Below are 144179 nucleotides of genomic sequence, written 5' to 3' on the forward strand. Positions count from 1 at the left end.
ATTTTTAAATCTCTCTTTGTCCTAGTTTTGTCTTTTTTCTGCTGTAAATAGGAATAAGAAGACCTAACTTAAAAAAAAAAAGAAAAGAAGACCTAACTTGCCAAGTTGTCCAGATTAGAAATAATGTGAAATGTCAATTACACTGCCTTCTGTATAGTGGGCTGTTATAAGTGGAAGCTGTTATTAGTTATATAATAAGACCTGGGAAAAAATGATTTTATTTTGTATTCATTTGCCAAACAGATGAGTTTTGAGATTACTCTCATCAAAGGAAAATAAAAATTATTTGGCAATATTATTTGAACTCTTGATTAGAGAAGTGTGGAGGGAAAATGGGAAAGATTTTGGGCTGTGTGAATGTTTTTTTTACTTACTTACTTACTTACAACATCAGGCTCAGAACTGGGGTTTTCTGCATTGAACATACCAGCAGTCACATCTTCAGAATGAAAGGTTTTAAAGCATGTTCCTCTGCAAATCATTTCACTCTGCTCTCAGGATTTGTCAGGCTTCTCTGCTACTCTTGCCTAATGTCAAATTAAGAAGATAAACAATTTTCAAACATACCAAGGGAATATTTTAAAGGAATTTTGTATATAATGATTTCTCTTTAGCCAAATGAATAGTTTTAATTATTTAAAATATGTGCATAGATCACCATGTGAGAATGTTCTTGATCCATAATCTCCTGTCTTTTCCTCAGTGGAACAGATGCCAAAATCTTTGCATTGACTGTAAAGCAAACAAAGTTGCTACTTAATTAGCTGTAGTGACCTGGTAGCCTGAACACAAATGGTCCTTTTATTTTCAGCCACTCCAGTGATTTCCAGCAGATGAAGAGCCTGAAACATTCTGGCTGCCTGGAGAACCTATAACTGAAAGTCAGGTGAGTACCCTCTAAAAGAAGAGAGTCCTCTTCAAGAGAGCCTTATAACCTGATGAGCAATTTATAAAACACTGAAGAGGAGGCCCACAAGCCTCAAAGACAGAAATCTATGAAGAACTGACTTGATGCCTATTCTTGGGTGAGTCATATGCCCTTGTCCCCTTTTGGCTCCTCCATTTGTAAAAATGAGGGTGATGTTTTTATGAGATATTATCATGAGGTCTATTTAGATGTGTGGCATAGTGACTGAGGACACTGGCTTGGAGTTGGAAAGACCTGAACTTAAATCCATGGTTTATTACTTATCAATGGTCCCTTTGAGCAGAAAACCTCTTTTTATCTTATTTTGTTGTTTGTAAAATTGGGGTAGTTATTGTTCCTATATAATGGGGTCATTATGAAGATTAAATAAGGTGTCTGGAATATCACAATAACTCAATAATTATTAGCTATTATTTATAGAGTACCCTAAGCTTCTTATAGAAAAAAGCCCGTATAATTCAAAATCCAAAGTATTCTATTGGCAGATAGGTTTGGGAACTCATTTTCAGTTTTAAGTAGATTTAAATAGGCTTCCACTTTCAATGAGCACTATATGCCAAATTACCTCAATTTTCTGTGTGAAATTCACACATTTTCCGGTTATTTTTTATATGCTTGTAGAATTACAACCATCAGGATTATGTGATTATGTGTCACATTCATCTGCGTAACATTGCTCCCTCTCTCGTGATAATTTCCCTGTGAAATACTAGGACTAGATGAAGTAAAGGGGGGAATTATTAAATTATCAAGCCCTGAGCTAGTCAAACTTGACTGTTCTTTGAGATTCTCACCCACATTCATTTTCAATAATGTAATTTCAAATTAATGATCTTAGCTTCTTAGGTATATGTTTGTGAATGAGACCTAGAAGGAAACTTTATAAGTAACTGAAAAGTGATGATTGAAAGATACAGTTTTCCTTGGTTTGAACTGTTACCTACAGGGGTTAAGACACTTCAGAAAGTCTAGGCAGATAGGACATGCTGGTGCACAGATGACTGAGAGACAAATAGATGGCAAAGCATAGCCCAGAGGAAGTTGGAAATGAGAAAAGGCAGGATTGGGAGAGGGTGGCTCAAAGAGAGACTGCTGGCCAAGACGGGAAGTGGCTGGATGGGCATGTTGGTTTGAAAAAGATCAGTCTATGCAGATGTGTGCTGCCACCTCTGTTGATGATGTCAATGAGCAGAAGTCGCTCTAGTCTGCTCCTCCTCCCTCTGTGGCCTCTCTACTGTGGCTGACATCACCCAATCCTGCTTCCTTCCTCCCCTCATAGCTCCATGCCTTACCCAGCTGGAAAGTTGGAGCATTGGAGTTGTTTACCATTAGATTCAGAGCATAATGAATATTTGAGCTGAAAGACAGATGCATGCCTATTCCAGGAATACATCCTGATTATCATATTCTCCACAACCACTGAATGCTACTTTTGATAAGGTGATCACCTCATGAATTGCATATAACAATAAGCTGCTTATTTTTAAACAGCTTTATTGAAGTATAATTGATATATCATAAAATCTATTTTAAATGTACAATTTAATGACTTTTTAAAATAAAGTCATACGGTTGTGTAATCATTACCATAATCCAGTTTGAGAACATTTCCAACTCTCCAAAAGATCTCTTATGCTTGTTTTCAGTTATTCCTCATTCCTACCCCTAACAACAGGTGGTCACCAATATGCCTTCTGTCTTTATAGATTTGCCTTTTCTAGACATATACATGAAGTCATCCAATATGTCTTTTATATCTTTCATTTAACATGATGCCTTTGAGTTTCATCCTTGTTTTTATCATGCATCAGTAGTAGTAGTTTTTTTTTTTTTTATTGCTAAAGAGTATTCCATTGTCCAAGCACACCTGATAGACATTTGAATTGTTTCCAGTCTTTTGCTACTACAAATAATGCTGCTGTGGACATTTACATATATGTCTTTGTGTAAATATATGTTTTCATTTCTCTTGGGTAGATTCCTAACAGCAAGATTGCCAATGGAGATGATAGGTTTAACTTCTTAAGAAACTGCCAAATGATTTTTCAAAGCAAAAAATAAATTTTGCATTTCCACTAGCAATGAAAGAGGGTTCCAGTTTCTCCACATTCTTGGTAACACTTACTATTGTCTGTCTTTTAAGTTATACCCATTCAGTAGGATCGTAAGCATCCTAAAATGACCAGAAGTCACTTATCAACTTGAAACAGGCCCTTTGGTGCCCATTTAAGAAGAAATGGAATGCTTATTTGATATTTCTTGTTTTGATCAAACAATTAGAATAAGAGTGTGTGTGTGTGTGTGTGTGTGCGCGCACGTGCACACACACACACACCCCTAGCCCTTGATATGAGCAAAGGTAGAGGCTCGGCACTAATTGTCTTCTCCACCCGGCAAAGAGGCCAGCTTCTTCTCCTATACAGCTCCTCCTCTGCTCCAGAAAATTGAAACAGATCCCTTTAGGCTGAGCCTCTCATACCCCATGGTATTATTTCAAAGAAAACAATAAAAAAAATTCAGGGAAGTCATTTATTGATTTTCTTCCCATAATGATGGAATTAAGTGATAAATAATGCAAGCAGAAGCAAAGAGAAGAAAGTAGAGAACCCAACATTTGTCAATTGCCCATGTACTGAATATGAGATAAGCCTTTTCATATTTTTTATATAATCTTTGATATATCTTTTAAATCTTTGATATAATTTTATAAATCACCATTTCATGGTCAAGAAGTGAAAGCGCAGAGGTTAGGTCAATTGCATAAGGTTGCACAGTGAGTGAAGTTAGGTTTTAAGCCCAGGTCATTAGTTCTGAGCTGATTTTATTTCACTATACCAACTGACAAGAAATAAATAGGAAAGGAAAATTTTAAGGAACAGGGAGCAAAAAGTTCATGTAAATGTTAACTACTGAGAGAATGTAACAAGATTTATAATGGTCTAAATTATACAACCAACAATTGGTTTGTGGTGCGGGGGTTCTGTTATTTCTCATGCTTTGATGCCTATGACATATAGAATCCAAACCCTGGGGACTAGGAATCAAACTCAAAGCTTCAGGAAGGATGGGGAGGAATGGTATTCCTGCTTACTGATTTTCTCCCAGCTAAGAAAAGATTGTTCATTCTGAGCACTTGCCCAGATAGTGCAGAGAAAATCCACAGAGACATTTTTACCACCCAGGGTGAGAAACTGAAAGGTTCCAGAATTAAACTAGTACATTTTTTTGAGTAACAGTTCTGCTTCCCTTGGATAAGCAGAATCTTTGCTGATGTCATCACCACCCACCACCACCTGGCATCCCTGCATGGTGGTGGTCCGAGCACTGGAGAAATGGGTGGAGCATTTAGAAGAGATTACTTGGAGGAGCTGTCTCAAAGAATCACATTTACAGATTCTACAGAGAGGCCTCCTTAATCTCTGTCTTTAGGAATAGTTGATGTATGTGTCTCTTACTCCATCTTTTTCCATAACGTTTATATGGTCATCATGAAAGGAAAAGTGGTTACTCATCTTTAGGATGCCTAGTTTCAAGGGAAATGGCACTGCCTCCTTTAGTCCTGTTCCTTAGAGCGTCAGGTTAGGGGTTGATCATGCTTAGGTTGGGGATATGTAAAGGGGACAAGGAATGAGCGATGAGAATATGAACAACATTCTGTGAAATTACCTTTTCTCTAACAGCCAATAAAGCTCTAGTATTTGGGGATTATTTAGATTTTTGCCAGTTAAAGTCTTCAAATTTTAGGGCTTTAAATTAAATCCTGACTGACAGCAATTTGTTACTCAGCTCATATTATCGATATGTACTTAATAGCTCTTATCTTTGAATGGTAATAAAAATACCAGTGTATGCCACAGGATCTCAGAGTGAGAAGAAAAACCAGCAAAAGAGGTTACAAGGTGCTTTGCCAGAACAAATGTTTATTGATGTACCCAATAAAAACACTAATAATAGTAGCACAGATCAATGCTACTTCCCAAACTAGATTCCAAAACATGTTAATAGGTGATCTGGGGTGGTGGGAAACTCCATGATCAAAGATATTTGGGAAACACTGAGTGGAATTTGTGCAACACTAAAAAGACTTTAATGTATTAAATGTGCACTCTCAGCCTTCAAAAGGGGGAGAGCATATGGGGATTTTCTGAGCTGCTTGAAAAGACAAACATTTAATCACAGGAACATGTTGTAAAACATTTGGGGGTAAAGATGACATGGAAAATTTGCTATTGCTTCAAGGATATATTTCCTTGTTTTATCCAAAGTTCACATATCCAGACCACTCTTCGTTTCACCTACCTTCTGCCTAATATCTCCAGGAAGGACTCAGATTGGTAAACATATAGAGAATAGGAAGACACTGAAAGAGGAATGGTATCTATGATCCTTTCTAAATCTGAATTATCTTCTGAAAGCCGAGAGCCAGCCTGATTGAGGCACTGGTTAATGGTGGTTTCATGTAAAAAGGAAATTCTTCATTAAAAAACAAAACTAAAAAGCAAACAAACAAAAACCAATTTATATAATAACTACATGCAGTGCATGGGACTTGTTTGGATCTGGATTCTAACAAACCAAGTATAAGAAAATATTTGGGGGATGAGTGGAAAGTTTGAAGTTTGAGGAATTATAATTATCGTGTTAAGCATGATAATGGTATCTGGTTCTCTAAGGACATATTCTTAGTAGTTTAGTGTGGAATATCATGATGTTTAGGATTTACTTTAAAATAACCCAGGGAATTCCCTGGAAGTCCAGTGGTTAAGACTCCTTGGTTTCACTGCCAAGGGTGCAATTTCAATCTCTAGTCCTGCAAGATCCTGCAAGTCATAAGGCATGGCCAAAAAATAAAAATAAAAAAAAATAGAGGAACAAATATGGCAAAATATTAATAACTATTCAGTCTAAGTAATGGAATATAGAGAGTTCTTATATTTTTTGTTAGTTTGAATATTTTTTATGATAAATAGTTTTTTTTTTTCCTTCTTAATGCAGATTTGTCAGTCCAGATCTACTAAAATCAAACTCTCTAGAGATTGGACCTAAAAGTCTGCTATTATTTCCCTCCTCCTCTCTCTTACCCTCTTTTTAAAAAATCATGTGTAGTATCAGCTAGCTGAGATGCTATCTTCCTCTGGACTGTGATAACCTTTGCACATTGCCCCGTACTTCACAGCCCAGTACTTGGCAGCCAGGTTGGTGTGGGAGGTGATTTTAACACAGGAGAAAGCCTATTGCAGTGCTCCTGAGCAGTGCTTGGTATGAAGCTTCAGGTCTTTTCAGTATTGAGTAGGCAAAGTCTGTCATGGTCCAGTGTGTGGACCCAGAGCCATTTCGAATTACATGAGCCCAGGTACTGGCAAACAAAATCATTAGCATATAACAAAGGCTTTTGGTTTTTCAATTTTACAAGAAGTATATTTAGAAAGCAATTTAAAATGCTCTCATTTCTTTTAAAATTTTAAGTAAGTTTTTTCACAAGTCTGTACATTTAGCTGTTAAGAACTATTCTCTGTAATACACAGTTGCACATCTTTGAATTAAGAATAAAAAAGTGAATAATTGCTTGTCATAATTAGAAGGAAACTATAAAATTATACTAAAAAGTAATATTATATTGTGCAAGTACAACATTTTAAAGCAAATAATATAATAACTCTAATCAATTTCTAACATGGGTACCTAAAAATTAGTTCTTTAAAAAGAATGGCCACTCTGAGTGATTAGCATAATTAAGTTATATATTATACTCCACATACTAAATGACTGTCAACCTTCAGAGTTGACGTTTTGATATATCTTTTAAAAGAACACAGTGAAGAACACAGAAATTCATAACCTGCAGAATCCATGCTATTAACCCATACCATCTATACTCTCAAAAACCCATGTCGTCATAACTTTCTAAATATTCTGACAGAAGGCTTACAGAACATGCCTGAGTATCATGCTGTGGTACATATGGTCTACAGAAAGTGGATCACCAACATAATTAGCCATGTTTTAAGACATCACATCCATTAAATATAGGTTTGTGAGCTGTTTTCATTTTTCTAAAATACACTGAGATGGCCTCATAGCTGCCTTTTTAAATGCTTGTCTGTTACCATCTAAAATCATGTAGCATACCAGAAGTGGTACCTTTAATACACCTTGGGAAGCATCAATCTAATTTAAGTGCAGCAAAATTATATCAGATCCTTTGTTAATAGGAAAGAAATGGGGAAAATGATTCCTAAAGGGGAAGAAGTATGTCACATGTATTATATTTGTTTGACCTGTATCTAGAACAGTGCCTAAAACAAATAGGCATGCAGTACAAGTCTGTTTGAGTAAATGAATGAATGCTCATCATGTCTCCAAATTATCTCTAGCCCCTATTCTCAAAACCAATTATTTGTCAAGATAAAGGCTTTAATCAGAGCTCTTAGCCCATGAAAATTAAATGCTGAGCCTGGCCCCTTTGTATGAAATGTAAAACTCATGAAATTCAAGTACTCTTGGGAAATCCAAACACATTTTCATTTACCAGTGTATATAATTGAGGCAAAAATAAATTTAGATAAATTTATATAAATACATGGATATTAGATTTTGATATTTTCTAAAACACTGGAAAAGGAAATAGAAAGTTCTCTCTCATGAGGATTTGGAGGCTACTTATTGTAACTGAAAGAATGCAGACAGAAATCCTGGGCTCGAATCCTGACTCTGTTACTGGTTAGCAGTGTATAACCTGGTAAAGTCACGTAATCTCTCCGAGCTTCAGTACTCTCACTTTATACAGTGAGAAGGTGAGATTAAACTGTCTATAAGTTTCCTTCCAGCTCTAAAATTCTGTTTTCCAATTCTTCTCCCAGAGACTCCTGAGCAGTGCTTGGTATGAAGCTTCAGGTCTTTTCTAGTACTGAGTAGGCAGAGTCTGGCTTGGCCCAGTGTGTGGACCCAGAGCCATTCTGAATTACATGAGCCTGGGTATTGGCAAACAAAATCATTGGCATATATGTAAAGGCTCTTGGTTTTTCAATATTGAAGCAAGTATATTTAGAAAACACTTTAAAATGCTCTCATTTCCTTTAATATTTAAGTAAAATTTATCACAAGTCAATACATTCAGTTGTTAAGAAATATTTTCTATAATCAGACTGTTTGGGACTGAATTGTAGCTTTAGAAGTTGGACACAGATAGATGTGCTAACTAGTCTTATTGTGGTAGTCATTTCACAATATATATGTCTACCAAATCATCACCCTCCACAATGTTATATGTCAATCACATCTCAAACCTGGGGAGAAGAGATCTTAGCACAAGGGACTTCTCCATGACTCAATTACCTCATCCTTTTAAAGTGATTCCAAAAAGAAAAAAAAAAAGCTACCTCCTTAAGGGTTTGTGGGAGGCATTAGAGTTAAACGAAAAATGAAACTTGCAAAGCACTTCGGAGAGCACCTGACCTAGTAATCATTCAGTAAAGCAGCTACAACTAGTCTTTTCCAAACATCCTTCATCTAGGAAACAACTTTTTTATTTTAAAGAACACACTAAACGTGTTCATTTGCTATGTACCTACCCCTTCATTTTGGAGAAGGAAATGGCAACCCACTCCTGTATTCTTCATGGTTCATGGGGACGCAGAGAGTCAGATACAACTGAAGCGACTAAGCACGTACCCGTTCACTCTGACCTATTTTTGTCACATCTGCAGAATAGTGAGGAAGGCAGGCAAGGATCATCACCTGACTGCTCCTGGTCTCTCTGACTCTAGACTTCTGTTCCTCTCTACAACTAAATAAATCGCTTTAGTCATCAAATTTACCTAAAGTTGACTGTCTGGTTGCATGCTATTGACCCATTCTGAGCAACTCTACAGAAGTGGCCATGTGAAACGCCAATTTGGGTTGAAAACGATGGTTCAGGAAGCCGGTGTCCTGTTTTTGTGAGGCCCATAAGATAATACCTGTGGTTTAAATGCTGCAAAATGCTTTTCAAATGCCACTTACTATACATAAGGTCCAATTTGAAGATAAAATCTAAAGGGAGAAGGCCAGATGTGAAATGTGACCTCTGGAAGATCTCTCATTATTATAAGGCACAGTGCTCATGTCCCATGGATCCCGGAGTGGTTGTCTCTCTGTACTGATTTGGCATAATGAGAGGGATGACCTGCGGGGGAAGAGCAGAGACCCCATTCCCAAGAGCGCTGGGAACAAAAAGAGGAGGCAACCATAGTGAAGAAATGGCCAGGTTCATTTTGAACTATTACCTCACATTCATAAACATTTTAAGTAAACAGTAATTGTATTTTACATTTAAAAATAAATGTTTTTCTTTAAAATAACTGACAGGAAATTCTTATGAATATGTCTCCTATTAAAGGGAACAAATAAACATTTGAATTAATAGCCATTAAATAAAAATCCTTTAAAAACTGGTTTTACTCTATAACTGATGTTTTAGAGTAAATGTAGATGAATGATGTTAAATATATGTGTCATTCCTTTATTTTAGAAACACATTTTTGCCATTTTTTTTTTTTCTTTTTTAGAAGCAATACATAAGAGTGATACCACTGGCTGGAAATAGTTGCTGGGGGAAAACTCTGACATCAAGCAAAAGGCATGTAATCAGCCAGAACAGTACAATTAGCAGCAGTATTGTGCCCAACCACACAAACTTGCAGTGCCCTGTACCTAAAAACAAGTTTTGAGGGAATGCAGAACAAGGAAAACGTGTTTGTTTCTTTGTTTTTTTCCCTGTTAATTAGCATAAGTCACAAAGCTAAAAGGATTTTAGTTTGAAATAGGAATTACAGATAATGGGAAAATCTCAAAAACTGAGGATAAAGATTAAATTCACAAGATGAGTTGATATCTTTATATCTTCATGAAGGTAATCCATAAATCCATCTAAAACCATTTTTAAAAAATCATTCCAATTTAACTTCTCTCTCCCCAAATCTCTTAAAAAAAGTTTTAATGCCTGGCTTTTCCTGAAACTCAAGGATTTTTAGTTCTCCAAGTTGCCAAGAATAACAGAGAAATCTTTGATTTGAGAAATGGAACGTTTGCCAAATTCTTTCCATGGGTTTGGAGTGAGATAGGATAGCATGGTGCCTTATCCTCATCTTCAACATCAGTGGGAACAGTAATTCAGTCCCTACCACCCCATTCAGATGGGGAGCCTCCAGCTGTGGGTGGTTCTGCATTTTTCGCATTCCTCCTAGAGGGCTGACAGTCAGTCACTCTGCTAGCCACAGTTGACAGTCGACTCCTGTCGCATGCTACGTTTTACTGCTCAGCTCTAGCAATGATAAACAAAACCAGAGGGACTAAAGGCAAAGGTGATTCCAGGACAGCCATCAGTTCCCCACAGGGACCCTGAACTGTCCAGCTCTCTCCTTTATGCTGTGTTTATGGCTCAGATGAAGTAACTGGAAACTTGAAGAGGAAAAGTTAAGCTGCCAATAGAATGCAGAGTAAGTAGCAGCTTACCTGAGAGCTTTGTCATTCTTTGTTCACTTTATTAACTTAAAACCCAGGCAGACTTATGCTGTTAGGGTGGAAGGGGTGCTATTAAGCACTGCCCTATTGACACCTTCTTGTTAAATGACATATAATTCTTTATAAGTTCATATAATTCTTTATAATTATTTAAAAACAGATCTATCCATTGAAAACAGGACTGTGAATTTTGTCTCCAGCCTTTCTTCTCTCAAATCTGGGTTTCCATCTGTTTGAGTGGACACATATCTTGGGTACTTCTACCTTGCTCTTTGAAAATTAAATACTTTACTAAAAAAGTGGACACTGCAGTGTCAGGTTTTTAAATTTTTCTTAAATGTAGGTGTTTCCAGTATTTTCATGTCACTTTTTCCATTTTGCTTTAAAACATTATTTAGAAACTCTAGTACTAAGGGTCTATTTAAATTGGGGTATGTTATCTGTACCCCGGTTTCCTTATTTATAAAAAAGGAATTATGATGTTACCTATCTCATAGGGTAACTGTTATGATTAAATAGGATGATAAACATAAGACCTGACACAGTACCTACAACACAGTAAGTAATCAATAAACAATCAACTGTCATTACTATTTTAAATGCATTCCATTACCAGAAACCACTCTTTTGAAGTCACTTGTCATTCATAGACAAAATAGTATCTATCCATGCAACCTTATCTATGAGGTATCACCTTCCAAATCCCTGAGTGGGTCAGTTCAGTGGGGATGAAATTTATAGATATTTATTAGGCAGCATTAACAGAACAAAGGTATGAAATGGGAAGAAGTAAAAATTGGGATGCTTATATATTCTATTCAATCTATATTCTGTTTCTCAGAGTTGCCCTGCAACATACTTATGGAAATGTTAAGTAAGACTGTGATTCATTTATACACTATTAGATTCACATGGAAGTTTCTGGGGATTCAATATTATTGTGATGTTTCTGGGGATGCATTACTCACTTTATTCAATAAGACTAGTGGGCTCCATTGCTTTATCTTTAGTGGAATGACTTTGTAAAAATTAATAAACAGAAACCTCAATTAAAATAGAGTTGGGCTACAATGTGCTACAAGGAAAACAGCCCAAAAGGAAGAAGAAAGACTTCCTCTTCTTGCTTGAGGAGAGCTCAGCCAATGAGAGACTCAGTCAATCAAAAGCCACTATACTTTGAATTCTCAATTCTTCCAATGGACTCCATTTACGATAATCCTCCCAACTTCCTTTTACCCTTTATAAAAGAGATATCTTCTTCCAGCTGTGTGGGACTTTCAAGTGCTTGCCATGGTTGCAGAGCCCAGATTGCAATTCTTTGCTAGTCCTGAGTAAACCCATTTTTGTTGGAGAAATAGCTGGCAGTCTGTCTGTTTAAGGTCAACAGTTTCTTATTGACCAAATTAACTATCACACTTTTAGTTACTCCATTCACATCACAAAAAATTAAAAATAGGCAACCCTTCCTGAATTTGAATTGGATGCACTGACATCAATGTCCTTATTGTGAAAAAAAATTACTAACACATCAACACGCTACCTCCCCTTTGTAATACACATTTTATTCATTGGAATAAGATGGTGAAGTAACAGTACCTAAAGTATTTGGGGGCTTTAAAATGAAACATTTCAAAAGTATCTTTAATCTGGCCTCTCCATTTAAATCTTACTTTAGCATCAGTTTTAATAGAACACCTACCCAAGTGGTCACAAATGGGTGTCAGAATAATTTGGTGAGTTTGCTGCTTTTTTTTTTTTTTGAGATTCCCAACTTTTTCACTAGTTCTTAAATGTTTCTGATCCATTTATAGCTTTGGAAACCATTATCTAAAAGAAATCAGCTAATAAGTCTTAGTGGAAATCAGGCAATATTTGTGAAAGGTGCTTAATTATGTCTTTTTACAGCTATTCTTCTTGGGTTTTGCTTTCATGAGAATTTGAATATATTAGAATTCATACATATATTCTTTATTATAAATGCTAGTGATAGTGATATAAAGAATAATGGAAGGAAGTAGAGAGATAAGGAAGTGGTTATGCAAATAATACCTTATAGCCCTAATAATCCTTTCAAAGTTTATTTCTGTATAGTATTTGGCAGTAGTTATTTGTTCAAAACATACATTTCCAGTGTTTAAGCTATTAAATACGTTTCTACCACACTACTTTAAAATAAAACTTAGCACATTATTGAATATTTGCTATTGAATATATTGAACATATTGAAATATATTGAATATTGAATAATTACAATTATTACATATTGTATGAGCTAATAACTAGTCAGGTCTGGTTAGATTATAAAATTATACTTTATTAATGTAATTTTTTCTTAGACTAATTTTAAGTTGATTCTTCACTGAAGTGGAAAGTTTTAGTATTTCCAACTTTTAAAAATGTTTGTTTATTCATTTGTTTATTCATTTTTGGCTGTGCCAGGCCTTCATTGCTGCATGAGGGCTTTCTTCAATTGCTTCAAGGAGGGGCCACTCTCTAGTTGCAATGCGTGGGCTTCTCATTACAGTGACTTCTCTTGTTGTAGACCACGGACTCTGGGGCATGCAGGCTTCAGTAGTTGCAGTGAGTAGGCTCAACAGTTAAAGTTCCCAGGTTCTAGAGCACATGGACTTTGTTGCTCTGTGGCATGTGAGATCTTCTTGGACCAATGATTGAACCTGTGTCTCCTGCATTGGCAAGCAGATTCTTTACCACTGAGCCACCCTGGAAGCCCCTCCAACTTTTTTCATTTCTGACATCACTGTCATTTAATATGAATTAAAATAAATCTTGCCATACCTCTGCTGACAAAGAGGATGTGTTCTACCACCTTAGAAATGTTATTGCCAGAGATAGAAATTATGCTAATACAAACAATGCTTTCAACAGATAAAAGCTTATCCTATTTTCTTTTCCTCTTCAAAGTCACTGTATACTTAAATAAGTGATACAGGACAACATAAAATGTGTATCAAGGCTTGGGGCTGAGAAAGAGATCCAGGTAACATTAGAAGAGTAAATGGAGAAACTGAGCCCAAATACCTCTCTCAGTTCAGTTCAGTCGTTCAGTCGTGTCCGACTCTTTGCAACCCCATTCTCTCTGTAGGTCCCAAATGATCCCTCATCTCTAATGGTTCTTTTCAACAGAGCTTCAGCAGGATCAGCTAGCGTCCTTGGATGGTAGCCTCCCCTCAACCCAACTCACGGAGCACCTAACTGTTCCAGTCAAGGTCACCCTTTAGATCGGCAATTCTCAACTAGGGGCAATAATTCTTTTTCTGAGGTGCCCTGCACTGTAGAATGTTTAGCAGCATTTCTAGCCTCTATCCACTAGATACCAGTAGCATTATCCAACTCACTCACTACCACCACATTATGACAACTAAACATATCTCCGGACACTGCCAAATATGCTTTTAGGGGCAAAATCACCTTCTGGTTGAGAAGTGGCAAAATAGGGGTTTGAAAATTGCATGATCTCACAAATGTGTGTGCATGCTAAGTCGCTTCAGTCATGTCTGAGTCTTTGCAACCCTGTGGACTGTAGTCTACCTGGTTCCTCTGTCCATGGTATTCTCCAGGCAAGAATACTGGAGTGGGTTGCCATGCCCTCCTGGATCTTAAAAATACCTCTCCCTCTAATAATGCTGAAATTCCTGTAATAAGGACTGTGTCTTTCCTTCCACAGTCACAGAATACAAAGCGTATACTTGTACCTTTTCTTATAGAGGTACCAGTGTGAGGTAACTCAGTGGGAATGCATTTATTTCACTGAAGTGCAACTAGTCCGTCAATAATGAAAAAGGTTGGTTTTCAGAATCTTCCCAGTTCTGCTCAGACAGAAAGGTAGTAAGAGCTAGAGGCTCATCTCAAATGAACCACTTTTCAGAAAGAAGACTAAGAACGAACTTCCAAACCTTGATGATCTTACCTGGAATTGTTCATTCACCTATCCAACACATACCTGCTGCTTTGTAAAGGGTGGTGCTGAATGTAGTATGAAATAAACAGTAACTTCAGCATTCTGTAAGTGGAAAGAAGGGTCTAGGAGAGGATCAGATTTTGGTTATTTAATAGGGAGAATGGATAATTAAAATTTAACTCCAAGGTGGGAGATTAGGTCTCGTTTACCTCTGTGTCCCCAACACCTAGCCCAGAATAGGTACTTAATAATAATTTGCTAAATGAATAAACAAATGCATGATAGATAAGGCCCTCAAGCAGTGGGGGGACTTGGGATACAGTTTTGGTAGGAGGAGATTGAGAAGAGTCAGGAACAAATGGCCCAAGAGGAAGATCCATGGAAGCTGGAAGGTAGAAGGGACTAAACCCCAAGTGAGAAAATGCCTGATCAACTCTGCACCAGCAGCAAGACAGTTTAGAGAGAAACCGTGAACTTGAATTCAGATTTCTTGAGTTCAGATCCAGACATAACCACTTGTGTCCTTTGAGATCTTGGGCATCATAAACCAGGGATAATGACAGTATCTCCATCGACGGGCTGTCATGAGGATTCAATGAGGTAGTAATTATAAACCCTTTAGACTGGTGACCAGCCAAGAGTCAGTCTAGATTGACTGTTGGGAGTGGCAGTGTTTCAGAGTGGGATGAGGGTCTTGAGAACCATAAAAATCTAAAAGGTTATCATGGTGAAAGGAAAAGGGAGCGACCCAGGAGTGAGTAAAAAGCTGACCAAGCATCTGTGAGTGCTCCAGTGATGCAACTGTTGTCCCGGTGATGTGACTAATAGACTCATTTATTTGATTTTCTTTAATCTTCCTCAGTGACTTTAAAGCAAAATGGATGATTAAGTTGACCTGAATTTGGGGATTGTTAAGACCGCGTTAAAAGATCAAGGAGATATGGGACAATGAAACTAGAGGGAAGATATAGTCAAAATTGTGAGCCCAGGTATTAAGCTCAAAGGGAAAGAAGGGAAGCCAAAAACAGCTAACAAACTGAAAGAACTGGGGGCAGGGGGTGGTGGTGACTGAAAGTCTCATGGTTAAACAACAGCTCTGGTGGAAGAGGTGGAAGGTAGGACGTGGTAGACAGCAGTTTCCAGTATTTAGAGATGGAGCAGATGGCACAAGGGCCAGTGAAACATCACATGGAGTTGAGGGGACTGAGCAAACAGCAGCAAGGCCACTTAGGTTCCCCTTGCTTAACTCAAACCACTCTGTCCTAAGGATATCTCATCAGAACGTTTTTGCTAGCAAGGAATTCAATAACTGATCAACCGCTCTAGCAAAATCTTTCTAACATTCTTCTTAGTATCTCAAAAGGCTGTAGGGTGAGTATTTAAAGGCAGGGGGAAGGCTCACACAGAAATACAATATACATTAAGGAATATCAGTAGAGATAAAATATTGATAATTATATGTATATTTTTACCTTAAACATAAACATTAGGTGAACTGGCTGATGTATGAAGCTTCATTCAAATCAACCAAAAATCTTCTTAAGGGATTGATCTTTTCTCATCATTATCTGGGATATCTCAAAAAATGTTAATCCTCTCCCATTCTCATCTCAGTGCCTACTCTCTTCTCTACCCTGCTCTAAGGCAGCTGTGTACACACACACACACACACCCTTCTTACACATCGTTTATGGGATTCATTCATTCAACAAATATGTACCAGACACTGTCCTAGATGCTGGGGCCATGACAGTCAGAGAGATTAGATCTGTGCTCACATGAAGCTTACATTCTAAACAGAGAGACAGGTGATGAACAAGTGAACATATTTATAAATAATTTCAGATAGTGAAAATGCTACCAAAAAAAGTGATGATAATAAAATATTTTATATTAATTTGTATATTGTCTGTATGTCTATGAAATTATGATGTAGTGGGTATATATCTCCATTATCCTTTAAGAAATTGGAGTTAAAGTGGCAAAAATATTATTCAATATAGAACTACTGGCAGAAGAGAAAGTCATTAATTTGCTGATTCTGATTTTCTGCTCAAGAAATCATATAGAATATTTGGCTTAATGAAAAGTGAATCACAAATACTTTATTGAAAGTTTTTAACAGAAAGCAAGTTTAAGAAAGCCTATTCTCCCCCAACCCCAAAGGGTCTTACCTTCAAAGCTAGATCTAGTTAAGAGTGCTACCAACTAGCACTTTATTCTCCTGGCCTGTCAGAACTGAACTTCGGAGTCTGAGGTCCTTTGGGAAGAATCTAAAATCTGTGATTTCTAACAGTCTAACTACCAGTGTTCCTTCTTCAAAGAACTCGAGCCTAAGAATTCTGTTTAGGCTAATAAAATGATACATTAAGCCACCCTTGAAAAAGAAAAATGGAACCACTGCTTTGCCTCTAGAACTTCTTAAGATTTTTTTGGCATTGAAGTTCCACAGCCAAGCCAAACAGGAGTGAATGTAGGTTTTGTTTCTAAACTAGGATCAGGTGAAAGGGAAACAGGACTCTAATGTGGGTGTTCACAAATACTTTTTCCTTTTTATCATACCAGTTAATGCAACCTTGTGTTAGCTGGAGCCCATTGTACAGAGTGAAGTAAGCCAGAAAGATAAAGAACATTACAGCATACTAACACATATATATGGAATTTAGAAAGGTGATAACGATAACCCTATATGCAAAACAGAAAAAGAGACACAGAAATACAGAACAGACTTTTGAACTTTGTGGGAGAATGTGAGGGTGGGATATTTCAAAAGAACAGCATGTATACTATCTATGGTGAAACAGATCACCAGCCCAGGTGGGATGCATGAGACAAGTGCTTGGGCCTGGTGCACTGGGAAGACCCAGAGGAATCAGGTGGAGAGGGAGGTGGGAGGGGGGATCGGGATTGGGAATACATGTAAATCCATGGCTGATTCATATCAATGTATGACAAAACCCACTGGAAAAAAAAAAAAAAAAATCCTAGCCACTGCAGATGGGTAGGGTGTCTCTTGGAAACCTGCAACAAAGTTCTTTCAGTTCAGTTCAGTTCAGTCGCTCAGCCGTGTCCGACTCTTTGCGACCCCATGAATCACAGCACACCAGGCCTCCCTGTCCATCACCAACTCCCAGAGTCTACTCAAACTCACACCCATCAAGTCGGTGATGCCATCCAGCCATCTCATCCTCTGTCATCCCCTTCTCCTCCTGCCCCTAATCCCTCCCAGCATCAGGGTCTTTTCCAATGAGTCAACTCTTCGCATGAGGTGGCCAAAGTACTGGAGTTTCAGCTTCAGCATCAGTCCTTCCAATGAACACCCAGGACTGATCTCCTTTAGGATGGACTGGTTGGATCTCCTTGCAGTCCAAGGGACTCTCAAGGGTCTCCTCCAACACCACAGTTCAAAAGCATCAATTTTTCAGCGCTCAGCTTTCTTCACCGCCCAACTCTCACATCCATACATGACCACTGGAAAAACCACAGCCTTGACCAGAGAGACCTTTGTTGGTAAATTAATGTCTCTGTGTTTTAATATACTATCTAGGTTTGTCATAACTTTCCTTCCAAGGAGTAAGCATTTTTTAATTTCATGGCTGCAATCACCATCTGTGGTGATTTTGGAGCCCCCAAAAATAAAGTCTGACATTGTTTCCACTGTGTCCCCATCTATTTCCCACAAGGTTATGGGACCAGATGCCATCATCTTAGTTTTCTGAATGTTATGCTTTAAGCCAACTTTTTCACTCTCCTCTTTCACTTTCATCAAGAAGCTTTTTAGTTCCTCTTCCCTTTCTGCCATAAGGGTGGTGTCATCTGCATATCTGAGGTTATTGTTATTTCTCCCGGCAATCTTTATTCCAGCTTGTGCTTCTTACAGCCCAGCGTTTCTCATGATGTACTCTGCATATAAGTTAAATAAGCAGGGTGACAATATACAGCCTTGACATACTCCTTTTCCTATTTGGAACCAGTCTGTTGTTCCATGTCCAGTTCTAACTGTTGCTTCCTGACCTGCATACAGGTTTCTCAAGAGGCAGGTCAGGTGGTCTGGTATTCCCATCTCTTGAAGAATTTTCCACAGTTTATTGTGATCCACACAGGCGAAGGCTTTGGCGTAGTCAATAAAGCAGATATAGATGTTTTTCTGGAACTCTCTTGCTTTTTTGATGATTCAGCGGATATTGGCAACTTGATCTCTGGTTCCTCTGCCTTTTCTAAAACCAGCATGAACATCTGGAAGTTCACGGTTCATGTATTGCTGAAGCCTGGCTTGGAGAATTTTGAGCATTACTTTACTAGCGTGTGAGATGAGTGCAATTGTGCGGTAGTTTGAGCATTCTTTGGGATTGCCTTTCTTAGGGATTGGAATGAAAAATGGACCTTTTCCAGTCCAGTGGCCACTGCTGAGTTTTCCAAATTTGCTGGCATATTGAGTGCAGCACTTTCACAGCATCATCTTTCAGGATTTGAAATAGCTCAACTGGAATTCCATCACATCCACTAGCTTTGTTCGTAGTGATGCTTTCTAAGGCCCACTTGACTTCACATTCCAGGATGTCTGGTTCTAGGTGAGTGATCGCACTGTTGTGATTATCTGGATCGTGAAGATCTTTTTTGTACAGTTCTTCTGTGTATTCTTGCCACTTCTTCTTAATATCTTCTGCTTCTGTTAGGTCCATACCATTTCTGTCCTTTATTGAACCCATCTTTGCCTGAAATGTTCCCTTGGTATCTCTAATTTTCTTGAAGTGATCTCTAGTCTATCCCATTCTGTTCTTTAGCCTCAGTGAATTTCCTGTGAAATTCCAGAACAACTACATCTTATTTGAACCTTTGTCCATCATTACTTTTTAAGCAACTAAAATCAAGCTTAAGAGCATGTTTGTTATGCCTATAATCTACTCAAGGTAATCAAATTAAAACAGACCAGACAGATTTCATAAATCTCCCTCATAAATGGAATTTCCATCAAGAAGATTAGCACTGACCAGGCTGTAAGTCTGTATTTGTTTCCCCATTCTAGTTCAGTATGTTTCATGTGTCTCAGGCACAAATCAGTAAGATGACATTACATACAGAAGAGAAGTTCAGTGACATCTGTACTGTTATCATTTCTGTTTGAAAGTGATGCCACCTAGGATGCCACCCAAGATAAAAATCATCAGAGTGTGCCTGAGGCATAACTCAGAGTAACCAGTCTGTTGCCAGAGTCCTACTTCCTTTCCTTTCTCATCTGTCTCCCCCAGTAGGGAGTGGAGAGTGTTGCCTCGCATCTCTAAGGGTTAGGAATATTTTCTTTTAGCTTTTTGTAGAGTAATCAAGGAATCTGGGCTGAAAAACTGCTCTAGGACCTTAAAAGCCCATTGTATAAACATAAGAGTGACATACATCAGGTTTTATACTGTAGGGAGTCTCCCTTATCTTCATTCTGCTAGACATTTTTTTACTCAAGGGCCCTTCTGCCTGTCCTCAATCTCCTCTAGAATGTGAAGCCCATACATAAGGCAGCAGTGCTCTTTTCACACTTAATTCCTCACCCTGTTTTAGTGGGCAGCAATATCCCTCAAGCCAGCACTGTCTTTGTCACTGTGCCTTTCAACTAGAAAACCTCAGGGCAGTTCTCCATGCTGGGCTGGCTGTCCTACCTCGCGTAGCTCATGTCTCCCCTGCACCCCTTAGAACAGCCTCTCCTGAAGAGTGAATGGCCTGGCCTGTGAGCCCCGGCACTGCCCCCCAGCCCTAGTCTTATGGAAACTTTTGTCTGGAGTATTCAAGTATTTGAGCCCTCAAGGAACCAGAATGTGGTGTTTGTGGTGAAACTAAAACCATACTGGAATAGAAAGAAAGTAACTCTTCAAATATGTCTCCTGTAAAGTTTTATATACTGTATTAAAAGCAAACTTTGTCCCAGGATAATCAAGTTCAACTATTTTAAAGTAGTGTCTCAAAACTTGATGGCCAAGAGAACAGAATTTAATGACTTTAAAAATTTTTCAATTTTGTATCTGTAAATTGGGTAAAGGTAAATCTTCCTGAGTTAGATCAGTACATAATATTAATTCCAGTGCTGTGGAGCCTCTACAAAATACAGCTGACCCTTGATCAACAAGGGGTGGGGTAGGGTGTAGGGGAACTCATCCTCCATGCATGTAAAGGACTCCACGCAGTCCTTCCATGTAAAACTTATAGTTGGCCCTCCAAATATATACATATACCCTCAGTTCTCCATATTTGTGGTTTCTCTGTATCTGCAGTTCCATGTCTGCCTGTGGATCCTGTTGTTCAGTCATTCAGTTGTGTCCAACTCTTTGTGACCCCACGGACTGCAGACACCAGGCTTCCCTGTTCTTTACCATCTCCCGGAGCTTGCTCAAACTCATGTTCATTGAGTTGATGATGTCATCCAACCATCTTGTCCTCTGTTGTCCCCTTCTCCTCCTGCCTTCAATCTTTCCCAGCATCAAGGTCTTTTCTAAAGAGTTGGTTCATCGCATCAGGTGGTCAAAGTATTGGAGCTTCAGCATCAGTCCTTCCAATGAATATTCAAGATTGATTTCCTTTAGGATTGACTGGTTAGATCTCTTTGCAGTCCAAGGGACTCTCAAGAGTCTTCTCCAACACCACAGTTCAAAAGAATCAATTCTTTGGCAGTCAGCTTTCCTTATGGTCCATCTCTCATATCCATATATGACTACTGGAAAATCCTGTAGTACTGTAGTATTAACTAGTGGGGAAAAAATTCACATATAAGTAGACCTATGCAGTTCAAACTTGTGTTGTTCAGAGGTGAGCTATAATTCTTTCTATTCCTGGTTAGGGACTCCTAGTACATAATAATGAGACAGCTGGATTAAATGACTGTTAATCAAGTCTCCTGACTTCCCTTGAGAATTAAAATCTCTTTTGGTGTTTTATCTTACAGAACATAAGTTATACACTAGCTGAGAATAATAAGTGCACTTTGAGTTTTTGTCAGTGAAAACCTGTACTGTTTGTTTCCATGTGTGATTCTTTTTTCTTTCAAAGTAATATATGTTAGCGAAAGGGACATTTGGGCTTCCCTGCTGGCTCAGTGGTAAGGAATCCACCTGCAATGGACGGATTACAGGAGACTCGGGTTTGATCCCTGTGTTGGGAAGATCCCCTGGAGAAGGGAATGGCAGCCCACTCCAATATTCTTGCCTGGAGAATCCCATGGAGAGAGAAGCCTGGTGGGCTACAGTCAGTAGGGTCGAAAAGAGTTGGAAAAGTGACTTAGCATGCATGCAAAGGGACATTTAAGACCTTCGAGTAGGACTTAAATTTATTTGCTTTAAAATGAATAGTTTTGCTTTTTCAATGAACTTTAGTAATTACCAAAGAGAAAAAGGAGCCTAATTTCTTTATTATGACCTTCAGTCAGAATGATGAACAGAATTTAATTTGGAGAAAGTATTCTTTAAAAGCTAATATGTCAATTTACTGGCTTCTCCCTTTGACTAGAATTTATATTTCAGCATTAAAACATATGGTAAGTTCCAAATTCTCTTGAATTATGTGTAAAAGATGAAAAAGAACTAGATTATTTTCTTCTAACATACTGAACTGAACTTAATTCTTAAGGTACTCTTCTGGTGTTTGGAAAATACTTTGTATAGGGATGTAAATTATAGCAGTTCACATCTCTTCATTTTCTATGTAACTGTGTTTCTTACCTAAAAATGTGTAACTATCACCCACCAAAGCTTAAGCATGTTCAATTACAAAATGAGGCTACAGTCATTATCCTTTAAAACTATGCCTCCATGCACCTGCTCATTCTGTGCTCTTTTCCTGAGATACTGTAACCCATAGTTCCCACATGTGTCTCCATATAGAATAATATGGGCATCTTGAAAACATCCCCAAGTCCAGGTCACATCCTAGGCTAATTAAATCATATTCCTGGAACACAGGCATCAGGAGTTTTTAAAATCCCTAGGTGGTTGCAATGTGCTACCAAGTTTGAGAAACACCACCTCAACCAACTTGTTCTCAAACTTGCATTCATCCTTCCCATCTCGGTTGATAGGATATATCTGAAGCCCTCTCTTGGCCGTCCCATTATCCCTCCTGCATACCTCTACTATACCAAGCATAAAGTTCATCTGTTCCCTCAAACTATAATAAGATGCTATTTTTAGGTTTAAATCCCAGAGTGTAACTCTGTGCTTGTGTAAGGGAGTACTCAATAAATAAATTTATGGGACAAATAACCTCTTCCTAATAAAACTAAAGCAAAAACATACAATATTTATATTGCTATGGAGAAAGTTTAAGATGTGTTTTAGGATAATATTTCACTTGATGGTCAACATCTCATATTTAGGAAAACATGTCATCATACCAATGAAAATAAATCCATATCTAAACATCAAAGAGAATCATAAAATATACTTTAATTACCTACAAAACTGCATTATTTATTACAATAAGCACAGAAAAACATTTCCTGTGGTAAGAAACATCTAAAACAACTCATCCTTTCTCAGTTCCAGTTCCATCTTGAGTGGACTGTGTTGTTTTCCAAAGCAATCCTTCCTGAATTTTATGTTGTTTCAGGGGTTTATAAAACTGATTTTTAAGAATTTTAAAGTACTTAGTTTACAAAGTGTAAGATGTGAAGAGTCTATGTTTATCATGGTATTCATACTAATAACATGATTATGATTTTAAAAATTCATATAGTAAATTTTGCTATAATAAAATCCTAGACAATAAACTCAATCTTGAACACATGTTTTTTAAAAGTGGTTTAAAATATTTTACTCCCTGGGTTACCTAATTTCTTCAAATTGCAGCAATGCTTCACAATCCAACGTTATTCTTTATCTGCTAGATTTTTATGCATGAAGCCTGAAAAAAATAATCAGATTTAGGAACTGTTTTCCATGATAGTGTTATATTTCTCACTTGTCTCATTTATCTTCACATATGAAAACTTGGGTTATCTCATTAGATATCAAATTAAGACCTTGTCAACTATTGTTTAATATGTACTGATTCTGAATGCACATTAAAGTCAAAAATGAGAGGAAAAATATAAACCTCCATTTTTAAATGTCAACGTTGCAATCAACTACTAAACAAAATTTTTAATTTAGTCTATTAATTAAACACAACTAATTCAAACGGCAGTCCTTGGAACATAGTTCTTGTCCTCCTTCCCACAAAGGAGTCATGACTTTAAATCATGAGTGCAATAGCCTTAGAAACTGTTTTGCTTTATCCGAAATAAGCTCCGAATGGATTATACATTGCGGAAAGATAAAAAAAGATCACCATCCCCAATATTCAGTTCTAATGTCATTGTTCTCAAAATGTAAAAGCTGTGAATGAAACAACTATTTCTAGTAAGCTTCGGCTGTGAACACAAAACGGAATTTCTTCTGCCATGTAAACAAGGCACAGAGGCATACCTTCAACAGGTAACTTTTTTTGGATCAAACTATATGTTTAGATAAAAAGAGCAGGGTAATTTTAAAGCTGGCTTCTGTTAGCATAAATCTGATTTGGAGTAGTGTCCTTTCTCAGGCCCTCGGTTTCCTTGTCTCCTTGTCACTTCCAGAGGCACCTCATCACTCCCTTAGTGAGGGGCCCCGTGGGCGTTACTGCCGCCCCTGGCGAGGGCTCACCGGATTAGCAGGCAACAGAAGACCTAGGAGGGTAGAAGCCCCGGCGCGGGGAGCGGGTAGTTTTGTGAGTTGCGGGCCTGGAGGCCAGGTGGAGGCTGGTTCCTCTCTCGTCTCCAGTCCCCAGAAGCTGGTCCAAGTGGCGCAGCCTGGCTGGAAAGGAGTAACCTACTCCTTCCCTAGACCCAACAATTAAAAGGTGGCCCCCCAAAATCTCCATCTCCTATCTTGAGTCTTAGTGCCCTAAAAATACCTTCCATTGGCCTTTTGCATCACTCCCTCGGCTACCCTCGGCTACCATCGAGAGCAGAGGGGTAAAAATAATGTCCGAGAGGTCACTGGCGCTAAAACCACAGCGGACAGAGGCTGTGTCTACCTGAAGACCTGGAGAGGCAGTTAGCGGGGAAGGCTTGCCTTCCTCGGCGGGGCCTCCTCCATTGAGCATAAAACCGGCGAAAGACCGGCGTCCTGAGGGGTGGATGGGCAGGTGGGTGCGGGACGGGAGGACTGGAGGAAGTAATCGCTAAGCCGCCTCCGCTGGGACCGCCTCCTCGCCCAGTGGCCTCCCCTCCGTCGTTCCGAATTGCTAAAACGAAGCTCAGGCCAAACTGCCGCCCCCAGCCAGCCGGACTGAGCTCGGGAGGCAGAGATACCCGGGAGCGAAGGCCGGTGTCAGAGGGGGCCATTAGGCGAGAACTGGGGGGAGCTGACAGTGTCCCCTCGCGCCTCCGTCTCCGTTTTGCTGGGGAGAGCCTAGATGGCTGCGGTCCTAACATAGCATCCATCTGCGGCTCGCCTCCCTCCCCAGGACCCCGGAGGCGTGGCGAGCTCGGCTTTCTCCCGCCTCTGACTCGCGGCACCCCTCCGCGGGACGCTTGGTTGGGCCCGGGGCGGGGCCTGCAGGCGCTCCACGTGCGGTTGCGAGCTCCACGCTCTGCTGCTGCGGCTTTGCCACTGCCCCCGCCACCTCGGGGCGGGCTGGAGGCGGAGCCTCAGGGGGCGGGGCGGGAGGCGTGGGCGGGGCGGACGTGGAGCGCTCGTCTGGCTGCCCGGGGCAAGGGGCTGAGACAGTGGGGCAGGCGCGGCGCCGACAGGAAGGCAAGGAGAGCTGGGAGTAGTCTGACGCCCGGTGCTGCGGACCTTCTCCGAGGTAAGAGCAGGAGCCGGGTACCCGGGAACTCCCCTGGCCGACCTCCAAGACGGCCACCGCGCCCCGGCCGCTCATTCTGCCCCCTGCCGGCCGGGCGGCGGCGGAGGCTGGACGGGACCTCGGGAGGGCTTCTGGAAGTCGCGAGCCCCAGCCCAGGAGGTGTCCCCTTCTCCGCGTCTTTCTTCTCCTTCTCCTCCCTCTCTCAGCTCTGGGCGTCGGGCACTGGACTGGAAGGAAGGTCGCTTCTCGGCGAGTCGGAGCTCGCCCACGCCGGGAAGGGAGGACGGGGCCCCGGGGCAGCCGAACCGGGCAGCGAAGAAGGCGCAGAGCCTCGGGCAGCCTCTGCGGCGAGGCGGGAGGCCGATCGGGACTGCGGGCTGCGACCACGGGATCGGTGCTCGCGCTCGGCTCCCGGGTGGTCGGGCTGGGGACGCCTGCCCGTCACGCCCCGTTGCTGTGTCCGGGCTGCTGGGCCAGCTCTTGAGTCCCGAATTCCTGGGTGCCGCCTGTTGTGCGCGCGCCGGCCCGGGCAGCCCGGCTGCGTGAGGGGATCTGAGCGCGGCGTCTGTCCCACCGTCCCCGTAAGTCCCTGGTCTGGGGAGCCGGAGACTGAGCTCGCGCTCGGCGACGCCGGAAGGGGGCCTCGGTGGGATGAGAGTGGGGGGCGCGGCCTGCAGTATTTGGGTTCCTGGAGGAGCTAGCGACGCGCAGGCCCGACTCCGGGCCGAGGAGACCCCCAGCTTGTGCCCGAGGAGAGCCAGGAGCTGTCAGGGATGGACAGCTGGGGGCCACCCGAGTGAGGTCCACGGGAATTACAGCAACCCTCTAGTCCCGGGACAGCATAATCTAATGGTGAGGGCGTTTTCTTGAAGGCAGGAAGAAATGGAAAGCTGTCAAAATAAGCACATTTTAAAGTTGAGGTGAAAGTTGGCGAATTTTCAGGCCGTGCAGTTGTTTAGTTAGTGTCCAAAGAAATATTAGCTCCTTGACATCCTTTTCGTTTGGAATTCTAGCAAAAATCTGTTTTGCCAGTATTTCCCTCAGGAGTTGTGCATTGCCCACAGCAGGGAAGAAAAACTTAAGCAAGCGTTCTCAGGTTGCTTCTAACTTCAAGTTTGTGCGCTCTAACCTTTTTGAGTGTTCAGAAAAAGTATCTCTTGCTGGATTTCTCATGTAGATTCCGCCTCTTTTTCTCTGGGACCTGGCAATGTTTGTTTATTGGTTTTTGTAAGCATCTATATAAATTTAGTCCTTGCACGAAATACTCCCCCGTTGCCACAGGGTGTAGTTTAGGGATTAGAGAATTCTATTGGAGAAAGCTGCTAGTGGCTTCATTTTCCAAGAATGTAAGTCATTTCCTTTCTGTGATTTCAGGGAGTTGATATTTCACAGCATCAAAACTTTGTGGGGAAAATTTTCCGTAATACATCTGTCATTAAAAAGGCTTTTGACTTTTGGATTTCTCTTCTTAGAACAGAGCATAAGTTTAGGCTCAGCACTGTTAGAGGATCAGAAGTTTTTCAGAATCTACAGCATTATGAAACTATTGTAGAAAGTAATTTTAACAGGCACCAAAACCTACAGACCGCCTGCCGGGTAGAAGGTGGGGGAGGGGAGAAGAACAGAAGAGAGAGGCAGGAAAACAGATGCTTGTGCTGTTGTCCTTTGTAGTAAAAAAAAAAAAAAAAACTTCTAGCACTTAATCATTTTTCCTTGGGTGTGGTTTTGAGAAATAGAAGTATTATGTTAAAAATGAAAATACTCCACAATATGAGACAGCTGACATTTGAATGCTCTTTCAGTATGTTTGTAAATATATTGGATTTATATTTCATATTAAAATGGACTTCTGGGATTATTAGATGAGAAGGGTCCCCCAGGGAATATCTGCTATCCAGTTACCTGCGGGATATCTTTTCCAGAAAGCAGACTGTCTGTAATATGAACTAATTCTCCCCACCCCACCAAGCCCCCCCCTTGAATTGCTTGTAAGAGTGCCTGAGATCTGACACTGATGGACCACAGTAATCAGCAGTTCTTGCAGGGCCCCAAACACTCTAAGGGACAGGAAATCTTTCTCTGCTTCTACCCCCCTCCTTTTTGGGGGGCAACGGGGGTGGGTAAGCTACTAGCCTCAAATACATAATTTGAACTTGAGAATTAAGATGCTCCTGGCTCTACCGGAAAACCTAATGGGCCAGGATAAAAACTGTTGCTTCTGAAAGGGAAATGTCCATGTGCTAGGTACTAAGTTTTAGCTACAAGTTCTTTAAAAACTCATTCAAATGGACTAGCTAAATTGGAAGGGGAGGTGGGGAAGTGTAGAGCTTTTTGAGATTCTGAACTTTGTTTCCACTTTTAACTACACTTATAAAGTTTTTGGCTTTCAAAACTTATGACATAATAGACTCTGTAGCCTTTTGTGGCAGATGCTTGAAATGAAAGTTTCAAACAAAATTGTTTTTGACTAGGCTATCAAGTTCAGAGTTTAGTGTAAATCCTGTCTCACAACTAACTTTTTTGATAAAGGAATTCTTTGTAGTTTTCAAGTTGGATGTTGCACATTTTGATTTCTGAGGCTGTGGGTTAAAAAAAAGAAAAAGCTAAAACCTGCAAACAATTATTTTAATACATGAAAGCCTGTACCAAGGAAAGATTCAGTCCAGATGTAAAAATGTATGTGAATTTTAGATTTGTATGATCTCAACCAGTTTCCCCTTTTGTTGATGAGGCTGCCTGGATCCCAGATGGCATTTGCAAATTATCCCTTAGGTGGTTTTCAGAGTTCAGAACTAAATTTCACCAGCCTTCTCTAGTCATTTTAATATTGTCTCAAGTCTTCTAAAGGATAGAAAGTTTTCTGCACTTATGGAAAGATGAATTTTTCCTACTACTCATTAATACCAACCCCATAAATGCCCTGGTTTGGTAGATGAAGACTGTGGGGAAACTGGAGGTGTTAATTATTATTTTAAAATAATATATTAAAAATATATTATTAAGAGGTACAAACCTCCAGTTTAAGTATTATGTATCCTTTGGGCAGAGTATAGAAGCTTTGGGTTTTGTTTACGCAGTTACAACTTCTTTTAAGGAAAAAAAAAAGTTTTAAGTGTGTTTATAATCTTCAATAGAATCTTGTTGTAACACAGTTTGTGGTTTCTGATACAGCAATTTGTATGACATACCTCTACCCTTCTTTCTCAACAAGAAACAAGAAACACAACTTACAGGAAAACTCCAGTGTTTTTTTATCTTGTACTCCCAATAACAGAGTTATAAAGGGTGTGTGTCATACATTAGCAGTGATATATTTTTAGGAAGTCTTTGTATAATTATAGAATTATACATTTTGAGTTGTTTGATTACATTGTATTTGTGTGTGAAACAATCTAGTGTAGGAGGAGGAAAAGGAAAGATTTAGTGAAGGAATTTATGAGTGATAAAATTTTAGTTAAAATGTATCTTTCCTAAAACCCAAATAGGAAAAAATGGTATTGTTGGCCTCTGTAGTTAAACTTTGGTATAGGGAGTAGTTGAGAGGGCCTGTTGAATTGCACATTATGCTGAGGAAGAGGCTTTGGGGGCCTATAAAAATAAGTAGAAACAAGTTAAAGGGATAATTTGAGAGGAAGGAAGAAGTAGAAAACTGGACATTGAATTGCAAGGAAAATCTAAACTTAGAAGGATGAGTATTGAGGTAAAGACTGAAGTGGGGAAAGCTTTATATTTAAAAGTGGAAATTAAAGAATAAGGTCTTCTCAGCTGAGAGAAAAAGAATTAGAACTAAGGTGCACTGTAAGGTCTATATACAACATGAAATAGTGCTTCTGTCCTGGAAACCTTGCCTGAGTTTGTGTTGAATCACTAGTTTGGTGTTATAAATATTGCATTCAGAGATTGGATGCTTATCACTGTCCTTTCTTCCCCTACACCCCTCTCCCACCACTTCACATTTCAAAGGCTGGAAGCATTTTTCATCTAAACTCTGATGATTTGAGAAATATTTAATTAGTTCTCTAGCATTTGAGAGATCTGCTAATGCCCACCCCCTACGCTCTGGGTCCAGAGGACTCTCCAGCTGTAAGGGCTGAATTTATCATTAAGTTTTGAGTGAAAACAAGCAATCTGTGGTTCCAATTATCTTGTATGATTTAGTGGTGTAATTTCTTCTGCTGGAACTTTGTGTCCTATCACTTTTCATATGTATCAGATGGACCAGTCATGCAGTATACAGTACTGATCAAAGAGGGATCACAGAACACTGGGGAAGGGAAAGAAATCAGTAATCTGACAGCTGGTTGTATCACGTAAGGAGGAAAATGTTGTGCCAAAACATTCACAGAGGTGCGAAACACTGCGCAAAGGAGATGGCATTGTTTTCCAGAGCGTCCTTGGTGTTGTCTGTATCACAGCATTTTCTGGAATGCCTTTCCCCACCTATGTGGCCTTACCCAGCAGAGTTTATCTATACAGCAAGAATCTAGGTAGAGATGTAGTCATTAACCAGGTCATTTCATTAATGTGATAATGATAAGTCTTGACCAAAAGTATCTACTTCGAGCCTCAGTATTCCAATTAGATTATCTTTTGATGTTTTCAGATGTTTTCTACTAACATTGCCTTTGTTCACAGATGTTATAGAAGTTTGAGCAGTCATGTTTTACTGGCATATGAAGATATATGGAAAAGCAACATTTTATACTCCCTTACAGCTGCAGTTTCATGTGAGGGAGGAAATCATTATTAAAATCAAGCAAATTCTGCATGAAGATTTTAGAAAAATTAATGAAGCTTCTCATTTAACTTCTCAGGTAGTTCTTTGTCTGATTCACATTAGATGAAATGTAATTAACTTTCTCCCCCTCTGTTAGCAGCACTTATGCTGCCCAGTTTTAGTCCATGGTTTTTGTTTGAAGAGAGTGGGTGTCCCTGTGGCTTTATTTCTTTGAACTTGTTACTCAGTAATTACATACAGCCAGAAAAATGCACAGATCAGAAGTATACAGCACAAACTGATCATGTTTAGGCAACCAGCATCCAAGTCAAGAAACAGAACTTTTCCAGGTGCCCTTCGCCTGCCCCCGTGCTTCTCCATGCAGTCTTAAACCTTGCCCCAAGGATGACCACTCTTCTGACTTTTATTGTCATGTTGTCATTCAGTTGCTATGTCCGACTCTTTGTGACCCCGCGACTGCAGCATGCCAGGCTTCCCTGTCCTCCACTATCTCCTGGTGTTTGCTTAAACTCATGTCCTTTGAGTTGGTGATGCTATTTTAACCTGTTCTTGGGCTGCATTTAAATGCAATCAAATGTAAGTTCTTTTTCGTGTCTTCTTTAACTCAACATAGTGTCATGTCCAAATTGATTTAGGCAGCAGTACTTCTTTTTTCTTTTATTTCTGTGAATAAATATACTGAGTTTATTTATCCATTCTGTTGGTAGACATTGGGTGGTCTGGGGCTGATCTGTGGGGCATGACCTTTTGATGGCTCAAGAAAGAGCACTTTGGAATTGAAAGAATAACCTTAAAAATTAAAAAAAGGAGGGGGGAGAAGAGTAAGAAAAAAATGCTCCAGAAACATGAGAGAAAAAAATACAATATCCCAGAAACACTAAAGGCTCAAGTCTCTAGATTCTGTCTAGGCCCATGGAACCCTAGTGTTTCGGGGACACATTTTGGAATATACAACTGGTTGTTGCATTTCACTTGAGAGTTGGCAAGAAGGAAGGGACCTTAGGTGACAGCTAGCCCCTTCATGTTTCAGAGGTGAGGGGAACTAAAGATCCCGAAGACTGAGTGACTCAGAGTCTCACGGCTCATGATAGCGCCAAGAGTAGAAGCTGCTTCTGACTTACAGTTTCATTTAGACTACTGCCATCTGAAGGCTGGAACTCAGCCCCTGACTCTGTGGTCCAAGCAGTGAGTCCACTGGCCTGGAGGCTGGGGTGCCCTTTCCTGAGCCACACAAAGGTATCCTATGGCTCTGTTCGGATAGAGGCAGACCTCCCCAGAGGAAAGGGGGCTGTGGCCAGTGAAGCAGAATTGCACTTCCTCAAGCCTGCTGTGTCTCTGCCCCTACACACAACCCTTGGAATTTTTCTTTAATCCCCTTTTCCTTCTGCCCTCTCTATCAGGGCTCTCCAGTGAGACTTTGGGTTGTAAGTGCCAAGTAGGTGATATCTTGAGATCCTCTACCTGGCTCATTTTATTCATCCATGAATAGTCTAGCGTGCATGCTAAGTCACTTCAGTCATGTCTGACTCTGTTCAACCCCATGGACTGTAGCCTGCCAGGCTCCTCTCTGTCCATGGGATTCTCCAGGCAGGAATACTGGAGTGGGTTACCGTGCCCTCCTGCAGCAGATCTTCCCGACCCAGAGATCAAACCCACGTCTCTTATGTCCAACTTGCGTTGACAGGCAGGTCCCTCACCGCTAGCGCCACCTGGGAAGCCCAAATGGTCTAGGATGGACCCTAATTTCAAAGGACTGCTTTCTAAATATTTTCAGAAGTTTATTCTTAAGAATAAGAGTATATGTAGCTTTTTTCGAGGGCGGCGACTGAGTCTGTGGAGCCACCCCAAGAGCTGGAGCTGCCATATCCCCTCTTCCACTTCCCGCTGCAAACAATAAAAGGTCATTCGTACGGTAAAAAAAAAAAAAAAGAATAAGAGTATATGTAAATACACATACATTTTTGCTTCTTCCTGCCATTATGCCCCCTCTTCTATACACTTTTCTCCTCTATCCCCCCTAATCCCATCAAGTTATCATTTCTTAAATATCCTTGGAAATAGCCAGTTTCTGATTTCTGTCTACTGAAAACAACAGTGAATTTCTGATGCTGAAGTCTATGGCTGTCCCCAGGAAGCACTTATTGTAAAACATAGAGTTATGAGAAATCTAATAGATAAAGTGCTTATGAAGGAAGACTTTTTTTTCCTTGTGTCCCTCAAAATAAAAAAGACATTTTCATGTTTTAAGAAAAGACTCAGAATTTCAACTTAGACTCATTAGCAAGATGGGGGAAAGGTTAAAAAAAAAAAAAAAAACCTGAAGTTTTATAAATGGGAGTAAATAATATAGCCTGCTCAGATCAGATATTGCTCATAAAAGCAAAAACTTAGCATATATGATTTTAGAAAATAAAAGATACCTGGGAAAAGAATGTTCAACATAGGGCCTGACAAGCTACTCACTGAAATTGCTACAGAAAAGTGTAATAAGTTCTGAAGACAAAATGGAAAAGAGGCAATAAAATATAAACGTTGAGAACAAGATTTTTGAGATTAGTTCCCTGGGGTCCAAATCTAGGCTTCACTGTTCTCCAGTGTGTAATCCTTAGGGAAGTTGTTTAACTCTCTGAACCTCTTTTTCCTCATCTATGAAATGAAGATAATAGTAGCAGCTATCTCATAGGCTTGTTTTGATTAAGTGAAATAACAGATGTAAAGCAAGTGGCAGTGTATGACATATAGTAAACAAAGTTAGCACTTATTTAAGACAAAAAGAAATGATGTATAGGAAGATTTCTAGTTCTTGCAAGTCCCTAAGTTTCTGTTTACAAGCAATTGTTCACAGATTTTGTATTTTGATCACATTAAATAGGCAACAAATCGTAGTATTTCTCAGTCACAGATGTTGGGCAATCTATACTGTTGCACTAAGAGCAGCTGGCATGTCCCACTGATCTCTAATTGATCAAGTTATTTTTCCTAACTCCTATCCAGCAGTCTCATTCCCCCAACTTCTGCCTGCTTGCTAATGATTTCTTTCCAGCTGCCAAAAAGTAAATTCAGAGTTTAAAAATTCTCTTTGTAACGAATAATGTTATACAAAGTACTTTTAGACTTAAAGTACCAGTGGTCCATGTCTTTTTATCTTGTACCCTGTAGATTTCATGTGAGTCCTTTTTAAGAAAGCCACTATTACTGGGATGAGGCAATTATTATTCCTCCAGCCCCAACCCCTACCATTATCACAGTTTATATAATGTTAGACCATGTTACGATTTTTTGTTAGGCCCAAAGCTTAAGATTTTTAAACCATTCATTCAAAAAAAAATGAATAGTCTGAAAGTTTCAAAGAGATATTTAAGCAAAACACATTTAAGCACATTAGAAAGACATTTACATCTAACTAGGTTAGTTACAAACCCAGTCAAAATAGGCACAGGGTGCTCCAGAATAATCATGGAGTATCGTTCATTAAAAGGGGAGCATATACCTCAGATAACCCTGTGCCCTGTTACATGTTGTATAATATCTTAAACTTAATAAACCTAGTACTTTAAAAATGTTCGCCAAGTCCATCAAAAAACAACTTCTGTGTGAAGTACTGAGTACTGTGCTGACTACTTAGTGCAAATCCTGCAGAATTGTTTCTTATCTAGGTGAGAGAGCGAAATATATGTGTTTGGAGATGTATTAGATGTTTCCCAGTAAGGACTAAGTGGACTCCTGGAGGAGAACTAATGTTGGCCAAAGATAGGATGGCTCTGGCTTCCCTGGGGCTGCTGCATTTGTTTTGGGTCAGGAGGTCAAGCTGGGATCTTTGTAGTCTTCAAATACAAAGGAATTTTTTTAGCAGCAACAAAAATGTTCAGGATTTGGTGAAAGTCTCAAATTTTAGAAGAAAATAATGAAATTGAAATTATTAAATGTTTAATTAGATTCATTCATTCATTCAACATAATGCATGCCTTCTGTGTGCCTGGCATTGTTCTAGACCCCAGAGCTACAGACAGTGAACAAAATAAAGAAAAAAAGTCTGGCCTTTGTAGAGCTTGTATCCTATTAGGAGATAAATGCTGAACAAACAAAGCTATATAGTACTTTAGAGAGTAGCAAGTGTGTTTGGAGAAAGATTAAGTAGAGTGAGGTAAGTAAGGAACATTAGGCTTGCTGAAGAAGGAAAGCAGGGCCTTTGGTGATTTCAAATAGTGTGGTCATGGTAGGGCTCACTGAGAAGGTGATTTGAGGGCAGAAGTTGGCCATGGGGGATACCTGGGGGAAGAGTGTTGCAGCAGAGGGACCAGGGAAGGCCTTGGGCAGAAGTGTGCTTGGTCTGTTCCAGGACCAGTGAGAAGGCCACAGAGTAGTAGCAGATCAAATTATGGATGTTTGGGGGGCTCATCATGTAGGCCTGCCTGGTGGACCATTATAAGAACGTCAACTTTTACTCTGAGTGAAATGAGAAGTCACTAGAGAGTTTGAAGCAGAGGAGCAACGTGCCTTGACTTGGATTTTAATAGAATCACCAACCACTGTGTTGAGATAGAAATATAGAGTGGGGTGATTAAGGCTGGAAGCAGAGACAAGTTAGCAGCTATTCACAATAATCCAGTTGAGAGACACCACTACCAGTAGAGGAGCTAGTGAGAATTGACTAAGATTTATTTTACAGGTAGAACCAATAAGATTTCCTGGCCAACTCTTTGAGGAATATCAAAGAGAGATCAGAGGAAGGATAACACCAAAGCTTTTTGCATAGTTGTGGAGTTGTCATGAACTGAGATGGGACTCTGATGGAGGAACTGGTTTGGGAAAGATAACCAAGAGCCATTTTGAACATGTTATGTTCAGCTTCCAAGCAGAGAAGTTGAGCAGCTTGTTGGATTCAGAGATCTGGAGTTTAAGGAAGAGGTCCAAGCTAGAGATAGAAATTTGGAAGTCACCAGCGGACTTTGGATGAAATCATATAGGGAGTGTACGTAGACAGGGAAAACAGTCCATGAACCAAAGCTTAGGTCATATCAGTATTTATAGTTTGTGGAAAAGAAGAAATTTCATAAAATTTATCTTAAGCCAAAGGAAATATGCACATATTTCTGACATAGTGGACCTAATTGTTTCCATTCTCTAAGTAATAGTGTTAATATTAGTAGATATTAATTCTATTGATCCATACTATGGGAGGAAGAAACTATGAGTTACTTTTTCTGTGATGAAGGACTTGGGCTGAGCCTGAGGCACTTCAGGCTTTAGAGGGTGAGTTGATAAGCTGCTAAGTTGCTTCAGTCATGCCTGACTCTTGGCGACCCCATGAACTGCAGCCTGCTAGGCTCCCCTGTCCATAGGATGCACCAGGCAAGAATACTGGAGTGGGTTACCATGCTCTGCTCCAGGAGATCTTCCCAGCTTAGGGATCGAACCTGCCTCTCTTACATCTCCTGCATTGGCAGGTGGGTTCTTTACCAATAGTGCCACCTGGGAAAGAACAAGTAAAGATTACTGAGAAGGAGCAGTCAGAGGGACAAAAGGGAAATTAAAAGAATATGCCTAAAGTCAATAAAGAAGGAATCTCAGGGAGGAGAGAGTGAATCAGTGATATCATGTCAAGTAGCTTGAAGACTGAGAGTTGCTTGTTGGATTTAGCAACCTCAGGGTCACTGGTGAACTTGACAAGAGTTATGGTAGTGGAGGAATAGGGACAAAAACCTGATTGGAGTGGGCTCAAGAATGAAAAGCCAAGCCTCAGAATGGGAGAAAATAATAGCAAATGAAACAAAGGATTAATTTCCAAAATATACAAGCAGCTCTTACAACTCAATACCAGAAAAACAAACAGCCCAATCAAAAAGTGGGAAAAAGACCTAAACAGACATTTCTCCATAGAAGACACACAGATGGCTAACAAGCACATGAAAAGATACTCAGCATCACTCATTATTATAGAAATGCAAGTCAAAACTACAATGAGATACCACTCACACCAGTCAGAATGGCCATCATCAGAAAGTCTGCAAACAATAAATGCTGGAAAGGGTGTGGGAAAAAGGGAACACTCTTTCTCTGTTGGTGGGAATGTAAATTGATACAGTCGCTGTGGAGGATGGTATGGAGATTCCTTAAAAAACTAAGACTAAAACCACCATATGACCCAGCAATCCTACTCCTAAGCATATACCCTGAGGAAACCAAAATTGAAAAACACACAAGTATCCCATTGTTCATTGCAGCACTATTTACAATAGCTAGAACATGGAAGCAACCTGGATGTTCATCCACATATGAATGGATAAGGAAGGTGTTATAGTATGTATACACCATGGAATATTACTTAGCCATGAAAAGGAACACATTTGAGTCAGTTCTAATGAGGTGGATGAACCCAGAGCCTATTATACAGGGTGAAGTGAGTCAGAAAGAGAGAGAGAAATATCGTATTCTAACACATATATACAGAATCTAGAAAAATGGTACTGAAGAATTTATCTACAGGGCAGCAATAGACAAACAGACAGAGAATAGACTTATGGACATGGGGAGAAGGGAGGAGAGGGCGAGATGTATAAAGAGAGTAACATGGAAACTTACATTATTATATGTAAAACAGATAACCAACGGGAATTTGCTGTATGGCTCAGGAAAGTCAAACGGGTGCTCTGTATCAACCTAGAGGGGTGGGATGGGGAGGAAGATGGGATAGAGGTTCAAAAAGGAGGGGATATATGTATACCTATGGCTGATTCATGTTAAGGTTTGACAGAAAACAACAAAAGTCTGTAAAACAAGTATCCTTCAATTAAAAAATAAATTTTAAAAAATCAGGAAGAAGTAAAATTTAAAAAAAGAATGAAAAGCTTATTAAGGTAATTCTTATTTTCAGTTCAGTTTCTTATACTATAGATATTCAGTATTGTAAGTGAATATATTTTAATATGTCTGATAAAATGTGGGTAGGGACTTCAGAATGCTGAAGGCTATGAGGGTCTTCAACAGGTTCTTCTGACAGAAATGGGGAGCCTCTGAGTTTCCCACTAATAGAGTTATGGTAGAATCATTTTGTTTCTAGTGACATGTTTTTTAATTCAACCCATGATCATTTCTTATTCAAAGGATACAGCAGAGCCAAGGTGACACATGTGCTTTAGCTTTTTTTCAGTAATGATGATAGATTTGAGTTGACCAGTCTACACATCATGGTACCCTACAGGCCTGAAAACTTTCATTCATGGAGTGGATGACTCAGGTTAGGGGTTCTCAGGGACCAGAGCAAATTGAGTAGTAGAAACATTGCTTGTTTAATGTTTCTTTTATACTTTGATGACTTTCATTGTGAATATTATTTCAAGGCATGTGATTAAGCAATTTTCATAGTTCTGTATTTTATATCATAATTATGCACTAAGAATTTTCTCACTTGGGAATTACCTTTGAATTATAATTCTAACTTTCTGTAATACTGTCATCAAAACGAATCAACAGGTCTCTGATACTAATTATCTTTTCTTTCTCTAAGCTTATTGAAATGCTAAAGCATAGGCCTTTAATGCTTAAGTATTGTTTTTGGATAGTTAAAAGCTTATAGTGATTGGTAGAATTAAAACATTGTTACATTTATTTGAGTGCTGCTTGGTAATGAAAGTATACTGCATAATAAGTCTTTAGAAAGTTGCTAATTATGGGAAAATGCTGGAAAGGGTATGAACTTTTCCTTTGTAGCAGATTATGGCACATGTCTTTTGAGAAGTGGAGCTCCAGTGATTATATGTGTGTTTCTAGTGGGTTGTGGTATACACATATAATGTCAGCATTCTCTTAGGTCCTGCTCCATCAACACTGTTTTTTCACTGTCATTTTGAATGTTATTTCAGCTGAAGCTTATAAGTCACTCTTCAGTTAGTTAAATGAAAGAAATTGGCCTGTAACAGAGAAATACTTACACAAGACCAATGTGAAATAATTTGGCAGTGCTGAGTGTATTACATGATAAATACTGGAGTATGCAGAGGTATAAACCTAAGCAAATTATGAAATAAATGTGAAATCTCTTAAGTCAGTGACTGCAGGATGAAGTCCAGATCTCTCATCGTGGAATTCTACATGGCAAAGCGGTGTGGTAAGCCTGTGGTGCACCAGCAGGATTGGCTGCAAACATGTTTTGGTTTTAACAGGGTGTTGAAAACATTTATTTTTTAGCATTTAAAAACTGAGAAATTTTAAATTAAAAAAAAATTGAATTTTACACCTTTTGTTAAAAAATTGGGAGGGGTGTCAGCGATCTGTTGGAGCAACATAACAGCTTCCCTTTTTATACTGGTGTGTGCTCCACAGTCCCCACTGTCCCCAGCAGAGATCCTCTTGCCTCAACATTGAGGCCAAATGGCTGTTGGTGTTTTTCACCCTGCAGGCTTCACTCCTTTGTTAACTGCCCCTGTTAGTGAGTGAGTTTGCTGTCTTTCTGTTGTAGATACTTGTTTTCTAGTGTCATCGCAAAGCTCCGTAAGTCTCTCCAGATTGTTCTCCTCTTTGCCCCGTCCAGCACATACACACTTAGTCTGGGTCCTGCTTCCTCCTCTCCTTCCGCTGAGCTGTTTGTTGCCTGTTTCACTTCGTGGGAACCTAGCATGTGCTGTTGTGTACAATCACGTATACAACCTTTCATATGTATATACTGACTTCTCAACTGTGTTAGAAGTCTCTTGAAGGCAGCGACTGTATCTTTCGATTTACTAGTGCCTATCAAATTTTTAGATTTAATAGGTTAACTATTGTTCAGATCTAGCTTCCAGTATACGGTCATGTATAATTATGATGCTGTAAAACAATGAGAAAATATAAAAATCTTGTATAAAATCTACTTCTTCAGATGGGCCTTTCTTAATTTACTGTGTCCATTCCTCTGTAGCTTTGTAATCACATTTATGTATTCTAATTGAGTATTAATTCACTAAACACCTCATTTATTGCCAATTCTCTGATTCAGTGACATAGATGGATGAAGTTTCCAAGTATATAGGTCATTATACATACCATTTTATTTATTTTAGACATGCCGCTGAAGGCTATTATTGTTTTACACATCTTATTTTCCATTCATTTGGCAAATAGTGTGTCCAGTATACGGAAAGCCTTGGGGATGTGTGAACCTGACAAACATGATGGTACTGGCTCTTCAGAAGCTTTTACCTTTTAGCTGGAAAGGCGGGTTTAAATAATGGAGTATATAACTGTTCAATTTTGATAAGTATTACTAAGAAGTAGGGCATTCTCTGAGATCTTATAACAGAGCACTGTGATCTGGAGGCCAGGGCTATAGTACAGAGTATGACTCAACTGAATTCTAACCTCTTTTATTTTTCGTAATTCCATAGCAATTTGTAAAATATTCTGAAGGTAAAAACTTAACCTTAAAAATAAATTAATTAAAGGGTAATTTCTTTAACAAAATAAGAACTTTAAAAAAAAAAACTTTTCTAAAGGATATACCATTGGCTATAGATCTTTCATTACTAATAAGAAATTATAATTTAAAGCACTGTGGTCTTTGTTTGATACCTGAGTTGAACTCTGAATATGTAAGCAAAAAGAAGTGTGTTGGAAATTTCAGAAATAGCTAACTTGCAAAACAATTTTTGTTTTATGAAACTATTTCAAAAGTGTAGTAAGAACTTTTCTCATGGTTTTCAAAAATAATGTATAAAAGACTAAATTGATTTATTCCTTTGAGACTAGTTAGTGGATAGTACTTTTATACTTCCAAGCCCATGACTGAGAAATACGAATGGGTTTATCTGTCTGATCTTGGAGTGCGGTAACGTGGTGTTGTGAAAAACCTTAGTACTATAGTCAGTGACAAATGCGAGCCAAAAATGAGTGGAATTTTGTGTGGTTGCATATATTTTATTACAACAGACATGCTTTAAGCATTTTATTCTAAAGAAAATAGAATTTTATGCTTAACCTATCAAATATAGTGGTAAAATTAATTGTTTGCATGGTTTATTGTCACACTAAAACAAAGGTCAGCTGCACTGGTGCCGTTTCTGAAGTCTTTGTTAAGAAACTCATGTTACTTGTAATTATAGAAGACAATTCAGAAAAATCAACATGATTAAGGAAGTTTTAGTTCAAATAAACCCAAGATTTTTAAATGTGCTCTTAAATGCAAGGAAATCAGATCAGGGAGACGTTTTTAGGAAATGTCAAATGTCCTGTGGAATTTAAAATAAATTCCAAATAAGTCTGTTTAAAATAAAATCTTTTTATCTTCAGATATTGATTAACTGAGCCCACAATCACTTTCAAATCAGTGGAAAGGCTGTTGAACTGATGATTTGTAATTTACTAAATTATTTGCTTTTACTGATGCCGTGAAAGTGAAAGTCGCTCAGTCGTGTCCAACTCTTTGGGGCCCTGTATAGTCCATGGAATTCTCCAGGCCAGAGTATTGGAGTGGGTAGCCTTTCCCTTCTCCAGGGGATATTCCCAACCCAGGGATTGAACCAAATTGTGGGTGGATTCCTTACCAGCTGAGCCACAAGGGAAGTCCAGGAATACTGGGTAACCTATCGCTTCTCCAACGGATCTTCCCGATCCAGGAATTGAACCGGGGTCTCCTGTATTGCAGGTGGATTCTTTACCAACTGAGCTATCAGGGAAGCCCAGATAAATAAATAAAAGGAAGGTAAGCATTTCTTTCCTTCAGCTAGATTTTCTAGCATCATAGTAACGTGTATCTGTAGCACATTTTGTATTTTAAGTGGAACTTTTGCTCGTTTACTTTCTTTGATCCTCAAAGTACTAGTCTCCATGTTATAGATAAGGAGGTTGAATGACTTGTATGACTTGATGCCTTTACCTGATTCAGCTCATGACAAAACCAGGTCTTCTGTCTCTTGAGACCTGAGCTTTTTTTTGCCACCTCAGTCATAGCCACTCTGTTGGTAAAACATTTCTGGAGTGTTTGCAACATATGATACAACATTTTGATTTGTTGTTGTTTTTTTAGCTGCCTTATGTAAGTTTAGTTTCTGCCAGATACGAAATCAATTTGTGGTCCTGAATTAGCTTACAGTAATTATACCATAGCGAATTTTTGGGTCACTCTGAGCTAGGCAGGAAAATCTTTTCAAACATATTCTATTTCCCGTGATAATGCATTAAACCTGGCACAAAATTGCAGATCGTCAGATTTTGTCTTAATAAAACAAGTATGCATGAAATTTCACACTATCAATCCTTTGTTCAGAACAGCTATTATCTTGAAAAGACTCTATGAAGTTGTAGGATTGGTTAATAAAAGGGAAATTAGAGATTTTTTTAAATGATTGCTCATTATGTATTTAAAGGTGAGACATTAAATACAGTTGCCTGATTTCTCTTTAGAACTTTATAACCTTTAAATTGAAATAAAGAAGGCTCTGAAGCTTGAATGAATAGTGGTAATGTTTCAAGGAAGCATATCTACTATACGCACATCTGTAGGGAGTTTTACGTACATGTGGACTCCAGAAGAAACATAATTTAGCATAAGAACCTCTGCAATTCATCTTTTATTCAACAGTCATTTATGTGCCAAGCAGTTTGCTGAAATTCGATGATGAACAGTGCAGGGACCTGTCCTCTATATAGCGGTCCCCAACCTTTTTGGCACCAGGGGCCGGTTTCGTGGAAGACAGTTTTTCCCCAGACCTCGGGAAGGTGGTTTGGGGATAACTCAAGTGCATTACATTTTTTGTGCACTTTGTTTCCATTGTTATTACATAAGCTCCACCTCAGATCACCAGGCATTAGATTCCAGAGACTGGGGACCCCTGCTTGTAGAAGTTAGAGCCTGAATGATGAGAGGAGAAAGACAAACAAATGAACAATTGTACCATGTGACAAGTGAAATAATACCTATTAAAAATTTGGCTATTGCAATTTTTGTTTACCAAGAAATTTTCTTTTGCCTTTCCAGAATTCTTACTGGATGATAAACTTTGTAAACATAAAAGACCAACATTTATTTTTACTTAGTAAATATTCTTTAAAATTATAGATCTCTTTTCAAATCACTGTGACTTCCTACATTTTAATTCTAAGGCCTAATTCTAATTAGAATTCAAAAGTGAATTCTAATTCACTTTTGTTTATACCCTGCATCATGCAGCAAAGGGTTTGAGATGATGTATTATTTACCCCTGAAGGCACTTTAGTGAACGTGTAGATTCATTAAAATTTTTTAAATCAACTTTATTTATTATTTAAATGATATACAATAAAGTCCACAAATTTTAAATAGAAAATTTTGTGACTTTTGACAAATGTATATAATCAGTGTCACAATCAAGATAAAGATAATTTTTGTCATACCAAAAAAGTTTTTTTACAGCTCCCTTTTAACTTCTCCCCCGACCACCACTTCCTCTCTGCCCTTTCCCCTTACCTCTCCATCCCTGGCAACTTCTCATCTTTAGTTTTGCCTTTTATATAATTTTATATAAATAGAATCATATGGCATGTAGTTTTCTGTGCCTTGCTTTTATATCTGACTTCTTTCACTTAGCAAAATATTTTTCAGATTCATCAGTTTTGTTGCATATGTCAGTAGTTCCTTTTTATTTTTGGATAGTTTTCAGTTGCTACAATATGTTTATTCATTCATCTGTTATTAATAGATATTTGGATTGTTTCCAATGTGGAACTATTATGAATGAAGTTACTATGAAGATTCATGTGTAAGTCTTTGATGGAATATCTTTTCATTTCTTAGGGCAAATACCTAAGAATGAGATATCTGAGTTACATGGTAAATGAATTTAGTTTTATGAAAATTGTCAAATTGTGTTCCAAGGTATCTATACCATTTAACATTCCCACCAGTGGTGTCTAAGAGTTCTAGTTGCTCTAAATTCTCAACAAGACCTGTTTCCAGTATTAGGGGAAAACCATTCAGTCTTTCACTGTTAAGTATAATATTAGCTGTAGGTTTTTCATGAACTGTCATGACTTCTTACACTCTTAGAGCAAATAATTTCCAAATTATAGGCGGATTAATTCCTAACCCTAACTGGAAGATATTTCTGAAAGAATCTTAACAGAATCTCAGGATTTTATCTCCTGAATTTCCTGAGACTTTTACTGAAGTTGCAAGGCCAGTAGATAACTTACAAGTTTCTAAATCTTGTGTTAGAAAAGGAATTCTCCTCCAGCCTTCCCTAGAAAGCCCGTGTCTAGGACCAATACCATATTTTCTTAATTCACTCTTCCAAGTAAGAGTCATGAAGCAAAAGAGACATCTCTCTTCTAATGAGTGCTTTTTGAACACTTGAATAGTTTTGCCTCTGGACCTAAGATGAGATGATTCCACGGCAATTATTGGCAAAATATAGCCTTTTGTGGGGGTAATGCAGTGATGTACTATTGGTCTTATTCAGTTGTCCTGCTAGAAGTGATGGAGTGTGACCTTGGAATAAACTGCTCATCTGGTTTCTCTAGGATAAAAGTGTGTAGGTCAGTATCAGGACTAGTTGCCTTTTCAGCATGGTCAGAGCTGTATAGAAAAGCAGTCCTGAGCAGAGGCAGGGTGGTTTCTGTTTTTTTTTTTTTCGCTTGTTTGATTGGTTTGCTTGTTTGTTTTTAACATCAACCTTCAAGACTGTGCTGTAGTTCCATTTTTCATAGAAGATTAACCTTGTTAGTGTAGGGTAAGGTGTAATTTTGATTTCCTTCCTCCACACCCTTTAAAAATCAATCTTTAAGTCTTTCTCACAGCTTTAGAGGATGATTACTATAAGAAGGAGTGCTCTCTTTTGGCAACAGGCAAGGGGGGTACATGGCACAGACCAGAAAATCCAATGAATAGGCAGGTCAAATGGGTTATTTAGTGACTCACTGCTGGGTTTTGTTGACTTCACACACCAGGAAACCTAGAGGTTCAGTGTTAAGTGGCTTTTATTTCTATTCCCTTTGGAATATGTGGGTAATAATTTCATTGACCTTGGTTCTTACTTTATTTCAAAGTCCTAGTTGAGAAGAGTTCCAGAAATAAGGCCTGTGGATTGGTATATGGGAAATAGAATGTTAGTATATAGGTAAGCACCACTGGAAAATGAGATTGCACACTAGATGAAACTGACAAATTCATGGTAGCTGTCTTCCAGAAGCTACGGGAATTAAACACTGGATGGCAGGTAGAGGAGAGCCAGCTTCTCATTGAAGATTCCCTTGGGAAAGACCTAAGGCTGCAGCCCTGACTCCCAGTGAAGTTCCCCATAGCAGTCTTAACAGTCTTGGATTCATGTTCCTCCAGAATAATACTGGCCACTTTCATCTCCTTAAAGTAGGTTGGCTAATGATCTGTTGATGTATCAGGGGAGTGGGGGGTGGGGTGTATGTGGGTTACTGTTGTTCAATCTCTAAGTCCCACTCTTCGCGACCCCATGGACTGCAGCATGCAGGATTCCCTGTCCTTCACTGTCTCCTAGAGTTTGCTTAGACTCATGTCCATTGAGTCGATGATGTCATCCAACCATGTCATCTTCAGTCACCCCCTGCCCTTAGTCTTTCCCAGCATCAGGGTCTTTTCCAGTGAGTCAGCTCCTCGCATCAGGTGGCCAAAGTATTGGACCTTCAGCTTTAGCATCAGTCCTTCCAATGAATATTCAGGGTTGCTTTCCTTTAGAATTGAATTCCCTAGAGTCTTCTTCCTAGAGTCCAAGGAATTCCCAAGAGTCTTCTCTAGCACCACAATTTAAAAGCATCAATTTTTCGGTTCTCAGCCTTCTTTATGGTCCAGTTCTTGCATCTGTACATGACTACTGGAAAAACCATAGCTTTGAGGTGAGCAAAGTGATGTCTCTGCTTTTTAACATGCTGTCTAGGTTTGTCATAGCTTTCCTCCCAAGGAGCATGCATCTTAATTTCATGGCCCAGTCAACCTAAAGGTAGTTTTGGAGCCCAAGAAAATAAAATCTGCCACTGTTCATACTTTTTCCCCATCCATTTGCCATGAAGTGATGGACTGGATGCCATGATCTTAGTTTTTTGAATGTTGAGTTTTAAGCCAACTTTTTTCATTCTCCTCTTTCAGGCTCTTTAGTTCCTCTTCACTTTCTGCCATTAGGGTGGTATCATATGCATATCTGAGGTTATTGATATTTCTCCTGGCAATCTTGATTTCAGCTTTTGATTCATCCAGCCCGGCATTTCACATGATGTACTCTGCATATAAATTAAATAAGCAGGATGACAATATACATCCTTGAAGTACTCTTTTCCCAGTTTTGAACCAGTCCATGTCTAGTTCTAAGTTGTTTCTTGACCTGCATACAGGTCTCTCAGGAGGTAGATAACGTGGTCTGGTATTCCCATCTCTTGAAGAATTTTCCAGTTTGTTGTGGTCCACACAGTCTCTTGGACTGCAAGAAGATCCAACCAGTCCATCCTAAAGGAGATCAGTCCTGGGTGTTCATTGGAAGGACTGATGTTGAAGCTGAAACTCCAATACTTTGGCCACCTCGTGCGAAGAGTTGACTCATTGGAAAAGACCCTAATGCTGGGAAGGATTGGGGGCAGGAGGAGAAGGGGATGACAGGATGAGATGACCGGGTGGCATCACCGACTCGATGGACATGGCTTTGGGTATACTCCAGGAGTTGGTGATGGACAGGGAGGCCTGGCGTGCTGCGATTCATGGGGTCGCAAAGAGTCGGACACGACTGAGCGACTGAACGACTGAACTGAACTGAACTGACACAGTCAGAGGCTTTAGTATAGTCAGTGTGATGTTTTTCTGGAATCCCCTTGCTTTTTCTGTGATCCAGCGGATGTTGGCAATTTGATCTCTGGTTGCTCTGTGCATGTATGTGCTCAGTCACATCCTACTCTTTGAAACCTCATGGACTGTAACTCACCAAACTCCTTTTTCCATGGGCTTTCCTAGGAAAGAATACTGGAGTGGGTTGCCATTTCCTCCACTAGGGGATCATCCCAACCCAGGGATCAGACTTGGTCTCTTGCCTTGGCAGGCAGATTCATTACCACTGTGCCCCTTGGGAAGCCCTTTGTTAAGTTCAGCTTGTACATCTGGAAGTTCTTGGTTTACATACTGTTGAAGCCTGGTTTGAGCATTTTCTTGCTGGCATGTGAAAATGAGAGGAATTAAATGGTCGTTTGAACATTGTTTGGCATTGCCCTTCTTTGAAATTGGAATAAAAACTCACCTTTTTAGTCCTGTGGCCATTGCTGGAGGTGGGTGGGACATGTTTTTAAAGTTTAGATTGTTGGTCTCTGGTAACCGAAATGGTACTGAAGTCTTTGTTAGAAATGATGTGTTTTAGTGTATCAGAGATAAATCCCTATATGACAATAGCAATGGTAAATATTTTATAAAATGATAATAAATCTAGAAAAGACATATATATATATTGCATATATATATATATCTGCATATATCTAGAAAAGACAAAAACTAGTTTAAAAAGATGCATGCACCCAAGTGTTCATAGCAGCACTATTTACAATAGCCAAGACATGGAAGCAACCTGAGTGTCTGTCGAATGGACGTGTCCAGTTAATGGATAAAGAAGATGTGGTGTGTACACACACAGAGACAGACACATATATAGAACGGAATGTTAGTAAACCATGCACAGAATGAAATAATGCCTTTTCTAACACCATGGATGGACCTGGAGATTACTGTACTAAGTGAAGTCAGTCAGGCAGAGAAAGATAAACATTATATGCTCTTATATGTGGAATCTAAAAATTAATATGGATGAACTTATTTACAAAGCAGAAATGAATTCACTGACATAGAAAACAAAGCCATGATTACCAAAGGAAAAGGGGAGGGTAAATTAAGAGTTTGGGATTAACAGATACACACTCTGTATATAAAATAGACAAATGACTATATAGCAATGAGAACTATATTCAATATCTTACAATAACCTATAATAGAAAAGAACGTGAAAAATAATATATGTTTATGTTTAAATATATATTTAAATATATATGTATAAATAACTGAATTACTTTGCTCTACACCTACAGCTATTACAGTTTGGTAAATTAGCTATACTTGAGTCTAAAAAAGGAAGCCATGTGTAAAACAAACATTTATCATTTCTCATAAGAGTCTTTGAAACTGTAAATCAGAGTTCTAAGAACGGTTTTTTTAATGATTAAAATAATCATTGTTTTTCTTTGAATTTTTAAACTGATATTTTCAGGTGTCTTTATGTATTTGTGTGACAGTTTCTTTCTAACTTACATAGTTACAGCAAAACCCCCAAAGGAATGTTAAATTAAGACTTTTGTAGCACTATAAAGCCTCATTAGAATGTCCAGAGGAATCTTTTACTTTGAAGTCTATAGACTGTGCTTTTGATCTTTTACTGTAGAGGGTGCCTGGCCCTGTGAGTCTCACGTCACACCATTCTGCACATTTGACACATGCATAGTACGTGTGCGAGTGTGAGGGTGTGTCCAGGTAATGCTGCTCATTTGGGTGTGCCCCGAAATAATTTTGGCCCATAATTTATATGTACAAGTGTAAAATTGGATTCTTAGCATTTCAAAGTCTTTTGCTGGCTTTGTAAAATTTTTTTTTTGACATATAAAATTCTAGAGCTAGGAGGATGAAAGGCAGGTTTTGCTAGCATTTGGATATGTTGACTTTAGTGAATCATTTTAGCATGTTTCTTAACTTTTTACTCAAATGTATAAAATATGAGCTCTCTGAAAAGAGACTAGTTTAAATTGTTTCTTCCCCATGAGAGTTTTTGCTAGAACTTAGAGGAGAAATTCTGGAAGGAAAAGCATACCAGTTGCCTAAACCTTCCTGGTGTCATCTTGGCCCAGTCATTCTCTTGAAGTGTCAGTTTCTTAACCTATAAAATTAAGGAGTTGGACTAGGCATCTTTAAGACCTGATTCATTGGTAAGATTTTCATTTGATTGCACTTTATTGCATTACTTTTTCGTTTAGTAGCAGAAGCCCAGGCACAATCCTCTGCTGACGTAAAAACACACAGCGTGAGAGTTGTGGGTTTTTCAGTTTAAGTTTTATTCTCGCTGAGAACTGTATAGCCCAGGAAATAGCCATTCAGTAGCTCTGAGTAAACGGTTCTGAAGAGGCAGGAGAGGAGCCAGTATATATGAATTTGGGGGCTAGGAAATACAGATAGTCAAGCATACATCTTGGTAAAACATTACTACTAATCACAAAGAACAGATATCACAAGTTAATGATTCTAGTGCGTTTCTGAGAAGATACAAGAATCTGGGGTCATTGAAATTCTTCCCGAGATATGCATAGAGTTTGTTTATCTAAAACACAGAATGCCTCCTGTTTTTTCATCCTAAATTCCTTTCAGGATGCATTGTTGGTTGGTGACTACCTGAGTTCTGACTTAACTCTTGTATAACTTGTTGTTACATATTTTTTTAAAGTTTAATCAGTAGTATGTGGCTATTCACAGCATTTTAACATCAGTACCTCTGATTTATTTAACTTTGCTAAATTATGAAAGCTACATAGTAGAGTGTTTATAAGGTCTCTGTGCATTTTAAGCAGTAATAGTTATCAAAGAACACCATTGTATTTACTTCTAAGCTTAAGAAAAAGACTTTCTGTAGCACCTTTGCAGTCCCTGCCCGTTTCTGAAGACATTCCCTACCCCAGCCTCTTACATCCCTCAGGACCACTATTGCAATTTTAAAGTTAATTGTTCCTTTGCCTTTCTTTATAGTCTTACCACACAAACACACACACACATATTCCTAAATGAATCATTGGTTGTCTGTTTTTGAACCTTCTCTTCATAGAAAAGTATCATAGCATATATGGTCTTTTGCAAGTTGGCTTTTTTTGTTCAACACTGTTTTGGGGATTCATACTTGCTAATGTATAGCTGTAGTTCATTGTTTGCTCTGAATTGTTTTGTGTTACTGTACTTCTTATTTTCCTATTCTGACAATGGACTTTTACATTTCCAGTTTGTATGTTTATTTCATTCCTGTTATTAAGAACCATTTCATGACATGTAAAATCATTTTGCAGTGTTATAAGAAAGCTAGCAACTTCCCAAACACTTAATTCATTCTTTAAACATCTCAACCAGATAATGAGAATTTCACAGCAAAATTATTATCTAGAAAACTGCAGTTCCTGTGTCAGAGGGAATTGAGTGCAAGTCCCATGAATGAAGGAATCAAAGATTTCATTGTGGAAATTAGAAGCAGATGCTTCTAAGTTGGGGGATTTTCCCTGAGAACAGCGCTTTTTGTTGGCTGTGTCATGCTAAAAATTCATCTTGGTTGAAAGGAATTTTTGCGCCTGGTTGCTAAACCTGATACGACTTTTGAATACAGATGACTAAGAAAAAATAAAGTTTATGTGGTTTGAAAGTCATGAATTTTCACCGTTGCGTCTTTTCTTCTTGTTGGTTGCTTATCTAGCATCTCCCCTCATCTCCCAACTTCCCAAAGGTACCCATGTTTTTGTTTTGAGGTCCACACACTTCAGGGGAAGTTGCTCCCACCTCTGGCTCTGGAGGTGGGCCTTGGGAGGCCTCAGCTAATCTGTGGAGTCCATGTCCCTCTGTCCAGTGATAGAGAGCTTGTAACCCAAGACATCCAGTCAGACTGAGTATCAGTACTCTTGTTTGCCTCTGCATTCTGATTGATTAAGCTACTCTGAGAGATGCCAGCCTTAAAGTGGAGTTATTCCAGGGTACCAAGAAGAATCTAGGCCCTGGATGACATATCAAGCTACCATATCAAACCACCCACAAGCTTACCCATCCTACTTCTAAGCTTTAAGTTACTTTAGTTTTTATAAATTCCCCTTATGTCATTTAACTAGTTTAATTATCAGTAATTAACTCTCATATAGGGCCTGCCATATGCCTTATAGCATCCAGTAGATACAGTTATTATTTCTATTCTACAGATATGGAAGCTGAGATGTAGAGAGCTGAAGAGACTAGTCTAAGATCATACAGCTAATAAATAGTCCAGCCCAGGCAGTGTGGCTCCAGAGTCCGGGTTCAATTTAGGTATCTTGGATACTTGGAACTTAGTACATCCCAACCGGTGTATCTTTATATATGTTTGCTTTCACACGAGTTGGCTTACCCTGATACACATAGAGACTTTCCCCAAAACTACTTTGTTGACAGTACTGACATTATGTTTGTCCACTAAATTTAAAGACAAGAAAAAAAAGGTGCCCCCTTTCACCTGTAATTAACATAGAGAAAATATTCAAGAAGCTGTAACCAGTACTGACACCCTTTGCTGGGTTGGGTTCTTCTTAAAGAACCTAATTTTAATCTTAATTGCTAGGGAATTCATTAACATTTTTGGTGAATTTCTAAATAATTTATTCAACACACCTTAGTAGTAGTAATAGTTGCTCAATCGTGTCTGACTCTTTGCAGCCCCAGGGACTATAACCCACCAGGCTCCTCTGTCCATGGGATTCTCCAGGCAAGAATACTAGAGTGGGTTGCCATTCCCTTCTCCAGGGGATCTTCCTGACCCAGGGATCAAACTTGAGTCTCCTGCATTGCAGGCAGATTCTTTACTGTCTGAGCTACCAGGGAAGGGCACCTTTCTTGGGTACTTATTACAGACCCAGGACTACTGTAGGCATTAGAAACATAGAGATGCTAGCAGATTCTCCCAGTACCCTTTGGGGAGACAGACTCGCCAGCAAGTACAAAGGTGATTAGGAATGCAGGAGAAACACTCCTCAGCTGCCTGCTGTTATGGAGACATGCTTCGCAGACCCATCTCTTGAATTTTCCAGGGAGAACGAAAACGCTTTGCTTTTGTTCTTTTGGAGGTGGGTGAAATAATAGGCAAGGAAACACCGTGGTCAAAAGCATGTAAGTAAGAGAGCAAGACTTGCTCAGGGAACCATAAGGAAAAGAATTTTGACAGTGTAAAACTTGAGCGGTCACACTGGGGAAGAGGAGGACCTGATGATGGAAGGTAGCTGAGCCTCAGAGTTCAGATGGTGTCCTGTGGAGTTGCTGTAGTGCTGAAGTGTGTGAGCTGGGTGTGATATGCAAGTACAGTTTAATGAGGCTCACTCTGGCAGCTTTGCGGGGGTGATAGATTTAAAGAATGAGACAAGACATTTGGAAGTCTAGATGAGAACACAGTGAGGAGGTATGAGAGGGGAGGTAACACGACTACAATGAGACTAGACAGGAGGAGGTTTTTTTTTCTTACTAAGTTTATATTTTAAATGTATATATAATGACTAAATCTCTCCCAGTGTTTCAGCCATTGAAGATTACTTGTTATCCTTCCTCTCTCCCACCTTCCTGGGTTTTAGGTTTGGAAAAACTGTCTATCAAAATAAATTTCAGTTATTTGTTTTCTTTCTTTTTTTTTTTTAATCTGGCAGGTAAAACTAATTGTTCTGTCAAAATAAGCACTTAAAATGATATTAGGTTGATGCAAAAGTAATTGTGGTTTTGCAATGTTGAACTTTGCTGTATGATATTGGAATAGATTCTTAAATACATGTGGTTATGTTATACATCATTTGAATGCACATTTCTTGCTTTATGTTTTTTTTTTGCTAATGACTTATTACTTGCTATTTGTATTCTATTAGACTGTATAAATGATGTTAGACAAAAAACAAATTCGAGCAGTTTTTTTATTCAGCTTCAAACTGGGTTGTAAAGCAGCAGAGACAACTCGCAACATCAACAACACATTTGGCCCAGGAACTGCTAACGAATGTACAGTGCAGTGGTGGTGGTTCAAGAAGTTTTGCAAGGGAGAGGAGAGCCTTGAAGATGACGAGCACAATGGCCAGCCATTGGAAAGTAACAACCAGCTGAGAGCCATCATTGAAGCTGATCCTCTTACAGCTACATGAGAAGTTGCCAAAGGATTATCCTACAGTCATCCGGCATTTGAAGCAAATTGAAAAGATGAAAAAGCTCAATAAGTAATGCCTCGTGACCTAACCAAAAAAAAAAAAGTCATTTTGGAGTGTCGTCTCTTATTCTATGAAACAACAAACTGTTTCTTGATTAAATTGTGATGTGCAATGAAAAGTGGATTTTATATGACAACTGGCAACCACCAGCTCAGTGGTTAGGCCGAGTAGAAGCTCCAAAGTACTTCCCAAAGCCAAACTGGCACCCCAAAACGGTCATGGTCACTGTTTGGTAGTCTGCTGCCAGTCTGATCCACTACAGCTTTCTAAATCCCGGTGAAACTATCACATCTGAGAAACATGCTCAGCAAATTGATGTGATGCACCAAAAACTGCAACACCTGCAGCCGGCATTGGTCAACAAAAAGGAACCGATTCTTCTGCATGACAATGCTGAACCACACTTCACATAACCAACACTTCAAAAGTTGAACGAGTTGGGCTGCAAAGTTTTGCCTCATCTGCCACATTCACCTGACCTCTCGCCAACTAATGCCACTTCTTCAAGCATCTCGACAACTTTTTGCAGGGAAAACGCTTCCATAACCAGCAGGAGGCAGAAAATGCTTTCCGAGAGTTCATTGGATCCTGAAGTATGGATTTTTATGCTTCAGGAATAAACAAACCTATTTCTCCTTGGCAAAAAAATGTGTTGTTTGTAATGGTTCCTATTTTGATTAATAAAGATGTGTTTGAGCCTAGTTATAATGACTTAAAATTCCTTGTTTGAAACCACAATTACTTTTGTACCAACCTAATAATAAAGTTACTTAAGTGAATGATCTTTTAATTTCCCTTGAGATATCACCATGGGTACATATGCCAATTTTATTAGACTTTTAAAAATATTTGCAAGAACTCTAGAGATCTGCATTACTTCTTTTATGAACTCCAGAGGGAAACCATTGTAATTATTGATTAAAAGAATTATAACTGTTCTGTTTAGGGAGAGTATACCAGAATGGTGCTTTGCAGAAATATGTTTTTAATCTCACGTGTTTTTAAAAACATCAGCTGTTACCATTGTCCTTTGCTTTGCCTCTGTAATTGAGTGGATAAAATGAGTATGGTCATAGCAAAAAATAATGCCAAAGAAGGAGAAATTCAAAAGCCTAGGGTTCTGAATACTGCAGAGTGCAAAACCATTGCCAGAGGTAGAGCACAACTTTAAAAAAAAAACGACCCACTGTGTGATGTTCCCATGACTCAGAAGCGCCTCAGGGTACTGAAGAAAGTGTCTTATGATGAGTGTTCCATGACCTGATTTCATCCATCAGGCCTTGCAGGGAGCCCAGGCTTGTCTCCTACCTCCCCTCCCCACCCAGGGTCTTAACTGTGTTGTTCTCCACCCTTAATTCTTTCTTGTCTCCACTGCATGCAAATCATTTCCCCTCCCTCCATGACATTGTCCTGAACCCTGCACTTCCCTCAGTTCTCAGGCTTTTCTCAAATCCCACAATCTTTATTTTACTGCTGAGTTTAGCATTTAACTTAAAATACAATTATATTTCTCTCTATTGTTTCTACTCTCTTAATTTCAACACTTCAAAGAGCCTATAAAGTCTCTGAAGGCCAGATTTTAGAAATGGTGTGAGGACAAAAAGTTGTAAACTTTAATGAAGTACTTTGGACTCAAATCCAGTTAGATTATGATTGTTCGTTGACTGACTGCTTGTGATACTTGTCTTTTTTTTCTCCCCCCACTACCCCCACCTCTTGGATTTAGAGACTGTTTTTTTTTTTAAGTTCTTTATTCCTGAAAGTTCTGTTCTATAAACAGAACTATGTATGTAGTGAAACAGGGTAATTTTCGGCTATAATTGGTATTTGTGATTTGAGGGGATTGTGCTCAGTAAATGCAGTTTTTATTATTGGTAATACTTTAGATATACCATAATTTACTAATCCATTGTTGTTGTTAGACTATTTAGATTTTTTTTTCCAGTTTTTACTCTGATAGATAATGGTTCCCTGAGTGCTTTTGATCAAGTGTGGTGCTTTGGTTCAATTATTTCCTTCTTATACATTTTTCAAATTGGCTTACTGGATCACAGGATATGAACATTTTTATGCTTCTTACTACAAACTCATGCTGGTTGCAGTAATTTACAATGCTAACTGCAGCTTATGAGTACATGAGTTTACTTATTTTTTTCCTTATTGCAATCCAAGGCTTCTTTGCCTGTCTTTCCTATATTCTCCCTTTTCTATAGCCAAAGACGAGCCATATAATTTTATTCAGTAAAGTATGATAAGTGGTACTTGGCACCAATTCACATCTACTTCAATTGGAAGGTTCTTTTCCATTCCCAGCCCCAAGATACAGCAAATCTCATTGGTTAAATGCAAAAATGAAATTATCTATTAGCTACTAATAGGAGAGAAATACTGTTTTTTTGTAGAACTCAAGATATGATTAATGACAGAGTAGATAATGACCAACACACATTACCAAAAAGTAATTCTTCCACTTGTTTTCCATAATAGGAAATCAGGAATGTTACCTAGTAGTAAATGAGTAACCCAATTAATAATGTCCACAACAGTTCCATTTCAGAAGTGAGAAAAATTGACACAAGGAAGTAAAGAGTCTTGCCCAGGGGCAGTGGCAGGTGTCAGGGCTGGCATCCAAATTGGAGCAGGCAGGCTCCATGGTCCAAGCTTAAGCAGCACATTATATTGCTTCTTTCCTAACCTAAACTTTCTATTGATTCAATAAATATTTTCAAGTATAGTTATTGCTTGTATTATACATACATATTTACATACACATGCTATTTATGTAAAAATAATGTGGTTTCCCAGGTGGCTCAGTGGTAAAGAATCAGCCTGCCAAGCAGGAGAAACAAAAGATGTGGGTTTGATTCTGGGTCGGGAAGATCCCCTGGAGAAGGAAATGGCAACCCACTCCAGTATTCTTGCCTGGGAAAGTCCCATGGACAGAGGAGCCTGGCAGGCTACAGTTCATGGGGTCACAAAAAGTTGAATACAACTTAGTGACTAAACAAGAAATATGTATACTTACATATTTAAAATAGATACACACATATGTTTACATATTTTCACACTTTACATACAATAACTGTATTACAGTAACTGCATTTCATACACAGCTGCTTATATAGTGTGTGGTTCTTGTTGTTCAGTCTCGTAAGTCATGTCCTACTCTTTGCAACCCCATGGACTGCAGCATGCCAGGCTTCCCTGTCCTTCACCATCTCCCAGAGATTGCTCAAACTCAAGTCCATTGATTTGATGATGCCATCCAACCAGCTTGTCCTCTGTTATCCCCTTCTCCTCCTGTCTTCAATCTTTCCCAGCATTAGGGTCTTTTCCAGTGAGTCAGTTCTTTGCATCAGGTGGCCAAAGTTTTGGACCTTCAGCTTCAACATTAGTCCTTCCAATGAATATTAAGGGTTGATTTCCTTTAGTATTGACTGGTTGGATTTCCTTGCAGTCCAAAGGACTCTCAAGAGTCTCCAACACCACAAAAGCATCAGTTCTTTACGGCGCTCAGCTTTCTTTATGGTCCAACTCTCACATCCATACATGACTGCTGGAAAAATCATAGCTTTGACTAGATGGACCTTTGTTGGCAAAGTAATGTCTCTACTTTTTAATATGCTGTCTAGGCTGATCACAGCTTTTCTTCCAAGGAGCAAATGTCTTTTAATTTCATGGCTGCAGTCACCAACTGCAGGGGCAAAATCACTGCAGTGATTTTGGAGCCCAAGAAAATAAAGTCTGTCCCTGTTTCCATTTTTTCCCCATCTGTTTCCCATGAAGTGATGGGACCAGATGCCATGATCTCATTTTTTTTAATGTTGACTTTTAAGCCAGCTTTTTCACTGCCCTCTTTCACTTTCATCAAGAGGTCCTTTAAAAACACATAGTGGTCTTTAATAAGAGAGGAATAATCACCCACAAATTAGTATTCAAGATGAGATATTCTTTTGTTACTGAAAATTATTATTATGAATTAATTGTTCTGTATACTTGGTTTGCTTTAAATGAATGTGTGCATTATATATATGTTACCTGGTAATAGTGGAAGTCTGCTTACATGGAAGTCTACTTACATGAGAAGTTTGGCAATACACTGCATTAAAACTTGAAGTTTCAAGAAGGCTAAATTTCAAAACTGTTCTGAAGCTAGTGGCCTTGAACATTTTCAAGTGGTTGAAAAATTAACCAGGTTTCTAAGTTTGAAACTAAGTTGCTGGCGTTTAGTTGGAAAATGTATGTTTGGTAGGAGTTTGCTTCCCTGGTGGCTCAACTGGTAAAGAATTTGCCTGCAATGCAGGAGACCTTGGTTTGATCCCTGGGTTGGGAAGATCCCCTGAAGTAGGGAATAGCAGCCCACTCCAGTATTCTTGCCTAGAAAATCCCATGGACAGAGGCACCTGGTGGGCTACAGTCCATGGGGTCACAAAAGAGTCAGACACGACTAACACTTTTCTTTCACTGCTTAAAAAATTAACTAGATGGTAAGAACAGCCTGCTGTGACTCTATAGGGAAACTTGTTCTCAATGATTGGTTCCCAGCAATGGGTGATTTTGCCCCCAAGTTGATATTTGGCAATGTCCAGTGATATTTTGGGTTGTCACTGCTGGGAGTTGAGGGGGATTCTCTCTGCATCTAGTGGGCAGAGACCAGAGATGAACATCGAACATCCTGCAGTGCATGGGACAGCCCCTCACTACATAGAGTGTTTGGCCCCATAATGTCAATAGTGCCAAGGTTAAGAACCCCTGCTGTGTAATCTTCCTTGTCCAAGGACATGTGTGTAGTAAACCAGTCAAGCCACTTTTAATTAGTATATACTTATGTACCTGCCATTGGAAATTAAACACATAGACACACACACACTCACTCTCACAGACTAGGGACCCTGCTCTAAGAAGATCTGAATAGAGGAACTAGACCAAATAATAATAATAATAACAATTACAAGCTACTGAGTTATCCATGAGGCAGAACCTTGAGCATGAGCTAGTCACAGGGCCAGCTCAGCTTCAAGAGAAGAGGGAAATAGATCCTACCTCCTCTTCATGGGAAGCATGGCAAAGAGTTGTCGGTTTTCTTTAATGTACCATGAGTACTTAACATCAGCATTTGACTCAGTGGTTGAGAATCCACCTGCTGATACAGGAGATGCAGGTTTGATCCCTGAGTAAGAAAGATCCCCTGAAGAAGGAAATGGCAACCCACTCCAGTATTCTTGCCTGGGAAATCCCATGGACAGAGGAGCCTGTAGGGCTGTAGTCCATGGGGCGCAAAAGAGTCAAACATGACTTAGCCACCAAACGCGACAAGTATGTAGTCAATGTTAGCTATAGTTTTTACTGTTATGTTACCTTTTCTGAAGCATCAGTGAGCCTTGGCACTTATTTTCCCCTCTATTTGGAAAAAATTTCCCTGGGTTGGATGAGGGGAAGAGGGGAGAGAGGGAAGGAACGAAGGAAGGAAAGAAGAAAGGAAATAAATTACATCGCTCTCTTAATTCTTATATCTGCTCAAATATCAGAAATGCTTCCTCTGAGTACCCTGTATGAAATAGCATCCACATGACCACACCACAGTCTCTTCATCAGCTCTCTCACCTACTCTGAATTTATTTTTCTTCACAGTACATGTCACCATCTATGTTATATATCGTCTGTCTCCATCAGAGTTGAGTATTTGTTTTATTCATTGCTGTGTGTTCAGCACTTACAACAACACCTGGGACATAGTACCTGTATATGCTGAATGAATGAATGAATGAACAGCAACAAAGCCATTTTGATACCACTTTAGGAAAACATTGAGTAAAAGACTATGTACTTTTTATTCCAAAGTGATGTTAGCCACAGTATTCATGCACCTAGTGCTGTCATCTGTTACGTCTTCCTGGAAGTGTCCATCAGAGTCTGTGTGCTCATGGGAAGGAGGGACACAATATCATTATCCTAAGCATCCTGGCCCTGTTATAGCCCTAACTTGATGGTGAATTCGTGGGAGTAGGGGGCACATCTTCCGTTGCTTTTGTGTTCTGCTTTATGCCAAGTAAATACTACAATGCTGTGTATATAATTTGAGTTTCATGAATATGTAGTGATTAAATTAAAAGACAGGGTTGTCTGCCACCCAGCTTTCCAAGATACTATTTGCCTTATTTTTTTTAAGTAATAAAGATACCTTATTGACTGTTGAAATATGCCTACTAACCATGCTGATGTTATAGTAATTTTCTTATCAAATTACCACCTAACTTTTTTTAGGGTGACAGTCTCAGAATTAAGGATCTTCCTTTGACTCCATTCAAAGTGAGGCTATACCTGTTGTATGAGGAGGAAATTTCTGGTGACCTAGAGTTTTTTAAATAAACTTTTAACTTTAGAATGCTTTTAGATATACAGGACAGTGCATTTTAGATATACTGGACAGTGTTCTTCTGTACCCATGGTACCCACTTTCCCTGTTGTTAACCTCTGGTAAGAGTAGGAGATCTTCATCACAACTGACAGACCAACTGATACATTATATTGAAGTAAAGTCCATACTTTTATTCCATGGTGACACAGTTTTAAAGGCTATATCCAGTAGTTTTTAAAAACTGAAAATCAGCATTGAATGTCCATACCACATGTGAGCTTCCTGATTCTTAAAAGAAATGAAGTAACTTTATAATTAATGGGCTTATCTGGAAGTAAGGAACTTAAAATAATGTGGGTTTAAAGTTTGAGTAGGGAAATTAACAAGTAATTTGAAACTTGGGTATTCATAAAGATGTCAGGAGAAATATTAACAACCTCAGATAGGCAGATGACACCACTCTAATGGCAGAAAGTGAAAAGAAACTAAAGAGCCTCTTGATAAGGGTGAAAGAGGAGAGTGAAAAAGCTGGCTTAAAACTCAACATTCATAAAACAAAGATCATGGCATCCAGTCCCATCACTTCATGGCAAATAGAAGGGGAAAAAGTAGACACAGTGACAAATTTTCTTTTCTTGGGTTCCAAAATTACTGTGGACAGTGATTATGCAATGAAATTAGAAGACACTTGCTTCTTGGAAAGAAAGCTGTGACAAATGTAAATAGAGTATTAAAAAGCAAAGACATCACTTTGCTAACAAAGGTCTGTATAGTCAAAGCTATTGTCTTTCCAAAAGTCATGTATGGGTGTGAGAGTTGGACCATAGAAAAGACTGAGCACCGAAGAATTGATGCTTTCGAATTGTAGTGCTGGAGAGGACTCTTGAGAGGCCTTTGGACTGCAGGGAGATCAAATCAGTCAATCCTAAAGGAAATCAACCCTAAATATTCATTGGAAGTACTGATGCTAAAGCTGAAGCTCCAACAGTTTGGCCACCTGATGTGAAGAGCCAACTCATTGGAAAAGACCCTGATGCTGGGAAAGATCGAAGGCAAAATGAGAAAAGGGTGGCAGAAGATGAGATGGTTAGATAGCATCACTGACTTAACAGACATGAACTTGAGCAAACTCCTGGAGATAGTAGAGGACGTGGAGGCCTGGTGTTCTGCAGTCCATGGGGTCACAGAGTCAGACATGACTTAGCGACTGAACAACAACAAAGATGGCAGGATGGGGTTTGATTACCGTATTAGCTGTTCTTTTGTTGTTTGGGAAATATGGTATTATAACATGGTTTACTCTTCACAGATAATCTATCCTTAGATTATTGAACACAAGATTATTGAACTGCCCTGGAGTAGGAAATGTGCCCTCTTGGGACTGCTTTGGGACTTAGGATACAGAATAAGTAGCCAGTGGCTCAGAGGCTAAATTCTATGGTTAAAATTGGTGTAAATTTAGTCTTAAGTCTTTCCCCTAGGACTCTCTAACTTTAAATTTTATACTGAAGCATGTTAGAGATATGGGGATTTTGCTATTTCAGTGGAACCTTTTAATCAACTTTAATGCAGGCTTGGGTAAAGTAAATCTTAATACTGTCTCTCTTTCAGGGCTTTACTAGTTTGCTATCCTCAAAGCATAAAAGCAGCAATGAACTGCTTCTTTACTCTGCTTTTATTAATTTTCTTTATAATCCTCTTCTAGTCCTTTTTTATACTGTACTATTGAACCATAAGCAAGCTAGTAAATAAAAATTGTACCCATGGAGTTTTTAAATTGTTTTAATGAAGCTCTGGAAGCATCCCCTTTCAGAAGATATTTTTTCCTAGTTTGTTTTTTAAATTCTAGAAAGTAGGTCAGTAGAAATAAACCCCCTTTAATTGGTTTAATTAGAAATGGAAAATTATATGAGTAGCTCAATTTGAAGTGTAGATTTAAATAATTTTACTGGGATTAATATCACTTAATGGTTTGAATTTTAAGTTGCATTTAATCATAGCTTGAAAAGATTTTAATATCAGAAAAAGTGAAAGTGAAAGTCACTCAGTCATGTCCGACTCTTTGTGACTGTATAGTCCATGGAATTCTCCAGGCCAGAATACTGGAGTGGGTAGCCTTTCCCTTCTCCAGGGGATCTTCCCAACCCAGGGATTGAACCTTGGTCTCCCACCTTGCAGGCAGCTTCTTTACCAGCTGAGCTACAAGAGAAAGCCAAGAATACTGGAGTGGGTAACCTATCCCTTCTCCAGTGGATTTTCCCAACCCAGAAATGGAACCGGGATCTCCTGCATTGCAGGTGGATTCTTTACCAACTGAGCTATCAGGGAAGCTTCTATTAAATATCTCATATTTTATATCAGAGAGGAGGCCTAAGTGTTGGAATATATCTATGCATAGGGAAAAAAGTTTGCCATGAAATATTTTATTTGACTATGAAATTATTTAGAACTGTATTTCTCAGATAGTATGCCTGAGAATATCATTCTCAGCTCAGTCGTGTCCAACTCTTCGCAACCCCATGGACTGCAGCATGCCAGGCTTCCCTGTCCATCACCAACTCCTGGAGCTTACTCAAACTCATGTGCATCAAGTCAGTGATGCCATCCAACCATCTTGTCCTCTGTCATCCCCTTCCTTCCTGCCTTCAGTGTTTCCCAGCATCAGGGTCTTTTCCAATGAGTCAGTTCTTCACATCAGGTGGCCAAAGTACTGGAGTTTCAGCTTCAGCATCAGTTCTTCCAATGAATATTTAGGACTGATTTCCTTTAGGATTGACTGGTTTGATCTCCTTGCAGTCCAAGGGACTCTCAAGAATCTTCTCCTACCACAGTTCAAAAGCATCAATTCTTCAGCGCTCAACTTTCTTTATAATCCAACTCTCACATCCATACATGACCACTGGAAAAACCATAGCTTTGACTAGATGGACCTTTGTTGACAAAGTAATGTCTCTGCTTTTTAGCATGCCATCTAGGTTGGCCATAACTTTTCTTCCAAGGAGCAAGCATCTTTTAATTTCATGGCTGCAGTCACCGTCCGCAGTGATTTTGGAGTCCAAAAAGAATTAAAGTCTCTCACTGTTTCCATTGTTTCCCCATCTATTTGTCATGAAGTGATGGGAGCAGATGCCAGGGTCTTAGTTTTCTGAATGTTAATTTTAAGCCAACTTTTTCACACTCCTCTTTCACTTTCATCAAGAGGCTCTTTAGTTCTTCTTCACTTTCTGCCATAAGGGTGGTGTCATCTGCATAGCTGAGGTTATTGATACTTCTCCCAGCAGTCTTGATTCCAGCTTGTGCTTCATCCAGTCCAACATTTCTCATGATGTACTCGGCATATAATTTAAATAAGCAGGGTGACAATATACAGCCTTGACATACTCCTTTCCCAATTTGGAACCAGTTCGTTCTTCCATGTCCAGTTCTAACTGTTGCTTCTTGACCTGCATACAGATTTCTCAGGATTCAGGTAAGGTGGCCTCGTATTCCCATCTCTTGAAGAATTTTCCACAGTTTGTTATGATCCACACAGTCAAAGGCTTTAGCTTAGTCAGTGAAGCAGAAGTAGATGTTTTCTGGAATTTCCTTGCTTTTTCTGTGATCCAGCAAATGTTGGCAATTTGATCGCTGGTTCCTCTGCCTTTTGTAAATCCAACTTGAATATCTGGAAATTCACAGTTCACATACTGTTGAAACCTGGCTTGGAGAATTTTGAGCATTACTTTGGTAGTGTGTGAGATGAGTGCAATTGTGTGGTAATTTGAACATTCTTTGCCCTTGCCCTTCTTTGGGATTGGAATGAAAACTGACCTTTTCCAGTCCTATGGCCGCTGCTGAGTTTTCTAAATTTGCTGGCATATTGAGTGCAGGACTTTCATGCATCATTTTTTAAGATTGAAATAGCTCAGCTGGAATTCCATCACCTCCACTAGCCTTGTTTGTAGTAATGCCTCCTAAGGCCCACTTGAGTTCACACTCCAGGATGCCTGGCTCTAGTGAATGACCACACCATCATAGTTATCTGGGTCATTTATACCTTTTTTGTATAGTTCTTCTGTATATTTTTGTCACCTCTTAATATTTTCCGCTTCTGTTAGGTCCATAATGTTTTTGTCCTTTGTTGTGCCCATCTTTGCATGAAATGTTCCCTTGGTATCTCTAATTTTCTTGAAGAGATCTCTAGTCTTTCCCATTCTATTATTTTCCTCTGTTTCTTGGCATGGTTCACTTATGTTCCTCTTTGCTTTGGAATTGTTTAAAGTGTGCATTCTACAGCTGAATGGTTGGATTTGAAGTGCAGTTAGTTTGTGTTCATAGAAGACATAGGCCAACCATTCTAGCCATCCCATACTGGAAATAACTGTAGCACTTTCCTCTGGTGACCCTGTAGGGTGATGTACTGGCTACAGCCTAATGTGAAACAATTGCCATTATGCTTTAAGTAATGTAGAATACTCCTACGGGGCTTTTGGTCTCCTTCCTAAGGAAATACTGTACATGTTTTTACTTAGCTTTGAGTAACTCCCTGGTGGATGGTATTTTATTTATACTTTAAAAAGAAATACTAGTTTACATTTACTTATGGTGCCATCTAAGAGTATATTCTCTCCTGTCTTCCTGCTGATAACAGATGTACATTGCACCTTAAACAAATAAGCCAAGATTCTGCCTCATTTATGCTTTGATTTATATATGCAGTGATAATAGCTCTTCTATTAAAACTATATGGTTATGCTTTCTGCTAGATAAAACTAATCCATATCCCTGGAAATCCCTACATATTCTACAAATGTAGCTGTAAAGGAACAATATAAGTGATTACTACTGGTTTGACAGGCAAGTTGTCCTAACATACCTCAGTTGAATAGTGTTGTATTAGGAATAATATATGAAACACTAGACACATTCATTAAAAGTAGAAAATATCCACCAGTGTTTTAAAATTATTCTTAAAGTCTTGCCAATGCAGTGAGACATGAGACAGAAATAAAAAGTATGGTTATTGAAAATTGGTGGTAAAGTCTTTATAACTTGAAAGCAAAATTGTTTACGCTGAATATCTGAGAGAATTTAAAAAGTAAAATTACATGGTTTAATAAACCGGTTAGATATGAGAAGTATCCAAAATCCGCCATATAAAATAAATACAAATATTTATTATATACAATCATGTTACCTCTGTGTGTTAACTGGTTGGTGAAATAACAGAAAAATAAAGTTTGCATTGCCAGGTTAGAGAATGAGAAGAGAGGGCAGCATTGTAGAAACTCAGGGAGAAAAAGGTTGTAAGGAGGACTTAACAGCCTCAGTAAGTGTTGTACATACTGAGGTCAATCAAAGTGAATGCTATGGTTTCTCCTCATGGTCTTGAGATCACTGGCTTCCTGTGGTAAAGTCATGCTGGTTAGAAGAAGGAAATGGAAGCCAGACCACAGTGGTTGAAGAAGGAATATAATGTAAGATCCAAGACATTTGTTTGAGTTTGATTGTAATGGAAGAAAAACAGGAGAGGGATTGAGAATTGTGTTGTTATTGCTGCTTTGTCATTTTGTTCGTTTATTCCAGGACCCTTCCATATGAGACTAGAAACTTCTCAAAGGCAGGCTCTGCTTTTGAAAGCCCTGCAGTACACAGTATCACCTTGAATGTAGAGGCACTCATTGGCTTTATGTTAAATTCATGACTGTGAATGTAAGTTTTCAAATACTTGGTAGTGGGCAAAGTACAGCGTACACGCCCGTGCGTTCTCAGTGATTAGGCGAGGCGGGCCTCACTGTGAGACGTGCTGTGCCCTGTCCTCCTGCGGCTCCTCTCCCCATCTGTCTATTCACCAGTCTTGCCATCTTCATTCACAACCTCCTTCCTTTTGGGCTTTCTTTTTTTTTACAGCTATGAAACCCACGTAGTCGAATATCACGATGCTTCTCCTGTAGGGAGTGTGATGAGGAGCAGAGTTTGGCTTTGGAGTGCTCGGAACCAGAAAAATTGCCGAGGACTCGGAGCCCAGCCCTGACCACTAGAGAGCCCACAACACAATGAACAAATTGAACTTCCATAACAACAGAGTCATGCAAGACCGCCGGAGTGTGTGTATTTTCCTTCCTAATGATGAATCTCTGAACATCATCATAAATGTGAGTAGATCCTACTTTAGAAATGTTTAAATGATGATGTTCCCACCAGTGACCACATTCAAATTATGACTTGGCTAATGATGAGATCCTCACAGAATGAGACCATTAATAATGCTGGAGAATTGGGGTATTAAGGCTGTCTACACAGGTATAAATTTGAATGATAGCTTAAGTTCAGCTGTCTTTAGCATTCTCTTGTCTGGTAAAATTAGAGAATATCTGTTACTATATTATATATAGAAAAATAAACACTTTGCTTTTTAAAAGTCTTTCATTGAAATAGTTTTATGGATATCTGAGTTTGCTTTTTAAATACTTTTGAGTTGTCACCTACACACATGAAATGGTAATACATAATTGCTAACTTTTTAACATGCATCTTGATCATTGTTTTGATAGTAGGCTGTAGCCTAAGTCTAGCCAGTTTCAAGAATAGGCTGTGTATTTGCTCACTAAACTTGCTTATGGTTCGTGAGCTGGAGTTAACTCTTAGTTAACCTGGACATTGAGGAATATAATACTTTTTCTTTTTTGTTTTTACTTTTAAAGTTGAGTTATAATTTACTTACAGCAAAGTATAGGAATATTAAATGTGCAGCTCTGACTTTTTCCCAGTGTATACATCCAAGTAACCATCATTCAGCTTGAGATATAGTAGATTTCTAGTGCCCCAGAAAGATCTTTTGTGATCCCTCGTAATCAATAATCTCTACCAAAAGATAGTATCTATTTCCACTTCTATCACAATAGGGTAATTTTCTTATTCCTGAATTTCATGCAGCAAAAATATGTGGTGTGCTCACTTTAATATGTGCCTGTATTTTATATACTCAATATTTGGCCTGTGAAAGTTATCCATGCTATTGCATGTGACAGTAATTCTTTTTTTCATTATTATATTTCATTGTCTGAGTATGCCTAATTTCTTCTCCAGCTTTATTGATGGGTATTAGGTTATTTTAAGTTTCGGAGGTATTACAAGTAAAACAGTTATGAACATTTTATGTATATACATATATGTATATGGGCTTCCCAGGTGGCTCAGTGGTAAAAGAATCAGCCTGCCAGTACAGGAGACATAGGAGACATGGGTTCAACCCCTGGGTCAGGAAGAAACCCTGGAGGAGGAAATGGCAATCCACTCCAGTATTCTTGCCTGGGAAATCCCATAGACGGGGGAGCCTCGCGGGCTACTGTCCATGGAGTTGTAGAAGAGTTGAACATGACTTAGCGACTGAGCATACACACGTGTATATACATGTCTGGGCTTATACCTGCAAGTGGATTGTGAATCATGATGTATGCATGTGTTGAGCTTTGGTAGAGACTGCTGCACAGTTTTATGTGATCACAGTCATGCCTAGCATTTGTCAACCCCTCCCTATTGTTAACTTTCATGTTCTTTCTTTGTATTCTGTTGGAATTAAGGAAAAGATTTCCTTAGTTCATGCCTTGAATTAGTTCTTCTTGCTACTGTATTTTTAACCCAATTGCCATATAAAAAGAATATTTCTAAATGTTATACTGAAGCTATATGACATTTAAATAGCTCCATTAAAAATTTAAAGGAAAAGATTCTGCTTATCATAATTATTTTGGTTTCATTCTGTCAGTCACCACAGTTTCTTGATTTACTAATGTAGCCTTGTTTTTGCCTAAAGGAATTGTCTGAGTATCAAACCTGCCTATTGAGTGAATTTTATCAGTCTCTTAGGCAGAATTTCTATTGATTTAGTTCTTTTATACTCAGATTACCCAAAGCTGTTTTGGATGTGAAGTGATAAAACTGTTATTATTCCAGCATTTGGTTTTTAAAACCTAGTTAAAATTGGCAACATTATCTCTCTTTTTCAGTATGGGCACTGTCAGAATATATTAAAATATAATTTACATGTATACATGAATATGCTGTTTGTGTTCTATTTTAACAGTTATATAGAGAAGGTATCAACTAAAATTTTAAAATATACATAAACATATAGTATAAGCACTTAAGAAACTTCTCTCAGTTCCATTTCTGCCTTTTCACCTGGCCGAATATGTATAAATGTGTTCCTATGTCTGTACACACATACAGTATATGGAACAAAACATTACTGACCTCAGGTAAGTTAGAAGGAAGACTAATCTTATTTCATGAGGAATACTAGGAGCTGGCTATAATTTTCTAAGAAATTAATTTATACTGAAATCTCAGTTGAAGAAGATAGTTACAGAGAATAGACTGACAGGCAATCCATTTGTTCCTATAGATCAGTGATTTTACAACTTGATGTCTAAAAAATTACCTGGAGAGCTTGATAAATACTCAAACTATTGAACTTCACTCCTTGGAGGTGCTGATGTAATAAGTCTAGGGTGGGACACAGGGACTACTTCACATCTGCAACCTTGGGCAAATTAGTTCTTTGCTTTGGTTTCCTCTTCTATAAAGTGAAAATAATCTGCTCTCCTCACAGGGACATTGTGAGGCTATAAAGACATAACATGTATACATGCTTACTGCTGTGTCTGGCCTCAGTGAGTGAGCACTTAATGGAGTAGCACTTGTTTTCCTTTCTTTGAGCTGTATGCTCACTCTATTAATGAAACTCAACTTCTGAACACCATGTAGACCTGTTCTTATTCCAGGGTCCGTGGACAGCCCTGCCGTGTCCAGACTCCTCATTAGCAAGCAAGCTGCTGGACCAAAGGAGGGAGGAGGAGGAACTGGGTTAAGTAGCTTGGGGTCCCCTCACTGCTACAAAGCCAACTCAGGGCTGCCAGAGGCCTGTCATTTTCTACCAAGTGTCATTTTTGTCTTCAGAAAACAGCAGTGATGTTTGTAGAGTTGTGGTAGAACAAATTAACTGCAACAAAAACTATTTCATTAATGGTCTCCTTTTTAAAAATCATTTCTAAACACTTTTTAAACAAAGAAAATTTATTCCCTGAGAAGTATAATGGATAGAATATTGCCTTTCTGCATAGGATAAATGTAGTTTTGATCATTTTTAATTTTCCATGAATTAAACAAACAGGAATTGTTCTAAATAATTTTAATCATCAGATAAATATTAAATATGGAAACTTGGAAATTTTTGGAAATAAAATTATGTTAATGTAGGAGTCACAAAATTTTTAAGTGATATAAATTGTGGCTAAGAGATAATATCTCTTCACTGAGACAAGAGTGAACAATTCTTTTTCTGTAGCATATTTTAGACATTCTTGTTCAACAGGCCATTGACATTGAGAATTAGATGCTGTTTTTATTAAAAAGTTCCATACAAAGTATATTTTTAGATAATGCTTTCGTTCTTATCCCTAATGACTCATATTCTATGGCACCTTTTAAAGTTCCTATTGCTCCTGAAGATTAAAGAACTTGAAAAATTTCGGTCAGCTAAAATGTAGCCTTCAAGACTCATAATATACAAATGTAAAAAACTCAAAATTGTTTTCACAGTAGGTTAGACTTCAGAGCCACAGCCTTACTTACTTGCAGTTTTTAAACAAGAACATTGTATTTCCTTGATAATTGTTAGCCAAGGACTTCCCTGGTGGCTGAGACAGTAAAGCGTCTGTCTACAATGAGGGAGACAGATCCTTGATTTAAAACTAGTGGAACAATAATAATTATATAGGAGGTATGGAAGAAATGCACAGATTATTTGAACAACAGTTATACAAAGGTACAACATAGTTTATTTTGTATACAGCGTGTGATTTGGAATTTTTCTTTTAACTTCTTAATCATATTTTATCCAAAGTACTTTGTATATGACATTTTAAAATACAGTCAAGGCTAAAGATTAAAGTCCTAAACTTCTTTAAGTCTCAAATTTGTAGTATATAGTTCAGTTTTATTTAACCTTAAATACTTTTCCCATAATTATATCATTTTCTTTATTTAAGCTTATTTATAAAGTGTTGTTTCAGTAATACAGAACTCAAATCCAAAGTCTTTTTAGTGAATGAAGGTGACACTGATTTCTTTTTGGCAAATGTATCCCCTCAGTACAATCAATTTGTATTGATAAAAATTCTTGAGTGGCACAGTATTAAATGATCTGCACAGTGGGCCAGAGTACTGTAGTTTGTAGTCATGGACCAGAAGGAAGGTGAGGAACCCACAGGAGATCAGATCCTTGGCTTTCATTCATCAGACATTTACTAAATGCCTGCTGTATATTCTGAGTATAAAATAAGACACTGTCCCAGCTCCATGGAATTCCTGTTACTTCTAAACAGCTGAAGTGGTGCTATTTGGCCTTACATAAATACTTTTTGCACTTTCTAGTGGATAAGGTGCTTCAGATTGCATATGTTCTCAGTCCCTCAGTGGGTCTGACTCTGCAGTCCTATGGACTGCAGCCCACCAGGCTGTTCTGCCCATGGGATTACCCTGGCAGGAACACTGGAGTGGGTTGCCATGCCCTCCCCCAGGGGATCTTCCCAACCCAGGGATCGAACCTGCGTCTCCTGCTTTGCAGGAGGTTTCTTTATTGCTGAGCCAATGTGTATTCACTATTCACATTAATAGTGAATGTGGAAAAGAGCCATAAACCTATCTTTCTTACCCCAGTTGACATTGTCACCATTCTGAATTGTTTGACCTTCAATTATTAAGAGATCTCAACATGTTTTATTTTCTGAATCTAAGTTATATATTAAAGTGTGATAAAGAGTCATTAATTCAAAGTTAACTAATTTAGGATTTATAATCATTAAAACTGTAACTGGCATGGTTATTGAAGAAAGAAGTTGCAAGTTACTAGTACAAATATGAGGGGAAATGCCACACATAATATATGTAGCTAGAATGAACTGTCATGTTGCACATATTTTAATAATATTTACATACAAAAATATTATAATACACAAATGAGCAAAGTTCTGAGTTACTCTCTCTGATAATACTAACCACATGACTTTAGGCTCTCTGGGTTTTCTTTTATATGTCTATCAAATGAAGAAATTAACTTATATGGTCTCTTAATGTCAATCCCAACGCCGATAAGCTTTAGTGGTTCTGAGTTCAACAAGGCAGACTCATTAGAATTATGTGTCCCCCAAAATACTTCATTCACTATTTGAAAAGTCAATAAAACTGTGTCTTTTAAAGACTGTTTTATCTTTCAGCATGTGACTTTTCAGAATAACTTGACCTTAACTCCATGTTCCAAATTAACATGATTTTATTATTATACTAGGACTCAGAAAAGAACCTGGTTTAGTACTTAAAAGATGTCAATGAAAGTGATTGATTAAAGTAAATAAAAGCTAGGTATTCACTCATTGTGTGGTATATGAGCATTTTGTTTAAACCACTATGATGAAAACTTTCCTTGTAAAAATACTTGCCAAATCAATAATTTTGATAATTAATTATTTTGATCATTTGATTAGATTATTTTGGTTTCCTTCTGAAATACACATTTATCGTGCACCGTGGCTATAGAGTACATCTTGTCCATGTGTCCTAAGATTTGTGAGTCTCGTGCAAGATTGCACTGGCACTTTATTACCATGTTGTAGAAATTTGTATTGTGATCATCATTACTGAAACAGCTGTAACTTAAAGTGATTTCCATAAACCAACTGTTGTTTTGCTAGTGTCAGCTTGTCCCTTTGGCGTATATTTAGGATGCATTAACATTGCCTGATTGTGGCTCACTGTTTGGACTTGGCTGAATTATTAAGTTGTGTTTGTTTTATTTTTGTCTTTTTTTCCCATAGGTCAAAATTCTGTGTCACCAGTTACTGGTCCAGGTGTGTGACCTACTCAGGCTAAAGGACTGTCACCTCTTTGGACTCAGTGTTATACAAAGTAAGTCTCAGTCTCGTCTCTGATGGAGTTAGCCAACTGTCCCTGAGAAAATGGCATTTTATAGCTGTAACCTAATTGAGCATATTGTTGTGTAATTGTGATTGTCAAAGTACTTGTAATCATGGCTTTTAACCTAGTATTCATATATTAAACTCAACTGTTGTGTATTTCCTCTATGATTTATAATTTTAGGTCTTGAATTTATTATGGTTTAAACTCAAAAACTGGTTCCTCTTTACGAGTCTAGATTTTATGCATTTGCTCTTTTATGTTTTAATGAACCCAACTTGATTTTTGTTTCTTTGCACTATAGGAAATTACCTTGGTTATTTTTGTAATTTAATTTTTTTGGTAATTTTTGACATTAAAAGACATGTATGTAAAGTAATTAGCCTCCAACTAATAAAAATAAATGGAAAAAATAATGTAGACATAATAAACCTGACTCTTCTCTATTCCAGTTCTCTTACTGTTGAAGATAATAGTATAACAAAGTGATCTATTAATTTACTCTTATTTTCTTTTTTCCTTCCTTTATCCCTTCTCTTTTTTTCCAGTCAAAACATATAACTTGGAGATATGGGATCGGTTTCTTCTGTATACTTTACATGGAGAAGATTTTCAAGTAAAGGACTCCATATAAGCTTTCTCTGCCAGTGACACCTTAGTTAGAGTTAAGTTCCCAGAGTTTAAGTGTAGCCATTCCTTAAAACTTTTTTCTTTCAAATCATACTTTAAAATTTCTCTAATTTAGTCTTCTAGATGCCAAAAAACCTTTCAGATCTTTGCTCAGTTTTTCAAGGAAACCTTTTTTGTGACATGTAGCTGTATTTTGTATTTGGATATGAATTATTTTCTACTACTGAAATTGGTTTCAATTTAAAGGTTTATGATATCTTGAGAATCTGGTTAGTACCATAAAATGCTCAGATCTCCCAAATTGGAAAGTGTATCATGATGAACTGATCAATAAGTTTAGCTCCAAAATGTGAGCTGTTTTCTTTTATCTAAAAAGACAACTCTAAGAGGCCGGAGACTGTGGAGCAGGGAATACATCAAGAAGAAAGGAACCAACCACTTGCTCTTCGGTTTCTTCCTGTGATAGTGGAGGCAGCAAAAACACAAATGCTCAGCTCCATCTTCATATTGGTATACACCTCAGTCATTCTTTCACAGAAGAGCCTGGGGGAAATAAGATGCCCTACAGAGTTAATTCTTCTTCTTTTTTTTTTTTATTTATTAGTTGGAGGCTAATTACTTCACAACATTTCAGTGGGTTTTGTCATACATTGATATGAATCAGCCATAGATTTACACGTATTCCCCATCCCAATCCCCCCTCCCACCTCCCTCTCCACCCGATTCCTCTGGGTCTTCCCAGTGCACCAGGCCCAAGCACTTGTCTCATGCATCCCACCTGGGCTGGTGATCTGTTTCACCATAGATAATATACATGCTGTTCTTTTGAAATATCCCACCCTCACCTTCTCCCACAGAGTTCAAAAGTCTGTTCTGTATTTCTGTGTCTCTTTTTCTGTTTTGCATATAGGGTTATCGTTACCATCTTTCTAAATTCCATATATATGTGTTAGTATGCTGTAATGTTCTTTATCTTTCTGGCTTACTTCACTCTGTATAATGGGCTCCAGTTGCATCCATCTCATTAGAACTGATTCAAATGAATTCTTTTTAACGGCTGAGTAATATTCCATGGTGTATATGTACCACAGCTTCCTTATCCATTCATCTGCTGATGGGCATCTAGGTTGCTTCCATGTCCTGGCTATTATAAACAGTGCTTCGATGAACATTGGGGTGCACGTGTCTCTTTCAGATCTGGTTTCCTCAGTGTGTATGCCCAGAAGTGGGATTGCTGGGTCATATTTCCCAGTTTTTTTCCAGTTTTTTAAGAAATCTCCACACTGTTTTCCATAGTGGCTGTACTAGTGCAAACTAATTCTTCTTACTTCAGCTACAGACAGACTGTTGATCTTTGCTGTTCAGCAAGTCAGTCTCATAAAATCAGTTTCCTTGGTTTTCAAAATAAGAGTTTTTGAGATGTATTTTTTAGAAGAGAGATTGCAGGATGGTGCAAGAACTTTGGAACAGGCATCAGATGACCTGGTTCTGATTCAGGTTCTACCACTAGCTAGCTATGTGGCTTTAGACATGTCCCTTGCCTTCTCTCCATTACAGTTTTCTCTCATGTCAAATGGAAATCACTGCTTCACCTGCTCTGCAGGATTGATGTGTGCTTGAGAAAGTATACAGCTCTGGTCAAACTGCTGGATGGTAAAAACACAGTGGTAGTTTAAAAAACTATGTATGTGCCATTATGGCGAGCAATCTCAGTTCTATTCATTATGTTGCTTCTTCAGACAGGAACGCAAGCCAAAAACAAATCAGTTTCAACAGGAAGGTTGTCTGATCTTGTCCATTTCATGTTTAATTGGTAACATAGTAGAAATGGGAGATGGTTTTAGTTCATGTGATAAATGGATTTTAGTAGCATCTTCTTATCTCTCAGACTTCTTCTTTACCCCTTTCATCCACACTGGTTGACTTATTATGACATTCATTGACAAAGGGTGGCTTTACCCTTCCTATTCTAGTCAAACGTTTGACTTGTTCTGTCAAACTGCAGTATTCAGTCATGAGTGATAGTGTGGGCATGTGTTATCATTGGAGTGTCAGAGAGACACACTTTTCTTCCACAACGAGTACATTTTTATGCAAGACTTTCCATGAGCATGGCCCCAAGGTGATGGTTAGAGAAAAAGGAAGGAGTTTAAAAAAAAAAAAAAAAGTTGAAAACTTTGTACAAGATAGGAATATTTTTCATAAGAGTCCATTTGGGAAATATGAAAAAATTTGCACTTTTTACTAGCTAGTTTTTACATGTTTAGATCATTTTTACATGGGTTACTTAGCAGTCTTATTTTCTGCTCATCTTAAGAACATCATTAATATTTTGAAGAAATATTTTGGCATCCATTCTTGTTTTGCATAAGATTATTTTCTTCTTCCCACAAGATCAACCCCAAAAGCAGTGCAAGTAATGCTTTATCGTTTCGTCATTCTGTGTTTTATGTGGATAACACAGAGAAGGAATAGTATTAGAGACGTCTCTTCACAAAACACATGGGTCAAGCTCCTCACTTGGAAACAAATCATTTATCGTCAGGTTTTTTTTAGTTTCTTACATAGCAATTAAGATGCTGTTTCTGACCTTTTTTATTACTTTGCACTTATGAGATGAATCCTCTGTGAACCAAACAAAAGCATGTTTTTCTAAGACTGAGTAACACCCACAGTGTTGGAAGTTAAACTATAAGTTATAATGACTGTGGAAACTAAGTAAAAGCAAGAATAGGAATCTAACATTTCCTCTAAATGTTAACATTTTCAATGATACGTGTTCTTTATTGCAAAAGCAAAATAATAATGTCATTAATAGCTATCCCATAGAACCTTATATATCTTTTTATGTTTTGAGTTTTCTTGGTGATATGTGTGTTCAGAGTACATTCAGAAAGCTTGAGGCTTTTTTTGAAAAACCCATTTCTTTGTATCTTCTTTTCTTTTAAAAAAAAATCTATCCTTTATCATCTGGTCTCCTTTTTTTTTTAATGTGCAGATAATGAACACGTATATATGGAGTTGTCACAAAAGCTTTATAAGTATTGTCCAAAAGAATGGAAGAAAGAAGCCAGCAAGGTACGACAATACGAAGTCACTTGGGTGAGATTACATTTATCAGCAAAATTATTTTGATTTTAAAAAAGGTTTATTTTAGCTGTTATACATTAGGAAAACATCTTAACACTTTATATAGTAAAGATTTGGACAGGGATATGAATTATAAGTTCTAAAATATCACATTAGTGAAGGATTAATAGCTTATAGCATGTAGCAAAAGATTTTGAACATCTGCTAAAATAATATTGGACAATAACTTTTCCATAACCTTGGGATATTGTTTTGAAATGAAAATCATGGGAAAAGTATTTGTTCCTCTTCTTTGGCCACATTAGTCGTCAAAACTGACTGTCTAGAAATTATTAGTCATTTTAAAATCTGCTTTTACTATCTTTACATTGATATTTTATTACTTTATTGAACCCGTGCCTTGCATTTGCATAGGAGAACATTCACTGGGAATTTACCTAGTGTTCTCAAGATCACCCTCACAAAACAGTAATAATCCCCAGTGTGTAATCCTTGATCCTCCAATTTGTATTTAAGAATTCTTGGAATAAACTGAAGGCTACTTCAAAGCCAACTACAAAGTAAGGAACATGAATGTCTAAATAAACAAACAGTGTGTTAGAATTTGGTATGTGGAATGTCAGAGGAACAGGAGAACATTGTAATGAGGAGCAAATGGTCACCACAGGGGACAGAGCTGGGAGAGGAGCTGGATCTCAGCTAGAACTTTCCACTGGCATTTATTTTTATCTTCCCTTATGTTGCCACTGGCATTACAGTGAATGAGAATCAGATAGTGATGATGCTTTATAACTTCCTATTTCTGCATGGACAACTGCATATCTACTGGAAGCCCCTACTCATTTGAAGTAGATCAAACCTTTCAATGTTTAAAAAGTGTCTTGAAAATGATATTTGTTGTTTTTGAAACCCACTTTTGAAGTAACTAAAGACAGCCTGATTTTTACGTGTGTCTTTATTTAGGGAATTGATCAGTTTGGACCTCCTATGATCATCCACTTCCGTGTGCAGTATTATGTGGAAAATGGTCGATTGATCAGGTATGAGGACAAGGAGAAATCCCAAACCTTTCCTTTTCCACAGTACTCATCTTCTAATGTGTCAAATAAAGTACTTGTGTTTATTGTTTGTCTCCACCTGCTAGAAGATAAAAGAGCAGGGAGATTTTCTTTTTTAATTAATTTACGTGGCTGCGCAGGGTCTTAGTTGCAGCACCAAGCTCTGAGTTTCAGCTTGTGAGATCTTAGTTCCCTGACTAGGGATCAAACCTGGACCCCCTGCATTGGGAGTACAGAGTCTTAACCACTGGACCATCAGGGAAGTCCCAAGAACAGGGGTTTAAAAAAAAAAACAAAAACTTTTGCGCACACATGTATCTTCAGTCCCTAAAACAGAGGTAACAGTAGACACTCAATACATACTTGTTGAATGAACCAGTGGTAATGTTAGACTATCAGTGAAATTGTTAACAGTATCACCAGCTCACATTTTCTCTACTCCACATTTTCCGTAACAGATCAGTCACTGAAAAGGTACTTCCTTTAAGGAAGAACTAGCACTTTTGTGAAAAGAGGAGAGATTGTTTAATGCATTATATTCTTTTCTGGTGGTGGGGTGAGAAAAGGGACAGCAGCAAGAACTCTGTCCTATGAAAATGCATGGGTGTTTATATCGCCTGGTTTTCTTTTCACCTTTGGGGTCTTGCTTCTGTGCTTGGCAGTATCTTTAAAGCTAAGATTACACCCAATGTAGCTATCCTGTGAGAATCTTAGATGCAGTTTGGCAAGGGCAGGTAACTGATTCCTTTTCTGGAGGTGGGTGCCTGAATACTACTCTGCACATGATACAGACCCAGAAGTCACCAGTTCAGAAGCTCAGATTAACATTTGTATAGGAGGATTCAGGCTGGAAGACTTTCAGAGGTGATTTTGTCACCTGGTAGAAATTACTAGAAATGTGAACTCTGTGTTTCAGTTACTTATTTTTCAATTTTGAGAAACCCCATGTTAAAGGGACAATGATACATTTAACTAATGAGTTGTATCTGAGATTTGCTCTTAATATTTATATTATTGCCACAAGCAAATTAAAAAGTAAAAAATATGAGCCCATATAGGATGTTTTTAAAGGCAGAGAAACCTTTTTAGCTATTCTCAGTTTGTATAAAATCTTTACTCAGTGTACATAATTGGAATGGAATGTGCTGGAAAGAAGAAAAGTATAGTATTGAGCCACTAATTAGCCCCCTGGGACTAATGAATGTTTCATTAACCCCTATACTTCTGCCCTTTTCTCCAGTGATGAGCTAGTCCAAATGCTGTGTACTCAGCATTATACAAAGAAGTGCTCTGAAAAGTACTCTGTCCCAAGGGGAAAAGATTACATAAATGCTTTATTTTTAAATTCTTCATTCTTAAACATGATCTTGGTTAAAATAAACCCATATGTTTTTATTATCATCAACTAATGAGCTATGAATCTCAGGTAAACATTCAACCTAAAATAATAGGGAGGCAAATACTCATTAAATACATAACACAAACACACACATTTTTTTTTCCCTTGCCTTTTTACTTTGATCACAGAGGCGTCCTGTTTGCCTGTGACATTTTTTGGAGCTTGACTGTGTTTTTACCCAGTCAGCACTCCTTAGTGTATTTAATGGGAACTATATTTCTGACCTCAACAGATTGTAATGAGTGCACTATTTCCGTTTGTGAGGACTACATGATTTTGTGGCATGTACATATAAAAGCACACCCATAAAGTAACATCTGCTTAATTTTCTTTTTTTAAGGATTTTAAGAGAGTTTTCAGTTCATTCATTTTTAGAGGGAAAAAAACTATAGTCAAGCAAATTTTTTCTAGTAGAGAATATAGAGATTTTTTTTTAAGGGCCTAATGTATTTGTAATTTGCTCAGATGAAAAACAAAACAAAAAAGGATGCATGACATTAAAACCAGGATTGTCCCCAGATTTGTCCTTATTTATGTTGTGTGTGCAGCATCATGGTAGCAAAGTTATTTTAATGCAGACAACGAATGCCTAGGCTTCTCTTCTAATATGTGTTCAATGTAGTATTTATTTACCACATTGGAGTGGGATGATTCAGATCTTTTTTCCATCTTCTGAATGAATCGAATGCCTAGGCCTCAGGAAGTGTTGCTTTTGCAGTCTGGGTAGTCTGACTTGGGGTCCTGTCTCCCTGAGACCTGAGTAAGCAGCCATTAGGCAGCAATCAGGTGTTGCTGATTGTGGGGGAGGAGGAGGGAGCAGAACAGAAGAGCTCCTGTCCTCAGATGAACAGCAGGATTTGGGCTCTGTTTACATGCATTTAGATTGTTGCATCAAAATGTGAGTTCTGCTTTCTTTTGTTTTCCTAGTGACAGAGCAGCAAGATACTATTATTACTGGCACCTGAGAAAACAAGTTCTCCATTCGCAGTGTGTGCTCCGAGAGGAGGCCTACTTCCTGCTGGCAGCCTTTGCACTGCAGGCTGATCTTGGGAACTTCAAAAGGAATAAGCACTATGGAAAATACTTTGAGCCTGAGGCTTACTTCCCATCTTGGGTAGGCACTGTTTTCAGATCTAAAGCGTTTTCTCTAGCACATTTCTAGTTCATTGTTCTAGTTCGATAGAGACATGTCAACCCCTAAAATGTCTACCCTCTATGCTAGACACATTGTGAGGCAGAATGGCAATGACAGAGAGACCAGGAGCGACCAGAAATAGTCAAGCTACTCATGCAGCTTCAAGAACTGGAAAGCCAAGTGTTTGATGGCCCACACACCCTCCATGACACCCGGGCACACATTTCACACTTGAGAGCGTGGCACACACAGTCTCTCCACAGACTCGACCTGTACCTAGAATGAGGAAGAGGATGGCTGTCCATCCTAAAGATGCTGGAACTGGGAATTTGTCAGCCTTCTTTTGAGATTTACTCAGCCTTGGCTTTCTCATTTACTCTTAATTCGAGCAGCATTTTTCCCTCTCAGAAAGAGAAAAACACTCTTCTTTAAAAAGTGACATCATTCACAACTTTTCCTGTGCTGAGAAAACAAATATAAGTGAACACTTGTGCTGACCACCATCTCCTTCACTATCAAAAGAGGAGCCACCCCCTTCCTCCAGCAAGAAAATGTAGGTTATTTGAGCACTGACTATCTCAGCCTTCCTTCCTACACCATACTCTGCTGACTTCACTTCCTGTTCTTCCTCCAGGTCTCTGCTGAGGCATCTCTCTCTTCTATATCTTCAGCCTCTACCTGAACTGACTCCTCTTAAGTTAGAGCATACTTTGGTTCACACCTCCCTGTCTTCAGGGGAGGAAGGAGGGAGGGAAAGAAGAGCTACCCATTTCTCCTTCCCTTCTCAGTAAAGCTTCTTGAAAAAGTGATGTAAATTTGATGTTTTAGCGTCTTTACTTTGACGTGTACTCCTCAACCTACATCTATCTGCCTTCTTCCCTCACCAGCCCCTCCACTCATGGTGTTGTCCTTAAGGCCACCAGTGACCTTTAAGTTGCCAAATCCAGTGGACACTTTTCATGTCTTTTCCTGGGTTTCACTGCTGTGATTGACACTTAGTCACTCCTATCCCAGGAGATCGCCTCCAAATTGATGCTTTTTACAACCACTTATGTGCTGGCACCTCCCGAATCTGTTTCCCTCCCTTATGTCTGTAAGACAGATGTTTACCCATAGGCACCTCAAACTCACAGTGCCCCAGATCAAATTCATCTGCTTCCCACCTCAGTTCTGTGTGTTCCCACCTCTGTGTTCTTAAGCTCAGCCAGTGGCCCTGGTCACCTAGAAACTTAAGAGTCATTCAGGCTCTTCCTTAACACTCTTCTTTTACCTTGCCCCATCCAGTCATGAGAACATCCTCTAATATAAACCCTTGATTCCCCATCACCCAGCTTAGGAAATAAAATTCTCTTGTATTTTTATTGCTGTTAACTTCCTAAACATTACTGCATCCCCGCCCCAACCCAGGTCATGATTCCTCCCGCTTCCCAGGTGCCAGCTCTCGTCAGCACTCACCAGTGGACACTTGTTCCTGCTCTAGGCTTTACTGCACACCTTGCAGAGAAGTCGATTTTGCTTCTGATTTAAACCTTCACCTGCAGAGTGAAGGCCTGACTACCGAACATGACCTAGGAGCTTCCCAGCTCATGGTCCCTGCCAGATTTCGCACCTTCCTCTCTGGTTGTCCTGCACCTCCTGTGTTGTGCTCTGGCAACACCCAGCATTACTGTGTCTCCACACCTCCTATAGTTTCACCTTTCAGCCTACAGCTTCTTTAGCTGGTGAGGCACCCTCCCTATTTTACCTGGCTACTCCTGCTCATCGGCCCAGGTGTGTTCTCTGGACAGACTGTCTAGGTGCCCAGGGCCCTTCCTCTGGGCTCAATAAGACCCTGAACAAAAGTATTTTATTTTCGAATGTTCTGCTTATCTCTTGCACCCAGTAATCTGAGTGTTTCTTAAGATATCCTAAAGAACAGTTGTAAACTTAACCTTTTCTGTTTCTTCAGCATTTCACATCATGGTGCTCAAGACAAGCTTTTGTTCATGGGCTGTCTGTGCTTCAGTTGAAGAAAAACCACAGAGGGTGTCAAACTATTACATAGCAGTGCCTGTGGGACCAAAAGTAGCCTGTATTTCCATTCTCTCGTTATCATCAGGTTCTCATGGACTCTTGGTCTTTAAAGCAGAGCTTCCCGATTAATGTGCCATGGCACCCAGGGTACTGAGAGACCAGCTTCCTTGACCCTTGTGATCACCAGAACCACCTATTATATATACTTCACTGCCCTTTCAAGTACTATTTTCTAGGGGTTCTTTGACCTGAAAAAGGTTGATAAGTGCTCATTTAAATGATCTCCCATGTAAAAGGAATCTAGAAGGAAAAAATCTATAATGAGTTATCAGCAAAACTTGATTATTGGCCAGTAATTCATCATGTTTAATTCTCCTTAAAATATTCATAGGAAGAAAAAATGACAATAACAATAAAAACTGATAAAACTAAAAATTCTCTAATTTTTAAATTCTGATCGTTTTGAGCACTAAAAATGCTTTTTGTTCACTTTGCATACTTCTTTCCATCTTTTATAGTCTTCATGAAGTCAGCTAAGACTTTTAACTTGTCAACACCTTTTATTTGAGCCTGTAGCTATTGGACACTATATATTTTTTAAATCTGAAAGCTTAGACTGCTGTCTGATGAAAACTGAAGTCGCAGTAAATTGTAATGAATATTTGAGTGAAATTGTTTTCTCCTAAGCATTTGAGTAGAGTGTTTATATCAGCCTCTTATGCAGAAACCAGAAACGTTTCTAAGAATTCCTTGCAGTCCTCTGCCTTCTTTGGATTAACATTGAGAGCCTCCCACTCTGTGGCTGTAATTTTAGAAGAGTTAAGTAGGATCCAGAACCTGAAGATGTGCTAACAGTAGCTGTATTTCATGGTACCAATAATTCTGCAAGTGTAAACAATGATGTGGACAAAATTGTGCAAGTTTGCATGGTTTTTCTTTGTTAGTGATTTTAAAGCCAAGAGAACATATTTTTCCCATTTCTTGTGATTTTTCTTCCTAGATATGAAGTACTACAGCTAAACTGACTCTGTACCTTCTAGTATTAGTTTGTTCAGCCTAGTAACATCACAGATGGTCAAAAAGAGAATCAGCGTGAGAATTTCCCAGTGGAAATCAGCCAGTTTCAATGGCCTATTTTCAGTTCTCGGCCTTTCATCATTTGCGGGGTGAGGGTCGTGTTATACTTGAATCCTTCCAACAAATGTTGCATTGCGCTCCCGTTGTATCCCAACAGGTTGTTTCCAAGAGAGGGAAGGACTACATCCTGAAGCACATTCCAAACATGCACAAAGATCAGTTTGCACTCACAGCTTCTGAGGCTCATCTTAAATATATCAAAGAGGCTGTCCGACTGGATGACGTCGCTGTTCACTACTACAGATTGTATAAGGTACAAAACTGCAGTAAGTCTGCAGCTGTATCTTCTTGATCAGGAGAAGTTTTTTTTAAAGTTTTGGTCGTTTTTAAAAGAGTTTTTATTTGAACTACTGTTTGTCATCATAAGTCAGTCTTGGAGTCAGTGATGTTTTTCTTCGGGCCTGGGAGCAGGAATGAGTCTTTTTCATGGTTCTGATATTGAGATGACAAGTGGCTGTAAATTGTGCTTTTGGCTTTTCAGTGATTATGAAATAGTTATTTTTCTCCTTCCCAAATCTGCATTTCTGCCTTGGGGAGTAACATTTGCTATTTCTTTGATCAATAATTATTTAATAAGTGAAGCCACACCTGCATTGTATCCATTAGTAATAAGAGCACCACCACAGCAGCTAATGTTTATTGAGTTTTGTATTTATGGGAATACTTCATATCTATCCTTTTTAAAAAAATACTCATAACTCTATAAGATAGGACTGTAATCTTCATTTTACAAACAGGAATATATACCAAGGATCACAAAACTAGTAAAAGACAGGAGTCAACCCATGTCTGCTTACAAGAACCTTTGTGCCTGAATCACTGACTTTCTTGCTTCTCTCACTTTGAAGTTTGTTCCTTCTTTTGTCCTGTGTCCTTGTGTTCTGTGTTCTTGTGTCTCTGGCCTCATTTTTCCATTCTGAGCCAGAGGTCACACATCCAATTAATAACTGGGGCGGGCCTTGCAGGGAATCACTGGCAAAACTATTCACCACATTCTGTCTTCTCTCCCTCTCCGCCACTGCACTCCTCTCCCTATTCCACAAGTATCACTTCCATGGTAAGAACCCTTCAATTCCCACCTGAGTATTCAAAGGCATATTTATTCTCCAACCAAATAGGATGAGGTGGTTCAGAGTGTGGTCTGTTGTATCCAGCTTGCTGGGATTAAATCCCAGCTTCAGCCATTACTGTGTAACCTTAGGCATGTTACTGTGCTTTGGTTTCCCCATAGATAAATGGAGATGGTAACAAACCCAATAAATTATGAGGTTTATTAAAGACTAAAGGAATTAGTGGGTGAAAAGTGCTTAAAACAGTGCCCAGCACTCGTTAAGTATGATGTTAAATGTGTTTCTGTTACCATTATCTTTGTTATAATTAGGTTTGCTATCTCTGCTATACCCGTGTGGTAAGATAAGCATAATTAGGCCATTAGAGACTGGACCATAAATTGGACATATTGCTGGGTAATTTTCCTGGCTGGTTCAAAAAACTTAAAAAGAGAGCAAAGGATGTTATTTTTTCCCCTTTCATGCCCAAGAGATGCTTTGTTAATGCCCTGTCATCTTTGAAAGGCAAAGACTTCCAAAGATCTCTTCAGTTAAATTCCTAAAAGACGGAGTTCTTGCTTTTCTTTTAAGAGAGTTCATTGTGACACCTCAACTTATAACAGAAAGTGAAAATTAATGACATTTTGACAATGAGTTTATATTTTAAAATGTATTAGAAGTATGAATGATACATTGGAGAGAGTATGGCTTTAGAATCAGATCATCAGTTAGAAACTCTCCACCAGCACTCACTCTTGCTGGGATCCTGGGGGACTGTCACTGCAGTCCTGGGCATCTGTTCAGTGGGAATGATCCTATACATGTCACAGGCCAGGAAGGATTCAACAAGATGATGAATCTGAAATGGCCAGATGGCGTGCCTGACACATTAGTAAGTGCTCAGTAAATATTGGTTGCTTTCTATTTGCTAGGGAAGCTCTGGTATTTTAAAGAATCATATTAAGAATTGTTTAGTAGATAAAGTAGATATCTCTGATTTATCTTTTATGTAAAATTTAATTTTTCAATTTGCTCAAAGTGTGCTACGTTTACATGGCATAAAAATCACGCTAGCCTCCTTAAAACAAGATAATGCTAATGAACTGATTGAGGTGGAGAAATAGATAATTTTTTCCTTATGGAGAGAATTTTCATTCTTTAAAGAAATTAAGTGACTGCCATTAAAAGTGCTTCATTTAAGACCTGCTTATAAAATGGAGACAGGAGACAGGAAATTTAAAACAACAACAACAACAAACCTCTGTACCTCTTGCCCAGTGATACATACCTCATACACATACAACCAGCATTTTTATGAACACAGTCTTATTTCTGAAAGCAATCAGAACAGCCTTTAAAGGGATATTGGCCTAAATACATAGTGATGAATTGGTTTCTCCTGTTAAACCTATACTGTATGTGCCTTTCTTGATGTAAAGGATATTAGTGCGGGAGAAAAACAGCCCCAGTAGTAAATATAGGCTCTATCTTCTCTTTACTATGCCAGCTGAGGATACATTTTCTAAAAATACTTCTTTCCATGATTATGCAAAAACTGGCACTGAACATAATAAAGAGGTGTACATACTCATTTATTTTTTTTATTGAGAAATCTCATACTGAAAATACTTTAGTAACTTAGCAATTTTATTTTCTATTTTGAACTTTACATCTTACAGCCACTTGTTACAGATGAGTGCTTAAAAGATGTGGCTAAGTACAGTATTTTTCCCTTATATTTGTTGTGGTATATATATATATATATTTCAGTTTATAGTTTAGCTGGTTGACTGTATATCATATTGGTAGGTGATAATTGAACTTCTTAAAAATAAGTGCTTTTTCCAAACTAACATAATGTAAAGCTTTATAGCTCTCAACTATCTTCATGAGAGAACATTAACTATACAGTTCAGTTCAGTTTAGTTGCTCAGTCGTGTCCAACTCTGCGACCCCATGGACTGCAACACTCCAGGCTTCCCTGTCCATCACTAACTCCTGGAGCTTACTCAAACTCATATCCATCAAGCCAGTGATGCCATCCAACCATCTCATCCTCTGTCGTCCCCTTCTCCTCCTGCCTTCAATCTTTCCCAGCATTAGAGTCTTTTCCAGTGAGTCAGTTCTTTGCATCAGGTGGCCAAAGTATTGGAGTTTCAGCTTCAGCATCAGTCCTTCCAATGAATATTCAGGACTGATTTCCTTTAGGATGGACTGGTTGGATCTCCTTGCAGTCCAAGGGACTGTCAAGAGTCTTCTCCAACACCACAGTTCTAAAGCATCAATTCTTCGGTACTCAGCTTTCTTTATAGTCCAACTCTCACATCCATACATGACTACTGGAAAAACCATAGCTTTGACTAGATGGACCTTTGTTGGCAAAGTAATGTCTCTGCTTTTTTGTATGCTGTCTAAGTAGGGAAGCCCATTAACTATTCAGGCTTGCCTCTAACTTTTGTTTCAGAGTTGGGAGATTTAACCAGTTTTAAATACACAAAATCTACTGCACCTCAGAATATAACTATGACATTATATTCAAGATTCTAACATCTGAGAAAAGACGTTAGATAGAAGGTTAAAAGGAGCTTCTCAGGCAGTGCTAGTGGTAAAGAACCCACCTGCCAATGCAGGAGATGTAAGAGACACTGGTTGGATCCCTGGGTAGGGAAAATCGCCTGGAAAAGAGCATGGCAACCCACTATGGTGTTCTTGCCTGGAGAATCCCAGGCTACAGCCCATAGCGTCACAAAGAGTCAGATACTACTGAAATGACTTAGCGTAGCATAAAAGGTTTAAAAAAAAAAAATTGATGTAAAAGCAGCAAATAGTCTTACCAGAGTTCTCAGTAACACACGAATTTAGAATATTGTCAGATATGAAAGCGTTTGTTATATAATAAAAACATTAAAACTCTGAAATCTCAAAGATTTAAAAAGTAGAAAATACCATTATCGATTTAATATGTACCCATGATTTTCTTGTATCTTAGAGGAAAAAGGGATGCAGAAAGGCAAAGCTATTTTAAGTAAAAAGCTTTCTAATTCTGAAATGTATCTTTCATTCTTTGGTGCTGAATTGTTTCTTACAGAAGAAAGATATACTTTTTTACATAATTTTATTCCTACAGGATAAAAGGGAAATTGAAGCTTCTCTGACCCTTGGATTGACCATGCGGGGAATACAGATTTTTCAGGTTAGTTAATGGGGAATAGGTGTCAAATGGTGTCCACTGTGTCTTGACTCTTGACAGTGTGCCTGCCTGGTCCTGTGCTGTGCTCACTGGTTCTATTTCCAGCCATTGATTGGTTACTACTGCTTATTTGTCCAGCACACATGTGGATAATGTGAGATAGACAAAGTGAAACAGTCTGATCCTTGACATCAGTAAGTCCTCTAGAACAGAAAACAACAAACCAAAGATGGACCCACATTTATCACTCATAGATCATTAATATCCAGACATTTTTCTTTGTGTGTCATTAATTTTTAGCATTCTTTTTTTATCATCTGGTGCATCTGTAACTATGGAAAGAAAAATGACTTTGTGATAAAGTATCTGACCCAGACGTTTTAATTTCCGTTACAATTTTCCGATAAAACTCATCTGTTGAGTAAGTAGTTCCTGTCATCATTCTGCAGGTGGGATGGTGTTATCATCCCGCCATCAACAGGGGAAAGAGGAGGTTAGTGAGACCTGGGAGAACATAAGGATGCCTTATCTTTGGTATAGGCAAAATATCCAGTTATGAAAGTCTGAGTGCCTTAGAGATGGGCCAGAAGGGAGAAGATTACCTTGAAAGGCAACGTAGTCACTGAGGAACCCAAAGTGGCAGAATTGTATCATTTCTCTTTTAATTACTGTCTGCATGTCTCTAAAGAGAGTTGGGGACCTCTTTCAGATTTTAATTACTGTATTTTAGTTTTCTGGGAAAGAAGTTAGAGCTATTTTAGAGTATCTGTCAGTTTCCTCGGTAACTCTATGTGCATAACTTATACGAGTTATAAGTAACTCATCATTCTTTCTACAGAATTTAGATGAAGAGAAACAATTACTTTATGATTTCCCTTGGACCAATGTTGGAAAGTTGGTGTTTGTGGTAAGTTTAAAATAACTGACTAAAATACTCATCTGTTTGTTTTTGTGGACTTTCGTTTTTTAAACAAAATATTGTTTCAGGCACAAAACTTGATGTTTTCTCAGAATTGAAGATGAAAATAGTTAGCTTTCTTAGATTCTTACGAATATGCTGTAATTATAATCCTTGCCACTTTTCAGTAGTGAACCTAAAATCACAGAGTCTTACAGCAAAAGAAATCACCAATTTAATTTGTGTGTCTGGTCCCCACCACTCTACCCTAGTTGCAGAAAAAATGTGATGGGAAAAGTTCAAGATAAATTCATTAAACAATTATTTTCAATATGTACAGCAGAGGGATTAGAAAACAGAAAGCTGTAATCAGAGGGTAAATTATTCTTAGCTTGGGGGTTGGCCCATTCTTTTGGAAGTTAACTTCTCTTGAATAGAGAATAAAGAATGATATAAAAAGATGTTTCTATTAATATCTGTCTGTTGAAAATCATCATTATAAGGAAAGGGCTACAACTTTTAACAGGAAAAGTACTTTTGTTTTTAGATTATTGAGAACAATACACTTTCTTTTGTCAGAGCAAATTCTTGTTTTTTCCCAGTTGTTTCACTCTTTTGCCAGCTGTATCCATTTTGGGGGAAAGTTCAAAGAATTACAGTTAATTATATGTCTTTCTAGTGGTCATTAAAATTCATAACTTCCCTTTGTTCCTAAATTACTGGAAGAAATATACAAAGAGAGGAGGAAGATAAGGATTAAGACACATGCTTCTTTCCAGCAGGAAGATGGCCTATATAAATAAAGAACTCTATTGCCAAATCGCATTTGAGCACTGATCCCACACTGCCCTGTGAGTTAAAAGACCTGTTTCTGACTTTAATTCCTTGGGCACAGTTCAATCTGATTTCACTTTACTCATACCTTAAATGGAGCCTGCCTCCTCCTCACTGGCTCTTTCTCTTTCAAGCTTTTTGTGAAAGGAGTGGAGCTATTTGTAAATAAGAACATTATTAACCCACTTTCCCCCTGCATGTCTCCAATTAAGTAGTAATAAAATACATTTATAGAAATTGAATTTTTAAGGGTCCTGCACCAAGTGGTTCCTGAATCTAGTTGTGCATCACCTTCATGTGAGGAGCTTGTTTAGACTTCTGGGCCTCACCCTAGAGATTTTTGATTCAGCAGGTCTGGGGCAGAGACTAGGGATCTGTTTTGGCAAACTTCCCAGATGATTCTTCTTGCAGCCAGCCCAGCCCTGCCTAGTTGTATGACTCTGGGCATGTCACTTAACATTTCTGTGACTTGGTTTCTTCCTTACAAAATGGGGATAATGGACCACCCCCTTGGGCTTCCGTCGTGGCTTAGATGGTAAAGAATCTGCCCACAGTGCAGGAGACCTGGATGCTATCCCTGGGTCAGGAAGATCCCCTGGAGAAGGGAATGACTACCCACTTCACTATTCTTGTCTGGAGAATTCCATGGACAGAGGAGCCTGGTGGGCTACAGTCAGTAGGGCTGCAAAGAGATGGACATGACTGAGTGACGAACACTTTCACTGGCCGTAGACTTGTGAGGACTGAGTAGGTTAATACATGTTTAGTGCTCGTGAAGTGTAAGTTATAAGCATTCTGTCATAGTGTTGAGATCCAGTGGTGGTTCCTTTTAAAATGGAAAGTCAAGAGGTAAGAAATTCCATCCATGTCTGAATTGCTTTGTGCTGACTCTCAATGTGTAGTTAGAATACACGTCCCTCTTTGCTTTACCTGTCGTCTCCAGCTGAGAATCACTGTGTCTGGAAGACTCCTTTCTTTAGTCCTGCTATCCTATTCATTATCAAAAAAGTTAAAGGAATTCATAATATTCTGTAACTGGAAAGAACTTTGCCACACCCTCTCCCTCAGCTTAGAACTTCAGGTTAATGTTCCCAAACCTGGTGAATGAGATTCCTCCACTGACAGGGAGATACTTACGCACCACTTGCATATCTTATTTCTCCTTCCTGTCTCATCCCTCCAACTGTCCATCTGGCTTCCAACTCCCTCTTTTATCTGACTAAAGAGTTTTTCATTTTTTATAACCCCCAAATAGGTATCTTGTATTGTTTATTATAGTAACTCCTTGTTTATTTCCACCCCATAATTTATCATAAGCTGTAGTTATTTTATGTGTTTATTTACCATCTCTCCCACCAGAATGTAGCAACAGGAGGGTAGGGACTTGGTCATATGCACTGCTGTTTTCTCAGGAACTAGAAAAGTGTTTGACACCTTGTAAGCGTTCAACAAATATTTGAATGCATTACTCTTCTAGAGCTTGTGGTCTTGTTTACTGAGTTAGGGTGTTGGGATTACATTTGAGAATGCTTTCATGATGGGCCCTTCTCTTCTCCGTTACGTAAATAGCCTGGCCAGCCAGAGAAACCACAGATGGAACCAGAAGACCTTGGCTTGGCACTTCCCTGAATTTTTGGTAATCCTCTATCCTGTGACGTTTTTGAAAGGGAAGACAGTAATATACTCCTCAGGGAACTTTGGATGGAGCTTTAAGCATCTATTTCTGAGTCTGTAGTTTTCCTTACTTACCAGGAAAGAAAGTGGACCTTGACACATCAGAGACTTGTCCTCCCGACTTGTTCTTTCCCTCCACAGGGTAAGAAGTTTGAGATTCTCCCAGATGGCTTGCCTTCAGCCAGGAAGCTCATCTACTACACAGGGTGCCCCATGCGCTCCAGACATCTTCTGCAGCTCCTGAGCAACAGCCATCGCCTCTACATGAACCTGCAGCCCGTTCTGCGCCACATCCGGAAGCTGGAGGAAAACGAAGGTATCACAAGATCTTGGGCGGGAAGCAGGTGGTACTTTCGCCACCCATGGCCTCTTACTCTATAGCTGCTAAGAACTGGGGCTTTAGTCTCCTGAAGAGTGGGACCTGGGGACCCCCAGCCTCTCCAGGTTCCCAGCAGCATTGCCTTTTCCATCTCAGCAGTCCTGGAAGGCCCACCCACAGCCTGATCAGCATATCTGAGATTATCCCTGCTATTTAACTGTCCTAGCTAACAGTCTCTTTAAAGTTTCCCTGCACTCAACTTGAAAGTCCGGAAAGCCACTGCGTGGAAGCACAGGCTAAGGTTTATCTGCTTACCAGCCTTTATCTGCATCTCAGAGCCTTGTTTATACACTGGTCCACCTAGGGGCTGTTATCTACAGGCTCTCTGAAATCCCTTCCAGTGTGATTATTCCTTATGTTAGAGCGGCAGTAAAGGTGGGCCACAGGGTATCTCCAGCCTCTTGTTGACAACTGGGAAGCCCTTGTCTGGCTCAGCAAGACCAACAAAGACCAACAACAGAGAGAAAAGTTTACAGTTGAGGATCTTGTCAGCCTGTCCTGTCGGGGAGCGGGGGCGGTTTGCTGAGATGCAGAATAGAGCAGTGCATTTGGGGCTTCAGAGTTCTGAGCCATGAGAAGGGCGGGTCTGGTGAGGAGAGGAGGACAGGGTGGAGGCTTCTAGCAGCAGACTTCAACTTCACAGTGTTAGCCTGGTGGTCAGCGCTTTCTCCCCTGTGGTCACACGGTACAGCAACTCCAGTTTCACACCCAAAAATGCTACTTGGCATATTTGGTCTTTCAATGTCTTCAATTTTTTTTGCAAACTCATGTTATAGTAATTGTTGGTAATTTGATTGGATTGGATTTGAGGTATTTGCATGAAGTAGGATTCAGATTCATATTAACTTAGGTCCATGTCAGAAGCACATTTTGACTTCTCAGACCTCACTTTTCCTATAGAAACAAAACAAGTAGCTGTCCTCTCTTAACAAACAAAAATCCTTATAGAGGTTTAAACACAACCTGATGGATGTTTCTCAAAAGCTGCCTCTCAATTTAAATGAGGCCCAGTTTGGAGATGCCATTGTAATTTAAGTAGCAATTAGAACATGAATCATTTTCCACTGTCTGCCACCAAACTGCATTTGTCTTTGGAGAGAGTTAGTCTCACTGTCTCGTATATTGGCTTCCCCTGCTGCCAGACTGCCAGTTCTTCCCCATGATGACTCATCAGTATAACAAATGCATGTATCTGTCTGACGCTGACATGAAGATTAGGAATTTAAATGGGCAGAAGCACCAGGAAAGCTTGTGGGAATAGGTGACTTAGGTGCAGAGCCCATCATTTGCCAAGTTGACTTCACTCCTGAATGGCCAGCTCGCAACTTTGGGAAATTCATTTATTCCAGCAGCTCTCTGCCCACAACATTTTAGTAAATTCTTGTTCAGGTGACTGTAATGTGAGCCCCTTGGACCCTGAAAGAATTAATAAACCTCCCCTATAGGTTCTAAAGAAAAATTACAAAGAATGTTGAGTTCTTAAGAGGGGAGGGCTTTGTCTGTTATCAAGTGTAGTACCAAGTGCATGTGAGGGCTTATGTGAATGGGGCAGTGAGAATGACAATGATGCAGATTGGATCTTTGATGTGGGTATGTATAGATACATTTTGCAGATATGGCTTTTTTTTTTTCTTCCACATCTTTACTTTCTTCTGCTTAGAAATCCCTCCAGATCTGAAGAAAACCTGAAACTAAGTTCCTTTGGATTAACTTTGGCCTGAATTCAGTTATTTCACCCACACTTAAGGACTGCAACATTTTAAACAAACAAACAAAAAAAGCTATTAACATTAGCCAAAATCACAGCATGAAAAGAATCTTTATTTTTCTTAATTAGATTTCATCTAGTGTCACCTTGTCTGAAACACTATTTTTGCATTTTATAGTAAAGATGATCACAAGAATCCTATTGTTTTAAAAGAGATGGGTAAAAAATGCTTTCTGTCATTAAAATCTTTTTTCAACTCAGTTTTACTCAATAGCTAGGGCTTATTCTTAGGTTTTATGTCAAGAGGGTGCATTGACTTGCATTATGGTCCAAAATAACACAAAAATTTTGGTTCTGTGGGCTTTTACAACAGATGATTTGCATTGTTGACACCAGTGATTACTAGGGGGTGAGTGGTTGCATTTTGTATTTCTTAGAATAAATTTCAAAATTATTTCAACATTTCCCTCATTTTGTAACTGATTGGTGTGAAACTTCTTAAATGTTTGCAGAAGGTCTAAGAGATCAAAAGCACGATGACGGGCGTAGAAGCCAGCACGTGGAACACCAAGGCTGTGCTGACATGTTGACAGGAAGTAATTCACGCTAGGCTCTTATTAGATAGAAGACAAGTTGGCAAAGTACTTGTTTTCTAGTGACTATGTGTGTGAGTATAGAATAACTAGTTGACTCCTAACCTGTCAGAAATTTGGGAGTAAAAGGGCTATTTTTAAAGATATAGAAAAGTTTTTTTTAATTATTAGAGCCACTGTTACCGGTTTTCTTAGAGCTTAAGACTTTTTTTTTTTTTTAACTTTTTACCCTTCCAAGGGCCATGTGCCTATTGTGTTGAAACTACAACTAGAAAGCATATGGGAATTTTGCAAACCCCTTTTAGCTCTTCATCTCACCTCCTGCTGCCTTAGAAAATAGGACTCATTAGAACCCAGCCTAGCCCTAAAAAGCTGGGCTGTAGATGGATGTACTTTTGTAGCAGTGATGTGTGGTTAGGCCCTGATGTCTGGTTCCATTCTGCCTCACTGTGAGTATGGCTACACACACCTCTTTGCTTCAGCTTGAGTCCTTAGAAGTAACATGAATAGGCTAGAGCCCAGAAATGTACACACCATCATCTCCAAGCATTATTGCCATTTTGCATCCTGGAGTGCATATCTTCTCTTTCTGCTGATGTTCCTTTCTTCTCTGGGGAAGCCTGTGGTGATTATACTTCAGGCTGGATTCAGACATCAAGAGTACAAGTATTTTTAACCAAGAAACAAGACAAATCCATTAGCAGACCCTTGAGAACCCAAATAGTCTAGTTTAGTTAGCAGTTTCTGAAATAGTATCAATTCAACATTCCCCAGGTGCACTCTTCCTTTTTAACATTGTTCTGATGTGTTATTTCTCATCAGTATTAAAAATACAAGGCTTTTTCTTTGTTTTAAATTTCTGACCTCAAGCACAAAAATAGTATGTTTGTATCAGTTGTATACCTGTAGCCCAGTTGTAAATTTGTGCCTTTATGTAATGGTTAGTTTAGCATTTGATAAAAGGAACTTTCCAGTATTGTGTCTTTGTCTGCATAATGATCTGCACCAACTTGTTAAATAACAGTTTTATCAGTCAGAGGCTATGTGGGTATAAATCATCAAACCAGAGTGATTACTATGTTTTCTTAATAGATCGTGAAGTCTCATTAGTTCAGCCTAAATGGAGAAAAGCAATCTTAATCCGTGAAAATCTCAGTTCTGGAATTTTTTGAAAGAAATTCTCAGAAAAATAGTTTTATTTTAAATTGTCTTCAACAGAGCTAAGCTAACAATGGACCAAACTGAACAGATGAACAAATTAAATAAGGCAGTTAGCATATGTGTACTTATGAAACCATTTCTATAGCAGAGTTTCTGAAATTATCTGTGGGGAAGGACCAAATTTTTAAAAACTTCTAATCCGGGGGGCCCTCTGGGTTCCCACCCAGGCCTCCCCCACGGGTCAGGCTCCGGGCAGCCTCTCCGTGAGCAAACCTTCTCACTTGCTCGGTTTGACCACTGTAAGTGCCTGCACTCTGTATCCTATTAATAAATTGAAATAAAGGGGGGAAAAAAAAACTTCTAATCCACCATGCACTGATACTTTTGCAAAGTTCGAAGTCTCATTAGTGGATATCCTGGCAATATCAGATCACTCTGATCTGAAAGTTTCTAAATGCTCAATTCCTAAACTTATTCCACTGTGGACAAATAACAGTTTTCAGACAAGAAGTGGTCTTAGCATCCACATTGAGTAGCATTCTTCTGCAGTGTTTGAAACTTTAGAACTCTTCGAGTAGTCAAATACCTGCCTCAGATCTAATGTACTGGGTTTTATTCATTTTATTCATTTATTCATAGGAACTTCTTACATAGAGTTCCTATCAGAATTATCAGCGCTTTCCAGTCACTCACTTCTGAATGTGAAATTGTACTTGTTCATGGCCTGATGGCTGCCCTGGGCTAACCAACCATTCCTCCTGCCTTGGTTGACTGTAATGACAAGCTGTGTCCCTCGCCACACAGAGAAGAAGCAGTACCGGGAGTCTTACATCAGCGACAACCTGGACCTCGACATGGACCAGCTGGAGAAGCGGTCGCGGGCCAGTGGGAGCAGCGCCGGCAGCATGAAGCACAAGCGCCTGTCCCGTCACTCGACCGCCAGCCACAGCAGCTCCCACACCTCGGGCATCGAGGCCGACACCAAGGCCCGGGATGCGGGCCCCGAGGACGCCTACCCCGGCAGTGCCATCCACCGCAAGCTGAAAACCTGCAGCTCCATGACCAGCCACGGCAGCTCCCACACCTCCGGGGTGGAGAGTGGCGGCAAGGACCGGCTGGAGGAGGATTCGCAGGACGACGGTAACCTGCCCCCCAGGCTCTCCAAGCTAACGGTGCTGACCCATCGTCAGGGCCCCTCTGCTTTTCTCTCCCAGTGCTTTCCCCAGTATTGGTTCCATAGCCTTGATGTCGTAATAGAGAAGAGGGCAACACAGCATTGGGTGCTTCACCCTGGGTTAAGGAGATAAGATGAGCTCTATAGCCTGTATCAGCATTGGGGTGCATCTTTTTTTATTGTTTTTCTGTTTCAAATAATTGCTGTAGCATTCAGGTTTGGGGAAAAGATATACTTACTTCATTGAGGAAAACTGGAAAACATATGTGTGCTTACTATATATAGAATTCATATGCATCTCAAATCTCGTTTAAATGCTCCAGGAGATGGCAGATGTGGGAGACAGAGAGCTTCATGCAGTATTCATTCTGTCTTTGTCAGCAGTCTGCTTTGGCATGAGCCAAATGACCCATCAGCCTCATCTGGCCCTTTGTCATCACAGCATGCTAGTACAGTTTTTCTTAAAGAGAAAGAATAGTTGATAGTCAGGTCATGGCGTTAGCAGACATGTAGATAACACAACAGTCCTGAGAAAAAGAGAAGCAGGATCTTGTCCAGAATTGTCACTGGAATTTCCTATTGTGGAGTCTCACTAGCAAATTTATTTTTACATGTAAATAATTGCATAACCTCCCTCAAGGTGTGGCTATGAATGGTGACCATTTCCTTTCTGTCACTAAATGTCTTTCCCTTCTTCAGAAATAGAGATGTTGGTTGATGACCCCAGAGACCTGGAGCCAATGAATGAAGAGTCCTTGGAAGTCAGCCCAGACATGTGCATCTACATCACAGAGGACATGCTCCTGTCACGGAAGCTGAACGGACACTCCGGTGAGCTCCCGCAGAAAGGACCTCTCCTTCCCCAGGGAGTGGTCCTGGACTGGGAAGCAGGCGCCCAGGAAACTAGAAGGGTGGGTTGGGGGCTCCACGTCAGTGTCATAGCGGTGGGATCGAGTGCCTTCTGCGGAGGAAAAGGAGAGGGAAGCTGGAGAAGCACTCAGCATTGGAATTAGCATCCTCTTCCTCCTGCTTTGGACAAAGCTGTGTAATTGGGTTTTATCTTTCTTTCTTTGCTTTTTTAAATGATAATCAGAGAGTTATGTGATGTATCTGTTAAGAGGCTTGGAGACCCTTCAAACTGGCCTCCTCCTTTCCATAAACAAGAAAACCTATGGATTAGAGAGGACAGATGCTATGTGGCTGAAAACAGCAGTCAGGCCTTCAGGTTTTCTTTGTTTTCCCCCCCGTACTCTATTGTATGGACTTCCCGGGTAGCACAGTTGATAAAGAATCTGCCTGCCAGTGCAGGAGACGTAAGAGATGTGGGTCCGATCCATGGGTCAGGAAGATCCCCTGGAAGAGGAAATAGCAACCCACTCCATTATTCTTACCTGGAAAATCTCACGGACAGAGGAGCCTGGCGGGCTTCAGTCCAAGGGGGTCACAAAAGAGTTGGACACAACTGAGCGTGCACACACACACACACACACACACACACACACACACACACACACACACACTATATCATATAGGGTGTAGGAATCTGGAGAAAAAGTGTTGAAAAAGTGTTAAAAAAGTTGGCGTAAAAAAAACTCTTAAATTCTATATTTGATGGCATCTTTAAATGTATTCACTATAACCCTTTTTATAGAGTTATATAATAATATATATATTTCTCTCAAATGAAAGTTGGCATCTTAAAAAAAAAGTAGGTTTTTTTTAAAAAAACCTCAGACTTGTAATTGCTTTTGTCACATGTCATGAATTAGTCTCTGTTCTTTAAAGAAAATGCCTTTGGAGCCAGCACTGTCGAAATGACTTCAGTGCTCGTGTCTTGCCGCTGAAAGCACTGCCTGAGTGAGAGATCCTCCTTCGGCTGCAGTGACCTGGCATTGCCCTGTCATGACCCACAACCTCTGATTGTGATCCTCTGCCATGCATCAGGGGCAGGGAATTAGTGATGAAAAGGTTAACAGACACAGCCTTTGTCATTCTGGCAGTTCTCTAAAGAGTAAGAGGAACCTTTGATGGCAGAATTCCACTTGCTAACCTAGCAGAACCATGGCCGTCAGAAGCTTAGCCAGAAACAGACCTGCCCGTGATCACTGAGTATCACCCTGAGCAACAAAGACCCGAGAGGCTGATTGCTGTGGCCATGCTCAGAGTTCTTGTACCAGACTTTGCCCCTTTTTGTCCATTTACTTTATTATGTTGAATTTTTTCCTTACAAATATGTTTTAATATATATATACCACATTATAGCTGTATAGAGAGCATGTCATCACTCACTGTGTGTGTGTGTTTGTGTAAAGAAAATTGTCTTAAAGTGGGCCTCTGGGAAGGGGAGATGAGGCAAGCAGACTTTTCCTTTCTGTTTTTTTATTTCTGTTTGATTTTTATAGAATTAATTTTGTAATTTTAATTTTAAAATTTAAACAAATAAGATGGCTTTTGAAAAGATTTATATATAAAAAATGTGTATTGAAATGTCAAATATAATAGCAAAAAGAAAAAAGAAACTAAATTTTAACAATGAGTAAAGTTATGTTCTGTTCATGAAAGTGGAATATTATAAAGCCATTCAATAATGAGATTTTCTTTCAGAGGATACTTAATAATATAAGAAACACAGGTAAGAAAAACAGTATAAATTGTTTAAATAGCATGATCTCAGATTATAAAAATGTTTATACATATATGATAAAAATATTAGTAGCCTTTTCACTGGATGATGGGGTTATGGATGTTTTTATTTTCTTCCTTGCATCATCCTTGTTTGCCAAAATCTCTACAATCTGAGCCTTTAAACATTGTTTTAAAAACACAGAGCTAGGATTGAGTGGTGATGTAGTGTACTGCTCTGTCCTTCCTTCTTATGGAAGTTGGCAGGAGCTGGTTCAATGTTCTGATCATCAGGCTTGATGCTGAGTTTTCTAGTGCTGGTTCTGGGTTTCAGAGCAGATGATTTACAGGCAACTAAGGGCACATTTGGGCTCCCCTCGCGGCTCAGTCAGTAAAGAATCCGCCTGTTTATGCAGGAGACCTGTGTTCAGTCCCTGGGTTGGGAAGATCCCCTGGAGAAGAAAATGGCTACCTATTCCATTATTCTTGCCTGGAGAATTCCATGGACAGAGGAACCTAGCAGGCTATAGTGCATGGGGTCACAAAGAGTCAGCCACGACTGAGCGACTAACACACACACACGGGCACATTTACGAGGAAATCCAAAAGGAACCATACCAAGTGCCAACCAGTACCCTGGTCCACATCTTCTTCCTGTGAAGATTCACTCAAAAGTTTAATGCTGGGACTTCCTGGTGGTGCAGTGGTTAAGAACCCGCTGATTGACATGAGTTATATCTCTGGTCTGGGAACTAGGAGCCCACATGCCACAGGGCAGCTAAGCCTGTGCACCCTAGAGCCTGTTCTGGGCAACAAGAGAAACTACTGCAATGAGAAGCCCACACACCACAACTTGACAATAGCCCCCTGTCAATACGATTAGAGAAACCCTGCACAAAATATCAAAGACCCAGCACAGCCATAAATAAGTAAAAATAAATTTTTTTAATTTAATGCTTTTTAAAAGATTATGACCTTTCTAGAGAAAGATCTTCTGCTCAGGCAGTTGGTACCAACCCCAAAAACATGAGTGTCATCTGAGAATAAACTGTCTACATATAAGCCGAGGAATGTATGTATATCATTTTTTAATTGAACTAATCATCAAACACTTAATACATGCCAGACACTGAATTATCATGAGACCCTTTTAAAGAGAGAGAATACAAAAAGTCATTTCTATGGATTACTAGCAGTGGCTGAATAAAAATCATCTTACTTAATCAAGGTTCTTTTTTTTAATCGGGTGGAAAGGTACTTAAGCCAATTTAGCCTTAAGGCTCTGGGACTTGACTATCACTTGCTCCATCTGTTGGCAAGAAACATGAGTGGTCTTCACTTACATCACCAGTTCTTGTTGACAGTTTTACCTCCTTAAACATTTTTTTCTGGATGCTTTATTCCTACGCCACAGTCCCTTAGGGAAGTTTTGGCCCTGGATTTCTGTTTCTAAAATACCATCAGGCCCCCTGAGCCCTCAGTGACAAGGGGCTCTGGTGATCTCAGAGGTCCAGAGCTGACTTCTCACTGTAGCCTCCCATTTTTGGTGTCAGGCCAGTAAAACCTGATGCAGGAGGCCTGTGCCGTGGCCCTGTCTTCCCAGAGGAACCTCCGGAACGGAGTGTGTTCCACGTGCAGGCCCCGGACCTCGCGTTGTGGGTGTTTGCTCTTCAGTTGGATGGGTGCTGTCCTCAACCCCACTTGTAAGAGGACGCTGGCCAGGACACACAGGTCCTTACTTGCCTGGACCCAGTTCCCATCCATTTACCCGCTGCTCATTTAAGCAGAACCAAGCCTAGAGGCTGCGTCACTGTTCAGAGAGTTATATTCAAAGTCAGTGTTGTATGGAGAGTAGGGGAGCTTTAGTGATATAGTAAAGAAACCACTTTCACCTTCAGCCTTTGTTTTTGTTTCTAACTGCATCCTCAACAGCTTAATCAGCAGTTTGTTTTAGAGAATGCAGTTTTTAACCTCCATGCTATGCTTTAACCCTCCATGGATCTCACCACTCCCTGCAACACAAGGAGTGGTTGTGATCCATGCCTGTCGTCTGCCACCAAAGGGCCACAGGGAGATTCATCAGCACTGGCTAATATTTGCACTTTAGTTCTTGGTAGTAGGGTTGCTCAGTGGTAAGGAATCTGCCTACATTGCAGAAGACACAGAAGACCCAATTCAATCCCTGGGCCGGGAAGATCCCCTGGAGAAGGGCACAGCAACCCACTCCAGTATTCTTGCTTGGAGAATCCCCATGGACAGAGGAGCCTGGCGGGCTACAGCCCGTGGGGTCACAGAGAGTCAGACACAACGGAAGTGACTGAGCATTAGCACACAGTAGTTCATGTCAGATGTGTGGCAAGAAGGGTAAATAATTTGAGGTCTTCACTGGTTTTTCCTCTGTGTTTTACTTTAGGATTGATTGTGAAAGAAATCGGTTCTTCCACCTCCAGCTCCTCAGAGACGGTAGTCAAACTGCGTGGCCAGAGCACCGATTCTCTTCCACAGGTAGGGAGGAGATGGAAAACTTAAATCAGGAGCTGAAGTTATAGACAGTTTTAAATAGGGGCTTACATTTATAATTATGTAAGTGAGCAGAAATTTAAAGCCTTCAGGAAATAATTCCTAGTAGATACATACTTTCTAGTTTTAGTCTGAATTTATTTCCGTTTATTTGCTCGTTGCATTTCTCTTGGAGTGGGATTTTTATTTGGATGAACTGTGTACTTTGTTTCATACTTCCCATGAGTGAGAAGCCTCTGGTCTTTAGGTTTCAGGTTAACTCTGTGCGTGTGTGTGTGTATCAACAACTGGGAGAGTAATTTTCTTGTCAGGTATGTTGTGACAGAAGTGTTCCCACACAGTTAATTATTCCATTCAGTTTGAATTTTCAAATTGTGCTAAGCTAGAGTATTTGATAACCTGTAATCACTGGTTAGACAATTAAGCTATCAGAAGATACAGACAAATTAAAATACTCTGAAACTCACTGTTGCAGGATTTGGATGGAATCTACAACTGATACTCACCTCTGACTTCTGAGCACTCTCTTTCTCTCTCCTTGTATGCCGTCTGTCTTGGGTGCTCTGTGGATCTCTTGTTTCCTTCATGATGATGAGGAGTACAAGGTCCAGGGTCAAACTGCCTCAGTTTGCACCCCACCCCTGCCACTCAATGTTTCTCTTACTGTACATGAACATTGGTGGGGCACAGCTAAGGATCCGATTCTACACCCATAAGATGGGGAGATGGGTGCCTGCCTTGATGCTTTGTGGCGATGACCTGATGAATTGTGTGTGAAAGTTTTTGTGGATCCTCAGAAGACACCATCAGTATGAGGATCATCACCTTTGGGGGGCTCTCAGATATGGCAGCTCCAAGTAAATAGTTGTTGGGCTCAGACTCTGTTCTCTTTTGCTGGTAGCAAAAGTGATATCTTATCCTTAACAAGGCTGGCCTTTGTGGTTTCAGCAGCAAAAATAGGTTATTAGAGCTGTAATGGCTCGTTTCCATAGGTAACCCGTTAAGGATCTTCTATTCATGTAATTACTGGAACCATTTTTTAACCTGCTTATATTTTCAGCCGGTGCCACCTCTTGGGATAATGAGTTTGGAAAGTCTGTAACCTGCTGTGTGCACCATTTGGCAGAGGACAGCCTCTTGCAGTGTTTAGGAGCAACCTCTTCATCCTGGGGCTGCCTCCCAACCTTTTCTACACCAAGAACACTTCATGTTATTTTTCTACCCAAGAATTCTAGCTTTTTAAAAAAATAGTGTTTTAAATTGTGTTTCTTGAGTAATAATTGGTTTTCCCATCTCGTATTAAAAGAATAACAGACCTCAGCACAAGAGTATTGCTATGCTGAATTGCCATATCCTCATGGAAAAGCAAAGAAACAGTACCTTTACCTCTGCAATCTGATTTTAGGAGAACTGCCTGGTTTCTGAGACGCTGGAGACAGTTGGATTCATGTTGCATTGACTTCTCTGAGTCTTGGGTTATTCTTCTAGGGAATGGGTGGGTAAGATCATTGAGTTCCTGTAACTCATAATAATGGCTCAGGAAATGTTAGCTGCTATTATTGGTGGTAGTAGCATTTTTTCCTCACAGGGTTTCAGGGCCCAGAAAGCACAGATTGGAAGCCACCCTCTAACAGCTAAGGATTCCTTAACATTTTCTGATTTAGCAGCTTTTCTCTGTGCAAAGTACAGAGTGCTGAACTTTCACATTGGTCTATACTCTTAAAGTCGTTTCAACCTTCCCTTGTCTTGTAGACTATATGTCGAAAACCAAAGACCTCCACCGATCGACATAGCTTGAGCCTCGATGACATCAGACTGTACCAGAAGGACTTCTTGCGCATTGCAGGACTGTGTCAGGACACTGCTCAGAGTTACACCTTTGGGTGTGGCCATGAACTGGATGAGGAAGGCCTCTACTGCAGCAGCTGCTTGGCTCAGCAGTGTGTCAACATCCAAGATGCTTTTCCAGTCAAAAGAACCAGCAAATACTTCTCTCTGGATCTCACCCACGATGAAGTTCCAGAGTTTGTTGTTTAAAGGACCTCTGCGTGCAGCTGTCTGGACAGCCTGCTGCTTGCTAGAGGCTGTGAAAGCCATGGGTTCTTTCTTTACCTATTACTTGTGCCATATTTTCTTCACCCCAGACATATCTTTTTCTTTATAATAGTTGTGATGGAAATAAAAGCCGTGGGACAGTTGCACTTTAAGTATTACACAGGAGGAAAAGGACTACAGAGAATGTATAGCAAGACAAGTGCCCGGACGTTCACTGATCCTTTGAAAGGAAATGTGCTTTACTGGTTACCAAACCTTCAGGATATCAGACTGCGGTGTGTGTGTTCATTGTTTTGTTTTCCAGTTCAATTACGTGTAACATCACTTTTTTTTTTAATCATGTGAAAGATGTTGTTGTGTTTCTTTGTTTGCTTGTATGTTTTTTTCCTACCACTCCCTCATGAAATGCTGGTGGTTTGAGGGAGGAGAGAGAGAAGAGGCTCTCATCTTTTTAAGAGAGAGACAGTTGCCCAGTCATAGCCATTGCCACCCCGCTGGGGCTGTCCCAAAGTGAACAGGAATGAAGCAGTCGAATCAAGTGGTTCCAGCACGCCAAAGATGCATCATCACAGAAGTGCAGCCCAAGGTCAACAAGATGTGAATCAAGCAATAACCAAAAGATGGTGCGGTGAGGCCTGTGACTGCTTCACGCTGGTGAAGTGCCACGTCCTTCTCCTGCTCTTCCAGAAAGCTCTAGGACTTAGCCGAGTCCCTTGTCCAAGTAACAGATTGGTTGTGTTCATGCCACAATTAATTTTGTGGAGTTTCCAAAACCAGTTTCTGTTAAAACTGTAGAAATGTTTTAGAATATGTTTATACTTGGTGGTTTGTTTTTTTGAATCAAGAATAAATTATGGTAATGTTGGTTTCTGCCTAACCAAAATACCCCAACTATACATATATGTGATACATATATAAATACATAAGATTGTGTGTTTATATGTGTCTGAAGCTTACCACCTTTTCATCTATGAAAGATAGACAGCTCCCATATCTGTCTTACATACATGGTCTTTCTTGTTTGGTGCAGAGGATGTTTGGTGTCACTGAATGAATGATGCCTACAGACAATCAGCTGATAGATACACAGTTAAGAATGACTATTTTCTCATGGGTCTTTTGCCATAGTTCTCAACCCTGGTTGCATCATGGAATTATCTGGGGAGCTTTGAAAAAACTAACAATGTCTGGGTACCACCTCAGATGAATTAAATCAGTGTCTTGTGGTGAGACCCAGGTGAAAATTGCCTTTTCTTTTGAAGTTTCCAGATGGAGCTAGTATGTAACAGGATTGAAAACCACCAATCCCGAGGATGTCTTTTTCATTAACTTTGACGTATATAGAAAGTGTTAGTGTTTGAGAAAAGGTCATTTTTAGGACAGTTCCTGCCACTGCTGTTAGGATATATAATAAAATCAAGTCAGGAGCGTGAACTTACTCACCTACAGATGTACGGTAACAGTGTTGCTTGCACTTCAGGAAAGTACTTTAGCACAATGTCTTTCTATGAGATGTTTTTAATGATTTCATATATTTACAACATTTGTTTACCATATTTTGATATACCATTTTTTCTATCTACCAAGTTTTATTAAAAAAACTATATTATTTTCTAAAGAAACAGTCATATTTTTATACAAAATTAAGTTTTCAGGTAACAAAGAAATAGTCTTAGGGTACAGCAGAACCTACAGTGTTCCCCATGGATGGGGGTCAGTATTATAAACACGTGGAGAATGAGAACAAGCTCTACCTGCGTTGCCCCTCACATTTTTCCCCCATGTGGATATGAAAGGGCAGCGGGTACACACAAGTCTGGTCAACTTGGTTTAACTTGACACTTTAAAAGGAAAAAAAATTTATAGAGTGCTATAGTCAGGAAATTATTTTGCTTTTATCAAATGTTTGAAAGAACCAAAGTTTCAGATATCAGAATGTATTAAAGTATCTCAAACTTTGTATATAAAAGGATGAAAGTATGAAAGGATCATCTAATGACTGTTACTTGTAAGTCATTAAATAATCTACCATTTCTTATAGATGCTTAAGAGACAAATTCTGATGAAGTTTGACCCTAAAAAGCCCAGATCATAAATGTGGTGCATTTCCTTAGCTCTTAGTGTTTCTTGTTTAAACATCAAAAAAAAAAAATTTAATTAAGTACATAATGCTTTATACTTTTATTTTCTCTCTACTTCAAACAGAATCAGGCCTTTAGGGTTTTGCCAGCATCGTTAGTGGTTTTGCACACCCTCTTTCTAATTGGATTTATGAATAGTCTTGTGGGTTTTCAAAAATGAGACATGCTAAGGACATTTTTGCTTTTTGATCCATTGCAGCAGAATTATATATATGTATATGAAAATCCATTTTGAATATCTACATTTTTGTATTTGGAAATTGTTTTAAAAAATAAAGGAAAAGTATAAACCTGGTATTTATTCTGCATTTGTTAATATCCATTGCTAGTCAGTATACCAGTTTGGTATATATTGCCTCTACACGTCTGCATTTGTATTTGCAACAATGAACTTTATATCTGCATAAATTGTAAATAATCCTTTCTGTGAAAGGATCATCATGTTAAGATGATACCAAAAGTGTGTTTAAAAAAACTGCATTATTTTGTAATTATTCTTATAAGGATTTCATGGTAAGATTAGCAGTCAATAAAGTTACTTTTTATTTGTCTTTGAAGTGCCTTTTTAAAAATTATTATTAGAGTTCTCCGTTATGCAAGAGTGACCGTTCTCTTTATGTTCTTCTTTCCTATAATAGCGCACGTTTAAGGACAACCTGATAGAATTCTGAGCAAAGTAGCCCTTGTGTTGATGCTAATAGCTGAAGCCAAGCCCTGCTGTGTGCCAGAGCCTGCTCCACGTGTGTCAGAAGCTCATGTGCTAACTGTTGAATCCTCGTATTCCCGTAAGGCAGGTACTGTTATTCTTCTGAAGTTAGAGATGAAGGAAACACAGTTCCCAGGGGCTCACGGGGGTGGCAGTCAGCCACTGTTCAGTCCCAAAGTGTGGGGCGTGAAGGTCTCCACTTCTTTATTTTCATTTTTTTTAAATAACTACATTAACTTTTGCCCATTCAACCATCATTATTGGAATGTTCTAGTTTCAGAAAAATGAGTGGTTGCATTTAAAAACATGCATTCACAGATCGAATATGAGGGTAGCATGGCATAAAGCGTAGCGCCCAGAGCTTAGAGTCAGTAGACAGGATTCTGTAAAGCCTGGCTCACCTCCTAAAGGAGAATCCAGTGTCTTGTCTTTGCTCCAGCTTTCTTGGCTATAAAACAGCAATAATTCAAAGGACTGTTGCGGATTAAATACAGTAATGGGTATAATACGCCCCTGATGACTAGGGTGGGAGAGAGGAGAGTTCTCAGATCTTCTAACAAACATTTAATTTCTGTAGAATTGAGTCATTTGATCATTTTGAAGCAAACAGTACAAAAACAAACTTTCCAGTGGGGTGTCATTCACGAACTTTGCAGCATATCTGGTAAGTTGTAAGTTGGAGGCAAGGGGAGAAAATATATGGGCACTGTCTGTGTGTCTGATATTACACACATATCTAATCCTCACAACTCTTCAAGGTGTTGTCACCCACATTGTGCAGCTGAGGAAATGGTTCAATTTGCCCAAGATCCTGTAGGTAGTAAGTGACAGAGCAAAGTTTTCAACCTAAATTTGTCTCCAAAACCTTTGCTTTTCTTTTTTACTGCATACACCATGTTACCCACTTAAGAGAAAGCTCAGAATCTAATAGGAAGAACAAAATTACAATTTTGATAATGTGATAAATGGAATTTATTTGTTCACAAACTTTTTTTTTTTTTTTTGAGCACCCACTGTCTGCCAAACATATATAAGGCTTAATCAGACATTGCTTGGCACAGACAGTGAAGACCTCGGAGATGGGAGTGGGAGGTGGGAAGAGCAGAGAAGATTTATTCAGAGGAGTCTTGAATGGAGACTTCTGGCAGAATGGGTGAGGTGCAAGCTGGCCTTAGAAGCTGGAGACAGCAGTGCTCATTCAGGGACCTGGAAGGGGCCCTTTAACTCGGGTAATGACCCCTCAGCCTACTTGTGAGAGGCTTTGAATGCCCAAATGAAGACACTTGAGTGTTTGCACAGCAGAGAGCCACTGGAGGGGGTTATAAGAAGAGAGACGTGTCTGGGGTTTGAGAGAAATAATGGAAACAGTGCAGGTAGCAGTGAAGACTAGGGAGAAGATGAGGATTTGAATTAAGAATGTGGCAGCAGGCAGGAAAAAGAAAAGATTCAAAAGCTACATAGGAAGCAGGATAGCAGAATTTTCTCTCTGTGTGTCCCTCTCACACACACACAGAGTTGTCACCTCCAAAGCTAAAAACTGGAGAAACAGGCAATTTTGCCATACTTGGCAATAATCTTGAGAGGACTGTAGAGTTAATTACTGCTTTATATGATGAACTAAAATCTACTCTGCATGAATACTTTGAAAATTGACACAATGGCTTCAATCAACTACTCTAGTCTCCAGCAGTGGTTCTCAGCCTTGATTGCACATTAGAATGACCTGGAGAACAATGCCTGGGGCCCAGACCAGAGCTGCTAATTTATTGGGTATGGGGTGGGCATGGTGCTGCTAAAAGTTCTGCAAGTGATGCTAATGTGCATCAGGGTTGCAACCCAGTGGTCTATAGATAAGCCCAAGCAATATGGACCACAGTTATCTGCTCCTGAACTGTGATCCCCACTTGAGATGGTGTGTTGCATTTTGTGAGAGCGACATTGATTTCTTTTTGCCAACGTAGCTGTCAAGGAGTGAACCCGTTTTCAAGTGAAGTACTGAACCCATTTCAGAAAGTCTGAATGCACCCACATCCTAGAGCCCTGGGTGTTATATACATATGACTGACTGACTAAGTATGAGGGTGGAGGTTATATGAATACCAGGAAGATATTTTAAAATCTCCTCCCTGTCACTGTTTTATTTGCCTCACCATTTCTCTGAAGCTTTATCCAAGTTGATCCCCACACAGAGGTGTAATGAAAATAGTAAGCTAAATTCCACCCAACCCTTTGATTCTTACATCATATATTTTGACTTAATGGAGCAGCCTGTGCTCTGAAACATCCTGCTTAGATGCTATGAGCCAATGTAGGTGATGGAGTTACATACGCTCAAGAGATTAATCAAAAGTCTATAAACATGGCACAGCTATAATGAACCAACTCATTATTTAGGCTGGGTGTTTACCCATTTGGTGTCAGCTGTAGTCAGTTAAGGTCCCTTCAATTTATTACTGTCATTATGGCAAGAGGTAGATTTCATAGGAGGAGATAGTTCCTAGCTTAGGAAGGCATTACATTCCAAGTTTGCTCCTAAATTTGTTGTTTGATATTTAGAATAAACATCCCCAACTTCCATAATTAGCCCACAAATGCCTGTTTATCCTAGAAATATTATTAGAGATGATTTCTTTTCTGTGCATAAGGAACCATCTATCAAAGGAGAGAGCCAGTGTATAAACAAGGCAAATGGAGTGACCCCACAACTAGATAGAGATGATAGCAAAAGTTCAGTAGACCAAAAGTTCAGTCCTTAGGTTCTTCTCAAGAGTACATTCGTGCCCAACTATACATAAAAGTAGAAGCAAGCTTCAGGCAAACCGTGCCAAAATGGAGCAACTCTAAGCCAGTTTCTCCCTTGGGTTGCATGAGGCATGATTCTAGTGTTTTCTAAGGCACACCCCAGGCTCCATTCTCAAGCTGTTCAACCCTAACCTGCCATCATAAGAGTCAGCTGGATTGAGGCCAACTCTAAGATCAGGTCACAGGTTCTCTTCTGATCTACAGGCATGGGACGAAGTGGGTCAGTGTAGGAGCTTCTTTGCAAAGCAGAAGCCCCTGGTCGTCTTAGACTCTATCCCTTATTTGCCATAGGGTATTAACAAGGTGCTGTAAGAGAGAAGGCAGGGAGTCTATACTGGGACCTTTAAATGCAACAACAGTATAAATGTGGAAGACCATAAAATCCACTGGAGAAATTAAAAGAAGGCCTGAATAAAGTAATATATGATGTTCTTGAAAAACTCAATAATCTGTGTCGATTTTCCCCATCAATTCCAATCAAATCCCAAATGAAACATTTTAACCATAATGGAATAATTGGAACCAGTTTTACCCTCTTACCTTAAACAGATAAAAACCCACCAAAGTCATATAAATGTTTTTTAAACATTCAACAGTAGATAATGCAGTAGAATAAAGCCCCCAAAGGAGAAACAGACAAACCTTATCACTGCCCCAGCTTACTGCCTGGAGAGCATTTCCGAACCACAATGAGGGTGGAGTGGTCTCTGAGAAGGCAGAGTGGAGAATTTGGGAATGCTAAGGTAACTAGAATTACTCTGGACAGAGTACGAGAGAAGAGAGAGCTGGACAGAGCAGGAAAGGGGAGGAGAGAGAGTATGCTCTAGAGAGAGATTTGCAGAGGGGCCCCTCAAGTTTTCAGCTGAACACTGATCAGCATGTACATGTGCGGGAAGCACTGTGGAAAGGGACAAAACCATCTCCTTATATAGGACCAGAAATAGTTTGTGTTCCCACCAGCTAGAGTGAAAAAACCTTGCGATACGTGGGGCATCTTATAAAGTACTCAGAAGGGTATTTTCCAAGACTAAAGGTTGTTCTGGCCCTCCTAACAAAGCATAAAAAGCAAGCCTTTTTCAATTTTGAAAGAAAAGTACTGTCAACTTAGAAGTCTATACTCAGCAAAAGTCTCTTCCAAAGATGAAACTAAAACTTTTTCAGGCTTACAGATGATGAAAAAATTCAATACCAGCAGATCCGCACAAAAAATGTTAAAAGAAGTCTTTGGGGCAAAAAGAATATATCAGATGAAAAATTTTATCTGCACAAAGAATGAAGAGCCCCAGAAATGGCAAATATGTAGTTAAATATAAAACACAATTGTTCACATTTAGATCTAAAAAGATAATTGAAAATAATTGATAATTGAAAAATGTTGACATAACTGATGATTTAAAGCAAAAGTAAAAATTATGTAGTGTGGGGTTTAAAACACATATTAAAAGTAAATTGTATGGCCATAATGGTAAAAAAGACCAGGCAGGGAAGAAAAATGAAAGCATACTGTTATAAGTTTCTTATACTATACTGTACTTGAAGTGATATAACATTATTTAAAGGTGGATTATGGTAGCCTAAAGGCATATCATATAAACTCTAAAACAACCACTAAAAAAAACCAAAAAGCATAAAATAGAATAATAACAATTACTAAACCCAAAAGAAGACAAAGAAGAAAAAAAGGGACCAAGAACTGCTAGGACAAGTAAAAAGAGCAAATAGAAAGTTGGTAGACTTAAAGCCAACTATATCAATAATCAATTAAATGTAAAATTCACCCAAACACATTTGTAGGGAATAGCCAAAAATTTTTCCAGAATACAGACCCAGTGAGAAGATCCAGCTGCAAAATACACAATAGAGGTCCTGTTACTGATAATACTGATGCAAGGATTGGCTTTTTTTTTTTTTTTTTTAAAAGACCAAATAAATATTTTAGGTTTTGTGGGCCATATGGTCTGTATTGCAATTACTCAACTCTTCCATTGTAATGTGAAAGCAGCCATAGAAAATACGTAAAAAAATGAGCATGGCTGTGTTCCAATAAAACTTTATTTACAAAACAGACAGCAGGCTGGATTTAGCCCACAGACTGTGGTTTGCCAATCCCTGATTTAGAACGGAGAGGCCAGAAGTGGGCCAATCTGTAAAAAGGAACTTAGTTTATAAAATAGGTGGCAATTCAGCTCATAGGATACTGAATGATACTCAGTAGTTAGTGTCAGAAAAACTTGCTATATCTTTTGAATCAGTCACAAAAACAAGAGGTAAGCATTAAAAGTGAAAGTGTTAGCCACTCAGTTGTGTCTGACTCTGCAATCCCATGGACTGTAGGCCACCAGGCTGCTCTATCCATGGAATTCTCCAGGCAAGAATACTGGAGTGGGTTGCCATTTCCTTCTCTAGCATTTAAAAAAAAAAAAAACTATAAAAGTAGAGGAGATTGGAGAAAAATCTATTTATTCACTTGGGGTGGGAGAGGCATTCCTAAAGTAAACACAATAATCACAAGGCACAGAAAAGAGTTGATAAATTTGAATACAAGAAATATTTTTAGACTTTACTATATACCACCTACAGGTAGGAGAGACAAAAGGAGAAAATATCTGCAACTTTTTTAAAACAAATAATTGGCATTTATAGTATAAAAAAAGGTATAAATCAATAAGAAATTGCAACAGTAGAAATATGTGGGAAATATTATTGGGAAATTCATAGAAGGAGAAATTTTAAAAAACAGCTAATATTATAAATACATGAAAAGTTGTTCAACTTTACCAATAACAAAGTAACCCAACATTAATTAATATACCTTTAGTCTTTTTTTGGCTATTGGCAAGTTGGCTGACCAAATTGGCAAAAATTAAAACAATTGATAATATCCAATAATTGTAAGACTGAAGAAATAGATCCTTTCATAATTTTTTACAGGAGTATAAACTAAATGTTTAACTAAATTTTTTACAGAAGTATAAACTAAATGTTTAGTATAAACTAAAGGAGTATAATGCTAAATGTCCTTAGCATTATAGGACAATGTTGAATAAAGTTAACTTACAACCCAGCCACTTATTTCTAGATATTTATCCTATAGAAATAAAACATATTTTAAAATGAGATTTAACAGTTTTGATTCAAAAAGAGAAACACATAATGTGATCTGAATGTCAATTAGATATTGGCACAATCTTATTTTAGCATAGTTTATAATAATAAATGCTTTAGATGTACAGACATTAAAAGATCTTCAGCATATGTTAAGTATGAAAACAAAGGCTCAATGCAACACATTAGTGTAGCATGAAAAAGGCAAGGTATGTAATTATATGTACATGTTTAAACTAACTAACCACACGAAAAATGACCTTGAAGAACATCTAACAAACTAAACTATGGGTAACTGAAGAGGAGAGTGATTAAAGACAAGGTAGGAATGGGGACTTAGCTTTTTTTAAGTCCATACTCTTAGAAAACAAACAGATACTTCAGGGATTTTTTTTAAATCTGGAAAAAACAATGTATTGTTAGTATTCTCAGAGAGGGAGAAAATATTGCACTCAGAAAATTGGAAAAAAACTATGGAAATAGACATAGAATTGTAAGAGCTCTTTGAAATATGATAGCCAAAATAAGTGTTCCCATGAGGGGGAGCTGGAACATAAAAGTAAATCTCTCAGAGAGCAGAATAAAAACATCCAATCGTAGATGTTAACATACCTGCATACATATGAATAGATAGCTTAGGTACATATGTAAAGAAAAAAGAAAAATTTTCAGAACCAAAGCATATGCATTTCCAAACTGGAAAAAAAATGCAAGGAATGCCCATAAAATAAGTAATAAAGACCAATCCAGGAGATACCATAAAATCTTAAATACTAGGGATAAAGAAAAGATCCTAAAAGTATCCATACATTCCCTCCCTCACCCCTGTTTGACTTTATTGGGGTGGGGGGAGTTTTAGGTTAACAGCAAAAATGAGGGAAAAGTACAGAGATTTCCCATATACCCTCTGCCCCTACACATAATAGATTTTTTTTAGGAAAAAAAGGAGGGCAAGAAGGAGGAAGAAAGGGAGGGAAGGAGGGAGGGAGGGAAAGAGGGGGACAGGGGAAGAAGAGAACAAGAGAAGGGAGGAAAAGACTGAGAGAAAAAGAAAATAATCATATGTAAAGAATCCAGATACATAATGAAATTAGTGTTTTCAACAGTAACACAGGAAACTGGATGCCAATGAACAATGCTTTAAAAATTGAGGGAGGACTTCCCTGCTTGTCCAGTGGCTAAAACTCTACACTCCCAATTCAGGGGGCCTGGGTTCAATCCCTGGTCGGGGAATTAGATCCCACATGCCACAACTAAAGGTCCTGTGTCTTGCAACTAAGACCCAGTGCAGACAAATAAAAATAAATTTTAAAAATTGAGGGAAATGTTTTCAACCTAGAATTGTAGAATAAATTAAGTGTAAAAGTACAATAAAGACATTGAAGTCTTTTAAAATTTATATTCCATATCTTCATACCTAGAAAGCGACTGAAGGATATACTCCCACAGGATGAGGAAGTGAGTCAATTAAGAGGAAGATAGATGAGAGATCTGGGAAACATGAAACCAGTACAGGAGCAAAGCCAAGGGAAGACGAAGATTGTCAGCCATGCAGCAGACTCAGGGAGCAGCCAATCCACACAGAAACAGGTAAATGGAGTGTTCTAGGAGAAGCGTCTCCAAGGAGGAAAAGAAACTGACAGCTTATTCAATGACCAAGTAGAACCAAGTACAACAGGCTATTTTCTTAAAGAAGTAAAACTGTCTTTATTCACAAAAGGCATGAGTCTTAGCTATAGAAAATCTGAAGGAATTCACTGAAAAAACTTAGAATAAACAAGTTCAGCAAGATCATAGGATACAAGAGCAACATGCAAAATCAATTATATTTATATACATTAGCAACAAGTGATACAACAATGAAATTAAGAAAACAATTCCAGGAGGGGAACAAGATGGCGGAGGAGTAGGTGGATGTGCAGTACATCTCTCTCCATGGATACATCAGGAATACACCTTCAGACACAGAAGTACCTGCAGAACACCAGCTGAGAGTGGACAGGAGTACCTGACCAGCAGTAAAGAATATATAGAAACACACAAAACTCGGTAGGATGAAGGAACTAGGGGGAAAAACAAGAGTGTTAGTAGGATTGGACCTGCCCTCAGTGGGTGGGGGAACTGAAGCAGGGGTCTGATCCCCACATCAGAGCAATTGTCTTGAGTCAGAGGAGAAACATTTAAGGCTGAAAGTGAAACAGCTGATCTATGGCAGCCTAAATGGAATGAGAATCAGACAGTCCTTGCTGCAGCCATACATACCCCAGACAGGGATGCAGGTCCCCTGGAGGGTGCAGCAGCTAGGAGATGGAGTTTAGGGATTGTGGAACAATCCCAGGGCAAGAACTGCTGTTGACTGTGGAGAGACGGATTGGAGGGATGTGAGGGAGGAGATTGTGGTAGGAAATGCCTGTGGTAGGAAAGCTGGGAAGCCATGGAAGCAAGGCCATAGTGCTGAGTCACGTGTAGGGGGTGGAGCCATCACCATAGCCTCTAGCTCCCCACACTGCCAGCATCAGCAGCTGAACAATAGAGAGGCTGGCCCACCAAATGCCTGACTTGCCGATGTACAGAGTAGAACCCCAGCCAGGGGAGCCCCTCTATGTGCCTGACGTGCTGAGAAACAGAGAAGGACCCCAGGCAAGGAAGCCCTCTAAGTTCCTGAACGGGCAGAGCTATGGAGAAAGACTGACCAAAGAGGCCTTCTGATCCCCAGCTACAAGAGGCTCGAAAAAAGACTCTGATAGGGTCATAACTTTTGCAGCGGAGGCAGTCCATGTCCCTGCACAAATGGCGCCGCCAGTGTCCCTACAAGCCAAGCAGCTGTGCCACCTTCACGCTCAACTTTCACTGGGGCAGAGCTGCCACTGGCAAAAAATGTCTTGCTTCTCTGCACGCAGGGTTGCTTCAGTAGTGTCTGTTTGCGACCCTGTAGGCTGTGGCCTGCCAGGCCTCTGTGTCAGGGAGGGGCGGTTCTCCAGGCAAGAATACTGGAGCATATTGGCCAATACTGGTTGCCAAACCCTGCTAGAGCACTGTATTTCCTGCTGCCCTAGCCACCAACTCCCCTGAGTACCTGGTGCTGCCAGAACCCCTGCGACCCAAGCAGCTGCACCACCTCCACACCTGGCCCTCACAGGGGCAAACCCCAGTCCTCCAGGGCAGCCTCAGGAGCAAACCCCAGTGGACGACCCAGATGCGGAGGTGGAAATAAAACCACAGTTGAAACTCAGGGGCAATGTGGAAGAAGGAAGAAGACCCAAACCCTTTCCACCAACTCTATAAGCTGCAGATTAAATCCACATGATCAACTAGGCAGACTCTGTGTCTATGAAATATATAAAAGGTCATTGAGAGCTCCCACAAAAGAAAACGCAGTAGTTCTGATAGCTGTGGACATTGGAGGCAAGAACACACAGGAGTGGGGCCAGATTAGAATCTGAGCGGCCCCACAGCAGGGCCAGGGGTCAGCACAGTGTTGGAGGCATCCTAGGGAGGCAAGGTGGACTGTGACTCCCAGTGAGGGAAAGGACTCTGACAGCAGTGACTGAAGAAAAACATTTTTTATTCTTATGTTTTGATTTGTTCTGTAGATTCTTTTGGATTCTTTCCTTTTTCTTTTCCTTCCCCGCCTCAACGTTGTAGTTGTTGATTTTATTGGCACTATGAAATCTAATTAAGCTTTTGATCTTTTTTTTTTTCTCAGTCACATTTTTTATTGTTGTTATAGACCTCTGCCTTACATTGGGCTTTTGCAGTTCTGATGAGTTTTCCTTTTTTTTCCCTCTCTCTCTTTTTTAAATTTTAATTTTTAAATGTATTATTATTGTTCTACATTTATTCCTTTGTTTGCCTTTCCTACTGTTCATTTCCCCTTGCAGTTAATCTTTCATGTATGTAAATCTTCTTCATCTATCTCTATTTAACTTTGCATGTCTATTCTTTTTTTTCTTTCTGTTCTTTTCTCTCAACATATTTGTTAGTTTTGTTTTCATCACTTCATTCCCCAATTGACACCTTGCTTTAGTTTTGTCTTCCAGTTTGTGCTTTAGTTAGTTTTGTTCTGATAGATATAATTTTTTATTTCCTTTGTTCACCAGGTCAATCTGTTGTACTGTATTTTTGTTGGACTGTTTTGATTTTGTTTATGGGTGTATATATATATATGTGTATATTCAGTCACACTTTTTATTGTTGTTATAAACGTCTGCCTCTACATTGGGCTTTTGCAGTTCTGTTTTCCTTTTATTTTTTTTTTTCTTTCTTCTTCCATTTTTTCTCTTCTCTTTTTTATAATTTTAATTTTTTAAACTTATTATTTTTTCTACATTTATTCCTTTGTTTGCCTTCCTACTGTTTTTTCCCCTTGCAGTTAATCTTTAATGTATATAAATCTTCATCTACCTCTATTTAACTTTGCATATCCTTTCTTTCCTTTCTTTCTTTCCTTTCCTCTCAACATATTTGTTAGTTTTGTTTTCATTGCTTTATTTCCCACTTGACACCTTGCTTTAGTTTTGTTTTCCAGTATGTGCTTTAGTTAGTTTTGTTTTTAACTGGTAAATATAATTTTTTATTTCCTTTGTTCGTCAGGTCAATCTACTGTACTTTATTTTTGTTGAACTATTTTGACTTTACTCATTGGTATATATGTGTATATTCCATTATTTTAATTATCATTTGCCTGATTTTGTAACTGCCATTTGTCTCGGTTTCATCTTTGGTTTCTTGTTTTTGGATATTTGTTTTAATCTCACTTAATGCCATAGCAAACCACTTGTGGAATCTTCATTCCTGACCAGAGATCAAGCCCTGAGCCTTTGGAGTGGGAGCACTGATTCCCAAGACCCTAGACAACCAGAGAACTAACCCTAGGGAGTATCAAATAGTGAGAACTCACACAAAGGAAACCACTTGAATACAAGATCCGGCATCACCCAATCACTAGTAACACCCTATGCAGGCTGCTGCTGCTGCTAAGTCACTTCAGTCGTGTCTGACTCTGTGCGACCCCATAGACAGCAGCCCACCAGGCTCTGCCGTCCCTGGGATTCTCCAGGCAAGAACACTGGAGTGGGTTGCCATTTCCTTCTCCAATGCATGAAAGTGAAAAGTGAAAGTGAAGTCGCTCAGTCGTGTCTGACTCTTAGTGACCCCATGGACTGCAGCCTACCAGGCTCCTCCGTCCATGGGATTTTCTAGGCAAGAGTACGGGAGTGGGTTGCCATTGCCTTCTCCGACCCTGTGCAGGACGCCTCTGCTAAACAACAACAACAAAAACACAAAACCAATCATCAGCAGACAGGATTACCACCCCACTCAGCCTTGACCATCAGAGGAATAACAAACAAACAAAAACTCAGCACAAATCTCACGCTATAGGAAGCTTACACAAACCACTGGACCAACCTTAGGAGGGCAGAACCCAAAAGGAGGAAAGAATTCAACCTTGAAGCCTTGGAAAAGGAGACCTCAATCACAATAAGTTTAAAAAAAAATAATGAAAAGGCAGAGAAATACTACACAAATGAAGGAACAAACTAGAAACCCAGAAGTCCAAACAAATGAACAGGAAACAGGCAAACTCCCTGAAAAATAATTCAGAATAATGACAGTAAAGATGATCAAAAACCTTGAAAACAAAATGGAGAAAATACAAGAATCAGTTAACAAAGGCCTAAAAGAATTAAAGAATAAACATACAGAGACAAACAACACAATTACTGAAATTAAAAATACTCTAGACAGAATCAACAGCAGAATATCTGAAGCAGAAGAATGAATCAGTGAGCTGGAAGACAAAATGGTAGAAATAACTTCTGAAGAGCAGAATAAAGTAAAAAGAATGAAAAGAACTGAGGACAGTCTCAGAGACCTCTGGGACAATATCAAATGCACCAACATTCAAACTATAGGGGTTCCAGAAAAAGAAGAGAAAAAGAAAGGGTATAAGAAAATTTTTGAAGAGATTATAGTTGAAAATTTCCCCAACATGGAAAAGGAAATAGTCAATCAAGTCCAAGAGGCACAAAGAGTCCCATACAGGATAAACCCAAGGAGAAACACGCCAAGACACATACTAATCAAACTAATGAAGACTAAACACAAAGAAATAACATTAAAAGCAGCAAGGGAAAAGCAACAAATAACATACAAGGGAAACCCCATATGCTTAACAGCTGATTTTTCAGCAGAAACTCTGCAGGCAGGCCAGAAGGGAAAGAGAGGATATATTTAAAGTACTGAAAGGGAAAAATCTACAACCAAGATTACTCTACCCAGCAAGGATCTCATCCAAAATTGATGGAGAAATAAAAAGCTTTTCAGACAAGCAAAAGTTAAGAGAATTCAGTAAGACCAAACCAGCTTTACAACAAATGATAAGGGACTTACATAGTTGAGAAATATAAGAGAAGGAAAAAGATATACAAAATCAACCCCAAGCAATTAAGAAAGAGGCCATAGGAACATATATATCAATAATTACTTTAAATGTAAATGGATTAAATGCTCCAACCAAAAGACACAGACTGGCTGAATGGATACAAAAGCAAGACCCATATATATATATATATGCTGTCTACAAGAAGCCCACTTCAGACCTAAAGACACATATAGACTGAAAGTGAGAGGATGGAAAAATATATTCCACACAAATGGGAAGCAAAAGAAAGCTGGGGTAGCAATCCTTGTATCAGACGAATAGACCTTAAAATAAAGATGATTACAAGAGATAAGGAAGGACAGTACCTAATGATCAAGGGATCAATCCAAGAGGAAGATGTAACAATTGTAAATATCTATGCACTCAACATAGGAGCACCTCAATACACAAGACAAACACTAACAGACATAAAAGGAGAAATTAATAGTAACACAATAATAGTAGGAGACTTTAACACCCCACTCACACCAATGGACAGGTCATCAAAACAGAAAATTAATAAGGAAACACAAGTCTTAAATGATACATTAGATGAGATGAATCTCATTGATATCTTCAGGACATTCCATACAAATGCAGAAGAATACACTTTCTTCTCAAGTGCACATGGAACATTCTCCAGGATAGACCACATCTTGGGTCACAAATCAAACCTCAGTAAATTTAAGAAAATTGAAACCATATCAAGCATCTTCTCCAAACACAATGCTATGAGACTAAATATCAATTACAAGAAAAAACTGTAAGAAACACAAACACCTGGAGATTAAACAACACATTTCTAAATAACCAACAGGTTACTGAAGAAATCAAAAGGGAAATCAAAAAATTTCTAGAAACAAACAACAATGAAAACATGACAACTCAAAACCTATGGGAACAGCAAAAGCAGTTCTAAGAGGGAAGTTTATAGCAATATTATCCTACCTCAAGAAATAAGAAAAACACTGAATAGACAACCTAACTTTACACCTAAAACAACTGGAAAAACAAGAACAAAAAAACTCAAAAGCATTAGAAGGAAAGAAATCATAAATATCCAAGCAGAAATAAATGAAAAAGAAATAAAAGAAACAATAGTAAAGATTAATAAAACTAAAAGCTGGTTCTTTGAGAAGATAAACAAAATTGACAAACCTTTTAGCCAGACTCATTAAGAAAAAAAAGGAGAAGAATCAAATCAACAAAATTAGAAATTTAAAAAGAGAGCTTACCACAGACAATGCAGAAATACCAAGGATTGTAAGAGACTATTATGAACAACTATATGGCAATAAAATGGATAACCTGGAAGAAATGGACAGATTCTTAGAAAAGTTTAATCTTCTAAGACTGAGCCAGGAAGAAATAGAAATTATGAACAACCCAATTACAAGCACTGAAATTGAAGCTCTGGTCAAAAATCTCCCCAAAAAACAAAAGCCCAGGACCAGATGGCTTCATAGGAGAATTCTATCAAACATTTCGAGATGAGATAACACCTATCCTTCTAAAACTATTTCAAAAAATTGCAGAGGAAGAAACACTTCCAAACTCATTCTACGAGGCCACCATCTCCCTGATACCAAAACCAGACAAAGACAACCCAAAAAAAGGAAATTACAGGCCAATATCACTGATGGACATAGATGCAAAAATCCTCAACAAAATTTTAGCAAACAGAATTCAGCAACACATCAAAAAGCTCATACACCATGATCAAGTTGGGTTTATTCCGGGAATGCAAGGATTCTTCAATATAGGCAAATCAGTCAATGTGATACGATATTAACAAATTGAAAGATAAAAACCATATGATCATCTCAATAGATGAAGAAAACGCCTTTGACAAAATTCATGATTAAAACTCTTGATTCATGATTCATGATTAAAACTCTTCAAAAAATGGGCATACCAGAGATAAATCCATGAACCTATGGACACCTTATCTTCGACAAAGGAGGCAAGAATATACAATGGAAAAAAGACAACCTCTTTAACAAGTGGTGCTGGGAAAACTGGTCAACCACTTGTAAAAGAATGAAACTAGAACACACTCTAACACCATACACAAAAATAAACTCAAAATGGATTAAAGATCTAAATGTAAGGCCAGAAACTATAAAACTCTTAGAGGGGAACATAGGCAAAACAGTCTCCGACATAAATCACAGCAGGATCCTCTATGACCCACCTCCCAGAGTATTGGAAATAAAAGCACAAATAAACAAATGGGACCTAATGAAACTTAAAAGCTTTTGCACAACAAAGGAAACTATAAGTAAGGTGAAAAGACAGCCCTCAGATTGGGAGAAAATAATAGTAAATGAAGAAACAGACAAAGGATTAATCTCAAAAATATACAAGCAACTCCTGAAGCTCAATTCCAGAAAAATAAATGACCCAATCAAAAAATGGGCCAAAGAACTAAACAGACATTTCTCCAAAGAAGACATACAGATGGCTAACAAACACATGAAAAGATGCTCAACATCACTCATTATCAGAGAAATGCAAATCAAAACCACAATGAGGTACCATTACACACCAGTCAGGATGGCTGCTATCCAAAAGTCTACAAGCAATAAATGCTGGAGAGGGTGTGGAGAAAAGGGAACCCTCTTACACTGTTGGTGGGAATGCAAACTAGTACAGCCACTATGGAGAGCAGTGTGGAGATTTCTTAAAAAACTGGAAATAGAACTGCCATATGACCCAGCAATCCCACTTCTGGGCATACACACTGAGGAAACCAGATCTGAAAGAGACACGTGCACCCCAATGTTCATTGCAGCATTGTTTATAATAGCCAGGACATGGAAGCAACCTAGATGCCCATCAGCAGATGAATGGATAAGGAAGCTGTGGTACATATACACCATGGAATATTACTCAGCCATTAAAAAGAATTCATTTGAATCAGTTCTAATGAGATGGATGCAACTGGAGCCCATTATACAGAGTGAAGTAAGACAGAAAGATAAACACCAATACAGTATACTAATGCATATATATGGAATTTAGAAAGATGGTAACAAAAACCCTACATGCAAAACAGAAAAAGAGACACAGATATACAGAACAGAATTTTGGACTCTGTGGGAAAAGGCGAGGGTGGGATGTTTAGAGAGAACAGCATTGAAACATGTATATTATCTAGGGTGAAACAGATCACCAGCCCGGACTGGATGCATGAGACAGGTGCTCAGGCCTGGTGCACTGGGAAGACCCAGAGGAATCGGGTGGAGAGGGAGGTGGGAGGGGGGATTGGGATGGGGAATACATGTAAATCCATGGCTGATTCATGTCAATGTATGACAAAAACCACTACAATATTGTAAAGTAATTAGCCTCCAACTAATAAAAATAAATGAGAAAAAAAAAATGGGCATAGAAGGAACCTACCTCAACATAGTAAAGGCCATATATGATAAGCCTATAGCAAACATTATTCTCAATGGTGAAAAACTGAAAGCATTCTAAGATCAGGAACAACACAAGGGTGTCCACTTTCACCACTATTATTCAACATAGTTTTGGAAGTCCTAGCTACAGCAATCAGAGAAGAAAAAGAAATAAAAGGAATCCAGATCCGAAAAGAAGAAGTAGCTCTCACTGTTTGCAGATGACATGATACTGTACACAGAAAACCCTAAAAATAGTATCAGAAAATTAGTAGAGCTAATCAGTGAATTTAGCAAAGTTTCAGGATACAAAATCAATACACAAAATCATTTGCATTTCTATATACTAACAATGAAAAATCAGGAAGAGAAATTAAGGAATCAATCCCATTCACCATTGCAACAAAAAGAACTAAATATCTAAGAATAAACTTACCTAAGGAGACAAAAGAACTGTACACAGAAAATTGTAAGACACTAATGAAAGAAGGCAGGTCCGTCTAGTCAAGGCTATGGTTTTTCCAGTGGTCATGTGTGGATGTGACAGTTGGATGGTGAAGAAAGCTGAGCGCCAAAAAATTGGTGCTTTTGAACTGTGGTGTTGGAGAAGACTCTTGAGAGTCCCTTGGACTGCAAGGAGATCCAACCCGTCCATCCTAAAGGAGATCAGTCCTGGGTGTTCATTGGAAGGACTGATGCTGAAGCTGAAACTCCAGTACTTTGGCCACCTCATGCGAAGAGTTGACTCATTGGAAAAGACCCTGATGCTGGGAGGGATTGGAGGCAGGAGGAGAAGGGGACGACAGAGGATGAGATGGCTGAATGGCATCACTGACTCAATGGACATGAGTTTGAGTAAACTCCAGGAGTAGGTGATGGACAGGGAGGCCTGGCGTGCTGCAATTCATGGGGTCGCAAAGAGTCAGACACGACTGAGTGACTGAACTGAACTGAATGAAAGAAATCAAAGATGACATAAATAGATGGAGAGATATTCCATGTTCCTGGGTAGGAAGAATCAATATTGTGAAAATGACTACACTACCAAATGCAATCTACAGATTTCATGTGATCCCTGTCAAATTACCAGTGGCATTTTTCATAGAATTAGAACAAAACATTTCACAGTTCATATAGAAACACAAAAGACCCTGAATAGCCAAAGTAGTCTTGAGAAAGAAGAATGGAGCTGGAGAAATCAATCTTCCTGACTTCAGATTATACTACAAAGCTACGGTCATCAAGACAGTATGGTACTGACACAAAAACAGAAATATAGACCAGTGGAACAAGATAGAAAGTCCAGAAATAAACCCGTGCACCTATGAGTACCTTAAATTTGACAAAGGTGGCAAGAATATACAATGGGGCAAAGACAGCCTCTTCAATAAATGGTGCTGGGAAAACTGGACAAGCTACATGTAAAAGAATGAAGTTAGAACACTTCCTAATACCATATACAAAGCTAAACTCAAAATGGATTAAAAACCTAAATGTAAGACCAGAAACTATAACACTCGTAGAGGAAAACATAGGCAGAACCCTCAATGACATAAATCAAAGCAAGATCCTCTATGACCCATCTCCTAGAGTAATGGAAATAAAAACCAAAGTAAACAAGTGGGACCTGCTTAAGCTTAAAAGCTTTTGCACAGCAAAGGAAACTATAAGCAAGGTGAAAAGACAACCCCCAGAATGGGAAAAAATAATAGCAAATGAAGCACCAGACAAAGGATTAATTTCCAAAATATACAAGCACCTCATACAACTCAATGCCAGAAGAACAAACAACCCAATCAAAAAGTGGGAAAGAGACCTAAACAGACATTTCTCCAAAGAAGACATACAGATGGCTAACAAACACATGAAAAGCTGCTCAACATCGCTCATTATTAGAGAAGCAAATCAAAACTACGAGATATCACCTCACACAGAATGGCCCTCATCAAAAAGTCTACAAACAATAAATGCTGGAGAGGGTGTGGAGAAAAGGGAACGCTCTTGCACTGTCGGTGGGAATGTAAATTGATACAGCCACTATGGAAGATGGTATGGAGATTCCTTAACAAACTAGGAATAAAACCACCATATGACCCAGCATCTCACTCCTAGGCATATACCCCAAGGAAACCAAAATTGAAACAGACACATGTATCCCATTGTTCATTGCAGCACTATTTACAATAGCTAGAACATGGAAGGAAACTAGATGTCTATCGACAGATGAGTGGATAAAGAAGTTGTGGTACATATACACAATGGAATATTACTCAGCCATAAAAAGGAATGCATTTGAGCCCATTCTGATGAGGTGGATGAATCTAGAACCTATTATACAGAGTGAAGTGAGTCAGAAAGAGAAATATTGTATTCTGCTGCTGCTGCCGCCAAGTCACTTCAGTCATGTCCGACCCTGTACTACCCCATAGATGGAAGCCCACCAGGCTCCACCGTCCCTGGGATTCTCCAGGCAAGAACACTGGAGTGGGTATATTGTATTCTAACACACATATATGGAATCTAGAAAAATGATACTGAAGAACTTATTTACAGGGCAGCAATGGAGAAACAGACATAGAGAATAGACTTATGGACATGGGTAGAGGGGAGGAGAGGGTGAGATGTATGGAAAGAGTAATATGGAAACTAACATTACCATATGTAAAATAGATAGGCAACAGGAATTGCTGTATGGCTCAGGAAACTCAAACAGGGGCTCTGTCTGTATCAACCTAGAGGGGTGTGACGGGGAGGGAGATGGGAGGGAGGTTCAAAAGGGAGGGGATTTTTGTATATCTATGGCTGATTCATGTTAAGGTTTGATAGAAAACAACAAAATTCTGTAAAGCAATTATCCTTCAATAAAAAAAATAAATTTAAAAAAGTTCCATTCTCAACAGCACAAAAAAGCAATTTAGGAAAAAATTTAACCAAAAAAGTGCAATACTTGGACACTGAAAATCATAAAACATTGTTGAAGAAAATTTTGAGAGGTTTAAATAAATGGAAAGATACCCTGCATTCATAGATTGAAAGATTTAATATTGCCATGATGACAATACTCTCTTAAATTGATCTATAGATTCAAAGCAATAACTATCAAAACTTACCAGCTTTTTTTTTTTTTTACAAAGGTTAACCAGCTGATCCAGCTGTTTTTGTGTGAAAACACAAAAAAATCAAGAGCCAAAACAATCTTGAAAAAAGGACAAAGCTGCTGCAAAGCTACTATAATCAGGACAGTGGTACTGGCATAAGGACTATCTAGATCAATGAAATAGAATTGAGAATCTAGAAATAGACGCAAACATCTGTGGCCAATTGATTTTTTAAGAAAGGTAACAGACAATTGAATGGAAAAACAATAGTCTTTTTAGTAAATGGTGCTGGAAAAAATGAATATCCATATGACAGATGATGAATTTGAATGTTTACCTCACAACATATATGAAAATTAACTCACAATGGATTACAGATCTAAATTTAAGAGCTAAAATTATAGAATTCTTAGAAAACATAGGAATAAATCTTTGAATTTGAGCAATGATTGAATTGAGCAAATCTTGAACTGAGCAATGATTTCTTAGATACAACCCTGAAGGCACAAAAAACAGAAGAAAAAAATCTGACAAATTTGGCTTCATCAAAATTAAAAACTTCTGCATTTCAAAAATAAATGAGTCCATTCTGATATTTCTAGTTCAAATTTCATATTACAGAGTTTCTTCTTACTTGGTTTTATAATTGTGCATCTTTTCTCTTACTGAAAATCTTGGTCTCTAACATTGTTATAATTACATTTATTTTATGTTATTATGAATAGTGGTAAAATAACAATACCAATATTATTAATAATAAGATCAGTTCAGTTCAGTCACTCAGTCGTGTCCGACTGTTTGCGACCCCATGAATTGCAGCACGCCAGGCCTCCCTGTCCATCACCAAATCCCGGAGTTTACTCAAACTCATGTCCATCGAGTCGGTGATGCCATTCAGCCATCTCATCCTCTGTCGTCCCCTTCTCCTCCTGCCTCCAATCCCTCCCAGCATCAGGGTCTTTTCCAATGAGTCAACTCTTCACATGAGGTGGCCAAAGTACTGGAGTTTCAGCTTCAGCATCAGTCCTTCCAATGAACACCCAGGACTGATCTCCTTTAGGATGGACGGGTTGGATCTCCTTGCAGTCCAAGGGACTCTCAAGAGTCTTCTCCAACACCACAGTTCTAAAGCATCAATTTTTTGGCGCTCAGCTTTCTTCACAGTCCAACTCTCACATCCATACATGACCACTGGAAAAACCATAGCCTTGACCAGACGGACCTTTGTTGGCAAAGTAATGTCTCTGCTTTTAATATGCTATCTAGGTTGGTCATAACTTTCCTTCCAAGGAGTAAGCGTCTTTTAATTTCATGGCTGCAGTCACCATCTGCAGTGATTTTGGAGCCCCCCAAAATTAAGTCTGACACTGTTTCCACTGTCTCCCTATCTATTTCCCATGAGGTGATGGGACCAGATGCCATGATCTTAGTTTTCTGAATGTTAAGCTTTAAGCCAACTTTTTCATTCTCCTCTTTCACTTTCATCAAGAGGCTTTTTAGTTCCTCTTTACTCTCTGCTATAACTGAATGCAATTTAAGATTCCTTTGATGCGCTTCTTTTCCTAGGATATAGTGCACTGATGATATATACAGTCAAAATACAAGGATTTAGAGATACTAAAAATAATTCTTTGTGTGATCATGGCCCAAACATAATATAGTTAGGTTCATTTGTTTTCTGTTTTAAGGGTTGTTTTTTTTTTCTTTTTGATCTCATTTTGTTTCATAATCATATTAAACGCTTAAATGGTTCCAAACTATAAACCACAAGCATTCAGATAAGTCCTAACTTTCATTCCTGTACCCTCTCTACCCAGCTGGTTCCCTTCTTCCCATTAGCAATAACTTTTATTAGTTTTTGGTTTATCTTTCCATTATTTTTTGAAAATGTAAAGAAATACACAAATATGTTCACAAGCTCATTCCTTCCATAAAAGGTAGCATACTGTGTACTCTCTGTCCTCATCTTGCTCTTTCACATAATATATCCTAGAGATAACTCCAGGAAATATTAGCTATCTTCCTCAAACCCTTTTATAATTACATAGTAGTAATTCACTGGGCATACTTTATTCAATTTATTATTCAATTTATTCATAATTTATCCCCTCTCTAATGAGCATTTGGATTGTTTTTAGTCTTGCCATTACAAATACTGTTGAAATAAATAGCCTCGTTCCTGCTTTATTTTGTACTTTTGCTAGTTAATTTTGAGGATAGAATCATGAAAGTACGATTGCTGGTCAAAGGGTAAATCACACATCATTTTGCTAGATGCTGCTAACTTCACCATAAGGTTGTAACATTCCTGACAACCTTTCACCTATTTTCCCTTTTCACTCTTGTCCACCTACAACTCTCTCTCCATTGCATCTTATAAAATCTTATAAGATACAAATTGGGTCATATAGCTCTTCTGCTTAAAACTTCAGTGGCTCCCCATTACATTTAGAAAAAAATCCAATCTCTTCACAGTACCGATAAAAACTTAGACAATGTGGATGCTTCCTCTCTGTATCAGTTAGAATTGGGTCTGGATTATGAGCAAGAGAACCAAAGAAACAACAGCTTAAATAAGACAGAAATTTACATCTCTGATACATAAGTCTGAAGGAAGACCAAACAAGGCTGGTGCTGGAGTTCAGCTTCAGGAAACCCTCAGAGGGACCTGCCTGATGGTTCAATGGTCAAGAATCTGCCTATCAGTACCGCGGATGCGGGTTCCCTGGTTGGGGACCTAAGATCCCACATGCAGCAGGGCAACTGTACCCACATGCCACAACTAGAGAAGCCTGTTCTCTGCAACGAAGAGCCCGCGTGCCGCAATGAACAACCAGCAAAGAAAAAAAAAACAACAAGAAGTCCTCAAGGCACAAACTCCTTCCAGGCCACACTCTGCCATCCCTAGGACCTGACCCCAGCGACCTAAAAAAAGCAGCTAGAGAACCAGTCATTATGTGCATTCCAAACAGCAGAGTTGGAAGAAGAATGACAAAGGACAAGGGGTCCATGCCTGCTATTTATTAAGAAGATTCTTTGAAGATCTATGTGACACTTGCATTTTTATGCCATGGGTCAGAACTTAGTCATATGACTATATCTACCTATAAGAAAAACTAGAAAATGTCATCTTTATCCTGGGCAGCCACATGCCCAGTCAAAAACTGGAAGATAAAACACCATATGCTAGAAGTCTCTGCTGCACCGTCTCTGTAGTTTCGTCTCATACATACTACTCCACCCTTACCCGCCACGCTCCAGCCACTCAGACTTCCTTTGTTTTGTTCAAAGCCAGGCTCTCACCTGTCTCAAGGCCTGGCTCTTGCACTTCCACCTGCCTAGCACACGCTTCCTCAGATCTTCCTTCAGCTGGCTCCCCCTCATTATTCAGGACTCAGTCAAATGTCACCTCCTCAGAGGGAACAGGATATTGAGAGGGGCTTTACAGTTCTGTGCGGAATATGGGAAAATTTGTTGCTCTACATACAGAACAACTGAGCAGACAAAAAAGAAAATTAACTCCAAGAAAAACAATTAAAGGAAAACGTAATATTTTACAATTGGCCCAACAACACTTGCATAAGCATAAAATAAACATTGTATAATATTGATTTAACAAAAAATATGATGTCACTATAGGGAGGAAAGAGTGGTGGGACAGTGAATGTAAAAGCACTTTCTCCTCATCTTCCATGATAGGAAGTTGACAGAGAATACTCCTGATTGGAAAAGCAGCATACACATATTATAAGGATGTTATTGAGAAATATGAAGGCAAACACTTTCCTTCTTAAACCACCTTAAGAATTGAAAGTGTTAATTTAGCATTTAGGGAGGGAAAGAAAAGGTTTTTTTTGTTTTGTTTTTTATTAGAAGCTTTAAATGATACATTCTACTGTCAAATTATGTAAATGTATATTACTTAAAATTTTTTAAAATTCTTTTAAAGAAGATAAAATTAATTTCAGTCACCAGTGTAGAACCCTGGGTTCCTAGAGACCCTAACTCTTCATTTTGAGAACTGGGCTGTAAACTTGCAGAGAGCAATGGGTGCCAAGCCCAGGAGGCGGAATAGGAGAGGGAGAATGAGGCTGTTGTTCTGTGGACGTGGGCTTTTCCTGACAACCCTCGAAGGCTATTCTGGGGCTCGAGGGAGTCACGTGGGAATTGTTTGCAGTGAAGGCACCAGAAGGCGGAGTGGATCTCCCTTCCTCCCACACTCACGCTGGCAAGTGTGGGGCCGATGCCCAGTGAAAGTGATCTGCCCCCGCCCCCACTGTTCCCTTGGTGAGGACAGCCAGCAGATGGGTGTCTGGTAACTCAACCCCTTCATTGAACAGCCCTGGGTCAATTACTCCACCTGGCCTGGTGCTGACTCAGGTTTCAGCCCCTGGGGGCTAAAGACCGAGAGTGGGGCAGAGGGAGACTGAACCTGAGAGAGCCCGGAGACACGGAGGTTGTCAGGATGGAAGGAGAGCTAACTAGGGGACTGTTGATCCTCCCCTAATTCAAGGGTTCACAAACTTGAGTGACTTTCAGAAAGACTCACGGAAGCCTTGTGGAAGGATTCATGTATTTCCAGGCCTCACACCACACCTGATAGAACCTCCAGGGGAAGAGCCCAGGGTGCGGATGCACACATTCACCCCCTCTCCGGCTGTGGGAGACCTGGTACAAGCTCGTTCCAGACCAGCCCTGCCCACGAGGCCAAGGCAGTCCTCACTGTATTTGAGCTCTGCCTCTCCTTTCTTCCTTAGGAGCAGTTCAGATGCGACAGGAAGTCTCTGAAACCCAGGAGGGGATGTCAGCTTTTTGCAGGGGTTTGACAGCATCTGTCAGGTATGAATCTGTGTTGTAGGAGAAGCAGCTGCTTCCTGGGACGCACAGGAGCAAAGCTCTCCTTTAGACTGTTGCCAACTTTATTCCATCATTCATTTTCAGTGAGAACCTCTAAAAGGCGACTAAGAGGTTCAGAAACAAATATTTCTTTCCCTGTGACAGCCCCCAAGGTCTGAGAAGAGCGGGCAGGGGGCCGTCAGGGGCTGTGTTTCTGCTTAGCACCAGGAGGGGACACCAAAGATGATGATAATGAATGGACCAAATTCAGTTCCAGAAGATGTGAGCTCTGTCTTTGGAACCGTCTCTTCTCACACAGATCTCACAGTCCAGGATGATATAAGGAGAACTCTGAGAGCCAAGAGCCACACATGGATAGGGAATGGTGGGGATTTTTTTTTCCATGCCCCCAGATTCTGTATTCAGGCTCTTGATGGTTTTCCCATTGGGACCTAGTGTTTGTGGTCATAAAGCCCTCCCCATCAAAGCCATCCTAATTCACAATCTAAAATGTATACCTTGTGATGAAGAAGATAAGTGGTAAATGTAGAAATAGAGGGCCAGCTGAATTTTATCTTTAGAAGTTGCACCTGGTTGTAAACTTCTCGGGGGTGGAAAACATGTCTTTCTTGCTTACAACTGCGTCCTGAGGGACCAGCATCCTCTGGCATAGAAAAAGGTGCTCAATAAATGCTGAGCTCAGCGAAGAATGCTAAGTCTGCAGCCGTGGGCCAAGGTGCCAGACAGGCTTTGTAGAAACCACATGGAAGTCCTCTCCGCCCAGAAAACTCTTCCTCTGGTTTTTCTCTGTGTATCAGTCTCAGTTCCATGTTGTTGATGTTCAGTCGCTCAGTTGTGTCTCGCTCTTTGCGAGTCTGTGGACTGCAGCACGCCAGGCTTCTCTGTCCTTCCCCATCTCCCGGAGCTTGCTCAAACTCATGTCTGTTGAGTTGATGATGCCATCCAACCATCTCATCCTCTGTCGTCCCCTTCTCCTCCTGCCTTCAATCTTTCCCAGCATCAGGGTCTTTTCCAATGAGTAGATTCTTTGCATCAGGTGGCCAAAGTATTGGTGCTTCCGCTTCGGGATCAGTCCTTCCAGTGAATATTGAGGTTGATTTCCTTTAGGATTGACCCCTCCTCAGAAATGGTCCCTGAATACCCTATCTGAAATCAGCCTCTCCATTATGTCTCTACCACACGACCCTAATTGGTTCTCTAGTAACAAATGTCACTATCTCTAACTCAGATTCTATAATTCATTTTTTATTCTTATTTGACAACCTGCCTTCTACGCCACCACCTCAGCACCGCTCAACCCTCCGCCCACAGCACCTGGAACAGGTTCTTGGCCCAGCAGGCAGGCACTCTGTGAGTTCCAGTTGAATGAACAATGCAGCATTAGATTATGAGAACAAGAGAGATACTTCTCTCCATTTTATTGATGCTGGATCTGTGCTGCATCTTACAGCCTGCGTGTGTATGTGATGTTGCCTTTCACTTCCATCCTCCCTGAAAAGCTGTGAGTGCATCAGGGTGCTCATGTTGTAGACTGTGTCTTAGCAGCAGTGTAGGACAACAAGCATTGTCCTGAGCTCTCTAGCTTGGCTGCCTCTAAATCCAGGATGCTTTTGCTGAGCAGTGAGGAGGAGGGAGGCACGTCAAAGGGGATAAAATAAGGAAGCCAGAGCCCAGAAATAGTCAGAAGGAATGAGGGACACACAGGGCATCTGGAGAGGGTGTGGCGGGCTGGCAGTGGTCTTCCTCTGGCGCTGGGCAGTACCAGTTGTCCTTCTTCTCCTGCCCCCTTCCTCCCTCCTTGGGTGTTTGTTAATGTGCCAGGAGTAGCTGCATCACTGCTGGTGTGCCAGAGCCCAACATGTGTGATGGCTACAGCCCCGGGGTGGCAGGGGATGTGGGCCTGGTCTTCTGGCTCCTGGAGTCCTGGACGTGATATGGGGACGAAGGCTCCATGTAAGGACGGCTTGGGTCAGAACAACAGCTTCAAGCATTCTGCCTCAGTGTGGTCCTGCAGTGACTGCGTCAGAACTAGAGTTGGCCCATTGCGGATTCTCAAGGCCAACCCTCCACCCCAGAATCAGCTCCAAGAATCTGCTTTTTCATAAGCTCCCGCCACCCCGACCCTCCCACTACCCTCACTGCATGATTCTTCAGGTGAGGGGTTCTCAGACTTAACAAATGAACTTGAGGGAATGATATGATCTGCCTGGGACCTATCCCAACTCCAGGCAGCTCCTCTTACAAACAGAAGGGGAATCCCACAGGCCACTGCTGACTCACTGGGTTGGGGCTGGGTGAGCTCCAGGCCAGGCAGGGCAGGGCCTGGGGGACCAAATGGAGCTTGGCTCTGGGGTGTCCGCTGCCTGTTCCTGGCTCTAGGCTGACCCCTGGTGGTCAGAGCGAGTGGTTTGGTAGGAGGGACCCAGAGTATTTGCAGCAGGGGTATGTTACAATAAACACCTGTGCGTGCAAGGCTCCATTGCCAAGACTGGGATGATTGGAGGAGGGGGTCATACGCAGGTTATAGATTTTCCCAATTCCTTGTTTTGCCCCCATTGTCGGCTCATCTTGTCAGTGTTCCTCCCCAATCACCTCTGGGTATCATTTTAGCTACATTTCTGCATCTCATTGGAGGGGGCAGAGGAAGAGAGAAAAGGACACAAAGTTGGGTGTTTTCACAGCACAGTCTCTTTTTTAAGGTTGGGGGCGTGGCCAAGGTAAAAAAGAAGTAACCAGACACAGGTGTGCCTCATTAGCTCAGGTCCCACTTTGCCTCTCTGACCGGCGCCCCTGAACCCACTGAGGATGGAGTAAGATGGGCAAGAGGGCTGCACCACTCCAGCAGACCTTCCTCTGTCCCTTGGGGTCTGGAGTGACTCACTCAGCTTCTGGACACTGAACCTGTCAACGCTGAAACTCAGTCTCTCCCAGGATGCAAGAGGCCATAAAAACAGGTAATCTAAATAAGTCATTCCAGTGGTATATTGCTGTCTCCTTTTCCTTTTTAATTCTTGGACATTTATAACCAACAGAAAGAGATCATTTGACTTGAATGATGAATAATAATTTGCTTTTGCATTTCCAGAACTGAAATACAGACCCAAATCTGGGAGTCTTTCATCCAATGACCGCAAAGCAAGATGAGTTAGTTTAAAAGGGGTGGCAAACGCAGAGAGCAGAAAGCTCGATCCAGAGAGTCAGGAAGGGAAGCGACCTGAGAGGCAGGACCCCGAACTGTTGCAGGGTTGACCATGTGCAGTCCAGTTACTCAGGCACTTAATACACATGACCAAGAGCCTTCTAGGAGGAAGAGACTGAGCTGGATGCTAGGAAGACAGAGAAAAGTAAAACATCTGGCTCCACCCTTGAGTTATTGTCAGTCTTTCAGGAGACCAGTGAAAAGACACGTAAGCCAAAACATCAAACTATTTGGACTGTGAATTTATCTGGAGTGTTTAGCTCTCTGATTTACTGTGTGATCATCATCATCACTCTCATTCACCAAGTGCGTAAAATTTCATGTAATTCTCACCATAATCTTTCCATTATTTATTATTCTCCCCATCTTATAAGTGAGGAAACTGAGTCCTCAGATCAGATAGCATGCCCAAGGTCAAACAGCTGGGAAGTGGGGGGACTGGCATCAACTTGACCCCAGAGCCCATAGTCACCCACCAGGTGACAATGTCCTCTGGGGCCTCCACCTCTAACCTCAATTCCTGACACTCTCTTGCTTGAGTCCACTTCTCACCTCTCACTTACACTTATCTGTTCCCACTCACCCACCCTAACATCCTTTTCTCCTGTCTCCAAGGATAAGGCACGCAGCCATCACAGTTCATTCATCACTCCACCCCTTCTTCTCCAGCCCTTAGGCTTGTCCACTCGCCTCCTTTCTCCCGCACCCTCAGTTCATCACCGCTGCTTGCTTCTTCCCCTCCGCCCCCAAACGTGTCAAAGACTCTCTTTGCTAAACCCACAAACAAAACAGCACAACAAACGCTTCCTTTATCATATGCTTTACCTGGGTCTCCCACGTTGCAGGCAGATTGTTTACCATCTGAGCCATCAGGGAAGCCCTATACACCTATTAGAACACCTGTTAAAAACAACTCAAATAAAAAAGTAACAATACCAAATGCTGGTGAGTATATGGAAAAACTAGACCTCATAAATTTCCTGGGAATGTGAAGTGGTATAGCCTTCTGGAAAATAGCTTGCTGGGTGACACGAGTGGGAAAGAACCTGCCTGCCGATGCAGGAGACGTAAAAACTCCTCCTACGGGTTCGACCCCTGGGTCAGAAAGATCCCCTGGAGAGGGAAATGGCAACCCATTCCAGTATTCTTGCCTGGAGAAGCCCGTGGACAAAGGACACTGGCAGGCTACAATCCATAGGGTCGCAAAGAGTCAGACACAACTTAGCATACATGCACATAGAAAACTAAACATATCCCTGCCAGATAATACGGCAGTTGCAACCTAGGCATGTATACCAGAGAAATGTGAACTTATGTCACAAAAGTGTCTGCATGATGTTCGTTGCAGCTTTATTTCTAATAGCTCCAAACCGGAAGCAACCCAAATGTTTTCAGCCAGTAAATGTCTAAACTAAGAGTGGTGATAATCATATAATGGAATACTACTCAGTAATAAAGAGAAACAAGCTCTTGGTACTTGCAATGGTATTGATGGATCTCAAGGGTATTATGCTGACTGAAAAGAGGAAGCTGGTTTTGGAATGTTACATTCTATATGGTACCATTTATATAATAATTTCAGAATGACAAAATCATAGGGATGGTGAACAGATGCTTGTCACCAGGGATTGTGGCAGTATGGAGTTCTTTGTGGTGATGAAATAGTTCTGTATTTAACTGTAGTGGTGGTTACACAAATCTGTGCAGATGACAAAGTTGTGTAGAACTGTTCATACACACACATGAATGCATATAAAACTGTTAAAATTTGAATAAGATCTGTTCAGTTCAGTTCAGTTGCTCAGTCATGTCCAACTCTTTGCAACCCCATGGACTGTAGCATGCCAGGCTTCCCTGTCCATCACCAACTCCCTGAGTTTACTCAAACTCATGTCCATCAAGTCGGTGATGCCATCCAACCATCTCATCCTCTGTTGTCCCTTTCTCCTCCAGCCTTCAATCTTCCCCAGCATCAGGGTCTTTTCAGATGAGTCAGTTCTTTACATCAGGTGGCCAAAGTATTGGAGTTTCAGCTTCAGCACCAGTTCTTCCAATGAATATTCAGAATTTATTTCCTTTAGGATGGACTGGTTGGATCTCCTTGCAGTCCAAGGGACTCTCAAGAGTCTTTTCCAACACCACAGTTCAAAAGCATCAATTCTTTGGTGCTCAGCTTTCTTTATAGTCCAACTCTCACATCCATATATTATTGTAGCAATGTCAGTGTCCTGGTTTTGAAAATACATACTGTAATGTATGTAAGATGTTACTATGGGGGGAAACTGGGGACCAATACATGGAACCTCTCTGTACTGTTTTTGCAACTTCCTGTAAATATATAAAATTAAGTGTTTTTTTTTAAGTACATGTACTTAAAAAAAACAAAATGAAAGTCACTTAGTCGAGTCCAACTCTTTGTGACCCCATGGACTATACAGTCCGTGGAATTCTCCAAGCCAGAATGCTGGAGTGCATAGCCTTTCCCTTCTCCAGGGGATCTTCCCAACCCAAGGATTGAACCCAGGCCTCCCACATTAACAAAACCCCAGAGCTTCCATTACTCTGTACCCAGTTCAGCCCCGCTGGGTCTCCACCCCGTCTCTCTCTCCTCACCCAGGCCCTCCGGAAGCTAACCTCCCCTCACCGTCTCCACATCCTTACCTTCCACTCACTCTCCAGTCTCCCGCAGTCTGACTTTTGCAGCCCCCCCATTGCCAGATACTGTGGAGAGTTTGCAATCTTTACCTTGTGGGCCTCTCTGATGCTTTTGAAACGACTGAATCCTTCCTCTTTAGGGGGGTCTTTAATCATTTGGTGTTTATGGCAATGTACTTTTCTGTTTCTGCTTCTGCCCCTCTGACCATTATTTCTTCTCTGTCCTCTGTATATAGCAGCGGCCTATTGCAGAGGCTGTTTTGCAATTAATTTCACTCTCCAACACAACAGAACTGCCTGTGAGGGTTGCTTGCAGTTGGCTGTTCCTCCCTCCCACCCATCCTTCAGTGCTGTCTGAGAACGCCCTTCCTCACCCCAGCCCCACTCCTGCACCCACCTAGACTTAACTAACTCCTGCTCAGTCTTTGGAAACAATCTCTCACCCATCCTCTCCACCCCTCCTGTTTACACTGCAATTAATTGTCTATGTGTCTAAAGTACATTTCCTAAAAATTTAATAGGAAAGATGATGATAGATTTAAATGCAGGTTTTTAAATTACTTTAAGCAATTAAAGTTCCCTGGTAGCCCATAAGGTAAAGAAACCTCCTGCAATGCAGGAGACCTGGGTTTGATCCCTGGGTTGGGAAGGTCTCCTGGAGGAGGGCATAGCAACCCACTCCAGTATTCTTGCCTGGAGAATCCCCTTGGACAGAGGAGCCTGGCGGGCTACAGTCTCCGCGGTCGCAAAGAGTCTGACACGACTGAGCCAGTAAGCACAGCACAACGTGCCTTTCATAAGCTAGTAAGAGGGTGAAGGACCTGGGAAGATGACGGCCCTACCAGCAGAGGGCGACATAGAGCCGAAGCTCAGAGGCTAGGCAGGACCACTGCCGCTCAGCTCAGGCTGGATGTAGCCAAGGTGAGACGGAGATTAAAATTCACTCCCATCATCCCGTATCGGCCTAACAGCAACAATGGATAATGTCTGAAGTGGAGGATATGCAGCAGCAGAGAACATAGGGGAAGTGTAAAAAGCATGCCTTTGTCATTATGGGAAAAGAGATAAGAAACACACTCCCATCTTCATGCACGTAGAAGAGGAATTCAGAATTTTTAATCTAGTCAAGGCTCAAATAGGCCCTCGATCAAGAGACCCCAAGTGTAGCCCAGTTTTGGAGTTAAGAGCTTGACAAGAATATGGACAAAATGGGAGGTGACAAGACCAAGCGCAAACACCAAGAAGACAAGTCTTTCAGCTTCTAAGCAGCCCTCCCGGGTCTCCCCACTGCAGTCTCCCCTTCTCCCCTCGTCTCTTGTGCCTTAGCAGAGCTCCTTCATGCTCTTTGCTTTGTTCTTACCATTTTAAGAGTGAGGGAGGCCGCTCTTTAAAATGAATGCATTTTCATCCTTGAAACGTGCCTGCTTTCCAGGCCTCCAAAGGCTTTTGCTCACTTTCTCTTCTGAAAGAAGAGAGTTGTGTGCCATCTTGTGGCGGAGGGCCGCCATAACAACAGCGATGCGCCCGCAGCACCCTGCCCGCTCCAGCACCAGGGTTACCAGCCCTAGCGAGGGCTCTGAGTCAGGGGTGAGAGTTGTCAAAGAGATGGTGGGAGCTCAACTGGTCATGAACAGCATTGGAGTGGGGTCCAAAGGGATTTGTCCTGATCTCCCAACCAATATGATTTTAGGCACCATTTTTTCCCTTAGTTGATAAATGAATTCTGATCTGTGATGGTTTTTTTAAAAAATGACCTTGCGCAGTGGCAAGAGCGCTAGACTGAGCTAAGACCTCCGGTATCTAATTGCTGCCCACTCCCGCTTCCCCATCATACACTTGCCAGGCACGCTAGCAACAAAGAACAGTGAAAAGGGGGTCAGGAGCTTTCTACTCAAGCACTTCTGCAATCTAGGGTGTTACCTTGGGGAAACCATGGTACTGAGCATCTTCCCCGTGTCAAGTGCTGCCAAGGTACTTTATCTGTTTCTTCCTCATGGTCATCCTATGGGATAATGGATCTACACATGAGGAAACTGAGGCTCAACAAGAGGAAGTGAGCTGTCCAAAGCCACAGACCCAGGGAGTGATGAGTCAGGTGTGACTCCAAAGCACATGTCTTTATTTTTTTTTTTTAGTATATTTTCTTTTCATGATTTTTGTCATGTGAGTGTCGGGGGCGGGAAGGTCACACAAAGGCTAGATAGCTTGAATTTATTGTGTCCCTTGATGACAGGGGAGTGCAATTTTCACCTGAGTGCTCTGCGGAGATACAGATGCTAGGCTGTTGCTTTTTAACCCCTTGTGTGTTATTTCTCCCCCAACTGACTTTGTTTTATAAAGACGTTTTAAGAGGTTGAACAACCTTACTTTCAAAAATCACATCCTATGACTGCTGAAGATAAAAGATAGGCCCTCAAGAGAGAACCCCTGTGTGCAGGATCAATAGGAAATGAAACTTTTTATAGAGGACAAGATGCTCTCCCTGCGTGATATACTTGCCACTTCTCTAAGGGCTGTTACTACAGGGTCTTGCCTGATACAAATCCCTGTGGGTGTGAGAGGCTTGTTGTTAGGGTGTCCATTTGATCCCCAAGGGAACTTGGGTTCAGAGAGATTAAGAAATGTGTTTGATGCTATGTATAAAATAGATAAATAACAAAGACTTATTGTATAAGCTCAGGGAACAAATCAATATCTTGTCATTTATAATGGAAAAAAATCTGAAAAAGAATGTATGTACGTATGTATAAATGAATCACTTTGCTATACATCTGAAATTAACGTAACATGTAAATCAACCATGCTTCAATTTAAAATGTTTTTACTTTAAAAAAACTGTTTAAAAGCAATGTTTTTGAGATCATTCAACTATGATTAGAAGTCAGACCTTTTAAAAAAACTTTATTGAAGTATAATAGGCCTACAATAGACTGCACATATTTAAAGTAAAACAGTATGTTTTCACATGTATAATATGGTGAAACCATCATCACAGCCAGGATAATAAACATGTCCATTATCCCCATGGATTTCCTCCGGCCCCTTTGGAACCCCTCCCCCTTCCTTACCCCCTGCATTCCTCTCCACCCCCACACTGCCTTTTCCAACAAAGTGCCTTTTGTCACTATAATTTTCATTTTATACAATATTATATAAATGGAAACATACAATATACACTGTCTTTTGTCTAGCTTTGTTCATGAAGCATAGTGTATCAGTAGTTCATTATTTTTTTTTCATAGTTAACTTTGGTTTAATACTAGTATGTTAAAACTAGTTTGGTTTAAAACTAGTATGTTTTTTCCTTTTTTTTTTAATGTATTTATAATTGAAGGATAATTGCTTTACAGTATTGTGTTGGTTTCCCCCAAACATCAACATGAATCAGTCATAGGTTTACCCATGTCCCCTCCCACTCATTATTTTTTATCATTGAGGAATAATCCCTTATGTAGATATACCACAATCTATTTACCTATTTCCTTGGTCATGGGAATTTGGATTATTTCTATTTGGGAGCTATTATAATGGCTGTGAAGATTGATGTGCCAGTCCTTGTAGTGAACACAGGCTTTCATTTCTTTTAGGTAAATACTCAAAAATGGAATATCTGGGTTCTGTAATAGGTACATGTTTAACTTTCAAGAAGCAGGGAAACTCATTCCCAGAGTGGTGTGCATTTTACAGACCAGCAGTGTATGCGAGTTCTCCACATCCTTGCCAACACTTGATATGGTCAGTCTTTCAGTTTTATACATTCTGTTAAGTATGTAGTAATATCTCATTGTGGCTTTAATTTGAATTTCCTTGATAACTAATGATAAGTATCTTTTCATGATAACTGATGATAAGTATCTTTTCATCTTTTCATTCATATATCTTCTTTAGTGAAGTGTCTGTTCAAATCTTTTGCCCATTTTAAAAATTGGGTTGTTTGTCTCTCAAGAGTCACAGCCCTTTTTTCCCTAGTGATTGTATTTTGAAAACCATTGTTTTATTTACTTTTTATATCTTTAGGCAGGAATTGTAACTCTAGTTTGTGTTATTTCATCTTGACTGGAAGTGGCAGACTAACAGACCAAGGTCTTGAGCCTTGGTTTTTTTTTTTTTTTAAGAAGCCTGATATAAGAGAAAGTGGATACAACCTCACCTTTACAAAAAAAGGTTTCATAAAAAATTGTTTCTCTGCTTATTACTACCTCCAATAAAAGCTTAAACCCCATCCCTCACTCCCTGATGAGAGGTTACTAAATGTAAAATTTTAAATTCTCAAGTTTTGATTCTCATACATTAAATCTATTACTTTGGTTCAGTTTTTCATTAAGGAAAGTCATAAAAAAAATCTCATGTTGAGTTTATTCATTTGAAGGTGATGGAAAAGGAGCTGTTTCTTCTATAGTTCTGATATTTTGTTGATTTCCTAGTATAGAGGATACAAGCCATTTAGTGTGAAAAGGACTAGTTTTTCTGATAAATTTTATCTTGTCCCCAAGCAGAAAGCAGAATCCAGAACTGTGAGACATTGGTGGTTCTAAACAGAAATACTAACAATTTACTGTATATATTGGGCTTTCCCTACCATCATGGGGAAAAACCCAAACGAATTTTTTGGCCAACCAAATATTTAGCTTGACTTCATTAACCTTTTGGAAACAAACCTGTTGGGAAAGCTAATCTAATGTCATCCATTAAATAAGAAATATAGAAATTAGATCATTAAACTGAATGTGGCTGCTGCCAAGGTGAACATAATGAAAAATACATTATTACTCTTCCTTATTTCAAAGCAGTCCTTTAATTAAGGTTTCTTCCTCTGACAAAACTAATTTCACAAGTGTGTACAGCCAGCATATTTCAATTTACACTTCTAGAAAGTGGTCCCTTTGCATTATAGGGAATTTATTTTTATTATCCAGGAAGGAAATGAGGCCTAAGGGCAAGGGAGACACCTTAGTATGGTGGGGTGGCAGCTGTCCTCAGCCTGGGCAGGCACAGAACGTAACATTTTCAGTTCCTTGGACCCAATTTATTATTATCTATTTTTTACATCAACAGCCGCTCTAAGAAATATTATTGACGGTATCAGGCTGGTGCTGGATTTTATCACTCCTTGACTGTGTTGATGAAAGCAGAACCCAGAGTACCTGTCACATTTCCAGTTGTTGGCTTCTGTAAAGATGGAGTGGCTGAAATTCAATAACTGTTCAGAATATTAATTTAAGCTTCAACCTGACAGCCAGTGATCACTAGAACATATAGTACTGACCCAGCTGCTCAGCTCTCCTAGAAATGACTTAATTACACAATTGGAATGGTGCTGGAGCCAGCCAAAGATGCTGGGAAAAGGAAAAAAAAAAGGAAAAATAAGGCAGGATTAATTTGTGGTCTAACTCATTAAGACCTCCTGCTGTCCTCCTCTGCCAAGCCACTGAACCTTCACTTTTTAGAAAACAATCACATACTTCCAGGTACTCTTTCTAGTTTCCATGATTTTGCTGAAATCATAACACCCACTCCCAGAAATCGTTAAAAGCTCTGAAGCATGTAATTTGTTCAGAGTAGGAAAAACCTTCCCAAGGAGCCCAGTGATGGTCCACAGGTGGTGTTAAACAGTGACTACACATGCCCAGGGTACTGGTCACATTTCTCCCATCCTCCCCTCCCTTCTTCTTTTCTCATCTGGTTTTTTCCCTCTTCATTCCATTTTCCTTTTCACCCTCTGGCTGCTGGAGTGAGGCTGAAGATAGGGTGTCAGAGACATAGCCAGATCTGAAGCTTCTGTCAGTGAACTTACTGAGTGATCTACATACATCACTCATTTAATCTTTACAAGGACCTTAGGAGGAAGCATTTCTCTCCATTATGCAGGTAGAAGAACTGGGGCTTAAAGAGGTTATGTCATTTCTGTAAGGCCATTATACAGGGGATTACACCATTTCTTTCAGTTTTAAAACCTCTCTGCTCTGCTCTGTAATGTTGAGGCTGGGACTCTGAAAACCACATGCTTTGTCCGAGGCTCTTTGTAACCATATGAGAAGGACAGGCTTAGGCTGGATGAGAAAGAAGGGGCTTTCTTCTTCTTGTTTGCTCCCTGGTACTGTCAGCATCACCCCAGTAATGTTTTTTCACTTTATTTTTTTTTTCATTTATTTTTATTAGTTGGAGGCTAATTACTTTACAGTATTGTAGTGGTTTTTGCCATACATTGACTTGAATCAGCCATGGATTTACATGTGTTCCCCATCCCGATCCCCCCTCCTGCCTCCCTCCCCATCCCATTCCTCTGGGTCTTCCCAGTGCACCAGCCCTGAGCACTTGTCTCATGCATCCAACCTGGGCTGGTGATCTGTTTCACACTTGATAATATACGTGTTTTGATGCTGTTCTCTCAGATCATCCCACCCTCGCCTTCTCCCATAGAGTCCAAAAGTCTGTTCTATACATCTGTGTCTCTTTTTCTGTCTTGCATATAGGGTTATCTTTACCATCTTTCTAAATTCCATATATATGTGTTAGTATACTATATTGGTGTTTATCTTTCTGTCTTACTTCACTCTGTATAATGGGCTCCAGTTTCATCCATCTCATTAGAACTGATTCAAATGTATTCTTTTTAATGGCTGAGTAATATTCCATTGTGTATATGTACCACACAGCTTTCTTATCCATTTGTCTGCTGATGGGCATCTAGGTTGCTTCCATGTCCTGGCTGTTATAAACAGTGCTGCGATGAACACTGGGGTACCACGTGTCTCTTTTCAGTTTCTGGTTTCCTTGGTGTGTATGCCCAGGAATGGGATTGCTGGGTCATATGGCAGTTCTATTTCCAGTTTTTTTAAGAAATCTCCACACTGTTCTCCATAGCAGCTGTACTAGTTTGCATTCCCACCAACAGTGTAAGAGGGTTCCTTTTCTCCACACCCTCTCCAGCATTTATTGCTCTTGTAGACTTTTTGGATAGCAGCCATCCTGACCGGCGTGTAATGGTACCTCATTGTGGTTTTGATTTGCATTTCTCTGATAATGAGTGATGTTGAGCATCTTCTCATGTGTTTGTTAGCCATCTGTATGTCTTCTTTGGAGAAATGTCTGTTTAGATCTTTGGCCCATTTTTTGATTGGGTGATTTATTTTTCTGGAATTGAGCTGCAGGAGTTGCTTGTATATTTTTGAGGTTAATCCTTTGTCTGTTTCTTTGTTTGCTATTATTTTCTCCCATTCTGAAGGCTGTCTTTTCACCTTGCTTATAGTTTCCTTTGTTGTGCAAAAGCTTTTAAGTTTCATTAGGTCCCATTTATCTTTGCTTTTATTTCCATGTTTTTACACTTTAGCAGCAATAATTTTCCACATTTCTAGAGCCAGCCCCTCGGAAGTACCGGCATCAGTTAACCAGCACCCTCTTCCCAGAGGTCTGGGTCCCAGTTATAAAGAGCCCTACTTCGAGCTTCCAAGTTCTAATAACCTTATTCTTTTCTCTTTGTGCCACTAGCCTTGGTGCAGGAGCTGCTTCCTAAAGTTTCTCTCTGGTGCCCCAGTGTCTCCTTTTACCTTTTCAGGTCTCTGATGATACCCTTTTAACCAATTCCCTCTATTAAATTCCTTTCTGTTCAAATTACTAGTTTGGTTTCTGACTAATACACATAGGAACAGTAAGATTCAAAACCAACTGTGTCTGCCTCCACATGCAGTCCCTTGGTTTTTGTTCTGTGCTCTTTCCCCTACTTCCACCCCCATTTGCAACCTGGTGATAAAGATTCTGCTTTTGACCAAACTTTACTCAGGCTCCTGAACCTTCTCCTAGGCCCCGATGCACTGCCGTGGCAGTTTTACCAAGAACCTGCTAAGTCAGTTTAACCAGATTCGTGCCCCGCTTGATATCTGGTCAGTTCCCTCATCTTCCACCACCTCCCAAATGATGTCTGATCACCCTGGCCTGCTGTCAGCAAGAATCCTGTTAGACAAGTTTAGCCACAACCCCCTTTATCCCTAAAGTTCCCTCTTAATAATTTTCCATCCACTGACAATGCCTCCCACACCTGTCCTTAGCTACAAATCTCAATTGCCTTGAGCCCGGTCTGACTGTAAAATCCCTTTGCTGTGGTCCCTCTACCGTCTTGATGGTTCTGCATATAAAGTCTGCCTTACCGTCTTTAACAAGTGCCATTAAATATTTTTTCATTAACACTGACAGCCAAAACTCACTTTGAATCAAGTGTAACTAAGAGCTCAAGTTATAGTCTTTCAGTTCATTTTGGGGGGAAAGTCCTAAATGTTGCATTGATGATTGAACATTCCACCCAGGGTTAAATGGTTTGGAAAGCACCTGGTTTACCATAAGTGAATATTATCGCCTCAGCTAAATAGGATGGAGTGCTGATTAATATGTTCCTAAAAAGATCACAGAATTGACACATTTCCAAGTCATAGCAATCATAGGAACTTAGCAGCCCTCTGAGTTTCAAACTGGAAATCTCATTTCTATAACAGCAGAACACATGACCTTGTCTTGCTGATAATTTCATTTTACTGAGGAAGAGGAAGAAACCAAAGGAACTTCTCTTGTAGATTTAACTCTGACCTCCCAGGAAGAATTGCTTATTGAAGCAGGAATGCAGGAGCCCAGGAGACTAGGGGTCAGAGAGTATCTTTCACATGGGGGATTAAAATGCCCAAGAAAAGCTGTTTGGAGAGGCTCTGACATGAGTCCTAAATGTCAGTATACAGCTCTCAAAAGCTGAGAGGAAAGTGTAGTCTAATCCCATAACTAGACAATCGAAAAGGGAAGATGAGAAATGGCAAGATCTCAAAAATAATATTCTGAGAATGTAAGAGTGTGGCTCTTGATAAAGAGTGAAGGGGATTGACCAGTGTGACTGCCCAGAGAGCCGTTTGATGGGCTTAACGTATTAAAGGGCAAAAGATGGAAGAAGTATACAGCTGATGATCTGTGAATGCCTCTTTGTTTCAGGTACTGTCTAGAGATGAGCAACCCAGGTCCAGGAAGAAGACAGACAGCAAGCCAACAACAACAAAAACAACCTACCTGTAAATATACAAGGATGACAAGTAAGTACAATAATGTTATATGTGTGCGCTGAAACAACTGAAATTGACAATATGCTTCCATTTGACCTACAAGAACAGCAGTTTTGTATAGCGGCACCTGCAGTACTGTGAGGAGGAAGAGATTCTACAGAAAGCTGTGAGGACAGGCCTCTCAGAGAAGCTGGCGTATGAGCAGAAACCTGGACACAGTGAGAAAATGAGCTGTGTAAAAACCAGGGGAAAAGCATTCCAGACTTAGGGGCAGGCAGTTACGAGATTTTGAGATGGGGATGTTGGGCCTTTGGCAGGAACATCCAGAGGCCCAGTGTGGAGAAAATAGGGGTGCGGGAGCTAAGAACAGTAAGAGATAAGATGCCAGTGGCAGGCAGACATGGAGACAGTTCACATAGGGTCTTACATGACCTATAGGCCGTGACAAAGACTTCGAGTCTCATTCTGGGAATAAAATGAGAAGCTTTTAGAAGTATGAGAACGGAGGTGATGGAATCTGATTAATATTTTTTTAAAGCTCAGTCTTGGGAACCCTATGGAGATTTTCCTATAAAGGGACAAGAATGGAAGCAGATGCCTACTTAGAAGGTCATTGCAAGAAGCCAGGAAGGAGCTGATGGTCACAGAGGATGGTGGTTAGGAGTGAAGGAGGCGAGATGTGGTCAGCCTTAAGATGTATTTTGAAAGCAGAGGTGGCAGGATTTGCAGATGGAGTTAGACCTAACAGTTGAGGGTGAGGAGTCAAAGACTACAGTAAGAACTTTGACCTGAGCTGCTGGATAAATGATAGAGTCATTTACTGAACTAGGAAAGAAGGAAGGTGAACATTTACTTGGGTAGAAAAAGACAAAGCATTTGATTTTAGGAATGTTCAATGCAGCATTCTTCTCAGACAAGCAGTTTGAGGCACTCTATTGGCAGTTTTCAAAGGACTAATTTACAGTTTTCAAAGGACAAGATAAGATATACATTTGGGAGTTATTAGCCTACAGATTTATTTACTGCACAGGCCTGGTAGAAATCACCTAGGGAATGAAGATAAATAGAGAAGAGGTCTAAGAGTGCCAGGGACCCCAACATGTAGAGGCTGTGAGGAAGCAGTCCAACACAAAAGCCCTGTTTGGAGGAAGGTCTCTCCAGAAGACACAGGGAAGCTAGAGGAAAGGGGAATCCCCAGGCTCCAACAGTTCAAATAAATATGAGTGCTCAACTCCACAGAGATACTCCCTCCTGTGAGATAAACCCCTGTGCTACATCACTTCTCCCCAAGTGACAAAAGTCATATCTACACATCAAATAAGCCAGTCTGTCAGCCCGGATATTTCAGACATTAAAAAGCCCTCTGAGAGGACCTTCCCACAGTCACAACAATTATAACTAACAAATACACATCAAAATGCAGGTCACCCTCTGAAAGTTTTTCAGAAAGCAGCTCCCTGCCTAGGGTGTGAAAGGTCTGGGTACAAGGAAACCCAGCAGACATATTCTCAGACACGTCTTGGCAAAAATAAGAGACAAATGATTAAATTAATTAGAAGACTAGACGAGGGAGGAAATAGGAGAATTCAACTAGATAGACTGTCAAAGATGAAGTAAATTGCAAATAAAGAGCCAGCCTGGGCAGTGCTGTTTGGAGACCACCCCTAGAATAAACCTACAGAAAAGCCCTCCGGAAGAGATCAGATCTCTGTCACTTAGAGCAATTAAGTATGTCGCCAGGACTTGCCCCTCTGGCTACAGAGCTGAGCAGGAGAGCTACCTGCCCATCCCAACCTGCCTCAGACACCCAGAAGAATAAGAGACCTGCAGAAAGAGAGGAGCCAGGTAGGTACAGATAGCAGGAGAAGAGCCAGTCAAGGTGCCATTCAAAACTGCCTCTTGACTCAGGGTGCTTCCATCAGTTGCAAATTAATGTTTCCATTCTAAATACCTATGTAGGTAGATAGATAGACAGACAGACAAATGCTAGTCTTAGGGTCATGTTGTTGTTTAGTGGCTAATTCATGTCTGACTCTTTGCGACCCCATGAACTGCAACACACCAGGCTTCCCTGTCCTTCACGATCTCCTGGAATTTGGTCAAGTTCATGTCCATTAAGTTGGTGATGCCATGCAACCACATGGGATGTGTACAAAAGCTATTCAGAGTTGATAGATTTAAAATACAAATAAAATACAGTATTTACCTTGTACATGACTGATGGAAATGTAAAACAGTATAGCCCTGTAGAAAACACCATGGCAGTTTCTCAAAAAAAATCAGATAT

At 39.6% G+C, this 144179-nt stretch overlaps 2 protein-coding genes and 1 non-coding gene across 7 annotated transcripts; 1 reads left to right on the forward strand and 2 right to left on the reverse strand.

Annotated features, from left to right (window-relative positions):
- Window positions 1-21027: 21027 nt before the first annotated feature.
- On the reverse strand, window positions 21028-24769 carry LOC122443481 (putative uncharacterized protein FRMD6-AS1). Of its 2 annotated transcripts, XM_043471671.1 has the most exons (3): window positions 24378-24769; window positions 23151-23225; window positions 21028-21075 (listed from the first exon to the last, which is right to left on the reverse strand). In XM_043471671.1, exons 1-2 carry the CDS (start codon window positions 24685-24687, stop codon window positions 23191-23193), a joined length of 345 nt encoding a protein of 114 aa, XP_043327606.1. In that variant the 5' UTR covers window positions 24688-24769; the 3' UTR covers window positions 21028-21075; window positions 23151-23190. The 2 variants fall into 2 exon arrangements, with proteins under 2 accessions (XP_043327606.1, XP_043327605.1); XM_043471670.1 differs by lacking the exon at window positions 21028-21075 and having other exon boundaries at window positions 22787-23225.
- A 233-nt stretch (window positions 24770-25002) lies between these two features.
- Window positions 25003-103158, forward strand: FRMD6 (FERM domain containing 6). Of its 4 annotated transcripts, XM_043471667.1 has the most exons (15): window positions 25051-25151; window positions 40508-40564; window positions 64082-64326; window positions 70048-70138; window positions 73776-73879; window positions 74831-74907; window positions 77252-77438; window positions 80707-80862; window positions 84786-84851; window positions 85687-85755; window positions 88396-88570; window positions 92900-93235; window positions 93969-94100; window positions 98305-98396; window positions 100164-103158. In XM_043471667.1, the coding sequence occupies exons 3-15, from the start codon at window positions 64228-64230 to the stop codon at window positions 100446-100448; spliced, it is 1869 nt and encodes a 622-aa protein (XP_043327602.1). In that variant the 5' UTR covers window positions 25051-25151; window positions 40508-40564; window positions 64082-64227; the 3' UTR covers window positions 100449-103158. The 4 variants fall into 4 exon arrangements, with proteins under 4 accessions (XP_043327601.1, XP_043327604.1, XP_043327602.1 ...); XM_043471666.1 differs by lacking the exon at window positions 40508-40564 and having other exon boundaries at window positions 25003-25151; XM_043471669.1 differs by lacking the exon at window positions 40508-40564 and having other exon boundaries at window positions 25003-25151; window positions 73776-73855.
- On the reverse strand, window positions 75115-75187 carry TRNAG-CCC. The gene has a single exon. It is a non-coding gene; the product is annotated as a tRNA-Gly (tRNA).
- Window positions 103159-144179: the final 41021 nt, after the last annotated feature.

Source organism: Cervus canadensis, chromosome 6 (genome assembly GCF_019320065.1).
Source record: "Cervus canadensis isolate Bull #8, Minnesota chromosome 6, ASM1932006v1, whole genome shotgun sequence".
Lineage (NCBI taxonomy): Eukaryota > Metazoa > Chordata > Mammalia > Artiodactyla > Cervidae > Cervus > Cervus canadensis.

Bases quoted from the DNA above. Each gene is read 5' to 3' on its own strand.
- LOC122443481 (XM_043471671.1), bottom strand. From the start codon at position 24,687: ATGGCCCCCTCTGACACCGGCCTTCGCTCCCGGGTATCTCTGCCTCCC. The intron at 23,226-24,377 runs GTAGACACAGCC...TATTTTTTTCAG, and splicing joins CTGCCTCTCCAGGTCTTCAG to GCTTCATGCATAAAAATCTA.
- FRMD6 (XM_043471666.1), top strand. From the start codon at position 64,228: ATGAACAAATTGAACTTCCATAACAACAGAGTCATGCAAGACCGCCGG. The intron at 64,327-70,047 runs GTGAGTAGATCC...TTTTTCCCATAG, and splicing joins CTCTGAACATCATCATAAAT to GTCAAAATTCTGTGTCACCA. The intron at 93,236-93,968 runs GTAACCTGCCCC...TCCCTTCTTCAG, and splicing joins GGAGGATTCGCAGGACGACG to AAATAGAGATGTTGGTTGAT.